Raw genomic sequence first — 125,006 nt, 5'->3', positions numbered from 1 at the left:
GGTTCTGTTCAGATCACTGGTCTTCAACCTTCAGTCATCTTCAGGAAAATGTTTCCTGCTGTGAACATTGTTCTGTGTTTGTATTTCTTCTTTATCTTGTAGCAAAGGTCACGGCTGAACTCTGAAATTAATCAACTGCAGCTGTGAACTTTGATTCGTGCGTCTTGGAGGCAGAAAAATTCGTGTTGAGTCTGAGTTTCCTCACAACTGATCAGTCCGTTTATTTATCCTCCTTTTAAAGAAATGATGCTTCAGCCATCAGCTGTTCAGGTTTTCAGAGGATCATTTCAGACTGAAGCAGCAGATTTTATGTCATTCCTTGAACAAACACACGTCCGGCAGAAATGAAGAACCTGAGATTAGTTGAAGGTGTTTCTGTTGACTTGTTGCTGGAATGTTAGAGGTCACCGCGGCTGATATTTAAAGACACAAACACTCAGAAGTTTTTAGTGTTGAGCTGCAGGTTTGCGGTAAACATGACGTTTGGAGACACATCGACCTATAAACAAACCGCTGCTTTGAGTTAACCTTTAATTTGTTGGACTTCATCTTTTAAATCCATTCAGACTGAAAGATCACAGCTACTATTTCTAGAAATGGAGAAATAAAGAGAATTTTGAAGTAAAAAAAATAGAAATATTAAAATTCAGTTAATAAAGGCCCAGTCCAACATTTTGTGTGTCTTCAGTCACTGTTTCCAGTGATGGCCCTGATCTGCCTGCTTTGATAGCAGATGCTGTTCTCAGGTTTAATTAGACTGACGAGCTGCTCGCCTCCATCAGCAACAGGAGCTCCAGGAAGTACACCCATCCAAGCAGCACTAACGCTCTTCTCTTGTTGCTTTGGTTGTTTGCTATTCTTGTAAGTAGAACTGTAGAGTGTTTCCTCTTCAGACACCAAAGTAGAACCAAACTGAGTCCAGCTGTGATTAGCACCACACTAATCAGGAGGTACAGAAGGAGTCATAGCACCATTAATCAGGAGGTACAGAAGGAGTCATAGTACCACTGATCAGGAGGTCTAGAAGGAGTCATAGTACCACTAATCAGGAGGTCTAGAAGGAGTCATAGTACCACTGATCAGGAGGTCTAGAAGGAGTCATAGTACCACTGATCAGGAGGTCTAGAAGGAGTCATAGTACCACTGATCAGGAGGTCTAGAAGGAGTCATAGTACCACTGATCAGGAGGTCTAGAAGGAGTCATAGTACCACTGATCAGGAGGTCTAGAAGGAGTCATAGTTCCACTGATCAGGAGGTCTAGAAGGAGTCATAGTACCACTGATCAGGAGGTCTAGAAGGAGTCATAGTACCACTGATCAGGAGGTCTAGAAGGAGTCATAGTACCACTGATCAGGAGGTCTAGAAGGAGTCATAGTTCCACTAATCAGGAGGTCTAGAAGGAGTCATAGTACCACTAATCAGAGCTTCCAGATCAAATTTTGCTGAAGAACATGAGAATAAGCCTGATGGATGTTGGAGAACATTGTTTGGTCAGATGAAGATCAATGAGTTGGGCTCAGATGGAGTCCAGATGTTTGGTGAGAACCTGACCAGGACTACCACAGTGGATCATAGTCCTGACAGTGAAGCATGGAGGTGGGAGTGTGATGATCTGGGGCTGCATGAGGTCAGAAGGTGTTGAAGACATTTCTAGATGAAGCATCATCACCATCATCATCATTCAATTCAATTCAGTTCAATTCAACTTTATTTATATAGCACCAAATACAGGTCAGATTGTCTCAAGACACTTTCCAGAACCCATATGAACCCCGAGAGCAGCCCTAAGGAGACAGTGGCAGAAAAACACATTTAACAGGAAGAAGCCTGGAGCAGAACCCAGATCTTTATGTGGGGGAACCCATCTGCTGGTGGAAGGAGGGTAGAGAGGGACAGAAGAGGTAGAGAGATAGGGGGGGTGGGGACCAAGGAACATAGAACACACAGTTGGATACATGTATGATCAGATAGATGATACATACACAGTGGAAGCTAACATGTAAACTGATTCCTAGTTTCCTGATATGATGTACGGCTCTGGCATAAATATACTACATATATAGCTGGTAGTAAATTCTAACAGTAAGTAGATGAACATATCAAGTATAGTGAGGTTGATGCAGAGTAGATTGATGGAAATGGGCAGCTGGAAGCAGTGGGCTGGAGGAAGGTCAGCAGCAGCAGCATCCCACAGATGGAGATTAGGCCAGTTGGTGGGAGAACCACCACAGATCTGAAGCATCCAGCTCTGGGATCAGGGACACTCGGAGAAAGGACACAGGGAGAAACAGAGTGAGTGTAATGCAATAATGGTATATATATATACGTATATATAAAATATAATGGTAGATAGAGAAGGGCTCAGTGCATCCAGAGAGGTCCTCCAGCAGCCTAGGCCTGTAGCAGCAGAACTAGGGGCAGAACTAAGGGACGTCCAAGAGGAAGACTCCAGCTGACCCCCTCAGGGTCCCCCAGTCAGTCCTAACTATAAGATTTGTCAAAAAGGAAGGTTTTAAGCCTGGTCTTAAAATTAGAGAGGGTGTCCACCTCCAGAACCCAAACTGGGAGCTGGTTCCACAGCAGAGGAGCTGATAACTGAAGGCTCTGCCTCCCATTCTACTTTTAGAGATTCTAGGAACAACAAGTAAACCTGCAGTCTGAGAGCGAAGAGTTCTGCTAGGATAATATGGTACTATCAGGTCTTTAAGATATGATGGCGATTGGTTGTTAAGAGCTTTATATGTCAGAAGAAGGATTTTGAATTCTATTCTAGATTTAACAGGAAGCCAATGAAGAGAAACCAGTATAGGAGAAATATGATCTCTCTTGCTAACTCCTGTCAGTACTCTGGCTGCAGCATTTTGGATCAGCTGTAGATGTTTCAGAGAGCTATTGGGACAACCTGATAATAAGGAATATACAGTAGTCAAGCCTAGAAGTAACAAATGCATGGACTAGTTTTTCTGCATCATCATCATCATCACATTCATAATCATCACCTTCATCATCATCATCATCATGATCACCTTCATCATCATCATCATCATCACTTTCATCACCTTCATCATCATCATGATCATCATCATCATCAACACTTTCATCACCTTCATCATCATCATCATCATCACTTTCATCACCTTCATCATCATCATCATCATCATCATCATCATCATCATCAACACTTTCATCACCTTCATCATCATCATCATCATCATCATCATCATCATCATCATCATCATCATCATCATCATCATCATCATCATCATCATCACCTTCATCATCATCATCATCATCATCATCATCATCATCATCACCTTCATCATCTTCATCATCATCACCTTCATCCTCTTCCTCCTCCACCAGGTAGCGTCTGAGCATGTGCAGACCGTCCTTCCCTCTGATATAAGAAGCAGCAACAGTTTGACTTCTTGTGTTCGACTGAAGACACGATCAGGTAGGAACCTTATTTAAAACAGAACCCTTAGAACATAGAACTGCTGGAAATCCCTCCTATTTATCTCTATATTTATTTATACTCTTATTGATGTTTTTATTTATCCTCTCATCCATCTATCTATCTATCTATCTATCTATCTATTTATCTATCTATCTATCTATCTATCTATCTATCTATCTATCTATCTATCTATCTATCTATCTATCTATCTATCTATCTATCTATACTCTTATTTATGTCTATATATTTATTTATACTCTTATTTATCTCTATATTTATTTATTCTCTTATTTATGTCTATATTGTTTATGTTCCAACAGAGAACTTAGAATGACGTTCTACATTTATTCAGTTTGTTCCCATATTGATATGAAGAACCTCCAATATTAGAAACTAGACTGATAAATATGAATATTTGCTCTCTTAATAGCAGAACGTTTCTTCTAATCAAACTTCACAGAACCTTAACCCTTTTATGTGCCGTCAGGAGAACCCATGTTCCACTGGACTGGGTCACTTCTATCTCATGTTCCTCATCCAAGGGTTAAATCAGTTTACAGAAAATATCAACTGGTGTTCCTGAAGATGAAACGATTTTCCAGTTTAAATCCCACGACTTCCTGTTCTCATCCTGTTCTCCTCCTGTTCTCCTCCTGTTCCTCCTGTTCTCCTCCTGTTCTCCTCCTGTTCCTCCTATTCTCTTCCTGTTCTCCTCCTGTTCTCCTCCTGTTCATCTCCTGTTCTCTTCCTGTTCTCCTCCTGTTCTCTTCTTGTTTTCCTCTGTTCCTCCTGTTCTCCTCCTGTTCTCTTCCTGTTCTTCTCCTGTTCTTCTCCTGTTCTCTTCCTGTCCTCCTCCTGTTATCTTCTTGTTCTCCTCTGTTCCTCTTGTTCTCCTGTTCTCCTCTGTTCCTCCTGTTCTCCTCCTGTTCTCTTCCTGTTCTTCTTCTGTTCTCCACCTGTTCTCCTCTTGTTCTCCTCCTGTTCTCTTCCCGTTCTCCTCCTGTTCTCCTCCTGTTCTTCTCCTTTTCTCTTCCTGTTCTCCTCCTGTTCTCTTCTTGTTCTTCTCTGTTCCTCTTGTTCTCCTCCTGTTCTCTCCTGTTCCTCCTGTTCTCCTCCTGTTCTCCTCCTGTTCTTCTTCTGTTCTCTTCCTGTTCTTCTTCTGTTCTCCACCTGTTCTCCTTCTGTTCTCCACCTGTTCTCCTTCTGTTCTCCTCCTGTTCTCCTGTTCTTCTTCTGTTCTCCACCTGTTCTCCTTCTTTTCTCCTTCTGTTCTCCACCTGTTCTCCTATGTTCCTCCTGCAGACTGCGGCGGTGAGATGAAGTTGAATGTGTTCTTGTGGGTTGTGGTTCTGGTCGGTTCCTTCCTCCCTCGCTGTGCTGACGGCCGACCCTTCAACGGTTCCACCGGCCGCCTCCTCGGACCGCTGCTCCTCCTGGGGGAGAAGTTCTCCCTGCTGGGCGGAGGAGGAGCAGTTCCGAGGTTCCTCCCTGCTTCTTCGGCAGAGAACCGGGTTCTGCTGCGGGCGGAGCAGAAGGTGAGGAGGTCCGAGGAGCCGCCCATCTCTCTGGACCTGACGTTCCACCTGCTGCGGGAGGTTCTGGAGATGGCCCGGGCCGAGCAGATGGTCCAGCAGGCCGACAGCAACCGCAGGATGATGGACACCTTTGGAAGGAGAAGGAACGTTCTCTAGAACCTCCAGCTGGTTCCACAGAAACAAACACCATAAATAACCATGGTTCTGTGTTCTCCAATGTTCTCCAGCTTCAGTAGATAAATTAAACACTTTCTAACAAATAATTACAGAAAAATAGAATCTAATTTATTTAGTTAGAATAAAGCCGATGTAATTAATAATAAAATAAATAAAGGCTTACGGCTTCTTTATTTGCTTTTAATTTATATTTAAAGTGGTTTTTATTTTTATTTGACTTCTCACTGGCTCTGCAGAAGTGATGTCATTAGGTCTGATTCATGAGAAACTTTTTTGCACCTCGAATTGAAAATGTTTTTTCATTTTTATTTTGCACGCTACATGCTAACATGTTAACATGTAGCGTGCTGGTGTTAGATATGGTCAGGTGAACGTGTTAACATGTTAGCATGTTCACCTGAACATATCTAACACTGGCACGCTACATGCTAACATGTTAGCATGTAGCGCTACACACTACATGCTGACATGTTAGCATGGTCACTTAAACATATCTAACACCGGCCGCTACATGCTAACATGTTAGCATGTTCACCTGAACATATCTAACACCAGCATGCTACATGCTAACATGTTAGCATGTTCACCTGAACATATCTAACACCAGCATGCTACATGCTAACATGTTAACATGTTCACCTGAACATATCTAACACCAGCACGCTACAAGCTAACATACAGTATAAAATAGAAATGAATATTTTAATAACTGTTGGAGTGATTGACCCACAAACCTACTTTGATTTATGGACAATGAATAAAGTCCCTGCTGGGCCTTCCACAATAAAACAACATGTCAGGACATCTGAACATGTTTACAGTTTGTGTTCTTCAGAGAGCAGTTTTACTTTCACTTTGCTTCTGAATGTTTCATTCTTCTTTGCTGGCAATAAAACCACATGAGCAGAACACTTCAACATTCTGCATGACAGTAAAAAACTTTTCACACTCATCGTGGATTCATCCGCTGCTGGAAATAGTCCCTATCTAGTCAGATCTACCTCCTGATCTGTCCCACCTACACTCCTCAGATACCTGCCACAGAACTTCTACTGGTCTCTGAGGAGGAACTGACTGCTGGTGGAAGGTTTGGACGATAAAAATGGAGCCGTTCATTGGTTATTAGTATTATATTCTGTCTTTTATTACTTTCTTGTGTGTAAATGTTTATTGAAAAATACAATGAAGACACTGTTGAAAAACTAAGACAACATGAATGACTCCTGAATGGAGTGTGGAGCGGCTCAGTGGTCGGCTCCAGACTCCATTCAGGAAAGGTTCTGGTTAGTTCAGTTCAGACTCAGGAAGAGATGAAGAAAAACACGTTCATAACAAAACAATAATTTATTTCCAAAAGTGAAAATTTCTCAGAGTTTATATTTAAAAAGCAAAATTTTTCAGAATTTCAAAAAACATCCTCCAGATAGAACCAGGTCAGACTGGTCCAGGTCCAGGTCCAGGTCTTATTTCTGGTTGAGCCAGCTGAAGGAGAAGACGTGTTTGGGTCCATCCTCTGACTCACTCTGCTGCTCCGACTACAAAGGAAGAAGGACTCATTACATCATCAGTCACATGACACCTGTTTCAATGTTTAAACTGTGATGTCACACCTGGGGGGCGAAGCTGGCGGTGGGCAGAGGAATTGGGGGCGGGGCATGTGTGGATGATGATGACAAAGGGGCGTGGCTCTTTGTCTGTGAGACAGAGATGGGCGGGGTCTCTGTGGGTCGCTGGGGGGGCGGGGCTGAGAGGACAGGTGACAGATGAGACTGCTGATTGGCTGAGAGTCCTGCAGGTGTAAAGTGCTGCTGTGACTCAGCTTGACTTCCTGTTGGTGCTCTGACATTGACCTCGTCTTCATCATCATCATCATCATCTTCATCAACTAAGAGACAGAGAACAGCATAGTGCTAACCCATTAGCATGCTAATGCTAGCATACAGCATTCTTAATTCTAGTCTCTCAGTGCAAATACATTAGCAGGCTATGTGCTAACAAACTGTGCCCTCAATACTAATATGATTTCATGCTACATGAAAACATGCTGTTTTGTTAATTCTACCATCTTAATGCTAACATATAACCATGCTACCTACTCGTGTAGTATACCATCTATACTCTCTAAAATAAAGTTCCTGTGATGCAGTTTTATTAATGCTAACATGACATCATGCTACATGCTAACATTCAGTATGTTTAATGTATCTCATCACCGACATTAGCTGACGTTAGCTGTTACCTTTCAAAATGCTAACATTTTTAATACAAAAGCATGTTCCAACCATATGCATCCTTATGCAAAGACTTTAAAATGCATATTGGCATGCTACATGCTAAAATGTTAGCATACATTACAACCTATGATAGAGGCTCAGTTTTAGCACATTAGCATACAACATACTAATGCATTTATGCATGGTACACTTTGTGTTCACAGTTGTAACATATTAGAATGCTACATGCAAACATGCAGTACTCTTGTTGTTAGCCTCTCAGTGCTAGCATCTTATATTCTGCAGGCTAATATGCAATGCCCTTAATGCTAGTATCTCCATGATAATATGATTACATGCTACACGCAAACATACCGTTTTGTAAATGAGAGTGTCTCATTGATAACACATTAGCATGCTATCATACCTGCAACATGCTATCTTGTTAGAATCCCTCATGCATGTGTATTAACTTTGGCATGCTTTATGCTAAATGACAGTAGCACTCTGTTGCTGAATTTGTTAGCATGCTAGTACATTAGATTACATTATGCTAATTGATAGTACTACTATGTTGCTGAATTTGCTAGTGTGGTAGGATTAGCTTACATATGAAGACTAATAGTAGCTCAAAGCTAATAACTAAGTTTATTTATTTAACCTTTATTTTACCAGGTAAGTTAGTTGAGAACTAGTTCTCATTTTCAATAATGACCTGGTCAAGAGGCAGCATACAACAAGATGAACAACAGGTTACATATACAGCAAATCAGACAGTATTACCAAACAAAACACACAAAGACTTGTAAAAAATAGAAAGGCTGAAAGACTGTTAAAAATAGAACAGCTAAAAAGGCTAAAAACAGGTGCAGTGGTCCTGCAGTGTTTCTCCAGCTGATTATTTTAAATGACAAAAGCGATATGCATGAGGAGAGTTTTAGGGAGTTCTGTAGTTCCAGTCATTAGCGGCAGAAAATTGGAATGAGGATCGACTGAGAGCTATACAAAGTTTAGGAATGAGGAGTGACAGTTATCATACATTGTAGGTCAATAACAGTTATATTAACTATGGCAGTCTGGGGTTGGCAAACACATGACATGCTTATGTACTTAAATGCTGTGATAATAATTAATTAATGCTAATAAGTGCTAATGAGCCTCTGAGGTGTCTCATCGCTGATTGGTTAGTGACGGTGTTGTTTACGTTTGATGAAGTCGATGATGCTCAGCGCTCTCCTCTGATGCTCAAAGTTTGCCATGAAGTGCTCCATGTTCTCATAGCCGGGCTGAACCTTATCCAGATGAGACGTGTCGGTTCCCTCCACAATCCTGGTGACGAGAAACACCACCGTCTCCATGACAGCAACAACAAAAAGTAACAAACAGTAAAAAAACAAAAAAACACTAAAAACAAACATTAAAAACCATTAAAAAATAACAAAAACAACAACAGACAGGAACAAACATTAAAAACAATAACAACAATAACTGTCAAGTCAAACTGGAAGAAGCATTTACATAGGTGCTCAGCTGGGGCGGAACCAATCTGCGGCTGCAGGTTGGCTACCGGCAGCATAAAATGGGACACACGCAGCACTGAGAGGGAAGGAGAATGAATGACCTCGCTCAAACAAAGTGGCTGTGAGCACAAGGATTTGCGGCAAACTGACTGTGCAGGGCCTGCTTCATCTACGGAAATCCGGGTGGCGGCCGGTAAGAGCAGAACCATGGACCTAGGAGACTGTTTGGCCTGCCGATGTGAGCTGCTGTAAAAACGTGTTAGCAAAAGCATTAGCATTAGCCACGGGTGACCGGCGTCGGCCACGAGCAGCTGGTTGCTAACTTTCCTATGTCCGTGTGCCATTTATTGCTGTGTGTTTGAAATTGCTCAGTTGGAAATAAGACTGCAGGCTAATTGGTGCTAATTAGAGGGTTTCCAGCTAAGGTTAAAAAACCAGTTAATTCATTCTGTTTGTAACGGTGGGTTTGTACTATGCACTTTATTTTATTTGGTTATTTATGAGATCTGGAACGGAATGCATTTTAAAAAGTCACTTCATGCACTTTAAATAATTTTAAGAATATGAATTAAGAAGTATTTAAAAAAAAAGTCTGATAGAAATGTTAAGAGCAAAATTTGTTAAAATGTGATTGAAATCAACTCTTTAAAATGCAGGTAAAATGAGTGGCATTTATTAGTGAGATAGAATTGTACGAGGGGAATGGCTGTTATTATCTGCCGAATGCAATATTGTGAACATTGTTCTTTTGTGTTTGTTTAAAGGTTTTTCACCTAAACCTATCAACCAACCCTATCGACTAAAACCTTTCAACCAAACCTGTCACCTAAGTTGCTATCGTTGTATTCTATGACCTTGGAACTATTGCAAAATAAAAGAGGAGGAAAAGAAAGCAACTGTCTGACTCATGAGTGGAGCCCAGCTCATAACCCGAGTAGATGAACATCCTTTTTCAAGTGGGGAAACTGCACACTTGCCCTCAGAAAGTCATCAATGATAGTTACGCGTCATTGAAAGTGGGGGAACACTTGACAATAACAAACTAACAAACAACAAACATTAAAACCCAATAACAAACAAAAACAATAACAAACGATGACTGAAAACAAACATGGAGACAGAAACTTACTTCTGCAGTAGAGGTTTTGCTGCCTGTGGATGAGAAATCAAAGATTCAACATTAGCCTGATGCTAACATTTCCTAATTAAAGAACTACAATGATGGTAGCTGCTTGCTAACATGACAGCAAACTAAGAATATTGTGGATTGTCTGGTGGATTGTCTGGTCGATTCTCGGTCTTTCAGGGGTCTGTTTCACGAAGCAGGTTCTACAAACTCTGAGTTTAACCCTGAACTCTGAGTTGATCTACTCTGAGATAGAAAACTCTGAGTTTTCGGTTTCACAACGGCTGATTTGAGTTGGTTTAATCAACTCGGAGTAGTTTCACCCGGAGTTAAGCACGTGCACCACAACTCTGAAAAGCCAGTATCAATGGAGCGCCGATTCGATAAGTCACCATGGCAACGGGGAAGCGGAGGACTACAGCGTTTGAATTGGAAATCTTAATGCGCTTATATAGCGAGTTTGAGCACGTTTTTAGAAAGAAGTGCAACACCTGCAGCTGCAAAAGAGAGGGAGACGGTGTGGGAGAACATTGCTGCCCTGTCAATGTGTAAGTTCAAATCACAATAATATTACAGGAAAACTGTTTGAATAGTAGCCTATTAAGTTATTTCATTTAGGTGCAATCCTGTGGGGGAGAAGCGCATGTGGCAGCAGCTGAAGATGAAATATAAAAACATTTTTAAAACAGGTAAGAAGTCGGCATAATCTCATGGAGCTACCTCATTTTGATCATGTTTTACATTGTGGAGTAGCCTAAATATTAAGTGGCTGTTTGACTGTGCAGTGGTTTTATCCCACACAGCCTAAATGTCTGCATTCATATCATGTTCTGTTAAATAATTAAGCCTATTTAAACTAACACAGACTTCTACTCAGCCAACTAATATATATATATATATATATATATATATATATATATACATACATACATACATACATACATACACACACACACACACACACACACACACACACACACACACACACACACACACACACACACACACACACACACACACACACACACACACACACACACACACACACACACACACACACACACACACACACACACACACACACACACACAGAGCCTTTATGGCTCTGACAGGTTTATTTCCAGGGAAAACCACAAAGATGGTAAAAGTCGTTTCAGATCCAGACACACTTTTCTGACCGTCCTGCATACAGTTGTCTTACTGAAGTGCTCTGCATCTCCTACATTATATACAAAACTTCCATTTGCAAAGAACCGCAGCACAACACACAATATCTGCTGGGATGTGAGAGCATGACTGTGGTTGGTAATGTTGTAAATGTAAGGACGGATTAGGTGGGATGTAGATTATGGACTGTGACGTGAAACTGTACCGCTCTAAAAGATACTTGTCAAGAAATGCGAGAACATCTATGCGTGGTCTGATAACAGTCTCCTGACGAATATTTAATTCTCTGTGCAGTAATGCTGCTCCTTCATCTACTGGATCGTTAATAAAAGGACGTCATTTTGACACACAGCAGAACTAGACTTCGCCAAAACTCGCCAGCTGACTGAATGAATGAGGAAATGAAATAGCGTGTGAGACTGAAAGAGGGCGGAGACAGAGAGAAACTCGAGGTTTACTGAGATAAACCTGGTCCAGACCAGGTTAGAGTCATAGAGTCTGTTACTATGGTAACTGACTGAGGGTTTAAGTTACCCCTCTTTGTGAAACAGGCTAGAGTTACCCCTCTGTCTCTGGTTTGAGTTACCTCCCTTTGTGAAACGGAAAACTCTGAGTTTCCCTCATTTCAGGGTTAACAAACTCAGAGTTTTCACTAAACCTGCTTCGTGAAACGGGCCCCAGGTCATGTAGTCCTCAGAGCTTCAGTAAAAAACAACATGAAGGGTGACGGGATACATTGGCGTGAGTTAGATCTAAAGAACCCTCTGACTAAAGGTGAAACATATTCAAGAACCTAAAACAGAAGTCCAGTTGTCTTCTACTGAGACTCTGAGAAATACTGTCGTTCTACTGATAGCAGTTTCATGTTAACACTTTTGACTGCATTAAGATAAATGATAGATAGGGGGCGCTGCTGAGTGGGCAATGGAGGAGAACGCATGTTTCAGAGCAACTTTTAAAAAATATTATTTTTGGCACAAGTCAGCAGGAAACTCGGTGCTGATTCCAGGAAAATCCTCCACAGGGAAGCAAACAACTCCACAACCACGAGGCTGCAACTCCCAGTCCGTCCACTCCTCCGCTGGGAAGGCCAGGTGAGGCAGACCCAGGTGTAGCGGACCCAGGTGAGGCTGATCCAGGTGTGGCTGATCCAGGTGAGGCGGACCCAGGTGAGGCGGACCCAGGTGTAGCGGACCCAGGTGAGGCTGATCCAGGTGTGGCTGATCCAGGTGAGGCGGACCCAGGTGAGGCTGATCCAGGTGTGGCTGATCCAGGTGAGGTGGACCCAGGTGAGGCTGATCCAGGTGAGGTGGACCCAGGTGAGGCTGATCCAGGTGTGGCTGATCCAGGTGAGGCGGACCCAGGTGAGGCTGATCCAGGTGTGGCTGATCCAAGTGAGGTGGACCCAGGTGAGGCGGACCCAGGTGTAGCAGACCCAGGTGAGGCTGATCCAGGTGTGGCTGATCCAGGTGAGGTGGACCCAGGTGAGGCGGACCCAGGTGTGGCTGATCCAGGTGAGGCTGATCCAGGTGAGGTGGACCAGGTGAGGCTGATCCAGGTGTAGCGGACCCAGGTGAGGCTGATCCAGGTGTGGCTGATCCAGTTGAGGTGGACCCAGGTGAGGCGGACCCAGGTGAGGCTGATCCAGGTGAGGCTGATCCAGGTGTGGCTGATCCAGGTGAGGCGGACCCAGGTGAGGCGGACCCAGGTGTGGCGGACCCAGGTGAGGCTGATCCAGGTGTGGCTGATCCAGGTGAGGCGGACCCAGGTGAGGCGGACCCAGGTGAGGCTGACCCAGGTGTAGCGGACCCAGGTGAGGCTGATCCAGGTGTGGCTGATCCAGGTGAGGTGGACCCAGGTGAGGCGGACCCAGGTGTAGCAGACCCAGGTGAGGCTGATCCAGGTGTGGCTGATCCAGGTGAGGTGGACCCAGGTGAGGCTGATCCAGGTGAGGTGGACCCAGGTGAGGCTGATCCAGGTGTGGCTGATCCAGGTGAGGCGGACCCAGGTGAGGCTGATCCAGGTGTGGCTGATCCAGGTGAGGTGGACCCAGGTGAGGCGGACCCAGGTGTAGCAGACCCAGGTGAGGCTGATCCAGGTGTGGCTGATCCAGGTGAGGTGGACCCAGGTGAGGCGGACCCAGGTGAGGCTGATCCAGGTGTGGCTGATCCAGGTGAGGCGGACCCAGGTGAGGCTGATCCAGGTGAGGTGGACCCAGGTGAGGCTGATCCAGGTGTGGCTGATCCAGGTGTAGCGGACCCAGGTGAGGCTGATCCAGGTGTGGCTGATCCAGTTGAGGTGGACCCAGGTGAGGCGGACCCAGGTGAGGCTGATCCAGGTGAGGCTGATCCAGGTGTGGCTGATCCAGGTGAGGTGGACCCAGGTGTAGCAGACCCAGGTGAGGCTGATCCAGGTGTGGCTGATCCAGGTGAGGTGGACCCAGGTGAGGCGGACCCAGGTGAGGCTGATCCAGGTGTGGCTGATCCAGGTGAGGCGGACCCAGGTGAGGCTGATCCAGGTGAGGTGGACCCAGGTGAGGCGGACCCAGGTGAGGCTGATCCAGGTGGGGCTGCATACATGATGGACACTGAAAGTTTCAAAAAAGAGCTGGTATACTCCCTGTGTGAGGATTTGTCAGATGCTTAGTAAACCGAGGGGCTGCTGGAGAGGGAGACGGCAGCCATCAGAACCGACATCGCTGCAGTCAGATCCAGAAAGAACACAGAGAGTCAAGAACAACCGAGCTGTCTGCGCTGGGTGAAAGGTACGGAAGAAAGTATGCTTGTACGGATGATGTTTCATGTCGACAGAAAGAAGTTCATTGGCTCACTGCAGACGCACTGCAAAACAAATATGATGATTTAGAGGCGAGATCACGGAGAAACAACGTCTGTCTAGTCATAGTTCTGCTCTACAGTCATTCTGTTAAAACCAGTGTTGGACGTGAAAGAAGCCCCGATGCTGGACAGGCTCACTGATCCGTCCTCCTGGCGCTGGGACCAGGGAGCCCCCATGCACCATCGTGGCCCATCTTCACGACGACCATGACTACAAACATCCTCCGCCTTGCCCAAGAGAAACAACGGATCAAGGTGAGCGGCATGAACATCTCAGTTTTCCCAGACTACACTGCAAAAACAGCCACAGGCTGTGCTGGTTGAATGACATCAGATGACAGCTGTGGGGGTGGAGGGGATCCTTTACCCAGCCCGGCTCAGGATCACCGACCAAAACATGGAAAAGCTTTCTCCACCCCAGAGGAGGCTCAAATGTAAATAACACAAAACACTACAGGATACTAAACAGCTGATTAGGGAACAGACAGATACAGACTGCAGGAAGCCACTAAAACCAGAATCATAAACACTCTGTACATTAGAAACATATGTAAGCTGGATTTTAGTTTGAAAATATTGTAAAATATTTACCCCATGTTTCCTTTTTTTGCACATATACTGTAGTTGAATAGGAGCTGCACACTGGTTAGCACTGTCGCCTCACAGCTAGAAGATCCCCGGTTCTGGTTCTGGGATATTTCTGCATGGGGTCTACATGTTCTCTCTGCTGAGTTCTCCAGGTTCTCCAGGTTCTCCCACAGTATAAAAACATGCTGAGGTTCATTGGTGATTCTACACTGCAGGTGTGAATGTGAGTCTCTATGTAGGCTTGTGATAGGCTGTTACCTGTCCAGGTGAATGTCCTGGTCATTTCCCATACCTATGAAATATGTACCTGGGTGGAGACCGGGCTGGGAATGTTCTTTCCAGTAAGGAAGGAAAACTCTGGAGGATTTTCTCCAAACATCTCGCTGTCCTCCAGCAGAACTCTCAGACTAAGACTGGTTCTCCCCGAGGATGAAACACCAGAAAGATTGCACAGACGTGTTCATAGGAGAGACTAAACAACAGCTTCACTAGACTCAACACAAGAGAAACTCAGGACCAGACTCAGCATCCATCTGAAGGATGAAGGACGTTCGTTTGAGGACAGCAATGCCCACATTTAGGACAGAGAGGACAGATGGTCTGAGAGAGGAGCAAATGAATCTATAACTGTAACATAGATAGATAGATAGATAGCTTTATGTGTCACACTTTCATATACAATGAAATTTCATTTGAGCTGCCCTGCCAATGACAGCTCCGGCTGCTGCGCAGTGCTGCGCGCACCTTTCTTGAAGAAAAAAGAAAAAAGACATGTAGGGATCTGGGTAGGGATAGCAGAGGGTACAAGAAAAAAAAGGCTCGTTGTACCAAATGAAACCTCCAATGCTGGGAAATTCAATTTGAGAAGGAACCTAAAAAAAAACCAAACCTGCAACAGGCAAAGCATGACGTTAGACAAGGATAGTTGGGATAAGGATGTGGGGAGGTGGAGGGGGGAGCACCTGCACAGTTAGCCAGGTTCCTGTGCAGCAAATTACTGCACGGATTCCTGGCTCCTGTGTATAGTGAGGAAAGCTTGTGGGGGGGGGAGGGGGGTTATGGACATGTCTGTGCGAATGTTTAGCTCAGTCCTCAGTTCATGAGTCCGAAGAGATGACATAGAAGAGCTATCTCTTGGCCATGAAACTTCCAGAGGAGTTTGTTATTGTTCCAGGGGCGCCAGAATGTAATCAGTTTTCCTCTTGTTTGGGCGGGAGAGAAGTAATTTCACCTTCCCCCTACTGCTCTCAACAGTTTTAGACCTCAGCTGTAGCGATTCTCACCCTGATGGCTTCCAATCTGCGACTCAAATCAACAGTCACACCAAGCAAATTGTTCATCTTACAATTGAGTTCGTCATACCGAGCATCGGCAGCCGTGATCCGATCGTTTGCATAGACCAGCAGTGTTTGGACGTCATTTCTGTCTGCGGTCTTCCTGATTTTCCAGAAGCTCAGGCCAGTGAACAAGCCAATTATCAGCAGGCCTGTCATCATAAATCCGAATATATAAACATCTTCCACGTCCGCCACGGATAGGGGTGCCAGGCACATGATCCCCTTCCACTTCCCCCAGGCGTCGATCACGTAACCAGAGGCGAAACTCCCATCCGGGCAGGTAGGCTCCCCTAGGCCTGTGCTCTTTGTGGCGACAATCTTGTCAACTGCGTTGAGAGACCAGTTAATCAATTCCATGATCGGTGTTTTGAAGGTCCAGTGCCAAGCGATCGCTCCAAGTCAGACAGACGAGACGAGATGAAAAAAATGCAGCAAGCAGAAAATGTGAGGGGAGGAACAGAGATAGATACGGAGTGAGGAAAAGTGCGCCCGCATCCTACGAAAGCTGAGCAGAGAAGAACATCATCTGTAAACAGAGGAGGAGGTTCTCCACACCATATTAAACACCTAGAACACAGTGATCAGGTCTCTCCCCAGAAAGTTCCTCCATCCTAAACATCTTGAGTCACTCCTGATTTGGCAGATCCACATCCTCTGTCAGGTAAACTGCAGCTCCACCACCATGATTGTTGTCGTTAGTGGACCTCCTGGTTTCACAGCAATCATACCTGGAGACAGGTGAGTCCAGGGGTCCATTTCACGAAGCAGGTTTAGTGAAAACTCTGAGTTTGTTAACCCTGAAATGAGGGAAACTCAGAGTTTTCCGTTTCACAAAGGGAGGTAACAAACCAGAGACAGAGGGGTAACTCTAGCCTGTTTCACAAAGAGAGGTAACTTAAACTCTGTCAGTTACCGTAGTAACAGACTCTCTGACTCTAACCTGGTCTGGACCAGGTTTATCTCAGTAAACCTCGAGTTTCTCTCTGTCTCCGCCCTCTTTCAGTCTCACACACTATTTCATTTCCTCATTCATTCAGTCAGCTGGCGAGTTTTGGCGAAGTCTAGTTCTGCTGTGTGTCAAAATGACGTGCTTTTATGAACGATCCAGTAGATGAAGGAGCAGAATTACTGCACAGAGAATTAAATATTCGTCAGGAGATTATCAGACCGCGCATAGATGTTCTCGCATTTCCGGACAGTTATCTTTTAGAGCGGTACCGTTTCACGTCACAGTCCATAATCTACATCCAACCTAATCCGTCCTTACATTACCAACCGCAGTCATGTTCTCACATCCCAGCAGATATTGTGTGTTGTGTTGCGGTTCTTTGCAAATGGAAGTTTTTTATATAATGTAGGAGATGCAGAGCACTTCAGTAAGACAACTGTATGCAGGACGGTCAGAAAAGTGTGTCTGGATCTGAAATGACTTTTACCATCTTAAACATAAACCTGTCAGAGCCATCAAGGCTCTGTGTGTGTGTGTGTGTGTGTGTGTGTGTGTGTGTGTGTGTGTGTGTGTGTGTGTGTGTGTGTGTGTGTGTGTGTGTGTGTGTGTGTGTGTGTGTGTGTGTGTGTGTGTGTGTGTGTGTGTGTGTGTGTGTGTGTGTGTGTGTGTGTGTGTGTGTGTGTGTGTGTGTGTGTGTGTATATATAGTTGGCTGAGTAGAAGTCTTTGTTAATTTAAATAGGCTTAATTATTTAACAGAACATGATATGGATGCAGACATTTAGGCTATGTGTGGGATAAAACCACTGCATACTTAATATTTAGGCTACTTTACAATGTAAAACCTGATCAAAATGAGGAAGCTCCATGTAATCATGCTGACTTCTTACCTGCTTTAAAAATGTTTTTATATTTCATCTTCAGCTGCTGCCACGTGCGCTTCTCCCCTGCAGGATTGCACCTAAATGAAATAACTTAATAGGCTACCATTCAAACAGTTTTCCTGTAATATTATTGTGATTTAAACTTACACATTGACCCGGGCAGCAATGTTCTCCCACACCGTCTCCCTCTCTTTTGCAGCTGCAGGTGTTGCACTTCTTTCTAAAAACGTGTTCAAACTCGCTATATAAGCGCATTAAGATTTCCAATGCAAACGGTGTAGCCCTCCGCTTCTCCGTTGCCATGGTGACTCGTCGAATCAGCGCTCCATTGATGCTGGCTTTTCAGAGTTGTGGTGCACGCGCTTAACTCCGGGTGAAACTACTCCGAGTTGATTAAACCAACTCAAATCAGCCGTTGTGAAACCGAAAACTCAGAGTTTTCTATCTCAGAGTAGATCAACTCAGAGTTCAGGGTTAAACTCAGAGTTTGTTGAACCTGCTTCGTGAAACGGACCCCTGGTCATTAATGGACCATCAGCTATGTGAGCTGAAGTGGTTATAAATCCTGGAACTCCTCATTCGTCAGAACTGAAGGAGAACCTTGGATCAAGGTGAAACGTCTTCAAGAACCTATAAGAGAAGTCCAGATGATGTCTACTGAAGCTCCTACCATTAAAGTTGAACTGTTTCCATCTGTGAGACAGAAGCAGCAGCTTGTTGGGTCTCAGAAGGTAAACATGTTGTCTGTAATGAAAAGATTCATTGTCTGGTGGGATGATTTGACCGACTGGAAGCAGGTGGATAGAGATAAAACTGGACCTTCGGGTACACTTTAGGTAAGTACCACGTGAAGCGATTACCGACAGGTTCTATTTAACAAGTAACCAGGAAACCAGTGCAGTACCACTGATGCCAGCTTGGACCAAATGTGATGCTAATGTTCTCTGGTGTTGCACCAGAAAATCAGGGCAGTCACATGACCAGCTCTAAACCAATAACAGCTTAAGCAGCCTTACTTCCTGGTACTGTAGCTAACAGGTGTTCACCTGCAGGAACACAGCCATCTCTGATTGGTCCAACGTCTGGATGCAGGTCTCCAGCAGCTTGGCGGTGCCGTCCAGATGCTCCGTGTACTTCCTGGTCAGACCACGGATGTAGTCCAGCTTCTCCTGCTGCTCACTGTTGATCCTCAGCGTCAGCTCACCTTTCTTCTCCTCCAGCACGGCAAACAGGTGATCGAATGTCTCGCACACCTTCGACTTCTGTCGGCGACCGTTTTCCTGCAAAAACAGTTTCTGTGAACGAATCACTGCCATCTAAAAGGGCCAGTCAGGGGCCTCAGGGGCCAATCAGGGACCTCAGGGGCCAATCAGGGGCAAATCAGAGGCCAATTAGGGGCCTCAGGGGCAAATCAGAGGCCAGTCATGGACCTCAGGGGCCAATCAGGGGCTTGGATGGATGGATGGATGGATGATGGATGATGGATGGATGATGGTGGATGGATGATGGATGGATGGATGATGGATGGATGGATGGATGATGGATGGTCATTACTAGTTGTTTGAGGCATTCAGTGTTTCAGTTCGTTCCTTCCTGGTCATCGTAGTTTGTTCTGTTGGACTCTTTTTATGTCGGTTCTTTCTGAAGTTGTTCTTTGTCTCTCACTAATTAGTTTTGCATTTATTAGTGTTCATCTTGCATCTGTTTGTCATCTTTTTCATCTGTTGTTTTTCGCAATTTTGACTGTTTGCATTCATTTTACAGCTTTTTTTCTGTCATAATCTTTGATATGTGGTGGAAAATGTCCTCTAAATGTGTGTTCACAGATTACTTTCTGTACGTGTTCATTATCCAGTCGATGTAGAGATGTGTGACTTTAGAAATCTTTCTGCACTTTTATTCTCATCTACAAGAGCCAACATTCTGTAGAACTTTGAACACAGTCTGAAGTGAAGCTTCTCATTCACAGATAGCAGCAGCAGAACTCTGGGACTGAAGGATTTTTACACATTTCAGCTCCAATATTCCTGAAAAATATCAAACCCAAAATGACAACAAAGCTTGGTCAGAACTTTGGTCTCCAGGTTCTGATCCATCAGGCAGTAAAATGAAACATCCACAATAATCCAAATTTCAAAACAGAACGGGACTGATTCTAATCACGTTAGTCTGAACTATTGTCTCTGAGTTTGTTTCATATCTGAGCTCAACAACACTTGATGATCAATGATCCAACATGGATCTAACAGCAGCTGGAATATCTGTTCACCTCAGACAGGTCAGCTGTTTATCAGCTGTTCATCTGCTGTTCATCAGCTGCAGCTAAATACTGAACTTTCACTTTGACTGTTTCATAAATCAAAGATAAATTGAGCTGTTGGTTCTTTGCACTCTTTGATCAGCTGCTGTTAGTTTCTGATGTTTTCTACATCACTGATCAATATCAGGTTCTACTGCGGTTCTACAGCACTGAGGGTTCCTGTCTGACTGCAGGAACGTTAGCAGAACAGTTGTAGAACATTAGTAGAACATCAATAGAGCAGTACCAGAACATTAGTAGAACAGTACCAGAATATTAGTAGAACATTACCAGAACATTAGTAGAACAGTACCAGAACAGTACCAGAACATTAGTAGAACAATACCAGAGCATTAGTAAAACGGTACCAGAATATTAGTAGAACATTAGTAGACCAGTACCAGCACATTAGTAGAACATTAGTAGAACAGTAACAGAACATTAGTAGAACATTAGCAGAGCATTAGTAGAATATTAGTAGAACATTAGCAGAACAGTAACAGAACATTAGCAGAACAGTAACAGAACATTAGCAGAACATTAGTAGAACATTAGCAGAATAGTACCAGAACATTAGCAGAACAGTACCAGAACATTAGCAGAACATTAGTAGAACATTAGCAGAATAGTACCAGAACATTAGCAGAACAGTACCAGAACATTAGCAGAACATTAGTAGAACATTGGCAGAACAGTGACCTCACTTAAACAGATTGTATATCGAGCAATGTTCTATGTTCCATGTCTGGAAGGACCTTCTGTCTTGTGGTTCTATTGTGACTGTTCTTGTCTTTTTAATATGTTTTGTGTTTCATCTTTTCTTTTTAGATGCAGTTTGTTCTCCTGTTTCCTGTCTGGTTCCTCTCATGTTCCTTGCCTCGTTCCAGTTTGTGTGTGTAGTTTTAGAACCCTGTTGTGTTCCTTTATTTCATGCTTCAGTTTGCTGGAGCTGATTTTTTAGATATTTTTGTGTTTTTAGTTCCTTTTGTTCCAGTTTTTGTGATTAAAGCTGTTTTTATTCAAACTTTTTCCTCATTTTAGTGGTTGTTGGTTCCTACTGTCTCTCTGGAGATGTTTGTGTTACAACAAGACGTGAGAAGCCAAACAGAGGCCCTTGAGGCCCCCATGGCCCCTGAGACTCCTGAAGCCCCTTGAGGTCAGAAACATTCAGTGGAAACAGATCAACTCACGTCTACGGCTCTGCAGGTTTCCTCCAACTGACTGATGATCGCCTGAACCCTCTCATTGTTCCCAACCAGCAGCGACACACAATCTGTGAGCTCCACCTACACACACACACACACACACACACACACACACACACACACACACACACACACACAGAGACACCCGTTGCTGTGAGGTTGTGTGTGTGTGTTATGTGTCCTGTACTGAGCCTGGTGCTAAAAATGGTGGTGTATAGTGTGTTAGTTTTGTTTGTTCTGCATATTGTGTTTATCGTGTATGTTGTGTTTGTCAACTTAGTTGTGTGTTGTGCTTGTTGTGTTTGTTGTATATTGTATACATTTTGTTTGTTGCGTGTATTGTGTATATTGTGTATGTTCTGCTGGTTGTGTTAACATGTCTGGTTGTTGGTCTAAATGGATCCACCTGGTCCATCAGGTTCTGCTGGTCTAGTCAGACTGTTAGGTTCCAGCAGCTGAACCTCTGCTGGTCCAGAATGCATTAAACCCTCAACCAGATGTTGGAGGTGTTACCATGGCCAGGAGGAAAGCTGCATGGAAATGCACCGCATGCAGCTGCTGTGTTTATCCGACTCATCTGCCAGACCGTCAAGCTGAAAGCTTGGTCACGTGACCTTTAGTGACCCGCTGAAGCGCGAGCGCTGTCATGTGACCATGTTGTGGTCCGCTAGCGACCACCCGCCAAGTGGGCAATTTTCAGATGCGACACGTTTACATGCGGGAAAAACGTATCTAGTGGACACGTAGCTTAACATCTTGACCAGTCTACCCCCAACGACCATGAAACAGCTCAACTCTAGAGGGGGAAGACAGAACCATCCACACTCTAGAACCTCCTACATTCATGAAAGACTGATCAGAGTGAAAGGAGGAAGTTCTGGTTATGGGATCGACTGGTTATGTTCTCTCTGGAGAATGAGACCCAATGTCTCAGTGAGATTACCTGCATAAATAAAGGCTAAATAAAATAAAAAATGTTACATGTTCAGTCTCTGAGCATTGTTTTTCTGGGGCAAACCAACTTTTGGGACACGGTGGATGCTGTGTTAGTTGTGTTGGTCGTGTTTGTTGTTTTGGTCGTGTTTGTTGTGTTGGTCGTGTTTGTTGTGTTGGTCATGTCTGTTGTGTCATGCTGTGCTTGTTCTGTCATCTTGGTTGTTTGTTTTGTTGTGTTTGTTGTTTGTTGTGTTGTTTTTGTCATGTTTTTTGCATTGACCTTCTGCTGCTGGAAGATGTCGTTGATCGGGGCGACCTCACAGTCCTTGTGAGCTCCAAACACCTTACAGAGGGAACAGGTGGGAACACTGCAAGAGACGCAGTAGATGTTGATCTTCTCATCATCATGATCCTCACACATGGGCTGGTCCACCTTCACCTCTGGGACCGGCTTACTGAGACACACAGACGGGTGGACAGACAGGTAGACAGACAGGTTTTGCAAAGGAATAGCTTGTTTGAAGAGTTTCAGTCAGGCTTCAGAGTGCATCATAGCACAGAAACAGCTCTGGTGAAAGTTACTAGTGACCTTCTCATAGCGTCAGATAATGGACTGGTCTCTATACTTATTTTATTGGACCTTAGTGCAGCATTCGATACAATCGACCACAAACTTTTATTACAGTGACTAGAACATTTTATTAGCATTAAAGGGACAGCACTGGACTGGTTTAAATCCTACTTATCAGACAGGTTCCAGTTTGTGCATGTCAACAATGACTCTTCTGAGCATACTAGGGTTAATCATGGAGTTCCTCAGGGTTCTGTCTTAGGACCAATACTGTTCACATTATACATGCTTCCCTTAGGCAACATTATTAGGAAGCACAGTATTAATTTCCATTGTTACGCTGACGACACTCAATTGTATTTATCTAACTAATCAGCTAGCCAGACTGCAAGATTGACTTAAGGACATAAAGACCCAGATGACCTATAATTTCCTACTACTAAATTCAGACCAGACTGAAGTCATTGTATTTGGCCCCAAACATCTTAGAGAATTGCTTTCAAAGCGTATAGTTCCTCTGGATGGCATTACATTGGCCTCCAGTACTACTGTGAGGAACCTCGGTGTTATCTTTGACCAGGACATGTGCTTTAACTCACACATAAAACAAATCTGTAGGACTTCCTTTTTCCACCTGAGAAATATTGTGAAAATCAGGAACATCCTGTCTCAGAGTGATGCAGAAAAACTAGTCCATGCATTTGTTACTTCTAGGCTTGACTACTGTAATTCCTTATTATCAGGTTGTCCCAATAGCTCTCTGAAACATCTACAGCTGATCCAAAATGCTGCAGCCAGAGTACTGACGGGAGTTAGCAAGAGAGATCATATTTCTCCTATATTGGTTTCTCTTCATTGGCTTCCTGTGAAATGTAGAATAGAATTCAAAATCCTTCTTCTGACATATAAAGCTCTTAACAACCAATCTCCATCATATCTTAAAGACCTGATAGTACCATATTATCCTAGCAGAACTCTTCGCTCTCAGACTGCAGGCTTACTTGTTGTTCCTAGAATCTCTAAAAGTAGAATGTGAGGCAGTGTCTTGCCAGTGTCGCCTTAGGGCTGCTCTGGGGGTTCAGGCATATGGGTTCTGTAAAGCGTCTCAAGACAATTTGACTGTAATTGGCGCTATATAAATAAAATTGAATTGAATTGAATTGAATTGAATTGAATTGAATTGGATAGACAGCTAAAGATACAGGGGGTGTATTGATTATTGGTGTGAGTTTTGTGTGTGTGTATTGTGTGTGTGTGTGTTGTGTGTCTGTGTTGTGTGTGTGCATTGTGTGTCTGTGTGTCACATGCTGTTGTCCTGAACTTGTTTATCAGCTCCAGAACTATATTTATCTGCTGCTGTCTCACTGACCTCCATCTGGAAATAGTCAGAACACATCAGCTGTTAGAGCTCTGATTGGACAGTAATGTTTTATTTTAACTAACTTCTCTAACAAGGAACAAGAAAACAGGAAACAGGAAGTGTGTGTCTGATCAGCTGATTCAGATGATGAAATGTTTTTAGAATTCTGATTCAGCGGAAAAATGAAACCTGAATCCAAAAACTTTAGTTTCCTGTTGGTTCAGTAACGACGTGTCAATAAACACAAGACTGACTGTGATGTGTTCAGGTATCATCAGCACAGGTGTGTACAGATGTTATACAAGTGTGTACAGGTGTATACAGGCGTTATACAGGTGTGTACATGTGTATACAGGTGTTATACAGGTGTGTACAGGTGTATATAGGTGTGTACAGGTGTATACAGGTGTATACAGGTGTTATACAGATGTGTACAGATGTTATATAGGTGTGTACAGGTGTATACAGGTGTATACAAGTGTATACAGGTGCATACAGGTTTGCACAGGTGTATCTAGGTGTGGTGTCCACCTGGTGCTCCCCTGCTTGTACATGTCGATGATGTTCTCCACCAGCAGGTTCCTCTGCAGGCCGTAGACTCCATGTCGGTCCAGAACCACCTCATGTCTGCAGGACGGGCAGCGGAACCGTCCACCTGAGCTCACCGTGGAGCCACTCCTGGACGACAGGTAGGGATTGGACGCCTGCAGGGGGCGGGGCATCGCACAGGTAAACATTCACATCTCAAAACCATGTGTGTGTGAGTGTGTGCGTGTGTTCCTCAGGTGTGTGTGTTCCTCAGGTGTGTGTGTTCCTCAGGTGTGTGTGTGTGTGTGTGTGCATGTATGTGTTCCTCAGGTGTGTGTTCCTCGTGTGTGTGTGTTCCTTGTGTGTGTGTGCCTCAGGTGTGTGTGTGTGTTCCTCATCTGTGTGTGAGTTCCTCGTGTGTGTGTGTTCCTCAGGTGTGTGTGTTCCTCAGGTGTGTGTGTGTGTGTGTGTGTGTGTGTGTGTGTGTGTGTGTGTGTGTGTGTGTGTGTGTGTGTGTGTGTGTGTGTGTGTGTGTGTGTGTGTTCCTCAGGTGTGTGTGTGTGTGTTCCTCAGGTGTGTGTGTTCCTCAGGTGTGTGTGTGTGTGTGTTCCTCGTGTGTGTGTTCCTCAGGTGTGTGTGTTCCTCAGGTGTGTGTGTTCCTCACCTGAAAGACGTCGTTGGCACACTTACGGCAGAGGTTGTGTTGACAGGGCAGAATGACCACTGGCTTGGTGAACATCTCCAGACAGATGGGACAGATGAGCTGCTTCTCCAGACTGTCCATGACCCCGAGGACGGAGACGAAGACAGAAGAAGCAGAAGGAGAAGAAGAGCTGAGTCCGTCCCTCAGAACCAGTGAAGTGAAACTGTTCTGCTGTTGGAGACTCTGAGGCTCTCGGCTGTTTTTAGATGCTGTGATGTCAGCTGTTGCCGTGCCAACAAGCCCTTATATGTCAAAAGTCAGGGAGACACATGGGGGAGGGGCAGCTGAAGGTCTGCTTCTTAAAGGGACGGTAGACAGAAGACGCAGCAGCGCCTTCTGCTGGTTCCAGTGAAACATCCAATAGAACCATGACAGGAACTGATACTGAACAGGATTTATACTCTCATTACACAAATACTTATATGCTTATGTACTTATACACATAACTTTATTACACATGTAATTATATCTCGTGTACTTATATACTTACACATAACTGTGCATCTGAAAAAGTAAAATATTGTATAAAAGTTGACCCTGTCGTATTTTAATTGACAGGTAAACTTTCACGTATTCTGTATAGACTGAAAGTGAAATATTTGGAGGCTTTTCTTGTTTTAATTTTGATAATTAGGACTGATGAAAGTCACAAATCCAGTTTCTCAGATTATTAGAACTCAAATCAATCAGAAATAGATTTACAGAACCATCTGAGTCCTGGAGGAGAACCCACTGAGGTTCTGCTGAGAGTTCATGAAGCTCTGCTGGGTCTGATAGCAGCCTTCAGCTTAGCTGGGGTTTTGGGTTCTGAGGTGTTCTATGTAGATCTATATGTAGTTCTAAATGTTGTTCTATGTGGTTCTATATGTGGTTCTATGTGGTTCTGAGTGGTTCTGTGGGGTTCTATTCAACACAGTAAGATCCTGGTTCAACCCTTTGTCATTCATTCTGCTGTAAATGAAACCAGCGTCTCCATGACGCCTGTCAGAACATGAAGAATGAAGAAGCTGAGATGATTGTGGACCTGGTAGAACCCAGTGGACCAACACCAGAAGATGACATGATGTCAGGAACCTTCTCAAACTGAAGAACTTTCACTCTGCACTTCAGACTCCTTGGATTCTGAGTTTCTCCAGTCTTCATCCAGGCTCTGGATCTTGATCTCCAGATGAAAACCATCACCATTGGAGATGATCATCTTGTGGACCACCTTCAGGTCAGCAGTCTTCTCCATGGCAGTGGAACCAGAGATCTATCTCTGCTGTTTGTTAATTATTCAGCTCTGGATGAAGCGTTCTAATAATTTATAAGAGCTGGAATCATCTCAACTAAAAGAAGACTTGAAGTGTTTCTCTGCATGTGTCCTGAGTCAGGTGTCCAGTTGTTCAGTTGTTCAGGTGTTCATGTGTCCAGATGTTCAGGTGTTCATGTGTTCAGGTGTTCATGTGTTCAGGTGTTTATGTGTTCAGGTGTTCATGTGTCCAGATGTTCAGGTGTTCATGTGTTCAGGTGTTCATGTGTTTATGTGTTTATGTGTTCAGGTGTTCATGTGTCCAGTTGTTCAGGTGTTCATGTGTCCAAGTGTTCTGATGTTCAAGTGTTCAAGGTTCATCAAACAGCAGTCGATCGATCAGAGATCAATCAGTCAGCAGAGAGGATCAATAAATCAGGACTGCAGTTTCACTTCATTAATATTTTACTAATTACCATGAAAACTCCTGAGATGAGTATAGAAACAAACCAAAACTTTATTTACAGCAGACGTTAACAGAACTCTGGAAACAATCAGCAGCCAATCAGAGCGCTCACTTAGGCAGGAGAAGTTTAGTTTATAAATCCATAGACAGTCTGACATCATGAAAAACCTCCAAAAGTCCTCTAAGAACCTTTAAAAACTGTATCAGGATTTCAATGAACGTCAGACTGTGGCTTCAAGACCCAGAAGATGAGAACGTTTTACACCTTTTCCTGCTCAACCTTCATGTGTAGGAGTCTCCGTACCGACGGTGTCCGTCACCGATCAGCTGTGTTTTCTCGCTGGCGTTTGTCGGCTGCTGGACGATCGGAGCTTCGACATCTGAAGACGCAAAACCAGAGTCATGAAAGAAAAAATTAAAAAAAAACATTCAAAACCAGACAATAAATTAAAGAAAAAAGTGGAAAAAAACCATTCAGAAAAAGAGTCATTGAAGAAAAAAATATTTTAAAAAATTCAAAATCAGAAAATAAATGAAAGAAAAAAATATTTTAAAAACTTTCAAAACCAGAAAATAAAATGAAGAAAAAATAAAAAAAAAATCAAAACCAGAGTCAAAGAACAAAAAATATAAAAAAAAAAAACATTCAGAGCTACAAAATAAATTAAATAAAAAATTTTAAAAAACTGAAAATAAATTAAAGAAAAAAATCAAAAAAAACATTCAGAACCAGAGTGAACACCTGAAAGCTGCAGATTCATCATTGTTTAAAAAAAGACCAATAATAAACTAAACCAGAACATATTACAAAAAAATTAAAACATTCAAAAGCAATAAAATCCAAAGAATTCAACTTAAGAAAATGAAAATAAACCCAAGTGAAATGAAGATTTAAATAAGAACGAGAAAACCACATTAAAAACAAAAACTAATGAAAGAACATAATAAAGTAAGAAAAACAGAAGAAAAATCTAAGATGAACCCAACCAGCAGAGGTCTCCCTTCACCCTCACCGTTGTCATTGCGAAGCTCCTCCTCCAGGTCATCGGGGGATATGTACTCTGGCTCCGCCCCCTCACCTGTGGGCTGCGGCTTCAGCTTCCCGCAGCAGCAGTTGCAGCAGCAGCAGAGGCAGCAGCAGCAATAGCATCCGGTCAGAACACCACAGACCACGAACAAACCCTGGAACGGAACCAGATGGAACCACACAGAACGTCACTTCCTGTCGCCTCACTCTGCCCAAGTGCACCGTAAGCTCCGCCCCCACCTTGGCCCACCAGGTGGACAACATGAAGTAGGTGTTGACGTTGTCCTCGCCGAACTGCTGCGCCACGTAGAGCCCCAGCGACCCGTACGAGTCGTAGATGTTCCTCTTGGTGAGGTCGGACAGGACGGCATGGGCCCCGTTCAGCTCCTTGAACTTCTCCGCCGCCTCGGGGTTGTCGGGGTTCTTATCGGGGTGGAACCGCAGTGCCAGCTTCCTGGAACCAGAGGTCAGTGATTGCATCACTTCCTGTCCCTTTACTGTAAGTTCACCTGAAGGAAACACCTGATTGACATCAGAGGTCAGAAAGGTTTACCTGAAACCTCCAAATCAGTCATTCGTTGTTATATTGAAAACGCATTAATTTCGTTTACTTTAGTTTTATTTAACGTTCCCTGAACAGGGAAATAATTAGACAATTTAATTTAGTTAAAATGTTGTTTAGTTTCAGTATTTTCTGTATTTTTATTTAGTTGGATTTACTTTGTTCTGTTGTTTGTTCTGAAGGCTGTGGAGCTTCAGCCCTCACCTGTATTAATTATAGTATTATACATTTACATGCAGTTGTGGTCAAACGTTTACATACACTTGTAAAGAACATAATGTCATGGCCCTCTTGAGTTTCCAGTTATTTCTACAACTCTGATTTTTCTCTGATAGACTGATTGGAACAGATACTTCTTTGTCACAAAAAACATTCATGAAGTTTGATTCTTTTATGACTTTATTATGGGTTAACAGAAAAAGTGACCAAATCTGCTGGGTCAAAAAAATACATACAGCAACATGAATTAGCAATTTTGGTGGCTTAGAAAGTTGCATCAATGAAATGAGCTTCATAGCATGGCCTCTTAACTTCTTGTGAGTGATTATGAGTGACTACAACTTCTCTGAGGCCATTTAAATAGGGCTCATTGGAAACAAACACCCACTAACGCTACAATGGGAAAGTCAAAGGAGCTCAGCACAGATCTGAAAAAGCGAATCATTGACTTGAACAAGTTAGTAAAGTCACTTGGAGCCATTTCAAAGCAGCTGCAGGTCCCAAGAGCAACAGTGCAAACAATTGTTTGTAAGTATAAAGTGCATGGCACTGTTTTGTCACTGCCACGATCAGGAAGAAAATGCAAGCTATCCCCTGCTGCTGAGAGAAAATTGGTCAGGAGGGTGAAGAGTCAACTGAAAACCACCAAAAAGCAGATCTGCCAAGAATTAGAAGCTGCTGGAACACAGGTGTCAGTGTCCACAGTCAAGTGTGTTTTGCATCGCCATGGACTGAGAGGCTGCCGTGCAAGAAGGAAGCCCTTTCTCCAAAAGCAGCACCTTAAGGCTCGACTTAAGTTTGCAGCTGATCACATGGACAAAGATAAGACCTTCTGGAGGAAAGTTCTGTGGTCAGACAAAACAAAAATCGAGCTGTTTGGCCACAATGCCCAGCAATAAGTTTGGAGGAGAAAAGGTGAGGCCTTTAACCGCAAGAACACCATGACTACCATCAAGCACCGTGGTGGTAGTATTATGCTGTGAGGCTGTTTTGCTGGCAATGGAGCTGGTGCTTTACTGAGACTAAATGGGAAAATGAAGAAGGAGGATTACCTTTAAATTCTTCAAGGTAACCTAAAATCATCAGCCTGAACGTTGGGTCTTGGGCGCAGTTGGGTGTTCCAACAAGACAATGACCACAAACACACATCAAAAGTGGTAATGGAATGACTAAATCAGGCTAGAATTAAAGTTTTAGAATGGCCTTCCCAAAGTCCTGACTTAAACCCCATTGAGAACATGTGGACAATGCTGAAGAAACAAGTCCATGTCAGGAAGCCAACAAATTTAACTGAACTGCACCAATTCTGTCAAGAGGGGTGGTCAAAGATTCAACCAGAAGCTTGTGGATGGCAACCAAAAGCGTCGAATTGAAGTGAAAATGGCCAAAGGACATGTAACCAAATATTAGCATTGCTGTATGTATATTTTTGACCCAGCAGATTTGGTCACTTTTTCTGTTAACTCATAATAAAGTCATAAAAGAACCAAACTTCATGAATGTTTTTTGTGACAAAGAAGTATCTGTTCCAATCAGTCTATCAGAGAAAAATCTGAGTTGTAGAAATAGCTGGAAACTCAAGAAAGCCATGACTTTTTGTTCTTTACAAGTTTATGTAAACTTTTGACCACAACTGTACAACATTATATATATATATATATATATATATATATATTAGAGAATATACATATATTATATATAGTATTATACATTTACATATATATTATGGCATGCCATTTCGGAAGTCGTATGTATGTATGTATATATATATATATATATATATATATATATATATATATATATATATATAAATAATTTAGAATTCTGAATATATGGAATGAAAATCTGAATATATATAATGAAAGTCTGAATATATGGAATGTATGGAGCCGTGGAAGGGACATGGAGAAAAAAACCCCAGGAATTTTATTGGATGTTTGCTCTTCAGATTAGCTCAGCTGTGATTGGCTACCTGTCTTCATCGTAGTCACGGGCAACAGATACTACGTTTGAGAAGACAGGTAACTGTCAGAGATGTTTTGATTCTTAACACTGAACATGTTAGCGTTAGCTTAGCTACTTAGCTTCGACTACGTTTGCATCCACTACATAGCGGTTAAACAAACGCTATAAGTTGATGATAGTATCTATGTTCATCTTTATCGATGGTTTTAAGGTTAATTACGTAGCAGAGGTCAGCTGTTGTCTGGGCACATCCATGATCACTGGTGGGACACAATTGTACCGGATTTCAGCTGAAGGCTGCTGTTCTGTCCAAACTGTCATGAGACATTTTTATTGTGATTTACCCTCCACTGTTGTTAGCTTTTGTTTCAATAAATTGTTTGAGATGAGGAAATCACAAATGCATGTTTCTACTTAAATGCCCTACTTTCATGACATAATATCACTACAGCATTAACTTTTTTACATTTAAATAAATTTCACCTAAAAGTTGAATAACTTTTTGTGAGTAGGGTATGTAGACACGTCATGTAAGCACACTTCTATAATATATCTGCTGCAGTAATGCAGTTTATCCATCTAGCTTGGTGTGACAGTAAAAAATAACAGTATATGTTGGTGATATGTTCCAGACTGAAATCTGGTTGAAAAACACAACTGATTATCTGTCAAAATGTGTGTAACAGAAGTGTGCACTGAACACTGAATAAAGTCTGTAGATTATAGACAAAACACGGATCTTTCATCACAAATATATTTTTATTCACCCAAAGTGCAAGAGTAAAAATACAAAACAAGTGAAGTTGAATAAGTAAAAAGTGAAAGAGTTTACAAAAAAAATTTTTTTCTAGAAAAGGCAGAAGTAGTGGACAATGCAGTTTATTTCTGGCACAGTCGCTCCAGCACAGACACCAGGCATCCCATCAGTCCAACCAAGGTGTCTGAATTTTCATCCATCCTCTGGATGTTCTGGAGCATGGCAGTGGTCAGGTCTTGGTCTCTGGATGTTCTGGAGCATGGCAGTGGTAAGGTCTTGGTCTCTGGATGTTCTGGAGCATGGCAGAGGTCAGGTCTTGGTGTCTGGATGTTCTGGAGCATGGCAGTGGTCAGGTCTTGGTGTCTTCTGATCTGTTCCAAGAACCATTCCTCTGACCTCTCCAGATACTGCAGCAGATCCACAGTAGCATTCCGCTTTATTACAATGTTACAATGCAGTCCGACAAGTATAGTTCTCCTGGTAACCGCCAAACCCAGACTGGTCCATCAGATTGCCAGATGGAGAAGCGTGATTGGTCACTCCAGAGAAGGTGTCTCCACTGCTCTAGAGTCCAGTGGTGGCTGCTTTACACCACTGCATCCCACGCTTTGCATTGCACTTGGTGATGTATGGCTTGGATGCAGCTGCTCGGCCATGGAAACCCATTCCATGAAGCTCTCTGCTGAAGCACTGTTCTAGAGCTAATCTGAAGGCCACATGAAGTTTGAAGGTCTGTAGCGATTGACTCTGCAGAAAGTTGGCCACCTCTTGGCACTATGCACCACAGCATCCGCTGACCCCTCTCTGTCAGTTTACGTGTCCTACCACTTGGTGGCAGAGTTGCTGTCGTTCCCACACACTTCCACTTTCTTATAATACAGCTGACAGTTGACTGTGGAATATTTAGGAGCCAGGAAATGTCACGACTGGATTTGTTGCACAGGTGGCATCCTATCACAGTTCCACGCTGGAATTCACTGAGCTCCTGAGAGCGAGCCATTCTTTCACAAATGTTTGTAAAAGCAGTCTGCAGCCTAGGTGCTGGATTTTATACACCTGTGGACATGGAAGTGATTGGAACACCTGATTCTGATTATTTGGATGGATGAGCCAATACTTTTGGCAATATAGTGTATATAGCTGGTGGTAAATTCAAAAATATGTAGATGAGCATATCAAGTATAGATTCAGATTCAGTAAGGGCAATGCAGAGTAGATTGGTGGTGCTGTGGAGCTTTAAGCCTCACCTGACTTTACACGTTTCTCTTTTTGTCCTTTGTCTTAGCTATCTTTGGATTTGCCACATTTAGGAACTGACTGTTTAATTCAGACAGAAATGATTTATTCTGTCCAGGATAGAATTCAGTTCTAATGATCTCCTTTGATCAAATGCAGATTTTTGTTTGTTTTTCTGTGAAACTAAAATCTAATTTTCAAACTTCTGCTTCCTAAACTTCTAGTCTTCAATTCCACCAGGTGTCAGTTCAGATTTAAGTTTCTGAGGTTTAATGAACACATTAACACAAAATAGAATCATAGCTGCACTTCACACAGATAACTGCTCACCTGTGTTCACTTCACACAGGTAACTGTTCACCTGTGTTCACTTCACACAGGTAACTGTTCACCTGTGTTCACTTCACACAGGTAACTGTTCACCTGTGTTCAATTCACACAGGTAACTGCTCACCTGTGTGAACCTGCCTCACCTGTACGACTTCTTGATGTCGTCATGGCTGCAGCCTTTCTGCAGACCCAGGATCTGGTATAGAGACTCTCCAGAGGTGGACAAAGTTCGCTGCCTCCCCTCAGACATCCTGACACCATCACCTGCACAGGTGGACACGCAGCAGACAGGTCACCATGGAAACGAAACATCCCATCATCACACTTGAGCAGCTACTGAGCATGCTCTGTGGAACCTCCAGGTGTGCAGCTGTTACAGATGTTTGCTCTGTTGTCTGTCAGTTTGTTCTGTTTAGAGTTCTGCAGCTCTGTGGAACCAGAACATCATGAAGAACTTTTGCTCTGTCAGCAGAACTCTGGAAATATTCAGATTTACCCGTCTATGCTTCTACTGCTTTGCCTCCTTTCTGTCTTTGTGGCTCTATTTGTGACAATTTTGTCATTTTGTGATCATTTTTTAAATTTTTCATTCACTGTCTTCTTTTCCGTATTATTTTTGTGACTCATTTCTGTTATTTGGTGTCTTGTTTTTCTTCGTGTTAGTTTTAAACCCTGTCTTTGACATCAACCCTGAAATAAGTACAGACGTGTTTTCCCAAAGCGAAGATATTGGTGCTATGAGACCAGGACTGGATGGTTTGACTTTGGACCTCTGGAAACTTCCAAAAGGAAGAATGATCTTTAGGATATTCTGCGTCAAGACGTTCGAAGGACAAAGGCCAGATGAGTTGGGAATGTCAGGGATTGTTCCAGTTCCAAAGAAAGGCAACCTTACTATATGAGACAGCTACAGGGGTATCAGCCTCACTAAGGCTGCTGCCAAGAGCTATAATCAGATGATCCTCAGCAGAACTAGACTAGTCATTGACGATCTACTCCGCCCGGGTCAAAATGGATTTAGGCAATCTTGCTCAACTACTGCTCACATCCTGGCTCTCAGAAGAATTGTTGAGGAGGTTTTAAACCACAAGAAAGAAGCAATCCTGGTTTTCATTGATTTCAAGAAGGCATTCGACTCAACTGACAGAAACAAAATGTTCCAAATTCTACTGGCACATGGAATCCCTCTTCCTATTGTTGAAGCAATAAAAATTCTTCAGCACAGATCTCTTCTCCATAGACACCTGAAGTACTTCTAGGAGACCCTCTAGCACCTTTCCTCTTCATTATCTGCTTTGACTATGCTCTGAGGAATGTAATCTTTCCCTCCGATGGTCTGACCCTAAAGCATTGTTAAAAGACATCTTGAAGAAGTCCTCTCAGAACTTGCATTCGCAGATGACATCGCCCTCCTGGAAAACACTCTCAGTGAAGCAGGAGATCTTCTGCATCGGGTAGAGCGAGAAACAAGACAGATTAGACTCTTCCTGAAGACTGGAAAGACGAAGATCATGAACCATAACCCAACATCTGAGGAGACATTGCAGCACTAGATGGGTCAAAAATCTAAAAAATCTTGAAGGCTACACCAACACAGCACATGATATAGAAACATCAACTGGTAAAGCTTGGGGAGCATTAAACTCTCTGTCAAAAATATGGGTATCTCCAATTAAAACGGCACCAAAATGAGAGTATTCAAGGTATCAGTGGAATCCATCTGGCTCGGTGGATCTGACTCCGTCACTAATGAAGAAACTCTCAAACAGAACCGATGGGACTTCTACCAGAATGCTACAGATGGTACAAAACATCTGGAAATCACACCTCACCAACAAGTCGCTATACGGCTCACATCCACAGTAGTCAACCATCATTAGGTAACGTAGAAGACCTGGATGGACATATGGAGACACAACAAAGCAGCTGGTCGTTGCTATGGAAACCTGATACTATCAGAAGGGCTGGCAGTCCGAGGACAACATTAAGGAAGGTTCTAGAAGAAGACACTGGTCTGGAAGGACTGCAATGCTGGACAGAGGGAGCTGGAGGAAGAACTTAACTCTTGTCACTGATTCTGTTGGATACAACAACTGACCGTTAGTTTTGTCTGTTTGTGGTCATTTGGTCTCCTCATCCTGTAGATGTTTTTCTATCTCCATGTTTCCAGACTTTTCCTCTCTACTCTGCTCATCATCTGTAGAAGGTGTTTCACCATGCTGAATGGATCTCCAACAACCTGCTCCTCTGTTCACTGGTTCTGAGCTATGCTGCAATTATTTTATTGGTTTTGTGGAAAATATGAGTCTTTCACTGCATGTTTGAAGCTTCTGTTCCATTTTCTGGGTTACCATGGTGATGAGTCCACAACTGATATCTGATTGGTTGGTAGAAAAGGAGTGACAGTGAAGAAATAAAATAAAGAGCAAAGATACAGGGATTAGATACGTGACAACCCGCCATGAAGAATCAGCAATGCTGAGGAGGAAATAAGTTTCTGGTTTTTACAGAATCTGTTTCTCACGAAAGTTTTATTTCTGGGGTTTAAATGAGACATGGAATAAAGCATTTGGATGAAATATCAGGATTTCTTTTACGCATCACAGATGACATGTTCAAGAACTGTTGGAAAGTTGAAAACCCAACAGTTCTTTACGTTTTTACAGTTTCTGGCTGATAAATGTTGTAACTTTCGTGACTGTGTGAAGAGGATGTGTTTTACTCTTAAATAAAGTGAGACAGTTTGTGGCTGATGCAGCATCTGGACCTGATGAAAACTGAAGCACGATTTAAAGGTCGTCTGTTGTTTAATCAGTAGCTTCAACAGGTGAAACATTAATTCAAACAGCTGATTAGTGAAGCCATGAACTGAAACTGATTCATTCAACGGTAAAACAACAAATGAAATGAAATGAAATGTCCTACAGGAATAAATGGAACTGTTGATTCTGCTGCAGGTCTCTGATAAACCAATATGTTTTTGATGTTGTGCCTCACTTCTCTGTAATGTAATGAACTGATGTCAGTAATCAATCAATAATCAGTCAGTTAATGATGAAGATCACCTGAAAACATCTCAACATTTCTGCTCTTTTCTGTCATAAAAAAACAAACATTTCAGGATTCTGATCTGATCAAATCAGACACTTCTAATCAGCATTTTGTGATGAATGATCACACAGGTATCTGATTGTATGCTATGACATCACACAGGTATCGCACTGTACGCTGTGACATCACACAGGTTTGTGACTGTACGCTATGACATCACACAGGTATCTGACTGTATGCTGTGACATCACACAGGTATGTGACTATACGCTATGACATCACAGGTTTGTGACGGTATGCTATGACATCACACAGGTATCTGACTGTCTACGATGACATCACAGGTATGTGACTGTACACTATGACATCACACAAGTATCTGACTGTACGCTATGACATCATACAGGTATCTGATTGAATGCTATATCACACAGGTAGCTGGCTGTATGCTATGACATCACACAGGTATGTGACTGTACGCTATGACATCACACAAGTATCTGACTGTACGCTATGACATCACACAGGTATGTGACTGTACATTATGACATCACAGGTATGTGACTACGCTATGACATCACACAGGTATCTGACTGTACGCTATGACATCACAGAGGTATGTGACTACGCTATGACATCACACAGGTATCTGACTGTACGCTATGACATCACACAGGTATGTGATCATAGATGTGTTCATAGATGGTGATGTCACCATCTATGAACAGGTGTGTGATCATAGATGGTGACATCACACAGGTGGACTCAGTGTTCATACCTGTACAGTGCTGAAAGGTGAGTTATAGAGCAGTTACCTGTCTGCTGGAGCGTCTGTGAGTGCGGCGTCCTCTCAGACTGAGTGAGTGTCTAACTGTCCAGGTGTTCCACCTGCAGCTCACAGGATCTCTCAGCCTCCATCAAACATTCAGCAGCAGCTCGGCTCAGGTGACCACGAGCCGCCACACCTGCTCAGGTTTCACCCAGACGCTCTACTGGAGGCATTATGGACAGAAGGAGAGAGGTTACCATGACGACCAGGTGAGGCGCTGCAGGTAGAGAACATAGATAGATAGATAGATAGATAGATAGATAGATAGATAGATAGATAGATAGATAGATAGATAGATAGATAGATAGATAGATAGATAGATAGATAGATAGATAGTTAGATAGTTAGATAGTTAGATAGATAGATACTGTGGCCCCTGGATATAAACCATCTGTGGCCCCTGGATCATGGGTAGATGTGGTTCTGGTCTAACTCGTAGAACTTGTCAGACAGACAGAAGCCTCCGGCAGGACACAAACTGATCACTGATCAGTCAGTCAAATCAATAATCAGCCTGAAACAAACTGAAGTTCTCCACACTGCAGTTCTACTAACGACCTGTGGAGGGCAGCAACACGCCTCTGCTGGAAGAAGAAGAAGAAGAAGAAAAAGAAGCCGGAAGCTCGTTATCATGGTGACGTCATTGTGTTGTTGTTTCAGCTGAGGAGCCGCAGAGAAGAAGCTGTCTGCTAGCATTAGCATCGCCTTCAGCTGTGCAGGTAGAAGACACCTGCGGTAAGTAACGTCACCGTTTGTTTTTTAATTTTTAAATGGCCAAAAATAAAAACCGACCGAAGCTAAGCTAACAGCTGACATCACGCAGCGTCAGAGCTACGAGGCTAATGAGCTACGAGGCTAATGAGCTACGAGGCTAATGAGCTACGAGGCTAATGAGCTACGAGGCTAATGAGCTAACAGGCTAATGAGCTAACAGGCTAACGAGCTAACAGGCTAATGAGCTACCAGGCTAACGAGCTAATGTTCTCTGTTCAAACCAGACTCCACACAGAAAACACAACATTTCAGAGTGACAGACAGGAAGCAGGTAGTGAGTTACACCACAGGGAGACACCTGAGTGACGACACAGATCACACTGTGGTGTTTCACATCAGTTTGTGACGTCGATGTTTGAGCTCCTCATAGCAGATCAATGAAACATCAATAATCTGATCAGTGAAACGATCAGTCAGACGGAGGTTCTGTCAGGAACGTTTCAGTGTGCACACCTGCATAACAGGTGTTCAGAGTTAAGGTGATTTTTGGATTTTTGTACATTTAAGTTCTGGTGAACAGGTGTCCTCAAGCGTGTCTGTCTGGCTTCAGGTGAGACATGTCCCTGCAGGAGGCACTGCAGCAGAGGATAAGCTCCGCCCAGGCGCTGCTGCAGCGGGCAGAGCAGCTGTGTCCAGGTGTGGAGGGTCACCTGAAGCTGTGCGGGAAGCTGCGCGCTGAGCTGCGTTTCCTGAGGCGGGTGGAGTCGGGCGAGCTGCAGGTCAAAGAGTCTCACCTGCACAGCACCAACCTGACACACCTGACCGCCATCGTGGACTCTGCCCACAGCCTGGAGGACGTGGTGGCGCTGCTGCACGTCTTTACCTACCAGGACTCCTCCGGCCGGCGCCGCACGCTGGTGGTGGACGTGGTGGCGAACGGCGGGCACACCTGGGTGAAGGCGGTGGGCAGGAAGGCCGAGGCGCTGCACAACATCTGGCAGGGGCGGGGCCAATACGGGGACAAGAGCATCATCCGGCAGGCGGAGCTCTTCCTGACAGCCAGCCGCCAGCAGCCCGTCCACTACCGCCACCCGCACGTCGTCTTCGCCTTCTACAACGGCGTGTCATGCCCCATGGCCGACCGCCTGCGGGACATGGGCGTGTCCATCCGCGGGGACATCGTGGCCGTCAACACCGTGGTGACGGAGGAGGAGGATGAGGAGGAGGAAGAGGAGGAACCAGCTGAGGACAGCAGTGATGAAGAGGCGGTGGCGGGGCTGACCCAGGTGGACCGCGGCACCGTGGTGGCCAGCCTGGCGTTCCCGTCCAACGTGCAGACGGAGGAGTGTCGGCGGGCCAACCTCGACATCACCACCCTCATCACCTACGTGTCATCGCTGAGTCATGGCCGCTGCCACCTGGCCTTCAGGGAGCCGGTGCTGACCGAACAGGCAGCTCAGGAGCGCCAGCAGCAGGTGCTGCCGCAGCTGGAAGCCTTCATGGCGGGAAAGGAGCTGTTTGCCTGCCGCGCCGCCGTGAACGACTTCCGGCTTATCCTGGACACCCTGGGTGGGCCGGGCGAGAAGGAGCGCGCTCAGAAGCTGCTAGCCCGCCTCCACGTGGTGGATGATCGGCCGTCGGAGCGCACGCTGCGCCTCACGCCCAGTGCCAGGGTCAACCACCGCTCACTCATGATCTTCGGCACTGGAGACTCCCTGAGAGCCGTTACCATGACGGCCAACAGCCGCTTCATCAGGGCGGCGGCCAATCAGGGTGTCCGCTACAGCGTGTTCATCCACCAGCCGAGAGCACTGACAGAGGGCAAAGAGTGGAGGGCCACGCCTGTCTGAAGAGGCCACAACTGTCAGAAGAGGCCACGCCCACTCACAGAGACTGGCTGTGCAGGGGCTGATGGGAGTTTAATTGTGCTTGTCACCTGATCACCTGCTGTTTCTGTTAATGATCAATAATCAAAGATCAATAAAGCTTCTCAGGTACTTCTGGCTCGCTTGTCATTGACCACAGGAAGTCACCTGACCTCACATAGTCACTGCATTTCCTTTTACTATAAAGGTTTTTAAAATTTATCAAATAATACTTTTGATCTTCTAATAATAAAAGAGTGAAATGTTGGTTCAGTGGTTCTAGCAGGTCCTGGTTAGAACCTGGTTCTGGTCTTTCTGTGTAAAGTCTCCATGTTCCCCCTGATGGGTTCTAACAGGTTCTCTAGCTTCCTCCCACAGTAAAAGACCTGCTGAGGTGACCTGGTGGTTCTAGACTGTCTGTATGTGTGAATGTGAGTGTCTGGTTGTTACCTGTCCAGGTGAACCTTCACCCTCAGTTAGCTGGGGTAGACTCCACCTCCCGACACCCCTCAGAGAATATAGATGAGAGAGGGATAGATAATAAAAGCTGTTCATTTGATGAATTTACAGTTTCACTCATTAAATTCTGAGTCAACGTGTTTCAGTATATTTCAGATCCTGTACCTTCAGCATATAGTAACAGCCAGAACAGCTTCATAAAGATTAAATCTGATTTTCCACCAAACAGAAGTGGCTGCCATCACATCATATTTCAGTTCTTCGGTGTTGTAAATTCTACAAATTGTGATTCACGTCCCAAGCTGCTGGTGGCGGTAATGAGTCACTGTGTGCCAACCACCGAAGAAGATGTTAGTTGTTAGTCGTTAGCCGGCGGAGAGTTACCGGGCAGCGGGGAGACAGTGGCCGTCTCTGAGGTAAGTTTGTCGGTGAGATGCAGCGAGTCAGTCCGGAGGCGGAGCTGCGGACTCTGGCGGAGGTGAGATCAACTTTAATTCTCCAAGTTTGCTCGAAATCAAACTTAATTCAGATGAAAACTTCTCACTGCTAATTGGTTAGCAGCCATGCAAACGCGGAAGTTCCATTCAGAACTAATTGGAAGAGTTAGCTTCGTTAGCCGCAAGCTAATAACCACCGAGCTGCCTGCTGTCTCCTCCCTAGTGTCGGTACAGCTTCCCGGCAGAGACGCTCTCAGACCTGCAGTCGGTTCGGGCTCGGTTCTCCGACCTGCGGCTCTACGTCGACTTTTACTGTGAGTCCAAACTGTCAGACGTTCTCCTCATGTTCTCATCATATTCTCTTCATGTTCTCCGCATGTTCTCATCTTCTTCTCATGTTCCCCTTATGTTCTTAGATTCTCATCATGTTCTCATCATCTTCTTCTCATGTTCTCCTTTTGTTCTCGTCATGTTCTCATCATGTTCTCCTTATGTTATCATCATGTTCTTCCCATGTTCTCATCATGTTATGTTCTCATCATCTTCTTCTCATGTTCTCCTTATATTCTCATGTTTTTATGTTCTCATCATGTTCTCATCATCTTCTTCTCATGTTCTCGTCATGTTCTTATAAAGTTAAAGAAGTTAAAGTTAGTTTATTTATATAGCACATTTCAACAACAAGGCGATTCAAAGTGCTTCACAAGGACATTAAAACAGCAGATGAAAACATAAAAAGAAAGAAAACACATTTATAAAATCATTAAAAAGGTCATTAAAATTTAAGGATGCAGAAGAGTAAAAGAATCAAAAACAGAAGTTGGGAAGCAAGGAGATTTTAAAAGTTACACTGCAGAGTTTGTCATAAAATAAGATTTAAAATAACTCTTAGAAGAACTTAGTCAAAAGCAGCTGAGAACAGGTAGGTCTTCAGACTGGACTTAAATGTGCTGAGAGTTTCAGCTGATCTACAGTTTTCTGGGAGTTTGTTCCAAATATACGGAGCATAGAAGCTGAATGCAGCTTCTCCATGTTTGGTTTTCATTCTGGGAACTAATAAAAGACCTGATCCAGATGACCTGAGTGGTCTGGTTGGTATATACTGAGTCAGGAGGTCTCTGATGTAGTTTGGTCCTAAACCATTTAAAGCTTTGTAGACCAGCAGCAGGACTTTAAAATCTACCCTCTGAGTGACAGGAAGCCAGTGTAAAGACTTCAGAACTGGAGTGATGTGATCTACTTTCTTGGTCTTAGTGAGGACTCGAGCAGCAGAGTTTTGAATCAGCTGCAGTTGTCTGAGTGTTTTTTAGGTGAACCTGTAAAGGTACTGTTACAGTAATCAAGCCGACTGAAGATGAACGCATGGACGAGCTTTTCCAGGTCCTGCTGAGACATCAGTCCTTTAATTCTTGAGATATTTTTTAAGTGATAATAAGCCGACTTTGTAATTGCTTTGATGTGTTTTTCAAAGCTGAGTTCTGAGTCCATCACCACACCCAGATTTCTGGCCTGGTCTGTGGTTTTTAGCTGTAGAGACTGAAGCTCTAAGCTCACTTTTAATTGCCCCTCCTTGGCTCCAAAAACCATTCCCTCAGTTTTGTCTTTATTTAGCTGAAGAAAGTTCTGACACAACCACTCATTTATCTGTTCAATACACTTTCCCAGCACCTGTATAGGGCCATGGTCTCCTGGGGACATTGTAATGTAATTGTATGTTCTCATAAGATAAGATAATCCTTCTCCCTGCGCCAGGGGAAATTCACATTGTTACAGCAGCTTATGTATCAATGAACATAATAATAGTAATCAAATAGTAGTAATAATATTTACAATATATACAGGGATGAGAAATGAGGATGAAATAGTACAGTATTGACACACTGTAAACAACACAATATAAAGTGGCTTGAAAAAATAAGTTTAAAAAGTGCAAAGATGTAGCAGTGCAAGAATTGCTGTGCAAATCTTTATAGTTTGGGGTGATAATGATATGAGTCCAGTTTATGTTAACATCAGCCAGTGATGCTGATGTTGTAAAGTCTTACAGCAGATGGGATGAAGGACCTGCGATAGCGTTCCTTCTTGCAGGGTGGATGTCTCAGTCTGCTGCTGAAGGAGCTGCTTAAAGACCCCACAGTGTCATGCAGTGGGTGAGAGGGATTGTCCATGATGGATGTGAGCTTTGCCAACATCCTCCTCTCAGCCACCTCCTCTATGGAGTCCAGGGAACAGTCCAGGACAGAACCGGCCCTCCTGACCAGTCTGTTTAGTCTCTTTCTTTCTTCTTCTTCTCATGTTCTCATCATCTTCTTCTCATGTTCTCCTTATGTTCTCATGTTTTTATGTTCTCATCATGTTCTCATGTTCTCATCATCTTCTTCTCATGTTCTCCTCATGTTCTCATCAGCTTCTTCTCATGTTTTCATCATGTTCTTCACATGTTCTCATCGTCTTCTTCTCATGTTCTCCTTATGTTCTCATCATCTTCTTCTCATGTTTTCATCTTGTTCTCATCATGTTCTCCACATCTTCTTCCCATGTTGTCCTCATGTTCTTATGTTGTCTGGGTTTTTATTGAGTAATCAATATTGATCAATGCTGATTCATGAACATATTGACTAGTATTGATCAGCTGCTGTGTCTCTGATAGGTTTTCCAAACAAAGAGAAGAAGAAGCTGGTTTATCTGGCCGGAACACTTCCTATTTACTACGAAGGTCCGCCATGTTGGTTCTGATTACTGTTTGTTGTTGTTAGTGTGGACTGGATCAGTCTGGATTATGGAGGGCTGCACAGTTGCTCAGTGCTTAGTACCATCAACTCACAGCTAGAACATCCCCGGTTCCTGGGATCTTTCTGCATGGAGTCTCCATGTTGTCCCTGCTGGGTTCTCCAGCTTCCTCCCACAGTCCAGAAACATGCTGAGGTTAATTGGTGATCCTAAATTGTCTGTAGGTGTGAATGTGAGTGTGATTGTTTGTCTCTATGTGTAGCCCTGTGATAGACTGTTACCTGTCCAGGTGAACCTGTGATAGACCGTTACCTGTCCAGGTGAACCTTCACCCTCAGTCAGCTGGGATAGACTCCACCCCCCTTGGCCCTAATAATGATTAAGTGGTGTAGATGATGGGTGGATGGTTTAGGGATTTAGTTGATTGATCATTAATATTTACCTGTTTGAGGATATACTTTATCACCTGGTCCAAGCCTGTCTGGTCTGGTGATGGTTTAGGGATATAATTGATTGATCATTGATCAGTTAATTTATCATTAGTATTTACTTGAGGATATGGTGTATCACCTTGTCGTTCCTGTCCGGTCTGGTGTAGTTAGGGTTAGCTATACTGAAATAATGCCACAAAAAAAAACTCAAACATCAGGAAAGTAAAGTAATAACAGATGAAATGACAGAAAACCTGGAATTTTCTTTTACTGTAAATTAAAAAGAACCTTAGTTTTAATCAAATGCTTCATGTGCCTTCATTCAAGTTCCTTAAATTCCATGTAGTAGAATTTAAATCCAGAGAAGCTTTCTCTGTCCATCCTTCATATATATATATATTATTTATTATTATCTATTATCACATTCATCGTGCTGTGTTATTCTTTAAGTACACGTTGCTGTCTGTGATTTATTTGTAAATCGGCTCAGTGTTTTGTGTAACTTTAAATCATGTTAGTTTAACTTTCCTCCCTGTGTAGTGAAGTTGAATAGTTCATGTTCTACTTCCTGTGTGTGCTTTATTCATAATCAGCAGCTCTTATCAATCAGCTGATCAGTCCCAGCTTTACTATAACTGGTGGAGTTTGTTTATAATGCTGGTCTGGTCGGGTTCTGGTGGCAGGAGCTGAGTACAACATCCCAGTGTGCATCTGGCTCCATGAGACTCACCCGGTGTCCCGTCCTCGCTGCTATGTCTGTCCGTCCGTCGCCATGGTGATCAATCCGTCCTGTCCCTACGTGGACGCCTCCGGAAACATCAGCGTGGATGCACTCAACAAGTGGTCTCAGGTAAGACGCACTGAGCACGCTCAGTCAGGCTGTTAGATGAGTTACCTGGTCAGGTAGTCCTCTAACCACCAGACATGTCTCCCCCCGTTAGGGCATGTCCGACCTGTCACAGCTCGTGTCAGAGATCAGACGGGCATTCCAGAAGGACACCCCTCTCTTCACCAGGCAACGAGTTCAAGCCCCACCCCCTGCAGGTGTCCAGGTGTTCCAGTCAGCTGACAGGTGGGTTCCTGTTGGACTGTCCTGTTGGAAACAGACAGACGGTCTGATGGACCTGATGGAGTTCTGTTTTGTCCTGCAGCGTCCTCTCATCGTCCTCATCCCAACACCGTGTCTCTCTGTCCTCGTCTCATCTGTCTGGACATTCAGGTAAATGTCCTGCTGGTCTGCCATGTCATGTTGAGTCACTTTCCCCGTCCACATGTCCACCACCAGACTGTCCTCTACATGTGATCCAGAGGGTCAGTGTTTATGACCGATCGTGGATCAGCGGCTGATCAGGTCAACCAGCTTTGACCGCACCGATCCAACCTGGTCAGTAAAGTCCTGAAGCCATCCGTCAGATCAGCTCTGATACACAAACCTGCAGAAGGCAACACGCTGTCTGTCCATTCATTCAGTCATAGAAGTCCTCAGAGCTTCAGCAGTAGACAACAGGACTGGTCTGTGAGGTCCTTGAAAATGTTCCACCTTCAGCCAAGAGGCTTCTTCAGTTCTGACTGACTCATGGGCCTTCTCAGATAAATGTGAAAACAGATTCCTACAAAGTACTTTAAAAACAGTGACTGAATAAGTGTTCTTCTGTTTCAGTCCTCAGTAGAGGAACCTTTGGCTGCAGTTATGAACCTGATCCTGTTGATCAATCAGTCTGAACATCTGGATGCTGCAGTTTTACCTCATTCTTTATAAAATTGGACACTTCTAGAAAACAAATCTTGTCCCAACTGGCAGTCCTCCTGGATTTCCTGATACCTTCATTTATTTTACCTTGTACCCTGACAAGCCTTCCAAGGGCCTTCTACTGAGAAGCTTCAGCCCATCATGATGCTGCCTCCACCATGCTTCACACCATGATGGTGCCTCCACCATGCTTCACAAAGAGGAGACCAAAGAACCAAAGAACCTTCTTCCAGGTGTCTTCAGAGTCTCCACATGTCTTCTAGTGAACTCTAGTCCAGATTTAATTGGAGCTTTTTCCATCAGAGTCTTTCTCTTTGTCTCCATGAAGCTTTGACTGGTGAAGAACAGACAACAGTTGTTGGATGAACAGTCTGAAGCTGGAACTCCTTCAGAGGAGTCATAGGAGTCTTGGTGGCCTCCCTCTCTAGTCTCTTTCTCCTTCAGAGGAGTCATAGGAGTCTTGGTGGCCTCCCTCTCTAGTCTCTTTCTCCTTCAGAGGAATCATAGGAGTCTTGGTGGCCTCCCTCTCTAGTCTCTTTCTCCTTCAGAGGAGTCATAGGAGTCTTGGTGGCCTCCCTCTCTAGTCTCTTTCTCCTTCAGAGGAGTCATAGGAGTCTTGGTGGCCTCCCTCTCTAGTCTCTCAGGTCTTGAGGACGTCCTGCTCTAGTCAGATTTATTCATGTTTCATCTTCCTTCCATTTCTTAATGATGGATTTAACTGGACTCCAGGAGATCTTCAGGAACTTTAAATGTTCTTGTATCGTCCTGATTGATGCTTTTCAGCAACCTTTCCTCAGAGTTTCTTGGTTGTTCAGTCTTCATGGTGTCGTTCTATCCAGGAGTTCTGATTCACAAGAGACTGGACCTTCTAGATCCAGGAGTCTTTATCCTCCAATCACTGACCTCAGATTATCCATTAAGGACTTCTAGAACAACTGTCTGCATCTGTGTTCAGTTAGTATCTTTAAAGAGGAGGAATACTTATGAAGTCATTTATTTTACATTTTTGATTGAACAGCAGAACTTTGTAGAAATCTGACATGAAACAGTGTCACAGAGATGGGCGTTGTGGTACATGCTTCTCAGTAAATAGAATTTAAGTTGTGGCTACTTCCAGCTGCCACTCAGCGCCTGTGGAAAGTCTTTAAAAACTTGAAAACTAAACTAACACCATGGAATTTTTTTTACGGTTTAATTCAGGTTAAATTTATGACCTTTAAGTGGTGACACTATGGCGGTCTCCAGAGGTCACTGTGATATGCAGACGTTCAGTCTGACTCCAGGCTCAGAGGAAAACACAAACATTTAGAACGCAGCCTGTACGTTAGCTCATTAGCATGCTAATTGTAGCATGTTTGACCTGACTAAGCCCCTCCCTCTGTTTTGCAGCCAGCCAATTGGAGCTGTGCAGGACTGTGAGGGCGGGGCGTTCATACACCGAGGACCTGCTGGGCATCGACTTCAGCGCTCCTCCTCCATCACCCTCCAACCCCTTCATTAGTTCCTCCCTTTCAGGTGGGTCAGGGCAGGTAATGTCTGAGGGCGTGGTCTAAAGCCTGTCAGATGGAACAGATGTTTGTGAAGCACCTTGTCCTGTATTTATTCCTGTTAATAAGTTCAGGATTGAAAACCTCAAAACATCAACAACAGCCTGATGTCAGTCATGAGGATCCACAACAACAGAGCCTGTCCTGATCCCAGCAGAACCACCAGACCAGCTACCTGCATTCAGTTGGTGGCCTTTAATCAGCACTATGGACAGTACTGCAGTACTACAATATGTACACAGTACTGTACTGTGGCAGTAATGTGGACAGGCTGTAGTACTGCAGTACTGTATACAGGCTGTAGTGCTGCAGTACTGTATACAAGCTGTAGTACTGCAGTACTGTATACAGGCTGTAGTGCTGCAGTACTGTATACAGGCTGTAGTGCTGCAGTACTGTATACAAGCTGTAGTACTGCAGTACTGTATACAGGCTGTAGTACTGCAGTACTGTATACAGGCTGTAGTACTGCAGTACTGTATACAGGCTGTAGTGCTGCAGTACTGTATACAGGCTGTAGTGCTGCAGTACTGTATACAAGCTGTAGTACTGCAGTACTGTATACAGGCTGTAGTACTGCAGTACTGTATACAGGCTGTAGTGCTGCAGTACTGTGGACAGGCTGTAGTGCTGCAGTACTGTGGACAGGCTGTAGTGCTGCAGTACTGTGGACAGGCTGTAGTACTGCAGTACTGTATACAGGCTGTAGTGCTGCAGTACTGTATACAGGCTGTAGTACTGCAGTACTGTATACAAGCTGTAGTACTGCAGTACTGTATACAGGCTGTAGTACTGCAGTACTGTATACAGGCTGTAGTACTGCAGTACTGTATACAGGCTGTAGTGCTGCAATACTGTATACAGGCTGTAGTACTGCAGGACTGTATACAGGCTGTAGTACTGCAGTACTGTGGACAGGCTGTAGTACTGCAGTACTGTATACAGGCTGTAGTGCTGCAATACTGTATACAGGCTGTAGTACTGCAGTACTGTGGACAGGCTGTAGTACTGCAGTACTGTATACAGGCTGTAGTGCTGCAATACTGTATACAGGCTGTAGTACTGCAGTACTGTGGACAGGCTGTAGTACTGCAGTACTGTATACAAGCTGTAGTACTGCAGTACTGTATACAGGCTGTAGTGCTGCAATACTGTATACAGGCTGTAGTACTGCAGTACTGTGGACAGGCTGTAGTACTGCAGTACTGTATACAGGCTGTAGTACTGCAGTACTGTATACAGGCTGTAGTGCTGCAATACTGTATACAAGCTGTAGTACTGCAGTACTGTATACAGGCTGTAGTACTGCAGTACTGTATACAGGCTGTAGTGCTGCAATACTGTATACAGGCTGTAGTACTGCAGTACTGTATACAAGCTGTAGTACTGCAGTACTGTATACAGGCTGTAGTGCTGCAATACTGTATACAGGCTGTAGTACTGCAGTACTGTGGACAGGCTGTAGTACTGCAGTACTGTATACAGGCTGTAGTACTGCAGTACTGTATACAGGCTGTAGTACTGCAGTACTGTATACAGGCTGTAGTGCTGCAATACTGTATACAGGCTGTAGTACTGCAGTACTGTATACAAGCTGTAGTACTGCAGTACTGTATACAGGCTGTAGTGCTGCAATACTGTATACAGGCTGTAGTACTGCAGTACTGTGGACAGGCTGTAGTACTGCAGTACTGTATACAAGCTGTAGTACTGCAGTACTGTATACAGGCTGTAGTACTGCAGTACTGTAGACAAGCTGTAGTACTGCAGTACTGTGGACAGGCTGTAGTACTGCAGTACTGTCCTGTCTCTGTGATCAGGGGCTGAAGAAGTAATTCTTATTCTTCCTGGTCCTGATTGTGATCCTGGTCTTAGTCCTGATCCTGATCTCAGTCAGGTCCCTGATTCTGATCCTGGTTACTAATCTTGATTTTAGTTCTTGTCCAGGTTCTGATCCCGATCTCGGTACATGTCCTGGTTTTAATCTTTATCTTGGTCTAGGTCCCCGTTCTGATCTTTATCTTGGTGCTGGTCTTGTCCCCGCAGGTGCCCCCCTTGAAGACCCTCTCACCAGGCAAATGGGAGCACTGAGGCTGGATGAAGAGTTCAGCAGAGACCAGGCTGAGGCACCTGTCCAAATCATCCAATCAGAAGCAACCAGAGACAGACACACTGATGATTCTGGTGCAGGACCTGGACTCAGTCAGGACCTCCATCCTCTCAAACCCTCATCCAGACCCGGAGCAGACATTATCAAGGTGAGGAGAAGTCCTGGTTCTCAGCAGATCTCCTGTGGTCTCAGCAGGTCTCCTGTGGTCTCAGCAGGTCTCCTGTGGTCTCAGCAGGTCTCAGTCAGTCTCAGGTGGTCTCAGTCAGTCTCAGCAGGTCTCAGGTGGTCCCAGCCTTTGTGTCTGTCCTCAGATGGCGTCCCGGCTCCCTCCAGACCAGGCGGCAGTGTTTCTGTCTCTAATGGCTATGGAGGGGCGGAGCTTCATCCCGACTGATGTCATGGAGGCAGTCCAGCTTAACAGAGACTTCCAGTCGGCTCTGAGGTTTCTGTGTCACAGCTGCCCCATCTGCCAGGAGCAGGTGTCCTTCAGCAAGGTGAGACTTCCTGGTTAAATACAGGTGGATAAATAAATAAAAAGGTGAGATGCATCTCCTGAGACAGTTCATTCTTCTGTTCATTCCTTCTTCTTCTCTGCCTGTATCTACTTTTCCTTCTTCTTCTCTGCCTGTATTTACTGTTCATTCCTGCAGATCATCACGATGACTCACTGCTCCTGCTTCCTGTGTCAGTCGTGTTTCAAGTTGTTTTTCTTGGCGGCCATTAAAGAGCGCAGCGTGGATCAGCTGGTTTGTCCTCAGTGTGGACAGCCAGAGGTCCGAGGACCGGGAGGGCTGGAGGGGTCTATGGACTACTTCAACCTGCTGGACACACAGGTGAGACACTCACCTGGTTCTGTTGGTTCTGACCCTGCCCCTGCTGGTTCTTTTGGTTCTGACTCAGTCCCCTGCTGGTTCTGCCCCAGTCCCCTGCTGGTTCTAATCCAATCCCCTGCTGGTTCTAATCCAGTCCGCTGCTGGTTCTAATCCAGTCCCCTGCTGGTTCTAATCCTGTCCCCTGCTGGTTCTGTTGGTTCTGACCCTAATCCTGGTTCTAAATGTTTGTTTCAGATTCGTCATTTTCTGCCTCCTGAGATCCACGAGCTCTTCCAGAGGAAGCTCAGAGACCGAGCCCTGCAGGAGATGCCCAACTTCTGCTGGTGTGCTCATGTAAGACCCACTGAGACCCAGACCAGGACCTCACAGACCAAGACCAGGATTTTACAGACCAGAATCAGCACTTTATAGACCAGGACCTCACAGACCAGGACCAGGACCTTACAGACCAGGACCTTAAGACCAGGACTTCACAGACCAGGACTTCACAGACCAGGACCTCACAGACCAGGACCTCACAGACCAGGACCTTACAGACCAGGACCTTACAGACCAGGACTTCATAGACCAGGACCTCACAGACCAGGACCTCTTAGACTACCACTAAATCCTCTGTCCTGTTGCTGCTGATTGAACGTGATATTCTCCGCTAGCGTTTCCGTTCAGGGTGTAATGAAACAGAAATCAAGGTTCTGTACATCGATCGGTTTTGAGGTCACAATTTCAGTTCAGTGAGAAAATCCCGCTAAACTTTAAACTGCTTATCTTTCTATTCCTGAATTACTGACCGTATTTTCTGAACAGATGATGTCAGTTTTTTAAAAAGTTCCCTTCACTTCCATTCAGGTTTCGGATATCACACCACGGTAACCTGAGAACGTTTTCTAAAGTCTACTGGCCGCAAAAGTTCCAAAGTAAATGAAGATAAACATTCTCAAATAAACGAAAGAGAATTAAGATGCATTATTCAGAAAATAAAGGGATTAAAATGTTCTGGTTTGGGACGGCAGCTGTGGGATCAGTTGATTGGCTGTTCCAGCAGAGTCCAGGTATGTACCTGCTGCTACAGAAACACCTGTAGAGTCTGATATTTCTTCGACCCACCAGCAGCATACTTTAGTTATGTGGAGGGTCTTCAGGTTCTGGTGGGCCTGAGTTCTTCAGAACTAGGAGGCTGAGTCCTGAACTAAGAAGTAAAGCTATTGAAACACACAAATGAAGTTCTGACACACAAAAAGGTTCTGCAGCTGCATCTGTTCTGAACACAAGAGCCCAACCGACACCTTTCAGGACAAAGATATTCCGTGACACGAAAAGTGTTGTTCTTCTGATAGATGTTGTGTGTTTCAGCTGATAGATGTTGTGTGTTTCAGTGTTCTTTTGGGATGCTCCATGAGGCTGACAGCTTGAGGATAGACTGTCCCAGCTGTAAGAAGAGCACCTGCTCTAAATGCAGATCACCTGTAAGACACAACAAAACACAACAACACAACATGCTCTAAGGGCAGATCACCTGTAGGAGGCTCCCGCAGACTCGTTTTCTGTTTCTGTTCTTCAGTGGTTTCCTCAGCATCAGAGTCTCTCCTGTGAGCAGTTCAGAGTCTGGAAGCAGAAGAACCAACCAGATCATCACAGCAGCCCCCTGCTGTACAGCAGCATAGGTAGAACACCACCACCTCCACTCCGATCTGGTCTGATCTGGTCTCATGTGGTCTCATGTGGTGTTGTGTCCACAGAGTGTCCAAACTGCCAGCTTGTCTTCAGTCTGTCTAAAGGAGGATGTCTTCACTTCACATGCAGTCAGTGTCGGCATCAGTTCTGTGGTGGATGCAGTCAGCGTTTCACTCTGGGATCTGTGAGTTCACCTTCTCAGGCTCTACTGTGGTCATTCAGCTGCGGTCAGCGCTTCATTCTGGGATCTGTGGTCAGTTTAAGGATCAGGGTTACGTTATTTTTGGCCGTGGGGAGATTTGTGTAGCAGAAAAAATGACTGTACACATTGAACTTGACAGGTAGGTACTTAATCGAGTGAAAGGACAAAAAAGTGCTCAGTGTTCCACCGTTCATCAACATAGCAGCGAGGACAAGTAAAAAAATCAGATCAAATATATCAGATAAATGTTCAGCTGGGATCAGCTGGAACATGAGAAGATAATTAGTGTGGAAACATTTTCCAAAGACAGTTCAGTGTTGATGGTGTCTAAATGGAGAGACGAGCAGAGTAGCAAATCATCTGCAAAGAGTGGTGCATTATGGGTTGTTTCAGTGTGTTTATAGAGATTCTTTCAGCCAGCAGTTGCAGTGGGTGTATCCCAGTTTAACATGCAGGAGTCTCTGAAGGCTGCTAAATTAAATAAATTCATTAGTAAAAAGGAGTTCACAGAGTATCCCGATGATTTTCCTGTGGAGTTACAGCAGAGCTCAGAGAGAAAAATGATCCACAGAGGATGATACTCCAACGATTCTCTTCTGTATGAATTAATGAGATCCCAGAGAAACTTTACTAACAGGATGAATGTCAGGCTGTTTCCTCCAAAAGACTTTATCATAGACACATGTTGGAAAACAGAAGGGGGTTATGTTCTAATCAAGGTGGTCCTATACAGGAGCAACTGGCAGGACAACAGAGTTCCTCACATGAGGACTGAAGATTTTTCAGCACACAGTTTAAAAGCTGCTGTGTTTGAATATTTATAAGTAGATTCACCAGGATAAACGAGCATCCTGTTAAAATGGAACATTAGCATCGCTCCGGCAACATAAACTACGCAACAAAAACAAGCACTTTAGCATAGCAGCTATGTTTGTTAGCAACAACTAAAAAACACAGCTGAAATACGACAGCATGATGGATCAGACCATCTTATCCAGCAGGAAGTGGGTCTGCTGGAGTTCTCACCTGGAATACAAATGTCTGACCTCCTGGTCCAGACCTTCTGGTCCAGACCTCAGGTGTCTCATATGTGTGACTGAAGACTTTACAGCTGTTTAACTTTGTCTTCAGGCCTGCGGTTTCTCTGCTGACTGTGGAAGTAAAGGTCTTCATGCTCACCACCCCAGAGACTGCCTTTACCACCTGAGAGACTGGAGTGTCACCCGCCTTCACCTGTTGCTACAGGTAAGAATCACCTGAGAGATGCACCAACCCTACCCACTACAGATGAGAGAGCTCAGGTGTACCCAGGTGCTGTGTGTTCAGTATTGATGGGGTGGACTGTCTCGTGTCTCTCAGCATTACAGTGTCTCTCCCTCCTGGTTGGAAGCAGCCAATGGTAGCCCACCTGACATCGGTCTGGCAGGTGAGGTCTCCTTCTGTTCAGCTGATCGTGTCTCATTGCTCCCAGTTTGATTGACTGGTGTGATCATATTCCAGCAGTGTGTTTGGTTTTGGAACTGAGAGACGACAGCAGCAGACAGGAGGAGCCCTGTGGTCGACCTGCACTACCTGAATACAGAGGATACTGCCAGTAAGCCCACAGCTCCCAGTACCGACTACCAGTCAGCTCTTGATACTGACTACCAGTCAGCTCTTGGTACGGACTACCAGTCCTGTCCTGGTGCCGACTACCAGTCAGCTTTGGTACCAATTACCAGACAGGTCCTGGTACCAACTACCAATCAGGTCCCATTATTGACTGCCAGTCAGCTCCCAGTATTGACTACCAGTCAGCTCCCAGTACCGACTACCAGTCAGCTCCCGGTACCCACTACCAGTCACCTCCCTGTACCAATTACCAGTCAGGTCCCGGTACCGACTACCAGTTAGCTCCCGTTATCGACTACCAGTCCTGTCCTGGTACCGACTACCAGTCCTGTCCTGGTACTGACTATCAGTCAGCTCTCAGTACTGACTACCAGTCCTGTCCTGGTACCGACTACCAGTCAGCTCCAAGTACCGACTACCAGTCCTGTCCTGGTACCGACTACCAGTCAGCTCTTGATACTGACTACCAGTCCTGTCCTTGTACCGACTATCAGTCAGCTCCCGTTACCGACTACCAGTCAGCTCCCGGTACCGACTACCAGTCAGCTCCCGGTACAGACTACCAGTCCTGTCCTGGTACCAACTACCAGTCAGCTTTGGTACCGATTACCAGTCAGGTCCTGGTACCAACTACCAATCAGGTCCCAGTATTGACTGCCAGTCAGCTCCCAGTATTAACTACCAGTCAGCTCCCGGTACTGACTACCAGCCAGTTCCCGGTACCCACTACCAGTCAGGTCCCGATACCCACTACCAGTCAGCTCCCGGTACCAATTACCAGCCAGGTCCCGGTACCAACTACCAGTCAGCTCCCGGTACCGACTACCAGTCAGGTCCTGGTACCGACTACCAGTCAGCTACCGGTATTGACTACCAGTTAGCTCTCAGTACCAATTACCAGCTCGACCCAGTTTGACTATGATCTGAACCCAGTGGGTTTGTAGCCTACTGCTTACCTGTCCAGGTGCAGTAGTTTCAGGTGTCTCTGCTCCAGCAGGTTGCACTATAAGGAGTATTTGGTGGAGTTGATCAACCGTTACCGTGTCGACCCTGCAGTCCTATTTAGTCTGGCCGAGATGACGGCGGAGCTGCAGCGCTGGCAGGTCGCCGTGCCGACCAGGAAACCTGATGAACCGGAGGGGCTGTACACACACCGACTCCGCCTGGTCAGTGACATCATCACAGACAGTGCTGTCTAATCAACAACTTTATGTAAACAAGACAACAACTTCATGTAAACAAGACAACTTTATGTAAACAAGACAACTTCATGTAAACAAGACAACTTCTTCTAAACAACACAACTTCCTCTCTGTTTCATGACTTTTTGTATGTTCCTGCAGTCAGTAAGTGAATTTAAGTCAGAACCTGTTTCAGTTTGATGTCAGGAGAAGTTGAAGTCATGCTGTGACGCACTAATCAGTTGGTCTTTCTGTAGTTTGAGGTCTAGAATTTTTCTGTTTGACCAGTTGGATTAATCATCATAACACATCTGTCACGGGAAATCCAATGATGATAGATGATTGAATCAAATACTGAATTTTTAAGAAGAAATTAGTCTTCACAATAACTGATGAAGTGGCCATTGATGAAAACCAACTTTTAGACTGATAATTGAAGAATCATTATTGGGTCCAGCCATAGATGACATTCTGCTGCCTGTAGAGGGCGTCAGCATTATAAATGTTTAATAGCCTGTCAATCTGGATCAGAACAACAGAACAGAACCTCCAACAGAACCACCTTGCGAACCACGCTACAGTCTGTATCAGTTAATAAAATATAATCCAAGTATCTTCTGCTTTTATCTTCCATGTTCTCATTACATCAGCAGTGTTAAAAGACTCTGAGGTTTGGGTTCGGCTAACCCGAACCATGAACCACGAGATAAACTGAGACGTTTCCAGTTTGCTGACCGACTAATGATTAAAATATATTTAAGGAATCAAACTGACAATGGCCAATCACAGTGCAGAATTCTCTCTCTCTGCAGACGCTGACCAATAGCGTTCCTCTCAGGAAGCAGCGCCGCTCCCTGCTCAAACTCGGCGACAACCTTTGCCCTCTGCCCACCGCTGTGGTTGCCAGAGCCCCGCCCCCTCACCTGCTGCTGAGTGACTGACTCCATCCCCTGTTCCTGGGGCAGATCTGATTGGCTCACTGGTTGCCAAGGAGAGCAACTACAGACAGACGGTATCAAAGACAGCGAGTAGCCAATCGGAGTACAGAGCTTACGCTGCCCTTATTGATCTGAATGTCAACGAACACTCAGACCGCTAACGACACTACTGATGCCAACAAGCCTTTCGTCAGTGTTCAGGGATCCATTTCTGTTTGAGCCAGTGTGAGCAGCAGTTAGCACGTGTTAACAGGTTACAATGTTTGAAGTTGCTGTTTTAGTTTTCTGCACTTTAACAGTTGGAACAATTTTAACAAATAAATGGTGTCTTTATTTATACCTTAACACACATCAGCTTCCTCTGATGGTTCCATAGCAACCAGTTGTTGTTTCTGAATATTACAGGACATCACAATACCCTAACTCCAAACGCTTTAACAAGCAAGCGTTTTGATCTAGCCATCTCCTCCTGAACAGAGACACATGTTGATGGCTGCAGTTCCTGCTCCACGCAGCCTGCAGAGAAACACACATGATGACAGGAAACACCTTCACCTGGCTGCAGGTGTGCAGCAGCCCGCTGTTACCCGTGAACCGGGACGCTCAGGACGTTCTTCAGGCTGCAGAAGATCCTGTCGACGGCTTCGGGGGCTCTGCTGGATCCGAACTCTGTGGCCACGATGGACTGCTGGATGTCTGAGGAGAACAACAGCAGGTTCTTTAGGAGAACGCTTCGTGTTCTCAGAACAACGTCTGATCTCCAGGTCCGTCTAATCATCTTAACTGTCTTCAGAGAGGTGAGACCCTGAATTCAGCTGAACCTGTCCTGATGTGTTATTGATTGGTAAAGAAGTTATTGATTATGGACCTTTCTGCTCAGAAACCTCCAGCGGTTGTCCGTTGCAGAACGCTCCCTTCCCCCTCCTGGCGGTGAACATCTTGTCTTCCAGACAGCTGTAGACGACACCAAACTCCACCTGAAGGAGCAGGAAGGTGGAAGCATCTCAGATTGGAGCAGGACCAGCATAATGAATCCTAGAATTAGAGATAATAGGTATACTAGAAGAGAACCTACAGTCTACAGCAGTAATGAGTACACTGCTGTGTAATATCACTTAAATGTCATAAGATGCTAAACTTTGGATGTTCTCCTGCTGGAATATTCCTCTTCATCATCTGGTCAGCCAGTATTCTAGTTCATCCTCAGACCTTCATGCTGCATCTAGAAATGTCTTCAACACCTTCTGACCTCACGCAGCCCCATATCATCACACTCCCACCTCCGTGCTTCACTGTCAGGATTATGCATCCACTGTGGTAGTCCTGGTCAGGTTCTCACCAAACATCTGGACTCCATCTCAGCCCAACTCGTTGATCTTCAACTGACCGAAGAATGTCTTAATCTGTATTATTATTTTTTGCTTAACATTTATTTACCCAGGTAGGTCAACTGAGAACCAGTTCTCATCTACCATAATGACCTGGCCAAGAGGCAGCGTAAAAGATAAATATAATTACATTCAGCAGACACTTTTATCCAAAGCAACATACATCTGAGAGTAGACACAACACAAGGGAGGTAGGACTGTGGTGTTGGTCAGTGAGCTATCCAGCTGCTAAATACTACACAGTGAGGACACGAAGAGAGAAAACAGCAGAAACAGATAATAGTTATTCATGGTGACCTATAATGAGGTAAATGGCTAAAAGCAGGTAAATGGTCTTGTACTATTGGTTGAATTGAATTTTAAATGAGGAGAGAATGAATGAGGGTAAAACTGGCAATAGGAGGTATTGGTTTTAGGTGTGAGGAGATTGATGAAGCTGCTGGAGCGCAGACTGGGATTTGTACTGTGAATGTTAAGAAGAGACTGCAGATATAACGGGTTTCCAAAAGAGAGGTTTGTAAATGAACAGAAACCAGTAAGGTTGAAGGTCAGTTCAGCAGAGCAGATGGCATGTTCTCCAACTTCCATCAGGCTTCTTCTCATGTTTTTCAGCAAACTTTCATCTGGAAGTTTAGTTCTGAGCAGCAACCAGGTTTAGTCCTGGTCCTCCGTCCATAGAGGCTGATGTTATGAAGGTTCCTTCACACTGTCTGAGCTTCACACTGTTTCTTTAAACCAGGTCTGTGTTGCTGTAAAATAGTGACGTGGATAACTGACAGTAGACTATGGAGCTGCTCCACCCAAACCTTCAGCAGAACATTTTCAGTGTGAAGCTGCTGCCGAAAGTAGTCTGTAATACATGCAGCTGATACACAAAACTGTGTTTCTCTGCAGATGTTCCACAGCTGTGACAATAAAAACGGTCTGAGAATAATGGCAGCTCATTGAAGCATAAACTGGTGTGAAAATAATGTGAATTTGGAAAAGTCGTAGGCAAAACTCTGATGTATACAAGTTCTGTTTTGCTCCTCTTTCAGTTGTGATGTTCAATCAGTTAATCCTCCTGCAGCGAAGAATCAGCTGTGAGACCTGCACAGGCTCATAAACATTCCTTTAATGTTTGATAAACGTTTCCTTAATGTTTGATAAAGTCCCCTTAATGTTTGATAAAGGTCCTCTTAATGTTTGATAAATGTTGCCTTAATGTTTGATAAACATCCCCTTAATGTTTGATAAACATCCCCTTAATGTTTGATAAACATCCCCTTAATGTTTGTTTTACTTTCCTTTAATGTTTGATAAACATCCTCTTAATGTATGATAAACATACCCATAATGTTTGTTTTACATTCCCTTAATGTTTGATAAACATCCCTTTGTTTGTTTTAATTCCCTTAATGTTTGATAAACGTCCCCTTAATGTTTGCTAAAGTTCCTTTAATGTATGATAAACGTTCCCTTAATGTTTGGGTGAAGGGTAAACACCTCACTGGCTGAAGCCCTTCTTATCATTAGAAGTAACATTTACGGATGTTCCCTGAACGCCTCCCAGTGCAGGTAGATGCTGTCAGGTGGCTGCAGTTCTCAGGTTGGTGTGTCAGCCCTAGCCATCAAACTGATTTTATCGATCCTTGTGAATTTTAAACCTACATGCTGTAGTTGATGGTGTTTTTATAGCGGTATTGTGATTAATATTCATTTCATTTTGCAGCTCCAGTACTGTGTTAACTGTTGTAAATCCCTGTACAGTTCAGGTCAGGTGAGTTTTTTTAAATAATCAGCTACAGCATCAAACTGACAGTACCACCAATAACAAGTCCATCATTCGCTCACACTTAGGGGCTTTCGACCAAAGAGCACCAGGTGCTAGGTTGGTTCAAAGTTGAGAGCCAGTGCTTTTTTGGTTCAAATCTCGTGCCGCCCCAGAACGGGTTTGTGTTTCCATTCGGAAGGAGCAAAGTTGGAGTTGCGTCATTGCGCCGCCACAAAACGTGTGTACGTCACTGCGTACGTAGCCGTTCAACAGCGTTCGCGCCGTACGGAAACCCACACAACAACAATGGAGGACTTCATTGGAGTGGTGTTCATGGCTTTGCTAGTGTGTCTCGCCATCGCTGAACAGCAAAACCTTCTGTTAGGGGTTACCCATTGGTGTCGCCGTTCCAATGCCCAGCGATCACGTTTGAGAAGAAAGGTAATTATCAAAGATGTTTGGATACTTAACAGTAAACGTGCTAGCATTAGCTTAGCTACTTAGCTTCGACTACGCTTGCATTGATTACTTAGCGGTTAAACGCGCAATAAGTTGATGATCATATCTATGTTTATCTTTTTAGATGTTTTTAGATGTCACCCCGCCCCCTGCCCGTGACATGCTCGGCTCTCAACTCTGGCCAAGTCTGGCCCAGCAACGAGTTGGTGCCCGAAAAAGCCCCAGTTTTTGGAGCCCGGAGCCGCAGCTCCGGTGGTGGAAAGACAAAAAACCGGTGCCAAGTCGGGCACCGGCTCCGACTCCGAACGGGCTCCACTCCGGTCGAAAGCCCCTAACTGATGCCATCACTTCAAATCCTTTCAAATTACAATTAAATTCAATAAACAACAATTTAAAGCACAATTTTTTGTTCTTTTAATAAGAACAAAAATAACAAAAAAACAGAACTTAATTTTTCTTTTTACAAACTGTGAATAAAAAATGGTTAAAAAAGTGTTCACACATCAGTTAATCATTAGAAACATCAAATCAAAGCGATTGATCCCTGAAGCTGCTGGTGACTCAGACCTCAGATCTGTTTCTTGCTGACGACTTTCACTTTGTCGTCACGTCTGTTGTTTCTGTCGGTTCCTGTTTCCGTCTGTTGTTGCTTCTGTCTGTTGTTTCTGTCAGTTATTGTTTCTGTCTGTTGTTACATTCGGTTGTTTCTGTCGGTGGTCGTTTCTGTCTTGTTTCCGTTGGTTGTTGTTTCTGTCGGTTGTTGTTTCCGTCGGTTGTTTCTGTTGGTGGTTGTTTCGGCTGTTGTTATTCCTGTCTGTTGTTGTTACTGTCTGTTGTTTCCGTCGGTTGTTGTTTGTCTGTTGTTGTTTCTGTCTGTTTTTATTTCCGTCGGTTGTTGTTCCTGTCTGTTTTCGTCAGTTATTGTTTCTGTCTCTTGTTGTTTCCGTTGGTTATTGTTACTGTTGGTTGTTGTTTCTGTCTGTTTCCGTTGGTGGTTGTTTCCGTTGGTTGTTGTTTCTGTCGGTTGTTGTTTCTGTCTGATGTTGTTTCTATTGGTTGTTGTTTCTGTTGGTGGTTGTTTCCGTCTGTTGTTGTTCCTGTCTGTCATTTCTGTCGGTTGTTGTTTCCGTCGGTTGTTGTTTCTGTCGGTCTGTTGTTGCTTACATCACATTGTCCTACTGACGGCGGCGGCTGTGATTGGCTGCAGACTTTTCCAGGGATCCTGCATCATTGATGGACTGAAATATTTTTCCACTGAAGCGTCTGAAGACTGAAAACACAAACATGTTCAGTCTGATCATTTAATAATGACAATAAACTAAAATGGCCAAAGATAATACTGCAGATAATACCCGGTTATACTACAGATAATACTGCAGATAATACCCAGTTATACTACAGATAATACTGCAGATCATACCCAGTTATACTACAGATAATGTTGCAGATAATACCCAGTTATACTGCAGATAATACCCAGTTATACTACAGATAATACCCAGTTATACTACAGATAATACCCAGTTATACTGCAGATAATACCCAGTTAGAATACAGATAATACCCAGTTATACTACAGATAATACCCAGTTATACTGCAGATAATACCGTTATACTACAGATAATACCCAGTTATACTGCAGATAATACCCAGTTATACTGCAGATAATACCCAGTTATACTGCAGATAATACTCAGTTATATTGCAGATAATACCCAGTTATACTGCATATAATACCCAGTTATACTACAGATAATACCCAGTTATACTACAGATAATACCCAGTTATACTGCAGATAATACCCAGTTAGAATACAGATAATACCCAGTTATACTACAGATAATACCCAGTTATACTGCAGATAATACCCAGTTATACTGCAGATAATACCCAGTTATACTACAGATAATACCCAGTTATACTGCAGATAATACCCAGTTATACTACAGATAAAACCCAGTTATACTACAGATAATACCCAGTTATACTACAGATAATACCCAGTTATACTACAGATAATACCCAGTTATACTGCAGATAATACCCAGTTAGAATACAGATAATACCCAGTTATACTGCAGATAATACCCAGTTATACTGCAGATAATACCCAGTTATACTACAGATAATACCCAGTTATACTGCAGATAATACCCAGTTATACTACAGATAATACCCAGTTATACTGCAGATAATACCCAGTTAGAATACAGATAATACCCAGTTATACTACAGATAATACCCAGTTAAACTGCAGATAATACCCAGTTATACTACGGATAATACCCAGTTATACTGCAGATAATACCCAGTTATACTGCAGATAATACCCAGTTATACTACAGATAATACCCAGTTATACTACAGATAATACCCAGTTATACTGCAGATAATACCCAGTTAGAATACAGATAATACCCAGTTATACTACAGATAATACCCAGTTATACTGCAGATAATACCCAGTTAGAATACAGATAATACCCAGTTATACTACAGATAATACCCAGTTATACTGCAGATAATACCCAGTTAGAATACAGATAATACCCAGTTATACTGCAGATGATACTGATTTCATAGTGTTGATTACGGATATTGATCAATGTTTTCATTCGCTTTCCACTGATCAAAATGATCCAGACAAAGAAACTGTGGATGAACTCGGTCCGGTTCTGATGCATAAACTGTATTTCAGGTACCTGGAGGTTCGAAGTTCCACAGGGAGAGAAGGACTGAGGCCGCCTGAAACCGTCTCCTCTGCGCCGCCTCTGACCGTCGAAGCTCCGCGAGTCCCCGCCGAATCCGCCCGGAGAAGCGCCCATGTACCCTCGGTGGGAGTCCGGGGAGTACACGGGAGAACCGGGAGAGCAGGGCGGGCAGCCCCGAGGGGAACCTCCGCGGTGTCCGGAACCTCCGTACGGGGAGCGAGCTCCGGGAAAGCCCCAACACGGAGACGGGGAAGGATACCTTCCAGCCGCCTGAGGAGCTGCGGGACTCCGCTGAGGTCTAATCGGAGCGCGATACATCCGAGCAAGAATAGCAGAGCCTGGTCCTGGTCCTGGATTTGGTGGAGCGGAGGGTTCTGATACTGGAGAACCGGAGTGCACAGACGGAAACAAAGCAACGATAATGACGGAAACAGTGAGTCCTATTCCCGAGGCAACAGGCTGCAGCGCCGCTCAGCTGGCACCAGATGGAACTGCAAGAGGTCCAGCCGGGGTTCTGGTCCCGTGGTTTAAATATTAACCCTTATTATCATTAAACTTTGTATATGTGTGTGTGTGTGTGTGTGTGTGTGTGTGTGTGTGTGTGTGTGTGTGTGTGTGTGTGTGTGTGTGTGTGTGTGTGTATATATGTATATGTAAAGGGTTAGAAAAGCATATACACTGCCAGTGAAACGTTGGGACACACCTTCTCATTTAATGTTTTTCTTTATTTCATAACTATTTCCATTGTAGATTCTCACTGAAGGCATCAAACTATGAATGACCACATCTGGAATTATGTAGTAAAGAAAAAAGTGTGAAATAAATCAAAACATGTTTTATATTTTAGGTTCTTTGCATGGATTCCTGCTTTGCACACTCTTGGCATTCTCTGGATGAGATTCATGATATTGTTGAAGAAATTTCACTCGTAGGCCTTGTCCGTTTGCTGTAGTGGGGTGTTTATTGGTATTCCAGCATACAGTCAGCTAACCAACACAGAGCGTGAGTCTGTGAAGGTAAGCCGACCCAGAAAAGTCCACCTGTTATAGGGATGCTCAGAGGGTAGGGTGGGGGCTGTATGTAAATACAAAAGTGAATAGTGATTAATTTGCATATGGCAGCTAATCAGTGACATAGGAAAGACAACAAGAACCAAAGGTGATTGAATCAAGAAGTCTGGTAGACAACAAAAGGTGAGAGGGGGTCTGATAGACCCTAACAAATAACAAAAGATAAAAGAATTGTGAATCACTGTGGAAAATCCTCTCGACCCCTCCCACCCAGGTCACCACCTCTTTGACCTGCTGCCTCCGGCCGCCGCTTCAGGACTCTGACATCAGAACATCCCGGCACCAAAGCAGCTTCTTCCCTCATGAACAATAAACCAGAAAATCATTAAGGACTTCTGTCAGTGCAATATTCAATACATATACAGTATTCAAACCTCATGTGCAGTACTCTTATGTGCAATATTGTAATTCAAATTTATTACCCTGGTTTTACACTTACTTTTACACAGTAATTCTTATGCTTACACTTGTAGCATTTCTTATTTAGAATTCACAGGTTTAGATTTATTTATTGTTTTACTGTGTTTTTGCTAGGTACTGCTTTCTATACACCAAATCAAATTCCTTGTGTGTACTCACTTGGCAATAAAGGCTTTCTGATTCTGAAATGGAATGAAGGACGCCCATGTGACACTAGAAAGTATTTAGTCAAAGGTGTGCCATTTTCTTCATGAGATCGTCTCCTGAAATGGTTCTCCAACAGTCTTGAAAGAGTTCCAGAGATGCTGAGAACTTGTTGGTCCTTTTGCCTTCACTCTGTGGTCCATCTCATCCCAAACATCTGGATTGGGTTTAGGTCAGGGGAATGTGGAGGCCAGGTCATCTCCATCATCTGTGGTAGCCATGCTGGTTCAGGGTTCCTTCAGTCTGGAATAAATTCCCAGCAGTGACCATCATACCTCCTCCTCCATGCTTCATGGTGGGAACCATGCATGTAGAGACCATCCCTTCACCTTGTCTGGTCTCGCAAAGACACGGTGGGTGGAACCAAAGACCTCACATTTGGACTCATCAGACCAAAGCCCAGATCTCCATTGGTCTAATGTCCATTCCTGGTGTTTCTGGGCCCAAACTAATCTCTTCTGCTTGTTGCTTTTCCTAAAAGTAAAAGTGAAGTAAAAGTTTGGACTGTAATGAGTCCATTTGTCCTCCGGGAGGCGCTACCTGATCAAGTCTGCATTAGACGTCTTTTAAAAACCTCTCTGTATATCAGGGAATAGATAAAATTAAGATTTAATGAATCGCAGCAGCAGTGGATTTTTGTCTGCAGAATATAAAACCTGTTGGTTTGTTTCCAGCAAACAGTCAGAAAAACTGCTGATCAGATAAAAATCTGTTTCCAACAATGAAGTGTCTTTACAGCAGACAGTAACCCATCGTCTGGTGTGTTTGCTGCACGTTTGTTTTGTGTTAAATTGATCTGAGATTTCCTTTAAAGCTCCTTGTGTTTAAAAAGTCTTTCTCAGAAAACAGTTTGCCCTGTTGTTAATGTTTTGCACATTCCTTGAATTCTTCATTAATGTGTTTGCTTTATTCCCAGAACCTGTTGCAACCATGAAATGCGCTGAGTTTCCAACAGAATTCTCCATATGTGAATTTAAAGTCTGCTAACTGAATGTACCGTGAGGATGTTCTCCATCATCACTTTTGAATTTATCAGCAGAGCTGGAACTGAAACATTTTGATTTCCACATACTTTCATGGAAACACAGTGAAGTTCTAAATTCTCCAGGAATCCTGTGCTCTGTCCACTGTTCTGGAAGGATCGTTGGTACTGCAGTCCATCCTGTAACAGCTGCTGCGTCTCGTAAAAACAATAAAGTCAGAGAAAAATTTCAGAAACATCTGAGGGTTTGATGTGAACCTTTTCTGGTATTAATAGAAACAAAATCCACCGACTGCTTTAAGTTCGGGCTGCACAGTGGTGTAGTGGTTAGCACTTTCACCTTGCAGCGAGAAGATCCCTGGTTCGTGTCCCGGCTTTCCCGGGATCTTTCTGCATGGAGTTTGCATGTTCTCCCTGTGCATGCGTGGGTTTTCTCCGGGTACTCCGGCTTCCTCCCACAGTCCAAAAATATGCTGAGGTTAATTGATCATTCTAAATTGCCCGTAGGTGTGAATGTGAGAGTGATTGTTTGTCTCTGTATGTAGCCCTGTGACAGACTGGTGACCTGTCTAGGGTGTCCCCTGCCTTCACCTGAGTCAGCTGGGATAGACTCCAGCCCCCCCATGACCCTAGTGAGGATTAAGCGGTGTATAGATAATGGATGGATGGATGGATGCTTTAAGTTCACATCAGTCACATGTAGATCCCTTCTGATAAAACCAGCAGTGGTCCTAACTTCAGTGCTCCTCTCGTGACACTGGGCTGTAGACGTTCCACATGTTCCAGCTGATGTTCTGCTGAACTGCTTGCTGTGGTGTCGAATCATTCCTCTCTGCTGAACGTGACTGAGATGGTGGGAACTCACAGTGGAATACAAAATATAACATGGTGTGAAGTGGCTTCACCTGAGAGCATTGAAGCACTTGTCACGCTTCCCATCCTCATGGAGGAAAACTAGCCGGCAGGACATCTGGACGACAGAATCCAACAGAACCTGGGTTGACTGGCCCAAACTGGAGCTGCCAGTTATACAAACTGGAAAATAAATCTTTAAACAGACAAAAACATACTTTGATGGAACCAGAACCACATTTATATGCAGTACTATGAAAAACTACTGGTTTTTAAATGTTGATTTCCTTTATTGAAGGTAAAATTCTGTCCAGTCCATCCTGCTCTATGTGAAAAAGTAATCGCCCCCTTAGCTACCAATCCACCAAAGGTCCAGATTCAGCTGTTAATAGGTTCAGGTTCTCCATTCAGACCTTCAGATGGTTCCTGCTGGCTGGTTGGATCTAAACATCACTAGATAGAACCTGTCTTCATTGTGAAGCAGCTGAAGGATCTCAGAAAGCAGAACATGATGCCACATTCTACAGAGATCCAAGAACAGATGAAGTCGTTGACATCCATCAGTCTGGAGGGTTCCAAAGCCACTGCTGAGGTTCTGGGACTCCAGAGAACCTCAGTCACAGACATTATCCACAAAGTTCAGACTTTAATCTCACTAATGCCAGTTCAAAACTTTCAGTTCAGCTGATGATCTAAAACCACCTAATGTGACTGAATTTAAACTGTTCTACAGAGAAAAGTGGACCAACGTTCCTCCATGGATGTAGAAGATGATCACAGCTGGAACAAACATCTACTTGCTGCTGCCAAACCAGTCATCAGGTTCAGGGGGGGAAATTACTTTTTCACAGGGGGGATAGAGGTTCTCAGTAAATATTTAATAAACCCTCATTTAAAAACTACATTTAGTGTTTTGTGGTTTATCTCGGTCTAATAAATAAATATAAGTATCAGTTTGATAATCTGGAGCATTTAAATGTGAGAAACGTAAAAATAGAAGATTTGTGCAAATACTTTATCACAGCTCTGTGGAAGGTAGATGCATGTTCCTTGATGTTTCACAATCAACTCTTTTCTTAATTTGTGACATTCTTGATTTGATCAGAGTTCTGGAGTCGACGATGGGACTGTTTTCCACTGATCACTGTTTCTCTTTAAGACATGTGGAGCCTCTCAGTTGGAAAAAGGTTCATTTTAGAGCTGAAGGCTTTTTTCAGGAGACACTGACTTGGTCTTCAACAATCCTCTGACTCTACTGCTGCTGAGACTCCAACTTCATTTCTACAACCCCAGTCACACATCAGGTTTACATCCATCCAGGTGTCTCAGTCTGAACACTGGATCTGCTTTCTGTTCATTTTCTCTCTAACCAACTGTGATCATCAGTATTATGGGATGTATCCTAGTGTGAACAGTTTAGAGTCCTAGAAACAATCATTGGTTCCTGGATGTGTTTCTGGTTTCTGATAATCCACCAGAGAAAACTTTAAAGGTGATTGTGGGTGAACTTTAACGTTGGTAGGTGGTTGGTCAGAACTGGAACCAGGACCATCTGGAGACATGAATCCTTTAGTTTGCTTCATGTTCTTCTTGGTACCTTGAGGCTATAAGATGATATTAGGATGAAATAATGAATGTGGAAGATGTTTGTAGGTGTTGGTGCTGATAACAGATCAACACATATTAATGAACCTCCTGTTGACCAAACTCATCATCAGAGAGAACACCAGACTTCTACAGCTGTAAGAGATTTCAGAAACATTTCATTGTTCCAGCTGTGCTTGACACTAATTAAAACTCTTCAGCCTTGAAGCTGTTCACTTTGTCAGATTTGCAGTAAGTTTATTTATTGTTACAATGTGTTCTTTTGTGGTCTCAGATTGTTCCACACCACCAGCTGAAAGAATAAAACTGTTTTATGCAACCTAAGAATGGCACTGATGTCAAGTTCATCCACATCACCAGAAACTTGTACTGCTTGATTATTGATTCTTTAAATAATGAGTCTTTTTGTAAGTAGCTTAAAGGATGGCAGCTGTTATTTTATTAAACAATCTGGTGGTCTATGACAATAATTCAACCAGATCTTCATCTGAAATAATGATGCTGATAAATCCATTATTCCACACAGTTTTACTGTCACTGTGTTTTAGTTAAAGCTCATCTTGGTTTAGGGGGATCATTTGTTCTCCTGCATCTGTCCTTGTTTGTGATTGGTTGACTGGTGCCAGCTCCGCCCCTTGCATGTGAACTGAGAAACAGGTGGAGAAGAGGCGATGGGTGAAGTAGTGGGAGGAGCTCAGGTAACTGAAGGCCACCAGGTCCAGCTTCATCAGCATCTAGTAATCCTGAACCTGATGCTGGACGTTCCCCATGACGTTCCTCACGATGACCTGCAGGGAACCTGAAGAGCTCCTTGACTGATGGTTGTCATGTACTCCAGTATACACACTGACCTGGGAACTCTACCTGAGGACCTAACTCCAGGTATTTACGAAGGTGTGCTGATCAGACACAGCAGGTGATGGTTCTTTAATATTATCCGTATGACTGCCTTCACTTTTCTCTTTAAATTCCAGATTATAATCCACAAGGATTAAACCTCGTAGCTGCATCTTTACATGTATGAAGTTAACCACATCCCGCCCCCCAATGACCTGGTAGACTTACACCTGGTTAACCCCCCCTCTAATGACCTGGTAGACCTATTTATACCTGGTTAAACCCTCCTCTAATGACCTGGTAGACTTATACCTGGTTAAACCCTCCTCTAATGACCTGGTAGACCTACTTAGGCAAGCCCAGAGGATAGTGACTGAGTCGTCACATATCCTTTACTCAGAATATGAGCTGCTACCCTCGGACAGACGAGGCAGCGTTCCCATCTGCAAACTGAAGCGTTTTAAGAATTCATTTGTTCCACCCTCCATCAAACTCCTGAACAATGCTGCATAGGCCGAAGATTGTGCAATTACTTTTTTTATAGTATTGTTACTATGGTGTATGTTTGTGTTATGTGTAACATTTGGGATATGTGCAATACTGTTTCTATGTGCGATACTGTTTTATGTGCGATACTGTTTTATGTGCGATACTGTTTTATGTGCGATACTGTTTTATGTGCGATACTGTTTTATGTGCGATACTGTTTTATGTGCGATACTGTTTTATGTGCAATACTGTTTTATGTGCAATACTGTTTTGTAGTTGTTGAAATGGCTTTGATGGCACAGCTTTTGAGTCCAAGACAAATTTCCCCAACTGGAAAAATAAAGTAGATTGAATTGAATTGAATTGAATTGAATTGAATTGAATACAATACTTATACTTGGTTAACTAACCGTCTCCACACTTTATTTCTTTTATTACTATTCTTTCTTCTCAGGTACCACCTGGGTCCATTTCAGATTCTGGTGAGAACCTCTGGGTGTCCTTCACCTCAAACATCGTGGCATCCCAGATCAGCTGATCAGAAAAGCTAAACCCACTGCACCCGTGCAGACAGACCAACATCAGGCTCCGCTCCTCTGATTAAAGGAGCATTGTGTAGAAAAAGACTGAAAGCTGCAGTCAGACTGTCCTCCTCCTGAACATGAGTCATGTATGGTTCTGCTCTGTGGGCGTCTGAACAAACTGACTCGCTGCTGAAGCCAAGAGAAGGTGAGAAAAAACATTCTGACCATCTGAATGAAAACACGGAACGGAGTGGAAGAACCGATGCAGCAATGAATGGAGAACACATCTACAGACCCTGTCCTCTAACTGGTCCTCTAACCGGTCCTCTATAACTGGTCCTCTATAACTGGTCCTCTATAACTGGTCCTCTCTAACTGGTCCTCTATAACTGGTCCTCTATAACTGGTCCTCTAACTGGTCCTCTCTAACTGGTCCTCTAAGTGGTCCTCTAACTGGTCCTCTAACCGGTCCTCTATAACTGGTCCTCTATAACTGGTCCTCTATAACTGGTCCTCTAACTGGTCCTCTATAGCCGGTCCTCTAACTGGTCCTCTAACCGGTCCTCTATAACTGGTCCTCTATAACTGGTCCTCTAACTGGTCCTCTATAACTGGCCCTCTAACTGGTCCTCTAACTGGTCCTCTATAACTGGCCCTCTAACTGGTCCTCTAACTGGTCCTCTAACCGGTCCTCTATAACTGGTCCTCTATAACTGGTCCTCTAATTGGTCCTCTATAACTGGCCCTCTAACTGGTCCTCTATAGCCGGTCCTCTAACCGGTCCTCTATAACTGGTCCTCTATAACTGGTCCTCTAACTGGTCCTCTATAACTGGCCCTCTAACTGGTCCTCTATAGCCGGTCCTCTAACCGGTCCTCTATAACTGGTCCTCTATAACTGGTCCTCTAACTGGTCCTCTATAACTGGCCCTCTAACTGGTCCTCTAACTGGTCTTTGGTTTGTCTGTTGTTTCCATCTGTAGTTTTTGACTGTAGTTTGTGTCTGTAGTTTGTCTGTAGTTTGTCAGTAGTTTGTCTCAAGTTTGTCTGTAGTTTGTCTGTAGTTGGTCTGTAGTTTGTGTCTGTAGCTTGTGTCTGTATTTTATGTCTGTAGTTTGTCTGTAGGTTTTCTGTAGTTTGTCTTTAGCTGGTCAGCAGTTTGTGTCTGTAGTTTGTCTGTAGTCTGTCTGTAGTGTGTCTGTGCTTTGTCTGTAGTTTGTCTGTGGTATGTCTGTGCTTTGTTTGTAGTCATCTGTAGTTTGTGTGTAGTTTGTCTGTAGTGTCTGTGCTTTGTCTGTAGTATGTCTGTGCTTTGTTTGTTGTTTGTCCGTAGTTTGTCTGTAGTATATCTGTGCTTTGTCTGTAGTTTTTCTGTAGTATATCTGTGCTTTGTCTGTAGTTTGTCTGTAGTTTGTCAGTAATTTGTCTCTAGTTTGTCTCTAGTTTGTCTGTAGTTGGTCTGTAGTTTGTGTCTTTAGCTTGTGTTTGTATTTTATGTCTGTAGTTTGTCTGTAGATTTTCTGTAGTTTGTCTGTAGCTGGTCAGCAGTTTGTGCCTGTAGTTTGTCTGTAGTCTGTCTGTAGTGTGTCTGTGCTTTGTCTGTAGTTTGTCTGTGGTATGTCTGTTCTTTGTTTGTAGTAATCTGTAATTTGTCTGTAGTGTGCCTGTGCGTTGTCTGTAGTTTGTCTGTGCTTTATTTGTTGTTTGTCTGTAGTATGTCTGTGCTTTGTCTGTAGTTTGTGCTTTGTAATATGTCTGTAGTTTTTCTGTAGTTTGTCTGTAGTATGTCTGTAGTTTGTCAGTAGTGTGTCTGTAATATGTCTGTGCTTTGTTTTTGTAGTTGTCTGTCGTTTGTCTAGGAACCTCACAGTCCTTCATCATGTTAGAACTCAGAGATTCAGAGTCAGTCTGGCGAAGCAACAATTAAAGCCTGGATGTTTCGTGTTTTTGTGGATTTGATGATGGAAGAATAAAAGGCCTTCTGGTTAATCTGGACTTCCACTGATTAAGTGTCTCCTCCTGTCCCTCCTGGACAACCTGTTTTTATACCTTGTAGTATTACTAAAGATGATGAAATACTGCAGCAACATGAGAATTATCTTCATCGGAGTTAGTTATCCCACCGCAGTAAGTCCCCATTTTGTACATTTGCCAATAGTATCAATAGAAAGCAGTGATTTATCTTTAAAAGAGTTTATGGTGCCTGAGGACAACAGTGCTTTGACCCAGAATGAAGATTTGTGCCTGTTGGATATTCGCAATTGGCCTCTTTGCTGCAGCAAAGTCCAAGTCTTTTCCATGTTTTATCAACAAAAACTCAGAAATGTACAAGTCAGACTTGCTTTGCATTGATATTGTGAAAACCTGTTTGAATTTTCAGTCCACTCTTTTTAGTGAAACATGTTGAAACTGTGATTTTCTGCTCAGACACACACAGTTTCTGGATGTAAATAAACGAAATCAGACTAATAAGCTGAGTTTTGGCAGATGAGTCTGTGTCCTGACGACTGAACTCAGGTCTGATTTAGCAGCAGCAGGAGAGTGAGAGTGAAGCTGTGGGGGAGAGCGTCTCTGAATAGCAGCAGTGAGTCTGAGCTCAGTGATGGAGCAGCAGTTTGTAGTGGAGGTGGTGTCGAGGTTATCAGGCCGTCCCTCAGCTAACAGCACTGACGTGCAGCCTGCCCACACACAAAAAATAGATCCTTCAGTTTGACTCACATGACGATCCTCCACCTCTCATCACGTTTCTCTGGACGCCTTCCGTCCTCGCAGTCCGTCTGTACGTTCACGCCATCGCTGCCTTCGTCAGACTGTGTTCACTTCAGATGTTACCTGTAAAATAAAACCTCCTCACTGACAGACACCTTTACCAGCAGACCTGGGAGAAGGGACGGAGCTCATCTGGTTGATAAGGATGACATCATGTTGAATGAAGAGCTGCCAGTGCACAGGTGATGTGGTAGCTTACATATATGTGGTAGTTTACTTGTATAAGATAGTTTACATGCATGTGGTAGTTTACATACATGTGGTATGGTCTTTGTGTCCCCCCCACCTCTCTATCTCTACCTCCACCCCTCTACCTCCATCCCTCTATCTCTACCTCTCTACCTCTTCTGTCCCTCTCAACCCGCCCGGCCAGCAGCAGATGGTCCCCCCACATATAGAGCCGGGTTCTGCTCGAGGTTTTTTCCTTGTTAAAAGGGTGTTTTCCTGCCACTGTCTCCTTAGGGCTGCTCTGGGGGTTCAGGCATATGGGTTCTGTAAAGCGTCTCGAGACAATTTGACTGTAATTGGTGCTATATAAATAAAATTGAATTGAAATTGAAATTAATTGAATAGTTTACATGCATGTGACAGTTAACATACATGTGGTAGTTTACATACATCCAGTAGTTTGTGTTTTGTTTGTTTTTTGCTGCTCCTCTCTCTTTGTTTTTGTTTCCTTTCAGTGTGTCTGAAGGCGTGGCTTAATGCATAGGGGCGTGGTTTAACTCACTCAGGGGTGTGGCTTGATTTACTACACCTGCCTGGTTGAACACGTGAATCATCTCTCCTTCTCACCATCAGGGTCTCCATGAAACTGTACTTCTGCTCTCCAGTGACAGATTGTTCATCCACAGCGACTCCCTGGCCTCCTCCTGAAACCAGCTGAGTTTTCTTCTCTACTGCTCTTTGTTTTCAACTCCTCTGATGACTGTGTTCTAATTAGTATATCCTCCGAAGTATTTTATTGCTAGCTGCTGATTCACCTGAGCTCCAGCCTTCTTCAAGTTCAGCCAACTCACCTTCAGACTCGCCACGACACCTCTAGCTGGTCATCTCCACCAGTCAGCCTCCTTTGTTCCCTTTAAAGACTTTTCATTTAAGAATCCAGCTTTTCTACCCCTGCTTTCAGTGCTGTGCTTCTGGTTCCAAAACAACAACCCAAACCTCACCAAACAATCAGCAGAAACTGAATGACGAGCTCTCTCCACCCAAGATCCCCTCATGGGACAGCTTAGTGGGAGATAATGGCAGAGTTTCAGTGTGTTGTAACTCAGAGTTAGGGTTAGGAGGGTTAGGGTTAGGGTCAGGCTATCCCTCCTAACCCTAACCTGGACCTCGTGGACACATCAAGCATAAAACAAGGTTCACTCTGCAGGAACCCACTGGGTAACATCACGAAGAGTTCAAACATCTTCAGATTCACTCCATCAGTACACAGCAGCGGAGACAAGAAGCCAGTTATTAGATCAACAGACACATGAAGTGTAAAACCATTTTTGTGACCTTTTTTACTGAAACTATTTAATCTGCTAAAATGGACGGACTGCCTGTTAAGGCTTTATAGGTCTGATCATCAGAAGATATCTCAGTTCCTGAGGTCTGCTGTATAAAACACAGACAAAAAACAGATTTTACTGGAAGTGCTGGTTCAGACTGAGTGCTCCAGTGGAACCAGTGGAACCAGTGCAGTGACCGTCTGTCCTCCAGTGGAACTCTGAGGTTTGTGTACCTCCAACATTGCGTCAGGTTCAGGATGTTTCCGGCTGCAGGTGAATGAACTCTGACTGTTTGTTCAGTTTCTTCCGCTGACTGATTATCTCTGAACAAACTGATGTCAGACCTGCAGTGAACTGCAGCTGATCACAGACAGTTCACCTGCGTTCATCACCCAGGTGATGATGAGGAGGAGAATCCAGCTGTGGACCGGCCCTGTTGTGAAACCTGTGGTTGGAGGGAGGGAGTGTAGACCTGGAGGAGAGAGTTCAGGTAGGAGGAGATGTTTTTCTTTGGAGTTCTGAATGCAAATGTCAGAGTTCTGAATTTTATGCTGGCAGTGACTGGAAGCCAGGAAGGAGCTGCAGTAGTTGATGCATGACGATGATGATAAAAATGATGATGAAGATGATGGTGATGATGATGGTGGTGTGTGAGTTGGTCTCGGCCAAAATGTCTGCATCATGAACATCATCAAATAGAGATAGAGACCTCAGACTGACCATCAGCACACGACTACAGTCACAAATGACAACAACACAAATGAAACAGCAAAAATAACTTGATCCTGATCTCCGATGACAAACACATCACAAGTTAGTAAAGATCATCTCAAATGAACGACTTCCTAGTAGTATAAATGAAAACTCTTTCTGCTCCGAGACCATTTTAAAGCCTCATCCTGTTTTAGTTTGGCTAAATTCTGAACAAGATGTTTAACATTAACTCATCCTGTAACATAATCATCAGCATCTGATGATTTATGTGCTGTAAGCTTTGCAGTGGATCTGACAATGTAAGGTTAGTCTTGAGGGTGGCGCTAGAGCTCATGGAGTCATTTAACTGCAAAGAAGCATCGCTCCGATATGGAGATTAGAAATCTATCTGAGCACTGAATTCAAAAGAAAGACACTAAGTACCAAAGAGTTGACCCACAGTTTGTTTAATGATGAAACAAAAAAGACAAAAATGCAAATAAATTATAGAAAGTTGGCACCAACAGTGACCAAACTGATGAAAACTGTTTTCAGTCTGTTATTAACTTAACTTCAGTGTCTCACAGCTCAATGAGATTTTAGGAAAACGAACAAAACTTGAATCAGTGTCGTCTTTGGCTTTCGTCTCAATCTTCTTAGCTCCAGCGTTGGGCTGTGGAATAAAGTCCAGGAGTTTAGTTCACTGTGCAAACATCTCCAGTCACCGTATTAATAATAACACTAATGACTGTGTTTGACTCCAGCAGCTGGATGAACTCATTTCTTTCAAGTATCTTGACAACAGAGATTTTCACACTTCAGTGGAACATATTAATAACTGATTCATGTTTCTATAACAATAGAAAATAATAAAAAACACATTTATAAACAAAGATGGATGAAGTTGGACTTGGTGGTATTGTTGCATAGTGTTCTCAGCTCATTCCAATGTGGAAAAGAGTCTCCCTAAAACAAATTCGATGTTTTGTCACAAACATAATACTTGTCTTTACTGGGAAAGTGCTAATTGGATGTTTTTCCTGCACGAAGCAGGTTGTCGAAGAGTTGTCTCTAGAGGCTGGCAGTTTACGAGCAGCCGCACTCCTCCACAATCATGTTCTGGATGTCCTTCTTGATGATCTTCTGCTCCTCATTGTAGTAGAGCATCGACATGGGTCGCAGCCTCGTTGGCACGCAGCATGACTTGATGTTTTGAAATGGGCTGTAGCCTCTCATACGATAATGATTGATGACGGTGGAGTGGAAGGACAGAGAGGAGCTGCCGATGCTCGCCATGTGATTCGGACAGTCGCCCTCGCAGTAGTTGGCATGGTAACCAGATGGTGCGATAATCCAGTCGCCCCAGCCGATGTCTTTAAAGTTCACGTAAAACTGTCGTTTGCAACAGATGTGGATTTTCCCGTCACACTCCAGACCTCGTTTGACTCGCCGCTGAGCCTCTTCTTGAGCTCGTAGCGCCACCATGAGGAACGGCCGGTGAGACTGATCTCGTCCCGTGGCTGCTTCGCCATCGGCAGGCGTCAGGACGGGTGAAGCTCCGGCTTCGGCACACAGCGGACAGGAAACCCGCAAGCTGAGCGAGCTGCCGCCACCGTCCAGCAGACTCTGAACGCTGCGAGGAACTGCGAGGGTGTGCCAGCCACTGCGACGGGTGTCCACCATCTTCTCTGAAACACACTCTTCTTCTTCGTTCCCGTCCCAACGATGATGAAGCTGCAGCAGCCGCAGCATCACTTTGCCTTTCACTCTGTTAACCTTCGACATCTTCAGGAAGATCCAAACGCTGGCCTGTTCCACCACAGATGAGCCTCCCTCCTTCGAAATGTCAAAAGTCATTGTGTTTGGAGAGTTTCCTGCAGCAGAGAACAATTAGCATGTTAGCATCAGTTCAGTCCTTCAGCAGCATCATTGCTGTTAATGCGAGTCAGTAAAAACAGATTACATCTAAAGAAAGTCTCTACTGGACTGACCGCTGCTGAAAGCTTCACTGTTATTATTTACTACAGACATGAAGAATCATTTTGCTTCTGAGCTCAGTCTCACATCTTTCAACATGTGGAAAAATCTGCAGTTGGAGAACATGAAGTTCAGACTTTAAGGATCACTGACAGATGACCATGTTCTGCTGGAGACTTTGGTCCAAACTTTGTTTCAGAACAACCACAGCTTGAGGAACACAACAAAGAACCCAAAGTGTTGACCCAGCCCCCAAACTCTCCAGATCCCAATCTGATCAACTGGGACCAGTGAATGGAGACCCCCCGGTGTTCTGGTACCAGAGTCCAGGCCCAGCGGGTCGGAGTGGAACCGGAGTAGCAGCTGGCTCTAATGTTGTGGCTGATCAGTGTGTATCTCTGTTCGGAAACTTTAAGCTGAGGAATAACGTTATAAAATCATGAGAAACTGTTTAAGAACTGTTGGAGAGTTGGTGGAATGTGGATCCTTCTTTTTATCTCTGAATGAACAGCAGTAATTAGCAATAAAAACAGTGACTGTGCTACCCTCCTTCTGGTTTTGTCCTTTTGTCATTTGAATGAATGAACACAGTAAATGTCCTTAACAATGAAAGCATGAATGGAGCATCTGCCTCTAAATATACTCAAGTTGAAGAGAGACACTAAAAAAAGCTCCGGCCTGATTTCAGGGAATGTTGTTAACAAGGTTGCCAGTATCGTCCTGCCCTCCAAAGAGACGCCGTCCTCTTTGTCTGCTGCTGCAGAATAATTACTGAGGCCCAGATCTGTCTGAAAGAGGAGATTATTTACGAGCTGAGACCGCTTGGTATGTCCCCCCGTTACTGCCCACTAATTTGGATTGGCTTTGAGGGGCCTTTCTAATGACAGATTCCTCCGAAAAAGGAACTATTTATAGCACAAAGCCATTATGCACATTTATGTAAGCTAACAATTAATTGGACAATATGATTGGTCATGAATGGGTTCACGTTTAGAGAAACAGACCAAGCAGAAAACTTTGAACACTTTGAGATCATCATCATATTAAGTGACTGAATGTGCTCGTTAGCATCCGTTGAACCTCCGTTGGAGAGTCGAGGCTTTAACCTTCATTCTGTCTCAATTTAAACTGCTACTGTCTAAATCCTATTTTATTACAATCATTCTCTTGTTTTAGACGCAACAGCTGAAGTGTCAGTGAAAACACCACAAAACATGAGTTTAAAGATGATTTCCGAGTCTTCTCTGATTCTCTGTTCAGCTGGAATGAATCTCCTGTCTTCATGTTCCTGTGACTCGGCTTGTAACAAAAGAAGATAATGTGAGGGTTTGAATTGTTTTGCTGCTCGCTCTATACAGATTCAGCTGGATTATATCCATGAAACACCTCATTCCAGAATCAAGGTAAACTTCTGTCACGTTGTCTGACTTTAGTTTGATGTCATGAAGGCTGATTACTCACCTGATCCATCAGAACCTCAGGATATTTCCTATCCTGCTGACTATTGTGACAAATGAACTTTAGTGGTTTTATCAGAGAATGATGAATAAAAAGTAAAGCTCAGCTTCATGTTGCTGTCAGACCTACTGAAACTCTGCATGAATAAAATGCATCTTTTACTTCATCTGTGATTCACCTTCAGGTTTGTAGAGTGTGACCATGTAAAGTAAAACAGAATTTAAAAATGGACTTCTCACTCAGACGGACTCAGTAGAATCAATAGAATCTGTCTGTGTGGCTGAAATATGTAAACAAACTTTGAACTTTTCAGACCTTCTGAATGAGCTGATAAGAGAAAACACACAGACTGACAGTAGAGTCTGATCTCCTGACGTCAGGAAACATCTCTACATCCAGCAGGCGTCCAACACAGAGACAGCTCTTATTTCAGACTGCATGTAAACGCCTCATTCATGTAGCCTGTATTTTTTCTTACACGCCTCTCCACAGGAGTTGGTTTAACCAATCAGACTGCTTGATGCTGAGATTTGAACGGGGTTACCACGACTCTGCAACCTGCAGTTACCCACAAGGCCTTGGTGTGGAGTCACACAGATGTTGGCATGAACCTGAGAACTTTAGGATTAATAACTGGACACGTGCTCATCAAACAGACTCACCTGACTCTCCAAAGGTGATGATTTCAGATGGCGGTTCAGGTGGCGTCGAGTTCTCAGAGTCCCGGCTGTCCTCCTGGATCTCCACGCTGCCGTCTTCGGCCACTCGGCCCACATGCAGCTTCTTGATGGCGTTCAGCAGTGCAGCACGAGGCACCGGATGCGTCAGGTTGGGCCGGGCACTCAGGTGCAACATGTTGAGAATGTGGCGCTTTACAGCCTCCACCATGTCGCTCTGACCTCCGGATGAAGACGAGTTCTTTCTCATTTGAGACAGAGAGCAGGATGGACAGTCAGAGGACAGCGCCCCCTCCTGGAGCCGGTCCACCTTCACCGTTGGAGAGCTGGTCGGAGAGGCATCGACCAGAAGGCAGACGGCCACAGAGAAGAACATAGCTAACGGAGAGCACATGGTTAGAGACTGATGATCAGACAGTAGAAGTAGTGCTGGGAGACACTCAGCAGATCAACAGGTCCTGATATCTGCAGGAAAGTCAGTGGACTCTAATGTTACAGTGAGGAGACAACAGAAACAGTCCAACAGCCAGCAGTGAACTTCTGCTGGAGAGAAGGTCTTTGAATCTTGGTTCTGTGGTTCTCTGGTTCCCAGTGTGGTTCTCTGGTCCTGATGGTCTGCTGGTCTGAGCTGAGCGAACACTGTGCAGGGTCATTCTACTCTCCCTGTGTGCTGTGTTACTGTAATTATACCTCTCTGGCTGTTTAATCCCTCCCTCCGTCCACAGAGGTATTTCCCTGTGAGTCACTCACTGACAGAGAATAAAGTCTCAGAATATCTTAGGACTGTTTGTGGTGTTTCCTCCTGAATGAACGTCACGACAGAAGAGGAGGAGGAAGGAGGGAAGAGGAGGAAGAGTGTGTCCCTGATTCATTCATACCACACACACACACACACACACACACACACACACACACACACACACACACACACACACACACACACACACACACTGATGAATCACGTCATCGTCACCTCACGTGGAGGAGAAACTCCGTCGGTGTGAAATTTTTAGACTGAGAAAAGAGTTTGTTGTTATAAGCAGAGTTGTGCACACAGCAGATGGAGCGCGCTCAGAACAGACCGTCTCTGTCACACACGGTGACATCAGCACGCCCTCTGCTGGTGGGAGTCAGGAGCTACAACATCCTCCTCACCTGGGACGAGTCCTCTGATTCACCTTTTCCTGTGCTGTGGGTTATCTACAGTATATGACAGGAAGAACTGGATCCAAAGAGCGTGCAGACATTCTGCAGTCAAACAGGTGAAAAGAGGTTGTTTCCTACAACTTCACAGAAATCCAAAGCAGATGTCAACATCAGCCACAGTTCACCACAAGAAGCTCCACCTGAAGCCCTAAATCAGCAGCAGAAAGGACTGATTGATCTGTCGAAGGACGGTCACCAAACTGTGGCACAGAGAGGCTTTTCTACATGCTGTTACCGGAAAATAAACCTCAAAAAATAAAAATAATATTTAAACAAAAATGAATTGAATGTCTTCTTGCTGCAAAACATGTATATTTTATCTTTTTATTACCAAAATTAAGAACATAAACTGTTTGAAAGAGTTGAAAGTGCAACAATATTCTAATTATACAGCACTTTAGAATAATGGTCTGTATGAATGAAGTTCATGTCAGTACTGCAGTATTTTCATGTCAGTACTGTAGTGTTTTCATGTCAGTACTGCAGTATTTTCATGTCAGTACTGTAGTATTTTCATGTCAGTACTGTAGTATTTTCATATCATACTGTAATATTTTCATGTCTGCACTGTAGTATTTTCATGTCAGTACTGTAGTGTTTCCATGTCACTCAGTACTGTAGTATTTCCAAGTCATAATGTAATATTTTCATGTCTGCACTATAGTATTTTCATGTCAGTACTGTAGTATTTTCATGTCAGTACTGTAGTGTCTCCATGTCAGTACCGTAGTATTTTCATGTCTCTACTGTAGTATTTCCTTGTCAGTACTGTAGAATTTTCATGTCAGTACCGTAGTATTTTCATGTCTCTACTGTAGTATTTTCATGTCAGTACTGTACTATTTTCATGTCAGTATGTGGTATTTTCATGTCTCTACTGTAGTATTTTCATGTCAGTAGTGTAGTATTTCCATGTCAGTACTGTAGTGTTTTCATGTCAGTACTGTAGTATTTTCATGTCTGTACTGTAGTGTTTTCATGTCAGTAGTGTAGTATTTTCATGTCAGTACTGTAGTTGTAACCCGGGTGATAAAACCCTAGTTAGAAAATATAAATAAATAAGTATATCCTCCATTCCCGTCTCCAAAACTGTCCTGTCAAATGCGTAATGACGTCATGCGTCACGCTGTGCGTCCTATCACGTGACGGTGCGCGGCCAATCGGGTTGTTTTATATCCGGAAGTCACTCGCGAGCCGCGAGCTTCGAGAGGGGGTCGCGTTGGGAACATTTGTTGCAAGGTACGGTGCTATTTTCGCTTAATTTCTTAACATTAACTTTTAAAACTAAAGCAACACGTCTCAAACTATAGGAGCCAACTACCGGAGCCGCCAGGCGTCGTGTGGAGTCGCGGGTGTTGATTAAAGAAGGAATTGGTGAGTGCGTTAGCATTAGCATTCTTCTCATTCATTTCCTATAGGGTTCAACTAGCCACGCCACCATATTAATTTGAATGGGGCTGGTTAGCATCATCTTTCATGCCCGGTTCTCAGAATATACTTAACTAAATGAAACGAAATCACTGTGGTTTACTTATTGAAATGTGTGTTACCTATTTATGACTTTTAAATGCATATAGTGCCATTTTTAGGCCAGTTTGATTTGTTTATTGGTCCTATGCATCTCCATGCACTTTAAACCCAGTCCACTTAGTCAGTGTGACTGATTATGCACTTTAGCTTTTGATGCTTAGGAATTTTGACACTTTGATTGTAATGAATATTTTAATATGACAAATATTATATTATTTATTCAATTGAGATTTATATTTTGAATTGAACTTTGATTATTTATATATTGTACAATATAAGAATTGACACTGCTATTTATAATTAATATTTAGCACTGGTCTTTTTGAATGTATTTTGATTTATTTTGTGCGCACTGGAAACTTATTTAGTCCTGTCCTTTATATAGGCCAGGTGATGGCGAGCTAGACCCAAAGAATTATAGGCCCACACTGCCTGAAGAACCCTGGAGCTCGAACTGAAGTGAACCGAACTGGACCTCCTGCACCTCCTCCACCTGGTTGGGCTGGTAGGAGGCTCCTTTAAGGCAGCCGCCCCTCTCTTTTACTTTTTGCCCCTCGCAACAACTCATTTTTGGCCCAAACCCATTCACCACTCGTTCAACACTCCCTTTCCCTGGACACCGCCCTTTCCCTCTGGACGATTTGGGCCACTGAACTGTTGCGTGTGTTCTATCTCGGCTGAACTTCAGAACTCTTTCGCACGTCTAATGGATCGTTTCTCGCGTGATAATGGATCCATCGAATAATGTTTTCTTGTGAAATAATTGTGACTTAATTCTGTACTTCTCATGAATGGCCATTCACTTTAAATGTTAAATGTTGTTTGTCTATGTCAAAATATAATATAATTGGTACCACCTAAAACTTATATCATTGTGTTCAGTCTCCTTTCCTCCACTCCTAGAGCCGAACTTAGATCTGTCTGATCTCTAGCCCAATTCAACCAATACTCTAACTGCAAACTAGTACTAATACAGCGCCAATAGTAGCGGCATCTAGGCTACATAGTGTTTTCATGTCTCTACCGTAGTATTTTCACGTCAGTACTGTAGTGTTTTCATGTCAGTACTGTAGTGTTTTCATGTCAGTAATGTAGTGTTTTCATATCAGTACTGTAATATTTTCATGACTCTACTGTAGTATTTTCATGTTTCTACTGTAGTATTTTCATGTCTCTACTGTAGTATTTTCATGTCAGTACTGTAGTCTTTTCATGTCAGTACTGTAATGTTTTCATGTCAGTACTGTAGTGTTTTCATGTCAGTACTGTAATATTTTCATGTCTGTACTGTAGTATTTTCATGTCAGTATGTAGTGTTTTCATGTCAGTACTGTAGTGTTTTCATATCAGTACTGTAGTATTTTCATATCAGTACTGTAGTATTTTCATGTCAGTAATGTAGTATTTTCATGTCAGTACTGTAGTTTTTCATGTCAGTACTGTAGTTTTTCATGTCAGGACTGTAGTGTTTTCATGTCAGTACTGTAGTATTTTCATGTCAGTACTGTAGTGTTTTCATGTCTCTACTGTAGTATTTTCATGTCAGTATATAGTATTTTCCTGTCAGTACTACAGTACTGACAGGAAAATACTGACATAAAAGTACTACAGTATTTTTATGTCAGTATTGTAATATTTTCATGTCAGTACTGTAGTATTTTCATGTCAGTACTGTATTGTTTTCATGTCAGTACTTTAGTATTTTCATGTCAGTACTGTAGTGTTTTCATGTCAGTACTTTAGTATTTTCATGTCAGTATGTAGTATTTTCATGTCTTACAGTAATATTTTCATGTCAGTACTTTAGTATTTTCATGTCAGTATGTAGTATTTTTATGTCAGTACTGTAGTATTTTCATGTCAGTACTGCAGTATTTTCATGTCAGTATGTAGTATTTTCATGTCTTACTGTAATATTTTCATGTCAGTAGTGTAGTGTTTCCATGTCAGTACTGTAGTATTTTTTACTGTGTATCTTAAACAGAATTCAAGAAGACTGAAAGTCTATTTTGTTCTACAAATTCAGCAGAATTTTCTCCAGATGTATAAAATAGTTTTTCACATATAAAAAGTGATTTGTGGGGCACAGTGTGTCTGTTATTCATTTTTATTTGAGGAAACCATGAAGAAGCCCAGGTTTGTTTTCAGCTCTGTATCCAGGCTGATGGAGTCCAGCTCTAGGAGCTCCAGGAATCTTCTGTTCTTCAGCACTCAGTCGTGGACACTCCATGAGGTTTTCATTGATGAAGATCCTGAACATGTGTTTAGATGCAGCAGCTCTGGAAGCGTCCATAGAACCAGATTTATTCTGGGACTGGTTCTCTGCTGTAAATCCGTCAGAGCTCAGGTCAACAGCATGTCTGTGAGACCCATCCCCACTGGACGCTTCCAGGACATCTGTCCTTTTATTAATACTGCAGTATTAAACATCATCAGCTCCTCTTTGCCACCAGGCTACATACTGCAGGCTTCTCACCAGCTAACATTCATACAATGTTCTGACTACTGAGAGTTTGTGTGTTGTTGGATGTTCTGAAGTCCAAAGCAGGTATTGGTCTGTGAGGGTGGGTTTTCTGTAAACTGTGATCTTTACGCTGCCGTCGTCCTTGTGGTGGATGTTCATGTCCAGTAATGCCAGTGTTTTATTGTGCTCCTCCTCATGTGTAAATCTGATGTTCCCTGTGGTGTTGATGGTGTTAAGGTGGTGGATCAGGGCTTGTGTATGTCCAGTTTTAATTTTTTCCAGTATGTCGTCCACGTATCGTTTCCAGAGGGTGGGTTTGAGAGGTGGTGGTGCTGTGGTTATGGCTCTTTGTTCCAGGTCCTCCATAAAAAAGCTGCTCATTATGGCAGAGAGGGTGTCTCCCATGGCGAATCCCTCTTGTTGGCTGTAGATGATGTTATTGCAAATAAGTGGACTTGGCAAGGAACTGTAACAGGTTGTGAATGTCATCAACTATGAGGTTTGTGCATGTGTGGCGTGTTTTGTCCTTGTGTAGTCGTTCCCGGACTATGTGCAGGGTGATGTCTACTGGGGTTTTGGTGAACAGTGATACCACGTCATGAGAAATGAGGATCTCATCTGTTTTTATTTTCAAGTTGCTGAGTTCTTTGGCCAGTTCTTTTGAATTTTTGCAGTGGTGTTCTATTAGTCCAAGAAGGGGTTTGATTATTTCAGTATATTCAGGAGGCGTGCAGAGAGGGCCATGAACAGAGATGAGGGGGGCTTCATGCTCTCCCACACCTGGGACACTCTACTCCAGATGAAATAGGACGGCAGGGTTGCAGCAAGTCTGGTGGGATGGTCAGGTCCGCTGGACTCACCATGACATGCCATTACGGCGTGGGCGTGGTTGGTCCGGCGAATCTGGTGACTCTACTGGGCCACAAATGCCGGCTGTCAAAATCTGCCAGCTGACACGTCACGCTGTCAGTGAGACGCTTCTGAAGAAGACAAGAGTGTTCACTGAAACTGTAAAAGTAATCAACATCTTTATTTTCACTTTATGTCTAAACAGAAGAACTCTGAACTACTGCATTAATAAGAAGACATGATAAATGTTTTTGAGCTAGAGCTGCCTCCAGTCCAACCAGTTCGATCCTCACCTGTAAAACCTCACCTGGAGTGGAGTGAGGTCACTTTGGTAACTCAGGTAAAGGCTGCAGTGAATCAACTGGATGCTGCTCAAAGACATGAGTTTTCACCATCTTCTGGAGCCACAGTCCACCCTCTAGCATTCTATTTGAGTTCTACCACAACTTGAAATGATGTTCCTGAACCCTTACAGGAAGGAACCTTATTGTGAATGTTCTGCAGCTACGCAGACCTGACTGCCAGACTGATGCACCTCAACTGTGATTGATCAGACACTAAATATGAGGTCATCAAAGGTCTTGCATCACTTCCTGTTGTTTACTTTGCATTTCAGTGAAAAGTGAACTTAAAATAGCTCCTAATAATCTGCTGCGCCTGCGCACTAACAGCTCAATTCACCTGCATGACTGACGGCTGAGAGTTAAACACACACTTTGGTGTAACAGCGGGAGGCTGCCTGAACCGTCCAATCAGCGGAGGGATGCCGCTGTAAGCCCCGCCCCTCCTCCTGTCACCGTCTCCGTTAATCCGCCTCTCGTCTCTGCAGGCATCATGGCGGAAATCAAGACGGGAATCTTCGCTAAGAACGTGCAGAAGCGGCTGAACAGAGCGCAGGAGAAGGTAGGAGCTGCCCCGGGAGGCCGGGGAGGGAGGCCGGGGAGGGAGGGTCTGAGAGCGGACACCGAGCAGCGGGCCGCCGCGGCTGGAGGACGGATGGAGGAGGACGGATGGAGGAGGACGGAGCTCTGCGGCTGCTCGGAGGCTGCGGCCTGCAGAGTTTCTGTCCGACATGCTCCAGGCCAGAGAATGATCGATGCTTATTTGATGATCTGGTATCGATTGGCACAGAGAGCACAGTGACGTCACCGTGTGTGGTTAAAATCTGCATTAAACAGTAAAATCATCAGAAACGGAGACAGAGCTGATTGGCAGACCGTGGATTACACGGCGCTACGCCTCGCCATGACGTCACATGTCGACTGTTTTCACGTTTAAATAAATGAGTGAGGAGGGGTGTTTGCAGCGTGATAAGATAAAGATAAGATAAGATAAAGTTCTTTATTTCTCCCCACTCCAGGGGAAATTTACATTGTTACAGCAGCTTTATTTACAATATATACAAGGGTGGCAAAATTTTTTAACAGAAAAAATAAAAATAAAAATAAAGTTTAAAAGTGCAGAGATGTGCAGTGCAAGAATGTCAGTGCAAATTTTATGGTTTGGGGTGGTAATGATGTAGTCCAGTTTATGTTAACATCAGCCAGTGATGCTGATGTTGTAAAGTCTTATAGCAGATGGGATGAAGGACCTGTGATAGCGCTCTTTCTTGCAGGGTGGATGTCTCAGTCTGCTGCTGAAGGAGCTGCTTAAAGACCCCACAGTGTCATGCAGTGGGTGAGAGGGATTGTCCATGATGGATGTGAGCTTTGACAACATCCTCCTCTCACCCACCTCCTCTATGGAGTCCAGGGAACAGTCCAGGACAGAACCAGCCCTCCTGACCAGTCTGTTTAGTCTCTTTCTGTCCCTTTCACTGCTCCCTGCTCCCCAGCAGACCACTGCATAGAAAATAGCAGACGCTACCACAGAGTCGTAGAATGTCCTAAGCAGAGTCCTGCACACTCCAAAGGACCTCAGTCTCCTCAGCAGGTGGAGACGACTTTGGCCCTTCTTGTACAGGACCTCTGTATTGTGTGTCCAGTCCAGTTTATTATTGAGGTGAACACCCAGGTATTTGTATGTGTCCACCATGTCAATGTCCAAACCCTGGATGTTCACCGGTGCAGTCTGGGGTGTCCTCCTCCTGCGGAAGTCCACGATCATCTCCTTCGTCTTACTGGCGTTGAGCTGCAGATGGTTTCGCTCACACCAGTCCACAAAGTCAGAGATGACCATCCTGTACTCCCGCTCGTCCCCTTCAGATACGCACCCAACAATGGCTGTATCATCGGAGAACTTCTGGAGGTGACAGCTCCCAGAGTTGTAGTGGAAGTCCGATGTGTACAGGGTGAAGAGAAAGGGGGAGAGCACTGTCCCCTGTGGGGCCCCCATGCTGCTGACTACCACATCAGACACACAGTCCTGAAGCCTCACGTACTGTGGTCTGTTGGTGAGGTAGTCGATGGTCCAAGCAGCCAGGTGACAGTCTACTCCCGCTCCTTCAAGCTTCACCCTAAGCAGAGAAGGCTGGATGGTGTTGAAAGCACTGGAGAAGTCAAAGAACATGACCCTCACAGTGCTGCTGGGTTTCTCCAGATGAGTCAGTGATCTGTGCAGCAGGTAGACCACTGCATCATCCACTCCAATGTTCGGTTGGTAGGCGAACTGCAGTGGATCCAGATACTGGCTCACCTGGGGACGGAGGTTCTTGAGGACGATCCTCTCCATGGTCTTCATCAGGTGAGAAGTGAGGGCCACAGGTCTGAAGTGGTTAGGCTCCCTGGGGTTCCTGGTCTTAGAGACAGGAACCAGGCAGGAAGTCTTCCACAACAGAGGAACCCTCTCCAGACTCAGGCTCAGGTTAAAGATGTGCAGCAGCACCTGACAGAGCTGGTCTGCACAGTCTCTAAGGAGTCTGGAGCTGATTCCATCAGGACCTGCAGCTTTCCTGGTCTTGATCTTTTTAAGTTCACTTCTCACCTGATCAGCTGTTATGGAGAGGCAGGGGGAGGGTGGCAGGGGGAGGGGTGATGGTGGTGGTGGGGGGTGAGACGAGGAGGGGTGATGGGGCTGTATGCGGAGTCCGGAGGTGGTAGAAGACGGGGATGGGAGGAGGGGTGCTGTTGGTGGTGTTGGTGATAGAGAGCTGAGGTGTGAAGAAGGAGCTGGCTGGTCGGTGCTTTGATGAGAGGGGGGAGGAGTGGGAGCAGAGTCGAATCTGTTAAAGAACAGATTCAGCTCATTGGCCCACTCCTGGCCTCCTGCTGCAGCTCCCCTCTCATGGCCTCTGCTGTAACCAGAGATGGATCTCAGGTCTCTCCAGACCTCCCTTGTGTTATTGTCCTGCAGGTGAGATTCCATCTTGGTCCTGTAGCTGGCCTTGTCCGCCTTGATCTTCTTCTTTATCTCCTTCTGCACCCTCCTCAGCTCCTCTTTGTCCCCAGATCCAAAGACCCTCCTCTTCTCCTTCAGCAGGGCCTTCAGTTCCAGGGACACCCAGGGTTTGTTGTTAGAGAAACACCGTACTTTCCTGGTCGGTACGATGTTCTCTGCACAGAAGTTGATATAGTCCGTAACAGTGTCTGTCAGTGCATCAATGTCCTCCCCGTGTGGACCACACAGCACATCCCACTCTGTGGTCTCAAAGCAGTCCTGCAGCGCCTCAGTGGCCTCGTCAGACCACTTCTTCACATACCTGGTGGTGGGGGGTTGTTTCTTCACCATAGGTATGTAAATGGGCTGCAGTCTCACCAGGTTGTGATCTGAGTGGCCCAGCGGGGGGAGGAGGGAGGAGCTGTATGCATCCTTGATGTTTGCATACAGCAGGTCCAGGGTTTTACTGTCTCTGGTGTGATGACGTCATCCCTGATAACAGATCAGCAGATCAGCTGCCTGAGCGTCATCATACATACAAATGACGTTCAGGTAGGGTTAGATATGATACTTTTAATTTAAATTGGATTTAAATATCACTTTATTGTGTCTAATCAATCAGCACTGTCCGTGGTTCTGAAAGGATTAGAACCAACATAGAGACGTGTCCAGGAGAACGTGCCTTCACCTCAGTCAGCTCTGACTGGCTGCAGCTCCTGATGCCCTCCTGAGAATAATGTGTGTAGATGATGGATGAAAATCTTCTGTTTGGTTTTCATTCTAAGCTGCTGTAGAAATGCAGCAGCAGATGAATGGAAACACAAAGACATGAAGTCACAAGTGATGAAAATGTAACTCTGAATCTTAGATCAGATTTCTGTAAATAGATTGTGTGAAACCTGAGCTCCTCATTGTTAATTTGAGCTCCTCGTGAAGCTGCTGCAGCTGGAATTAAACTGAAGAGTTCCTCTGAGAGTCCAACCAAAGGCAGACGTTTGCTAACGCCACCTGACAGAAACATCTGTTCCATTGTTTGTTGATATAATATATTTTCTTCAGCTAGAACCTGAACTCCTTTGTGGTGCGTTTAGGGACAGTAGGTTAGTATGATGTGTGGACCCAGACAGTGAGCGATATGTTCAAACTAAGTCTTAAATACACTCATGAGCTGTTTGTGTGTTTTGATCTTCACAATGCTCCTGAGGCTCTTTACAGGAGACAACAAGCTCAGACTCATGGTTTTCTCAAAGTAATCAGAGTAAAAAAAAATTTAACTAAACTGTCCTTTAAAATAGTCTGTAATCACAAAATAGCTATAAAACACCCCTCCATCATCTACACACTGCTTTATCCTCATCAGGGTCATGTGGGTTGGACTCTATCCCAGCTGACTGAGGGTGAAGCTTCACCTGGACAGGTAACAGTCTATCACAGGTTCACCTGGACAGATAACGGTCTATCACAGGTTCACCTGGACAGGTAACAGTCCATCACAGGTTCACCTGGACAGATAACAGTCTATCACAGGTTCACCTGGACAGGTAACAGCCTATCACAGGGCTACACATAGAGACTAACATTCACACTTACGGACAATTTAGAATCACCAATTAACCTCAGCATGTTTGTGGACTGTGGGAGGAAGCTGGAGAACCTGGAGGAAACCCACACATGTACAGGAGAACATGGAGACTCCATGCAGGAAGATCCCAGGAAGGCTGGGACACGAACTGGGGATCTTCTAGCTGTGAGGCGACAGAGCTAACCACTGAACCACTGTGCAGCCTGGCTATAAATCAGTTTAATTAATTTATTTCTCAGGTTCTGCAGAAGTTGGGAAAAGCAGACGAGACCAAAGATGAGCAGTTTGAACAAGTAGTCATCAACTTCAGGAGGCAGGAGGTGAGAAATGTTTTTCTGCTCAAATGTGTCAGAACTGAGATTAAAGACACAAAGCTGCAGAAACTAGAACTAGTTAGTTTCCTTCTCAGTCACGTCAGTTCTTCTTTGACCAGCAGATTCTCTCAAACAAATTAAAGCAAAGTCTAAGTGTGTTCATTGCCTCTGTTCTGTCAGTCTGAAGGCTCTCGGCTGCAGAGAGAAATGAAGTCCTACATGTCTGCCATTAAAGGTAAACAAAAACAAAACAGTCTCTGATCCAACTGTAATGTCACCATGACGACTGAAACAATGTTTGCTTGTCTGCAGGGATGCAGCAGGCCTCCATCAACCTGACTCAGTCTCTGCACGAAGTGTACGAACCGGACTGGCACGGAAAAGATGACGTTCTAACCATCGGAAAGGTCAGAAACACAGGAGCACCTGAGTGCATCACTCAATAATGACACCTGAATGCATCACACAAACATGACACTTGAATGCATCACATAAACATGACACCTGAATGCATCACACAATAACACCTGAATGCATCACATAACCATGACACCTGAATGCATCGCATAAACATGACACCTGAACGCATCACATAACCAGGACACCTGAATGCATCACATAAACATGACACCTGAATGCATCAGACAAACATGACACCTGAATACATCACACAAACATGACACCTGAATGCATCACATAAACATGACACCTGAATGCATCACATAAAGATGACACCTGAATGCATCACTCAAACATGACACCTGAATGCATCACACAATAATGACACCTGAATGCATCACATAAACATGACACCTGAATGCATCACATAACCATGACACCTGAATGCATCACACAACCATGACACCTGAATGCATCACATAAACATGACACCTGAATGCATCACACAATAACACCTGAATGCATCACATAACCATGACACCTGAATGATTCGCATAAACATGACACCTGAACGCATCACATAGACATGACACCTGAATGCATCACATAAACATGACACCTGAACGCATCACATAAACATGACACCTGAGTGCATCACACAAACATGACACCTGAACGCATCACACAAACATGACACCTCAATGCATCACATAAACATGACACCTGAATACATCACACAAACACGACACCTGAATGCATCACATAAACATGACACCTGAATGCATCACACAAACATGACACCTGAATGCATCACATAAACATGACACCTGAGTGCATCACACAATACCACCTGAATGCATCACACAAACATGACACCTGGGGCGCCCGTATAGCTCAACGCGTTGAGCAAGCGACCCATGTACAGGGGCTGGTCCCCGACGCAGCTGGCCCGGGTTCGATTCCCGCTCGCGGCCCTTTGCTGCATGTCTTCCCCCGACTCTTCTCCCGTTTCCTGTCTCTCTCACACTGCACCTATTCAATAAAGCCGATAAAAGGCCAAAAAAAAAAAAAAGACACCTGAATGCATCACACAAACATGACACCTGAATGCATCACACAATAATGACACCTGAATGCATCACATAAACATGACACCTGAATGCATCAGACAAACATGACACCTGAATACATCACACAAACATGACACCTCAATGCATCACATAAAGATGATGCCTGAATGCGTCACACAAACATGACACTTAAATGCATCACTCAAACATGACACCTGAATGCATCACATAAACATGACACCTGAATGCATCACATAAACATGACACCTGAATGCATTACTCAAACATGACTCCTGAATGCATCACACAATAATGACACCTGAATGCATCACATAAACATGACACCTGAATGCATCACATAACCATGACACCTGAATGCATCACACAACCATGACACCTGAATGCATCACATAAACATGACACCTGAATGCATCACACAATAACACCTGAATGCATCACATAATCATGACACCTGAATGATTCGCATAAACATGACACCTGAACGCATCACATAAACATGACACCTGAATGCATCGCATAAACATGACACCTGAACGCATCACATAAACATGACACCTGAGTGCATCACACAAACATGACACCTGAACGCATCACACAAACATGACACCTCAATGCATCACATAAACATGACACCTGAATACATCACACAAACACGAGACCTGAATGCATCAGATAAACATGACACCTGAATGCAACACACAAACATGACACCTGAATGCATCACATAAACATGACACCTGAGTGCATCACACAATACCACCTGAATGCATCACATAACCATGACTCCTGAATGCATCACTCAAACATGACACCTGAACGCATCACACAAACATGACACCTGAATGCATCACACAATAATGACACCTGAATGCATCACACAAACATGACACCTGAATGCATCACACAAACATGACACCTGAAGGCATCACATAAACATGACACCTTAATGCGTCACACAATGACACCTGAATGCATCACTCAATAATGACACCTGAACGCATCACACAATGACACCTGAACGCATCACACAATGACACCTGAATGCATCACGTAAACATGACACCTGAATGCATCACACAACCATGACACTTGAATGCATCACATAAACATGACACCTGAATGCATCACACAATAACACCTGAATGCATCACATAACCATGACACCTGAATGCATCGCATAAACATGACACCTGAACGCATCACATAACCAGGACACCTGAATGCATCACATAAACATGACACCTGAATGCATCAGACAAACATGACACCTGAATACATCACACAAACATGACACCTCAATGCATCACATAAACATGATGCCTGAATGCGTCACACAAACATGACACTTAAATGCATCACTCAAACATGACACCTGAATGCATCACATAAACATGACACCTGAATGCATCACATAAACATGACACCTGAATGCATCACTCAAACATGACACCTGAATGCATCACACAATAATGACACGTGAATGCGTCACACAATGACACCTGAATGCATCACACAATAATGACACCTGAACGCATCACACAATGACACCTCAATGCATCACACAATAATGACACCTGAATGCATCACACAATAATGACACCTGAATGCATCACATAAACATGACACCTGAATGCATCACACAATAATGACACCTGAATGCATCACACAAACATGACACCTGAATGCATCACACAAACATGACACCTGAATGCATCACACAAACATGACACCTTAAGGCATCACATAAACATGACACCTTAATGCGTCACACAATGACACCTGAATGCATCATTCAATAATGACACCTGAATGCATCACTCAAACATGACACCTGAATGCATCACACAATAATGACACCTGAATGCATCACATAAACATGACACCTGAATGCATCACATAACCATGACACCTGAATGCATCACACAACCATGACACCTGAATGCATCACATAAACATGACACCTGAATGCATCACACAATAACACCTGAATGCATCACATAACCATGACACCTGAATGATTCGCATAAACATGACACCTGAACGCATCACATAGACATGACACCTGAATGCATCACATAAACATGACACCTGAACGCATCACATAAACATGACACCTGAGTGCATCACACAAACATGACACCTGAACGCATCACACAAACATGACACCTCAATGCATCACATAAACATGACACCTGAATACATCACACAAACACGACACCTGAATGCATCACATAAACATGACACCTGAATGCATCACACAAACATGACACCTGAATGCATCACACAAACATGACACCTGAAGGCATCACATAAACATGACACCTTAATGCGTCACACAATGACACCTGAATGCATCACTCAATAATGACACCTGAACGCATCACACAATGACACCTGAACGCATCACACAATGACACCTGAATGCATCACGTAAACATGACACCTGAATGCATCACACAACCATGACACTTGAATGCATCACATAAACATGACACCTGAATGCATCACACAATAACACCTGAATGCATCACATAACCATGACACCTGAATGCATCGCATAAACATGACACCTGAACGCATCACATAACCAGGACACCTGAATGCATCACATAAACATGACACCTGAATGCATCAGACAAACATGACACCTGAATACATCACACAAACATGACACCTCAATGCATCACATAAACATGATGCCTGAATGCGTCACACAAACATGACACTTAAATGCATCACTCAAACATGACACCTGAATGCATCACATAAACATGACACCTGAATGCATCACATAAACATGACACCTGAATGCATCACTCAAACATGACACCTGAATGCATCACACAATAATGACACGTGAATGCGTCACACAATGACACCTGAATGCATCACACAATAATGACACCTGAACGCATCACACAATGACACCTCAATGCATCACACAATAATGACACCTGAATGCATCACACAATAATGACACCTGAATGCATCACATAAACATGACACCTGAATGCATCACACAATAATGACACCTGAATGCATCACACAAACATGACACCTGAATGCATCACACAAACATGACACCTGAATGCATCACACAAACATGACACCTTAAGGCATCACATAAACATGACACCTTAATGCGTCACACAATGACACCTGAATGCATCATTCAATAATGACACCTGAATGCATCACACAATGACACCTGAACGCATCACACAATGACACCTGAATGCATCACTTAAACATGACACCTGAATGCATCACACAACCATGACACTTGAATGCATCACATAAACATGACACCTGAATGCATCACACAATAACACCTGAATGCATCACATAACCATGACACCTGAATGCATCGCATAAACATGACACCTGAATGCATCACATAACCAGGACACCTGAATGCATCACACAACCATGACACCTGAATGCATCACATAAACATGACACCTGAATGCATCACACAATAACACCTGAATGCATCACATAACCATGACACCTGAATGCATCACATAAACATGACACCTGAATGCATCACACAAACATGACACCTGAATACATCACACAAATATGACACCTCAATGCATCACATAAACATTATGCCTGAATGCGTCACACAAACATGACACCTAAATGCATCACTCAAACATGACACCTGAATGCATCACATAAACATGACACCTGAATGCATCACACAAACATGACACCTGGGGCGCCCGTATAGCTCAACGCGTTGAGCAGGCGACCCATGTACAGGGGCTGGTCCCCGACGCAGCTAGCCCGGGTTCGATTCCCGCTCGCGGCCCTTTGCTGCATGTCTTCCCCCGACTCTTCTCCCGTTTCCTGTCTCTCGCACACTGCACCTATCCAATAAAGCCGATAAAAGGCCAAAAAAAAAATAAAATAAAAAAAAAAAAAACATGACACCTGAATGCATCACACAAACATGACGCCTGAATGCATCACGTAAACATGACACCTGAATGCATCACACAACCATGACACTTGAATGCATCACATAAACATGACACCTGAATGCATCACACAGTAACACCTGAATGCATCACATAACCATGACACCTGAATGCATCGCATAAACATGACACCTGAATGCATCACATAAACATGACGCCTGAATGCATCACTCAAACATGACGCCTGAATGCATCACACAATAATGACACCTGAATGCAACACACAAACATGACACTTGAATGCATCACACAAACATGACACCTGAAGGCATCACATAAACATGACACCTGAATGCATCACATAAACATGACACCTGAATGCATCACACAAACATGACACCTGAATGCATCACACAATAATGACACCTGAATGCATCACACAATAATGACACCTGAATGCATCACATAAACATGACACCTGAATGCATCACATAAACATGACACCTGAATGCATCACTCAACCATGACACCTGAACGCATCACATAAACATGACACCTGAATGCATCACACAAACATGACACCTGAATGCATCACACAATAATGACACCTGTGAATGCATCACACAATAATGACACCTGAATGCATCACATAAACATGACACCTGAATGCATCACATAAACATGACACCTGAATGCATCACTCAAACATGACACCTGAATGCATCACATAAACATGACACCTGAATGCATCACATAAACATGACACCTGAATGCATCACTCAAACATGACACCTGAATGCATCACATAAACATGACACCTGAATGCATCACATAACCATGACACCTGAATGCATCACACAAACATGATACCTGAATGCATCACACAATAATGACACCTGAATGCATCACATAAACATGACACCTGAATGCATCACATAAACATGACACCTGAATGCATCACTTAAACATGACACCTGAATGCATCACACAAACATGACACCTGAATGCATCACACAAACATGACACCTGAATGCATCACACAATAATGACACCTGAATGCATCACACAATAATGACACCTGAATGCATCACATAAACATGACACCTGAATGCATCACATAAACATGACACCTGAATGCATCACTCAAACATGACACCTGAATGCATCACATAAACATGACACCTGAATGCATCACATAACCATGACACCTGAATGCAATACACAAACATGACACCTGAATGCATCACACAAACATGACACCTGAATGCATCACACAAACATGATGCCTGAATGCATCACACAAACATGACACCTGAGTGCATCACACAACCGAGACGCCTGAATGCATCACACAAACATGACACCTGAATGCATCACACAATAACACCTGAATGCATCACACAACCGTGACACCTGAACGGTGAACAGTGATGCGTTCAGGTGACAGCTGTGCCACACAGCAGCTCTACTTGGTGTCTCCTGTCTTTGTAGATGTTTTAGAACTGTTGGAGTTTTAGTCCTCAACATGAGTGTGTGTTTCTTCAGGACTGTGATGCATTGTGGGAGGACTTTCATAACAAACTGGTGGACTCGACGCTGCTGAACCTGGACGCGTACTTGCAGCAGTTTCCAGACCTCAAGGTAACAAAATGTTTGTCTACTGGTTACAAACATGGCTAAATGCAGACACTGGTTGAAATGGAAACTGTGTCATTTCAGACACGTGTGGCCAAACGAAGCCGCAAGCTCATTGACTATGACAGCGCTCGGCATCACGTAGAAACTCTGCAGGCATCTGGGATGAAGAACGACCGCAAGATGATGAAGGTGATGGATGAGGTCGAGGCCCAGCAGTTTGATGCTACCTGTCCAGGTGTTCTGTGTGAATCTCATTTTGTTTTCGTGTGCAGGCTGAAGACGAGTTGAAAAAGGCTCAGAGAGTGTTTGACGAGCTGAACGTCGGTCTGCAGGACGAACTGCCGACTCTGTGGGATTGGTGAGTCACATGACACACCTGTCTGACAGGTGACCGGCACATCACAGGCTCCGCCTTCATCAAGGTGAAAGGTGTGTCGTTCAGAGAAGCTCAGACTGACTTCCACCAGGATGAACATCAGCACCTCAACAGGCAGTTTTAAAGTTTAATGGACTTTATTGACACCAGGTACAAGAAACAACAACAGTTTGTTCATCAGACTGAGACTTTAAGAGTTGAACCAACCAAATGAACTCAACGTTAAATTTGTTTCTGGTGGTTTCAAAGCCTCTGCTGATGAGCCAGTCTGTAACTGAACTGACTGAGAAATATCAATAACAAATTTGACTCAGCTTTAAATAATGCTGATGGTACAGTTCAAGTCCCAACACATTAGTTAGAAGAGAGTCCAGAGGCTGAATGTACTGATGTGACTTTCATCTCCTTACTCTCATGTTTAGACGTCATGCAAATTCAGTTTTGTCTTTCTGCTCTGCAGCCGAGTTGGTTTCTACATCAGCACCTTTAAGTGTGTGACGAGTCTGGAAGCAAAGTTTCACCGTGAGATCTCTCTGGTGAGTTTTCATGTGTCTTTGATTCATTTTACTTTGAAATAATCCAGAAGAACGCTCAGACAGAAAGCCAGTGTTTCATCAGAACCTGAAGCTGTGTGACCTGAAAGCTTGGAGGAGAAACTGTTTTTGTTTCTTATCGATAACTTGATTGGCTGTGACCCTCCAGGTGTGCAGGCAGTTGTATGAAGTGATGACCCAGCTGGCTGAGCAGCACTCGGACAAAATGTTCACCATCCAAGGAGCACCGAGGTTAGAACAAACTTTCACCGTCTGAGCCTTTGTTTTCAAACTGACGTGTTTAGTTTCATGTGAATGGGTGAGTAGTTCCAGTGTCTGAAACAGAAGGAGGTGTTTCTGAAACATCACTTCATCGTTCATCACAGCGTCTTCATATGTTGTTAAAGCTAACGTGGGAAACAGAGCTACACAACAGTTAGAAAAACACCGTCTGCAGAGTTTGAAAGTGATGTTTCTGAACCTCCTCACTTCACCTGTTTGATTCATTTAGAGAAACAACAGATTGAAACCCAGTCAGACTGAGCTGGATGTCAAAGAAACACCTGTTCTACAGGTGTGTTTGTCACGTGAGACACCTGAAGCCCATCACAACATTGGTGGTTTCTGTCTTGTTCCTCAGTGACTCAGGACCACTACGACTCGCCAGGACCCCGTCTCCACCTGAAGACGAGAGTCCACCGGACAGTCCAGATGCCAGCTCCAATCACATGCTCCGCCCCGTCTCACCTGGACCACCACGCCCCAAATCCCCCACACAGGTAGACCTCACCTGGTCTCAGTCCAGATCCAAACATTTCTAGTTATTGATAGATAATAATTATCGATAGATAGAAATAGTTATTGTTAGATTATAATACTGTAGTTATTGACAGATATATATATATAACAGTTATTGATAGATTATAATAGTTGTTGATAGAAACAGCACTCAGACTGCATTGGAGTTTGTTGCTTTGGCTGATTGTCTGAACTTCACAGTAACTTTTTGTGACTATTTTTTCTTTGCTGCCCACTTTTGTGTGTTACTTGGTGAGTGAACATGTAACATGTTTGTCATGTGTTTTACTGTGACCCCGTCATATATGACACAAGGTCTGTTAAAAACAGCAGAACCTCAGAGTGTTTCCTCTTCAGGTCATGGCTCTTAGTGTTGTCCTTGGGTAAGGTTTCCATGTTTGTCAGAAGACAGATATGTGGACATGTTAATGTATGTGCATCCATGTGTGTGTATGTGTATGTATGTGTGTGATGCGATTACATCATAGACTGAGTTTCTAAAACACTGGTTCAGTGAGTTTAGCTTGACTTGGTGATGATGTGACAGGATTGGTAAAGCAGAGGTGGTTTAATAAGTCAGAGCAGTTAGAGTCCATGTACACTATATTGCCAAAAGTATTCGCTCACCTGCCTTGACTCGCATATGAACCTAAGTGACATCCCATTCCTAATCCATAGGGTTCAATATGACGTCGGTCCACCCTTTGCAGCTAGAACAGCTTCAACTCTTCTGGGAAGGCTGTCCACAAGGTTTAGGAGTGTGTTTATGGGAATTTTTGAGCATTCTTCCAGAAGCACATTTGTGAGGTCACACACTGATGTTGGACCAGAAGGTCTGGCTCTCAGTCTCTAATTCATCCCAAAGGTGTTCTATGGGGTTGAGGTCAGGACTCTGTGCAGGCCAGTCAAGTTCATCCACACCAGACTCTGTCATCCATGTCTTTATGGACCTTGCTTTGTGCACTGGTGCACAGTCATGTTGGAAGAGGAAGGACCAGCTCCAAACTGTTCCCACAAAGTTGGAAGCATGGAATTGTCCAAAATGTCTTGGTATGCTGAAGCATTCAGAGTTCCTTTCACTGGAACTAAGGGTCCAAGCCCAGCTCCTGAAAAGCAAGCCCACACCATAATCCCCCCTCCACCAAACTTTACACTTGGCACAATGCAGTCCCACAAGTATGGTTCTCCTGACAACCACCAAACCCAGACTGGTCCATCAGATTGCCAGATGGAGAAGCGTGATTGGTCACTCCAGAGAAGGTGTCTCCACTGCTCTAGAGTCCAGTGGTGGCTGCTTTACACCACTGCATCCCACACTTTGCATTGCACTTGGTGATGTATGGCTTGGATGCAGCTGCTGGGCCATGGAAACCCATTCCATGAAGCTCTCTGCTGAAGCACTGTTCTGGAGCTAATCTGAAGGCCACATGAAGTTTGAAGGTCTGTATCGATTGACTCTGCAGAAAGTTGGCCACCTCTTGGCACTATGCTCCTCAGCATCCACTGACCCCGCTCCGTCAGTTTACGTGTCCTACCACTTGGTGGCAGAGTTGCTGTCGTTCCTACACACTTCCACTTTCTTATAATACAGCTGACAGTTGACTGTGGAATATTTAGGAGCCAGGAAATGTCACGACTGGATTTGTTGCACAGGTGGCATCCTATCACAGTTCCACGCTGGAATTCACTGAGCTCCTGAGAGCGAGCCATTCTTTCACAAATGTTTGTAAAAGCAGTCTACAGCCTAGGTGCTGGATTTTATACACCTGTGGACATGGAAGTGATTGGAACACCTGATTCTGATTATTTGGATGGGTGAGCCAATACTTTTGGCAATATAGTGTATATCCTGTCAGTTTGGAATTTTCACTGGAACGCTGGATGTTCTGTGATGAAACACATGAATCTGCTGGAACATAAATATACAAATAGAAATGTAATATTTGATTACATTTGTCCATTTTCTTCTCACTTTGGTTGTCATGGATTCTGTCCACCAGCTTCTGGTTGATCTTTGACTCCTCTGGACAGAACTGGTTCAGTTCAGCTAAACTTGTCTTTCTGACTCAGACTTGTTTCTTCATCAGTCCTCAGGTTCTTGATAGGTTTCAGTCAGGACTTTAGGGAGACCAGTCTAGAACCTTCATTCCAGCCTGATGGAACCATTTCTTTACCACGTCTGATGTGTGTTTGGGCTCATTGTCTGGTTGAAACATCCAGCTGTGTTCAACATCAACCTTCTGCTGATGGTTTTAGGTTTTCCTGAAGAACATGGAGGTGATCCTCCTTCTTCATTATTCCATTTACTTTGTGTGAAGCTCCAGTTCCACAGAGCATGATACTGCCACCACCATGCTTGATGGTAGGTTTGGTGTACTTGGGGTTAAAGGCTTCATCTTCAGTTTTTGTTCCATCTGACCACAGAACTTTCCTCCAGAATCTTTTCTTTGTCCATGTGATGAGTGGAGCTTTAAGGTTCTGCTTCTAGAGGAAGAACTTCCTTCTTCATGGATCCTCTAGAACCCTGTGGACACTGACAGCTGTGTTCCAGCAGCTTCTCATTCATTCAGATCTGATTTCTGATGATTCCTGGTTGACTCTTGACCATCCTGACCAATCGTTTCTCAGCAGCAGGTGGTAATTTGTTATTGCAGCAGTTGAAGTCTATGAATAATTACTAACTTAGGATGATTTTTTTTAGAAGTTTATATTTCTACATCTCTAACATCTTTACTCGTGCATTACAACTATTTTTTTGTGTCTGTAAGAGATGCAGAGAGATGACGAGAAACAGACAAAACTGTGGCTCATCACCAGGCCAGGTCAGTTAGATGTCCTCTCAGAGGATTGCTGATTTTCATGAAAATGAAAGTTATTCTATTATTTTGTGGACAGGATTGAAGCAGGCAGTCTTCATTTCAAATACAAACATAATTTATTGTCAGTAGACAGCAGAACTTTAGAGGCATTTCACTGTAAAATATCACAGAAACAGGTGCAAAACTGTACAATAGCATGTGATAACCTTGAACTTGGAGTTACAGTAGGACTCCATGTTGGGAACCAGTGTTGTAGAATCCATCATTCCATCAGAACAGTAGATCTTTCATTCCCGCTGTGTTTGTGTGTTGCAGGTTTCATGTCTTCATAGTCAGCATGTCACAGTGACGTGTTCATCATCTGGAAGCCATTTATTTCAGCTTCCCTCCTTTTAAAATTCAGTTTTACATCAAAACTCATGATTTGTTGTATTAACAGTTTTTAATGATGTCATCAAATCTTTATTATAATATAATATAATATAATATAATATAATATAATATAATATAATATAATTTGTTCATAGTTTGTCAACACCTCTTTTAGGTGTATAAACTCTGATTTATTGCAGTAATAAAGACATGTATTTATGCTGCGGTATCGACACACTTTGAGGATGAAGGACTGTAATGCTGAATACACCAGAACACACAGAGTTTCTTTCATTACAAATTGAGGAAGAAGAACAGCTTTACAACAATTAACCAGTGATACTGATGTTGTTGAGCATGTTCTAAAAATTCTCAGCTGCAGCTCAATAAATCAAATGCTACAGAAATGAAGAACGACCACTTGTTGGGATCATATTGGTAGCAGACAGCTCTCCATTTTATCCATTTAAGAGCTAAGTGTGTCATATACTGTATCTGTTGTACCTCCAGACTGTTGCTCAAACTGTCAAATATCCATGAAACTCTCTGCACACAGTACACAAACATATTCATATTTACTGCAGCTTGTCTGTTCTGGTATTTCTGGGGCTTTTCTTGGGTCACTACCTAAGCTGCATACCGATGAATGAAGAAACTGGAAGTGTCCGTGAGCACTATCAGAGACAAAAAGATGCTCATTCACATCTGTGGCTTGCCTTTCTCTCATAAATGTTAACTCCTCTAGATATTGTGGTTAGTTTTTGTATTTGCTCAGATAAATTGAATTCAACTTCTTACTTTTACAGCACCAGTTGACAACATACAGTGATGAGGCCTAACATTCTGACCACTGACAGCTGAAGTGAATAACACGGATTCTGTCTTCATCAAAGCATGTGAACATTTTGTTCTCAAAGTTAATGTTAGAAGCAGGAAAAATGGGTCAGCGTAAGGATTTGAGCGAGTTTGACAAGACGACTGGATCAGAGCATCTCCAGAACTGCAGCTGTTGTGGGGTGTTCCTGGTCTGCAGTGGTCAGGATCCATCAAAAGTGGTCCAAGGAAGGAACAGTGGGCAACCAGAGACAGGGCCGTGGACGGCCAAGGCTCATTGATGTACGTGGGGAGGAAGGTTGGGAAGCCTTGGGTCCTCCATCCATGTGGATGTTACTTTGACATGTACCTCCTACCTAAACATTGTTGCAGACCATCTACACCCTTTCATGGAAACAGTATTCCCCGATGGCCTCTTTCAACCACAAAGCAACAATGGTTCAGGAATAGTTTGAGGAGCATAACAACCAGTTTGAGGTGTTGACTTGGCATCCAAATTCCCCAGATCTCAGTCCAATCCAGCATCTGTGGGATGTTCTGGACAAAAAAGTCCAATCCATGGAGGCCCCACCTCATAACTTCCAGGACTGAAAGGAACTGCTGCTAACATCTTGATGCCAGATACTGCAGCACACCTTCAGGGTCTAGAGGAGTCCAGACGTTGGTGGGTCAGGACTGTTTTGGCAGCAGAAGGGGGACCAACACGGTATTGGGCAGGTGGTCAGAATGTTATGCCTGATTGGTGTATGTCACCTCAAAGAGACCCGATAAAAATATGTAAACCCATCAATTCAATAAATTCAGTAACAGTAGGGAGAAAAATCTTTTTCCAGGAAGAAACCTCCATCAGAACCAGACTCAGGGACTGCAGAGAACAGGATATCAGACAGAGAACAGACAAACTTTGGTAAACAATGAACAGTTTGGAGGTCAGTGAGGAGAAAAACTGCAGATCAGATCCAGAGATACCTGGAGAGAGAACAAAACAACTGTTGTTAGTGGAATGACTTTTCATGTCCCTGTCAGATAAATGATGGCAGATGGCAGATCACTTATCTTCAGTTTCATGATTTTACATGTTTGAATGCAGCTGATTTCAAGCTACATTTAATCTCATGAACATGTTTTCTCTGTTTCTGCTGTCAGAGAAACAGAAACACAGCTGGCTCATAAAAAACAGCCTTTGAACAAAGTGTTGCTGCTCATCCATTCTGTATGTTGGCTGACAGTCAACATAAATGTAGAGGAAGCATTCAAAGGTTCACATTTTTTCACTGCAGTTTGGTTGTAGCTGCTTGATTAATTCTGTTTGAGCTGATATGTGAGCAGCTTGTTTTGTTTTTTGGCAGCTTAAAAAGGGACCGCCTGTGCCTCCACCACCAAAGGTCACCCCCACCAAAGAGGTTGCAGAGGAGCAGATCATTGACCTGTTTGGGGGTGAATTTTTACCTGCACCTTCACCATCGCAGGTATGAGTCCACACGAAAAGAGAGAACACACATGAAGTGTGTGTTGCGTACACCTGTTTACCTGTTTCTGTTGTTGTCCACAGCCCAATGAACGGCCAGGAGAGTCTCTGCTCGATCTAGACTTTGATGCTTTTCAGCCAGATGAAAGTGTTTCTCCGATACCACAGGTTTTTTTTTCACCTGCACACGTGAACATGTTGAGAATATAAACACAAAACGGAACACAATGAAGAACTGAGGGCAGAATGAGAGTGAATTAGATCAATCCAAAAAACTTTATTGAATTTGAGTGAAGACAAATCATCAAGCTCATTAAACATTACTTATTAAGGGTGGTACATAACTGGATAGAATGGAGTACTGACATCATACAAAGTACTCAGCAGCAGTACACAGCAATAGTAGAGTGTAGGGTAGCCATGTTTATTTGGGTGAGTGGTTCTAACCACACAGTGTGCACAGAGGTTGTGCTTCACTGGTCTATTTTCTGCTCATATCACAATGTTCTGTCCCACTGTTGTAGGAAATACCATAAAAGTACAACAAATAATGTGTTAGTGAAATATTTGATGAGTCCAGTCAGTCTAAATATTACTTTATTGAACTTACATGCTGTTAATAAGCTGAATAAAAATGTTTTACTGACATTGGAAATCGCACTGACATCATGTGCTCTGCCTTTTCAGACTGCTGTACCTTGGGATATGTGGTCGGTGAGTAGCTTCTCTCTATTTAAGGACATCATTTTATGCTGTTGGCATACAGTCATTTACTTTTGATTCTGCAGCTTGTCTTACTTGGAGATTATGGAATAAATTAAAAAATGTAGTTCGTCGAGCAACTCTAGAAATGTAGGATTTTCTAAAAGGAAATGAATGAATACAACCTAGCAGTGGCTGTGTGCTGACATGAACCATCTTTTATCTTTTTGTGAAGGCCGATGCCCAAGCTGCTCAGCCTGTGAGTATGTTCATTGTTCACTCTGGAGCACATCAGTACATCTACAATCATTCATTCTGTGGGCGTTCGTCCTCATTAAGCCAGGGCTGTTTGCACAAAGATAACCATGAACAAGAGATTTTTACTTTGTCTTTGAACATGTTTGTTTGCATTGCTTATTTTCAAAATACGATTTGTACAACTTTGATTGAAGTTCATTACATTTGTCTGGTGGTTGCTGTTTATTTTCCACATACATGGATTAGTCCCCAGGTGAGAGGCAGCTCTGTAGACTGCTCAAAACAAGGCAACATGCCAGATATCCACCTGTTAACTTGGTTTACACTGGTGTTCTGCACTGTACCATCATACTGATAATCATTTTCTGTGCTTCAAAAAGTATTCTGATTTACTGAGAATTCCCAGTAAATCACTGAAGGCAGGTGGAGCTCAGAGTGCTGAGGCATTTACAGCCCCGATCAGTGTGTCTCTGTGCAAGCAGCCTGTAGCTTCTTTCATCATGACTGCACTGGATGGATGCAGCCAGCAGGGGGCGAACTTTAACCTTCACTCCCTCCCAAGCAGGCTGCAGACTCCGGCTTCGTAGCTGACTGGGCCGCTGACTTCGGTTCAATGTCAGGAAATGAAGATGCTGGTTCAGGAGTGGAGGCCCCCGCTGCCCCTGGGGCCCCTGCTGCCCCTGGGGCCCCTGCTGCCCCTGGGGCCCCCTCCATAGTGCCAGAAGGGATGCAGGGTGAGACTCAGAGCTGGCAGCCCGGTGGAGACACAACGACACCCATCCAGGACAGTGAGGCCAGGGCAGCTGAAGATGAGGTTAGCAGCTGGGATTCTCCAAGTTACCCCAACCTTCATCCTTCTGGTGCTGATGAAGATGAGATAGGGCAGGCAGGTTCAGGGGGACACTCGGTGGGGCACGAAGACCGTAGGAAGTCCACCCCAGGACTTATATTCACCAACGAGTTTGGTGAAGAGATTCAGGACAGCACAGAGGTCACAGGAGACAAGTGCTCCAGGTCTCCAGAAGGGTCTGTTTCTGATTATGAAACTGCTGAAGAATGGGGTGACAGCGGTCAGGGGGGAGGCTGGATGAGCGCTGAGGATGAACCTTCATATGAAGATCATCCCTCAGTAAACACCTCGAGGTTACAGGGTGGTGGAACTGACAGTGTAACAGCAGAACAAGTTTCACCACAAAGTGATGATAGAAACAGAAATAAATCAGCTGAAGAGTCAAGAGAACAAACTGATGGAACATCAGTTTACAGAGATCCTCCTGAAACTCACAAACAAGAAGAGACAGCGTCTTCCTCTCAAACTCAGGAAGGAGGTGCATTTGATTTAGCTCCTGCAGCTGAAACACAGGGAGGAGGTGCATTTGATTTAGCTCCTGCAGCTGAAACACAGGGAGGAGGTGCGTTTGATTTAGCTCCTGCAGCTGAAACACAGGGAGGAGGTGCGTTTGATTCAGATCCTTTTGCTGAAACTCAGGGAGGAGGTGCGTTTGATTTAGCTCCTGCAGCTGAAACACAGGGAGGAAGTGCGTTTGATTCAGATCCTTTTGCTGAAACTCAGGGAGGAGGTGCGTTTGATTTAGCTCCTGCAGCTGAAACACAGGGAGGAGGTGCGTTTGATTTAGATCCTTTTGCTGAAACTCAGGGAGGAGGTGCATTTGATTCAGATCCTTTTGCTGAAACTCAGGGAGGAGGTGCGTTTGATTTAGCTCCTGCAGCTGAAACACAGGGAGGAGGTGCGTTTGATTTAGATCCTTTTGCTGAAACTCAGGGAGGAGGTGCGTTTGATTCAGATCCTTTTGCTGAAACTCAGGGAGGAGGTGCGTTTGATTCAGATCCTTTTGCTGAAACTCAGGGAGGAGGTGCATTTGATTTAGCTCCTGCAGCTGAAACACAGGGAGGAGGTGCGTTTGATTTAGCTCCTGCAGCTGAAACACAGGGAGGAGGTGCGTTTGATTCAGATCCTTTTGCTGAAACTCAGGGAGGAGGTGCGTTTGATTCAGATCCTTTTGCTGAAACTCAGGGAGGAGGTGCATTTGATTTAGCTCCTGCAGCTGAAACACAGGGAGGAGGTGCGTTTGATTCAGATCCTGCAGCTGAAACACAGGGAGGAGTTGCGTTTGATTCAGATCCTGCAGCTGAAACACAGGGAGGAGGTGCGTTTGATTTAACTCCTGCAGCTGAAACACAGGGAGGAGGTGCGTTTGATTCAGATCCTTTTGCTGAAACTCAGGGAGGAGGTGCGTTTGATTCAGATCCTTTTGCTGACATACAGTCTGGGGACAAAGGTACAGGTTTTGAGTTTGATCCGTTTCCTGAGCCGTCAGGAGAAGCTGGGGTCACTGGGGATGGTAGAGGTGGGTGGGATTCAGATCCTTTTGCCAACAGTTTCCCAGCAGCCTCTTCAGGAACCGGGGGTTCGTCCTCCAACACCTTGTCCTGGCAGGAGGTTAGTGGCAGCTGTGGCTTCAAGTCTTCTGTCACTCAACAAAGTTCTGCGTCCGGCTGTGGAACAGCAGCAGAAGGAAAAAAAGATGTAAACATTCCCAGAATTCACAAAGAACCAGAAAATTCAGACATGTCCGAAGATGAGGCTGCAAACCGGAGATTTGGAAAGTTGTACCAAGAGCTAGATACAGAAAAGGAAGAGGTACTTGATTCCACCCTTCTTCAGTTTGGTAGATTAGCTTAGAGTAGACTACAGATCAGTATGAAAACCCTTTCCTGCCTTCTATCCTCCCACAGACTGAGAAACTAAAACCTGGACCCTAGCCTGAGCTCCTTCCCACCTCCTCCTGCTTGTTTCAATCTCTGAATGTCCTCTGCTTGTTCATTCCATGCGTACTTGTTTCACATTGAATCCGTCATTCCAACTCATGATACATTCATCTCACCTAAAGGCTTCTAATACTAATTTGTGTCTCTGCAATTTAATTTAGGTGACCAGTGCATTTAATGGATTTTCACAGGTAATTTTTTACCTTACATTTGCACCAAGTGAAACTGAAATGTGCACTTTGCAGCAAAGAATTCAGCTGTCAGATGAAAGTGTTTTGTAGTCATCACATCTTTTAGTGGAGGTTGTTCAGTTTGGTCGACAGGGTTGTCTCCAGGAGTTTAGCCTTATTAAATGGGGGTTTCTCTTATTTTACTTACTGTTCAGCCCTCCAGTTGTAAATTTCACACAACCTTTCAGATGTGAGTTCCATTCTCTCAAAGCCTTCTACATTTTGTTTTTGAGAAAGAAGTAATGACATGGCGAGCACAAAAGAGGAATCAAGTGATTTTGAAAGTAGACCTTTACTAGTTGACAGCATGCGTGTTTACCAAACCCTCTGAAGCCTTTAATTCAGTAATGTTGCTTATATTCCCCCTCCTAATGTTTCTTCTCTCTCTGGTATTATGTCCCATACTCCTATCTCATTGTATTCTTTACATATACTGCCTTTTATGTGGATGATACTTAATTGTGTATTTGTGGCTCCTGACTGTCAGTTGTGATTCTTCTCTGTTTTCAACAAATGCACTCTGAAGGATGCTGCTGCCCCATCATTTTTTGCTGACTTTGATAAGATGGTGAGTTTTATAAACCTTTGTAAATCTATCTATCTATCTATCTATCTATCTATCTATCTATCTATCTATCTATCTATCTATCTATCTATCTATCTATCTATCTATCTATCTATCTATCTATCTATCTATCTATCTATCTATCTATCTATCTATCTATCTATCAAACATTAAAGATAAATACTAATCAGGTTCTGATATCAGCTCTGTGTGGTTTACAGTGTGGAGGGTGCTTTTACTTTTATGAATTATGACTGAACGATGAACTAAAGCTGGACAAAATTCATGAATGGACTGTTTAGATGCAGGACGCACTTTTGAGGAATTCTGTGGCTCTTCTTGAATTTTATATAAAACGTCAGGAGCCGTAGTTGCACGTGTGAACTGCTGTAAGTTTACTGGCATTTGTCTCTGATAAAGAATGAAGTGAACAGTGAGTCAGCTGAGCCTCCTGAGGCCTCAGAAACACCAACTGCTGGTCCAACAGAGCCTGCAGAGGAACAAGACAAGCCTCCACTTGCCCCTGCTGGAGGAGAGGAGGATGAGCATACACCTCCTCCTGCTGGAGAGGAACCTGTACCTCCATCTGTGGGAGGAGAGGTGGAGGAAACTCCAGCTCCTGCTGCTGGGGAGGTGACGGAGGAAGCCGGATCTCCTCCTGCCGGTGGGGAAGATAAGCATATAACTTCAGACAGCCCAAAGGAGGAGAAACCTGCTGTGAGTGGATGTGTTGATCACAATAAAGGTGTGATCACCTGATCATGCTCACCATTATCATTATGATTATTATCATCTTTATTTTTTACCATCATCATGGAGCTTAGAGCTGTGGAAATCCACAACCATCTCCTTGGTCTTAGAGATGTTCAGCAGAAGGCAGTGCTTATCGATCATGTCAGTGAAGGCCACTATCTGGTTCCTGCTCATTCTTGATACATGTCCAACAGCAGTATGATCAGAGTATTTCTGACTGTGACAGGTCTCAGATCTGTACTTTAAGTCCAAAGTGTACAGAGTGGACAGGATGGAACCTGAACAGTCCCTTGAGGAGTCCCAGGGTTTGCTCACCACTGTCTCAAAGACACAGTTCCCCAGTCTGTAAGAAAGTCTGTAATCCAGGAGGTGAGGCAGGCATCAACCTCCATCCCTCTCACTGTGGGGTCCACTTCTTGAATGAGCGGCTGGTTCCAGGCTGCCTCAGAACATGAGGTTTGTAGCTGGGTTGAAGAAAGACCAGACTGTGGTCGGACCTGCCAAGTGGTGGAAGAGCTGAGGCTCAGTAGTCCTCTCTGGTGTTTGCATACAGCAGATTGAGTGTTTTCTGCTCCCTTGTGGGACAGTCAACATAGTGTAGATGGGGGTGAGATCAGCAGAGCTAAAGTCCCCTGATACTGCAATGAATGCGTCATGGTGCAGAGTCTGTGTCCTCACTAATGTCCCCAGAACATGGTGGGACGTAAACAACAATGTTGACGATGTGAGAAAATTCCCTCAGTACAGAAAAAGGTCTCAGACCAACTGCCAAAAATTCAATATCTAGACAGCAGATCTTCTCCTTCACAGTAATAGGACCAGAGTTACACCATATACTGTCAACAAACAGCGCCAGACCATCACTTTTGTTCTGTCCCGTTGTTCTCAAGTTTCTGTCCACTCGTACCATAGTGATGCCGGGTACAGTCGGGATGTTGTTGTCCAGTCAGCTCTTTATAAAGCACCCCGATGCACACATGGTGCAGTAGTTGGGTCTTCACAAGACAAAGAACGGGCGTTACCCATAAGGACCAATGGTACAAAAGGCTTGTATCTCCATCTTCTAGCTCTTAGCTTAGCCTGTAGCTTAGCAACGGCTCTCCAGTATGCTTTCTTCAACTTGGCCATAATGGAATGTTTAACTCTGTGCTTTGTCCACTGTAGCCAAGGAGGTCCCCATTGGTTACACTGTTCTTCTCCCAGCTGTGCACACTGTTGAACGTAAACAAACACCACTAAAACATTACTTTAATCATCATCACCACCACCATCATCATCATCATCATCATCATCGTTACCATCACCTTCATCCGCTTCCTCACGTGTAGATTTAGGTTTTGGTTTTGTTGTTTTTCACTCTGCATCATGACTTTGTTATTTTGAGGAATCTCCTGACTGAGTGTGATTTGCTCTCCACAGTCAACAGTTGAATCTCCAGGCTCTCAGAAGGCTGAACTCAGTCAGGTATGTGGCCTCACTACTTCTCTTCATTTTTTTCTTTACTTTTTATTTGTTTTTATAGTTTTGGGGGGGGGGTTACTTATTTTCTAAGCTTTATAAGGTGTAAGGATCTATTTGTTATGATTTGGTTTAATAAAGACTTAACTTTGGCTAAAAAACTGTCTCATAAGCAAGAATTTATTCTATTTTTGATTTGATAATTCACATGACTGGGCTATGCCAGCCAGCATAAAACCAGAGTTTAACAATCATTAATTCATGAGTAGTTTTAGCTGCTGCTGGGATTTCAACCAGAAAAAGAATCTGTTCAGATGGAAGTATATATATATATATATATATATATATATATATATATATATATATATATATATATATATATATATATATATATATATATATATATATATATATATATATAATATCTGATCAGTGGCATTGTCTGGTTGACGTCTTGATCCTAACTGCTGTCATGTCTACAAGTCCTGTTGTTAAACAATGCAAATATTTGATATATATAGACTTTGTAGTAGTTTCATGTTTGATGCATTGACCCCTAGGGTTAATCATTCTTTTCAAGATAAGATAAGACAAGATCTACTTTATTAATCCTGGAGGAAATTGGTTTGCCAGAGTACAACAAACAATAAACAAAGGCTAGTGGAGTAAACACAATTACACAGAGGTTAGTAGTAAAATAGAAATAACAAAGAATACAAAGTACAAAATGCAAGTTTCTAAAAGTCTTTGTGTGAAATGTCTAGAAAAAAAATAAGAATTAGAATAAATAAGAAAAATAAAACAAGATACCACAAGTACAAGATGTAAACTGTAGACTAATACTAATAACAAGAAAGATTAACAGAAAATGACCTGAAGGAAGAGTAAATTGATGTACTGCACTAGAAATATTGCACTTGAACAATGATACTACAGATTGTGAGTCTACTAGGAAAGAATCCGGTTATATTGCACATAGAAAAGTTTGTTCATTATGTATCCCTTCTGCAGAAGGGGGAGGAATTGTACAGTCTGATTGCCTCAGGTAGGAAGAACCTCCTGAGGCGTTCTGTGGTGCACCTTGGTGGTCTGAGGTGGTCTGACAGGACGTCAGTGTGGCATGCAGGGGGTGAGAGGTATTGTCCATGATGCTGAGCAGCTTCCTCAGCATCCTCCTCTCTGAGACCTCCAAAACAGACTCCAGATCAACCCCGGAACAGATCCAGCTCTCCTGATGAGCTCGTTGAGTCTGTTAGTGTCAGCTGCCTTCAGCCTGCAGCACACTGCAGCGTAGAAGATGACGCTGGAGACCACCGAGTTATAAAACATCTGCAGCATGCTTCTGCAGACATCGAACCATCTGAGCCTCCTGATAAAGTCCAGCCGGCTCTGACCCTTCTTATGGACAGCATCTGTGTTTATAGTCCAGTCCAGTTTATGGTCCATGTGGACACCCAGGTGTTTGTAGCAGTCCATAATGTCCATCACTGATCCTTGTATGGTGACCGGTTCTGGACGAGTCTTCTGTCTCCTGAAGTCCACCACCAGCTCCTTAGTCTTTGGGACACTGAGCTGCAGGTGGTTCAGTCCAGGGTTAGGGAACCTGTCCACCTGTCCTCAGCCTCCTGGTCCCTGCTGATACCGCCCGCTATAGCAGAGACGTCTGAAGACTTCAGCAGGTGGCAGAACTGAGACCAGAACCTGAAATCTGGGGTGTAGAGTGTGAACAGGAAGGGAGACAGGACCATTCCCCGTGCTGCCCAAGATGGTGTCGGATGTAACGTCCCGAAGCCTCACATACTGTGGGCATCCTGTGAGGTAGTCGGTGATCCAGGCCTCCAGTGGAGCCTCCACCATCATGTCCAGTAGCTTGTTGCTGAGCAGAGCAGGCTGGATGGCGATGAACGTACTGGAGAAGTCAAAGAACATGACTCTCACAATGCTGCCTGCCTCCTCCCGGTGGGAATAAGCTCTGTCAACCATATTGTTTAATAATACAGACACTTTGATCGTGAGGTCATGGTCTTAGTTTGATACCTGTCTTCCCTTTCTTCTCCTGAATCATGGGAACTAAAGCTGTCATGCTACAGTATTTTGGTAGACTGTAGGAACTGTGTTAGGTTCAGTTTAGAATTCCTGTTTATCTCTTATCATAATACGCTTAATTTGGCCATCATTTAGAGCCTACAAAAATGTTTAAACTCTAAGGTTTTTGTAAATAATGTGTGACTGATTTTGAGATGGCAGCAACTGCTGGTATTTGTACTTCTAGACTGACAGAGTTTCTTTCCACAAACAGATTCCTCCTGCTGAAGATCCCAAAACTTCTCCAGGTGAAGCAGTTCCAGCGGTAAATATTTATCATTAATAAAACAATATGACTCACACCAAGACACAACATTGACGCGCAATGGAACCTAACCCCAACTTTTACATAACCCACATCAAGGTAGTTTTTTTTTGTTAAAGTACGAAATACAGACAGAAAAGGAATCACTCAAAGAAGCTCACAAAGGGTTAGGGTTAGACAAAAAGGAAGATCAGAGGAAAGTTATACTTGCAGTGGTGAATTTTTGTCTCCCCCTTCTGATAGTAAAAGTATTGACACAAATGCTGTGAATGTACGCTTCACCATCACACATTCGTTAATCTGTTAAAGTCCTGCATTCCAGCTTTAAAACAATAAATATCATCAGAAATAATCAACATGCATCCAGTGTCTCACCGTACTTATGATCAGTTAAATGTTAACAAACTAAACATGTTCTTCACTTCTTTAAACTGCTCTTTATTGTTTAACCAAACCACTGACTTTGCTTTGTTCTGCACCCTTATTATTGCTGCTTAAGAAGAGCTTCATTAGCAGTGATTCATGTCCATTTTATTTTTCTAAGGTTAAAAGGTTTAAACATCTTTGTATATTTACACATGGAGTGCACCAAGCTTAGTCTCAGTGTCAGATTATTATTCAGTTTATGATCTTATTCAAAAATGAATTCATGTAAGCTCAAACAAATGTTATGATATGACAATTATTTAGAGGGATGTTTTGTTTCTAATAATATAGAAATGTTTTGTAGTTAGGGTTAGTCTGAGTTAAATTCAAAGTGAAATAATTGATATATACATTTGTTTATGATGGAGTGTTGTAGATGTGACAGATTAATGCTGACTGTTCTCTGCAGGAAAACATGCCGATCCCATCTGTTGTGATTGAACCTGCTTCAAGCAATGAAGGTGATGATGATCGGGATGCTGACATCATCTCTCCCACCGCCGTCAGTGACAACGGCATGGCAACTGAAAACCAGACGATGAAACACATGAGTCCATCTGGAGGAGTGTCGGGACTGCCTGATGACTTTCTTTACAAGGTTTGACTTTTTCCACCTGCGGACAGCAAACCCTTCAAAGCAGCAAACTAAAAAAATACAGTTTACAACAAAAGTGAGTTTCACTTCAATCCCCGAACAGTAATCAGATTACTTCTCAGTGAAACAGTAGAGTATTTGCTCTGATATCAGATTACAAACTGCCAGTCCACATATTACATTCAGGCAGATGTTTGACACCATATCAAGAGCAGGGCGGACTATGAGATTCTTGAACTTGGTGATTCTGTATGCAGCCATGTACGATGCTATTTGTGCTTTGCAGTTCACTGATGGAGCTTTTACCATGCCATGTTCCTGCTTACGGTGTTCATCAAGTATTCTCTGAAAGAAGTCCAGTGACTTCTTGACGTGACTGGATGTAATGTCTGTATGTGTCTTCTTAATTAGTTTGTTCTCATACTGTCAGTTTTCTGACACAAAACGCAAAGGGGTCTGTCCTCACCTCCTGCCACATTCGCTGTGAAGCCAAGTCACTTGTCATATTTTCTTGACTTTTTTTTCAGGATGTTGTATTTTGTTGGTCTACTGCTCCATTTACCTTTTCATCCTGGTCCAATATTTCTCTGTTCTCTGCAGCTACTGACAGCTAATGACCGTGGGCCAAGCAGAATGAACTGGGGATGGTTACCATGACAGCGCAGCTTGAGTATTGTAGTCTGCTGTGAAAAACAGGCCAACGTTAAAACAGTAGTTCAGCTCATTAGTGCCACCTAGACGGACCTTTTCTTCCCAGTCACTCGCACCCACTCCAGGGGGACACACCCCACACTTTGAGAAACACTGCCCTAGCCCAACGGATGTATCTGCATCTGACCACAGAACATTCTCCAACAATCATCAGGCTTCTATTCATGTTCCTTCATTCAATTCAGTTTTATTTATATACCACCAATTCACAACATATGCAGCTCACAGTGCTTCACATAGTACAGTACAGACCTCACAAATTTTAAACAAGAAACACAGAACCCAACAATCCACAGATTCTCCATGAGAAAGCAGTCAGCAGTGGTGGGAAGGAACCATAAAACCCCTTTAACAGGCAGCGGGAAAAGAAAAACAGAACCAGGCTCAGGGAAGGCAGGTATCTGCCTTTAGTTGGGGTGAAGGTGGGGATGAGGGGGATATCAGATGGAGAACAAACAGTACAGAACAATGAACATTCTGGAGGTTGGTGAGAACAGAAGTTCCAGATCAGAGAACACAGTCAGTGGATGTAAAGGTGAGATCTACCTGTATGAAGAGGAGCCCAGTGCATCATAAGAATCTACAGCAGCAGAACTAAGGGACAGATGAGCTGATGCTGAGCAGCTCTAACTATCAGCTCAGAGGAACGTTCTCATCCTGGTCTTAGAGTAAAGAGGCTGTCTGCCTCCAGAACCCAAACTGGGAGCTGGTTCCACCACAGAGGAGCTGATAACTGAAGGTTCTGCTTCTGGAACCTCTGGAACCAGCAGTAAAGCTGCAGTCTGAAAGGGAAGGGTTCTGATAGCACGATGTGGAACAGTCAGGTCTTTAAGATACGATGGAGCTGCTCACTAAGAGTTTAGATGTTAGAAGAAGGATTTTAGATTCTATCCTGGATTTTAAAGGGAGCCATGAAGAGAAGCTAACAGGAGAACTCTGTTCCTGGTTCCTGTCAGGACCTCCTGATCATCAGGGACTACAGTAGTCCAGCCTAGAAGTTCTAAATGCATGGACTAGTTCCTCAGCATCACTCTGAGACCAGATGTTCCTGATTTTACAACATTAGATGATAGAAACCTGTCCTACAGACTGGCTTATATGTTGAAGGACAGATCCTGGTCAGAGAGAACTCCAAGGTTCTCTACAGTAGAACTGGAGGCAGCACCATCTAGAGGAACTATCTGGTTAGATGGAGTGTTTCAAATACAAGAACCTCAGTTTGACTGGATTTCAGTGAAGAAGGTTCCAGGTCATCTGGGCCTTTATGTCCTTCAGACATGTTGGAGTTCCACCAACTGATTGGTTCCATCTGGTTCCACAGATAAATAGAACTGAGTGTCGTCTGCATCTAGTTATTATCAGATAAACATCTGCTGAAGGAACTTCCTGATAGATGCTCCGTAGTCCATTATTGTAAATTCAAATGTTATTTAAAAATGATCAGACAAAATAGAGTTTTGCTGAAAAACAGATGTTCAGTTTTAATGTCATATGTCAAACCAAGATCAAAAGTTAAAGCCATGAGTTGGTTTAATTACATTTTGAGATAAACCAACTCTGAGTTGAGGCTTCATTCTCATCAACTACATGGATGTTAAAGTCACCCACTATAATGAGTTTATCTGTCCTGAGTGCTAAGTCAGCCAAGAACTCTGAGAATTCTGATAAAAAACTGAAAGGAGCAGGCCACCTATAATACAACAACTAACAGAACTGTTTTTTGTGTTTTCCTATTCAAATGTGTGAGACTAGATAGAGCAAGAGGGAGAAACTTAACTGTAAAAGAGACGTGAACAGCTGCATCACTAGCACAGCCAGCTACAGACAGGAAAACAGGAAGTGATCACCTTGCTGCTCAGGTAAACTTTCATCTGGAAGTTTAGTTCTGAGCAGCAACCAGGTTTAGTTCTGGTCCTCCGTCCGTATAGGTTGATGTTCTGAAGGTTTCTTCACACTGTCTGAGCTTCACAATAACTCTGGTTTCCATGGAGAACCCCTGAACCAAGTCTGAAGCAGCTGCCATCTGTTTTTACAGCTGGATGGAGAAAGTAGTTCACTGTCTGTGGAGTCATTTTAGGAGCTCTGATTAGTGGAACTATGACTCCTTCTAGACCTCCTGATTAGTGGTACTATGACTCCTTCTAGACCTCCTGATTAGTGGCACTGTGACTCCTTCTACACCTCCTGATTAGTGGGACTGTGACTCCTTCTAGACCTCCTGATTAGTGGGCTGTGACTCCTTCTATACCTCCTGATTAGTGGAACTATGACTCCTTCTATACCTCCTGATTAGTGGGCTGTGACTCCTTCTATACCTCCTGATTAGTGGAACTATGACTCCTTCTAGACCTCCTGATTCCTGCTGACTCTGTGCATCTCTGGTTTTTAGTTGCTCACTGATCTTCCTGGATCTTTTTCCATCTTTGTCGAGTCTCTCAGATGTTTCTCTTCCTCTGTTCAGTTCTTCTCCATGTGGAGCCATGATGCAGACATAGATAGACCCAGTCCATAGGTCCACAACTGAGAAGGTTCATTTTAGAACCATGTTTATCAGTTCGAAATCACAGCTGGACTCAGTTTGGTTCTTTGAGTTTTCACTTTGGGACCTGAATGTTCTACATATTATTATAAGAGAACTTTTCTGTGCATCAGAGGACATACGCTACTGTTCTTAGAAATATAGAAATAATGCAGTTATTAAGAACTGATTCAAGTGAGAATCAACTGACATGATAATGCATAGGGGTGCACTCACTCATGCTGTGAACGGTACATACTTTATCGGAATATTTATTAGCAGCAGACGGAGCAGGTTTAACAAGGGTAAACATGTTCAGACTGGTGTCAGTAGAGGTGATTTTTCTATTTTTCATCCTGCAGGTGGAGACCATGCATGACTTTGAAGCTGCAAATTCAGATGAACTGGAACTGAAGAGAGGTGACGTGGTGTTGGTGCTTCCCACTGCTTCAGTAGAGGATCAGGTGAGAGCAGCTGCTGACACAAAAGTCAGCACCATGCTGGTAAGAGGGAATTAACGATCTTATTTGGCTGACTGATGTTTCTGTGGTTGTTGTAGGATGCTGGCTGGCTCACAGGGATCAAAGAAAGTGACTGGTTAACCCTTGGAGTTGGTGCTCAAAAAGGACTTTTCCCAGAGAACTTTACCCAGCGTTTAGACTAAGAAGTTTCTTCATGTGTTGGAAAAATAAGTAGAAATCTTCGTCCAAGCCATTGAGTCAGCATGTAGCCAACCACTTTCCTGAAAAAACCTTTTAACCTGCTGCAGCTGTCTGCTGGACAACATGAAGCTCAACTAAAACTAACAGTCATGTTAATAAAATCTAGTACTCCTCCCAGCATAACTGATCATTATAAGCATGATGCGTAGTATGTTCTACCCTCCTCTGAAAGTGAGACATAATTTTTGTTCAAAGAAAAATATTGATGTGTGGTTTATTGGGAATGTTGCAATCTGTACATATTCACTCCAACTGAAAGTCTGACAATTGTTGCTGAAGAAAACAAATCAACAAAAAGAGACAAACTGTATCAACTTTGCACCAAGTGTGTTGTAATGAATTTGTTGCTTTTCTGTGGTTTAACAGAAACTAGTGCTGTGATCTATTTAAATGTTCTTGAGTGTAACATGAAATTTGTTTTTCGGACATGTCATTGCTGTTAATCTTGAATCGCTTTTGGTGTGTTCTGTAGTATCATTGTTGAGTGTGTGTGATGATTGGTCTTTTCTTTGTCATTTGTGGTGAAGAATTGATGCCGTGAAGAGTGTTGCTGTGTTTTTGCCAAGAGAATCCTGACATCTATTATCTGTTACAGTCGTCACATATCTGAGCATTGGAAAACAAACTAGTGCTCACCCAGCATGAAACTGTTGACTAAATCTTTTAATAAAGTACATATTCCGAGATGAAAAATAAAATATCTCCACTATTAAAATAGATTTGTATGACTGTGTAAGTTGTATATCTTCTAAAAATGATTTGAAAGAAACAAAGTCAATTAAAAGAGGACTTAACCTTGTCAGCATTTTACTCTGAGGTGCAGTCACAGGGAAGGCACTGGTCTACGACAGGTTTCAGTAATCCTTTTATTATCTGCAGCATCAAAAACTTTTCTTGCCTGTGTCTTCCTTTTTTCCTCCATATTGTCCCCACAATCTATGTTGCTGTAGGTAAGCCCGTCTCCGTTGCTATGGTTACTCCTCTCTTCAGCTCTGACAAATCAACCATTGAGTTGACAATGTGGAAAAATCTCAGCTGACCATTGGTTTGGATGCGGCAGCCATGGCAGTTTCCCAGCTTGAACTCCAATCTCACCCTCATCTGGTTTCATTTGTGAGAGAATGAGAATTATTTTGTTCGGATTTAATCAATTTTCAGTGACTCTACAATTTACAGTTCCATTTAGCAGACGCTATCTAAAGTGACAAACATCTGAGAGTAGATGCAGCACGAGGTAAGTGGGCGGAGCAGCACTAAGGACGCTGTCTAAAGGCGCTTTTCCATTAGCACCTACTCGACTCGTCTCGGTTTAGTTGTTTTTCCATCACATTGAGTACCACCTCATCGTGGGTGGAGTCGTCATAGCACGGCGGGCTGAAAGTCCCTTACCGTCATTTGTGTGCGACACAAACGCAACACGACAATGTACATGGAGGCGATAGTAAACCTGCTGCTCGGTCTGTGGCTTTCTGTCAGATTCAAAGTAATAGAAGAGTCAGAGAGAGCTGAGAGCGGCGAGTCGAAACACTGAGGAGACACACAGGAGAGTTTGGGAGGCGATGCAGCAGTATCAAGCTGAAGACAAGAGGATATGAACTATGATATGAGGGTAAGCTAATGCTAGTTCGCTAGCTATTGTGTATCAGTCCTGTGAACGACCCTGTAATGGCTGCAGTTTATCGCTATTAGGTATTAAAATATGTGGGTTAGGGGGAGGAGACTGTCCCCTCCCGGAGGAGAAGGATCGTGCACGGTCCATCCACCCATCGTCATTGCCGGGACCCCAGTCCCATATTGGCTGGCGGGCACGGCGGCATCCTCTGCCGCGTCGTACCACCGTCCAGCCCTCCTCCATCATATCCTTGTTGTAAAGGATTTTTTTATTTTGTTGTCCCCATAGCTAGGTTAGCTAGCACTACAACTGGCTGTGTAGAGAGATGTTTCCCCTTCACTGTCCAGCTGCAGAATGAGCTCTGCCAGCAAGCGTCTTCCTTTTATACCTGTGTTTAAAGCAATCGTGTTTTTGGATTTATTTACCGGTGAATTTAAATTTTGTATGTATTGGTTTTTAACCTTAAGTTTTTACCATAATCACAATGAAATAAGTTTTTAACATTTAAGTTTTACCTTATTCAGAATGAAATAAGTTTTTTAACATTACATTTTTACTTTAATCACAATGAAATGAGTTTTTAACATGAAATTTAACCCTAATCACAATTAGATACATTTTTAACCTTATTTTAACCTGCTATATACCCCCATGACCATATTTAATGATTAAACCATATGCTTTGTGTTGATGTGATATGTACTTTGATGTTTTTATTTGTATTTCATGTAATTATTGACCTATCCCCTGCCAAATGAATTATTACAAAATTGGTTTTAACCCTATCTATGCCAAATTCAATAAATGTATTTATTTCTTATTTTTTCAAAAAAAACTTTAGGATTTAAACCCTTTAGGGTTAAGGGTTAGGGGGAGGAGCTAGGGTTAGGGAACCAGCCCTAGGGTTAGGGGAGTAGGTTAAGGTTAGGAAATGGGATAGGGTTAGGGTTATAAAAATCCCAAATTAGGGTTTAGGATTCCCTGGGGGTCCAATTGTCCCACTCCTGGATCCAAAGTCCAATCCTAGGTCCAAATTGTCCTTTGAGGCCGGGGTCCCCAGCAATGGAGCCCGGTCGAAGAGGCACAGGCTGGATAGGTTTTGGGGAAATTTCCCCTGAAGGAGGAAGGGTCTGACCTCTGTGAGGAGGCCGGAAGTGCACGGTCCATCCTCAGTTGCGGTCCACCACTAGAGACCCCGGCCCTGCCTACTAAATGGCCTTATCAGCACCTACTACCCCCTGCCTTATTTTAGAAGAGCCTTTAAATCAATAGCTGTCTTAGCCTTTGACCCTACTTGGGTCTTAATCCGAATTGGTTTTGTGAGGAACTTCTCTTGGGGACCCGATTTGGGTCTATACCCTTCAAAGCCATTTTTAAGGGTTAGGGGGGTTAGGGTTAGGGGTTAGGGGAAGGGTTAGGGGAATGAACCCGTCCCCTTCTGGGAACAGGAGGTGCACGGTCCTTCCCCCAGGGTGGTCTCCCTCCCCAGTCCCAGGCCCATCGGTTGCGGCCAGCCCGCTTGCCGTAGCGGACCTCCGTCCAACCACCAGCAACCATGTTTTTATTTATTCTAATTTCACCTTTGTTATTCTATTTTAATAATTATCTTTATCTAGTCACAATAATATGTTTGAAAAAAATCAATTATGTTTTTAAATCAATGTTTTGAAATTAAATGAAATGTTTATATTTTGAATTTTTAGAAAAACAAAACAAAATGAACTCAAAACAATTCTCTCAAAAACAAGAGAATGAAATCTAAAACCAAAAATAAAAAATAACACCCCAAAAATCAACAAAGAAAAAAATGCGTGCCCTAAGCTATGTTTCCACCGGTTTTCTGGTCTTCTACAGGCCAGGCACACAAAAAAATGTGGATGCTGTCTGAGCTTCTATGCTGAGCTGTTGCCTCCTCGACTGTCAAAGCAACAATGACCCAGCAAGGTCTGTTCATCTTTATATAACCTGTGGTGGCTCCGCCTCCAAACAGTTTGACTTTTTTGTTTTTATATTTGGAATCAACTTTAAGTAACCCCATTAACCAAATTTAGCCTGTAAACATTGCTTTTAATGCTTTTAAATATTTTTAACCAGATTTTGCCTGTGTAGGGGTTAGGGTTAACATGCTGTTTTTTTGAACCAGTTTTTGCATGTGTATGTTTTTTAATGTTTTTTTTTTTTTTACCTGAATTATAAAATTAATTGTTTTTAATTAAGCAATTATTTTAAACTTTTGTAAAAGCATAAATTGTTTTTAAATTTATCATGAATGAATTAACAGACTTGCTTTTACGCCTGATAAAATTAAAATAAAGAAAGGCTAGGGTTAGGAGAAGAAGGTTTGTAGGAACTAGGGTTAGGGTTGGGGTAAAGGTAAATGGGCTAGGTTTAAGGACAGGCTAGGGTTAGGGAAAGATTAGGGTTAGAGAAGGGGTTACGGTTAGAAAAATAAAAAATTAAAGTGGCATTAGGGTTAGGGTTAATCTAGAGGTCTAAGGAATTGTAAGATTAACTTCAAAATCAAACCAAATAATTTTTGTCAGGTCATCCAAACTTGGTTTTTAACCAGGGACCTCCAGATTGAGAGACCTGCATTCATTGCAGTGAGCTATACCCTTAACTGGTGATTTTTGGGTTTTAAGGGGAGATTATTAGGGGGATTAAAAAGGGATGGGGTTAAAGGTCAAGGGGGGAGAGGGGTAAGGGAAATTTTAAAATTGAACTTTAAAAGCTTTAAGGGGGGTTAAAAAGGTTAAGGTTAGGGTCAGGGTCAGGGATAGTGTGCACAGTGGAATTCAAGAAAGAAAATGTTAAAATCAAGCACGTGACTTGCCGATGGAAATAAAATTGTAAAGTTCTGATTTATTTTGTGTGTCATTGCCAGTCCATGTTTTGTGGTCCTTCCTGCCCATCCTCATGTGTGGCCTGATGAGCCTGGGTGGGGGGACAGCAGGAAGGGGTTCTGCCCGTAGGTCTTGGCCTGGAGATGGAGTTGATCTGGGGTCCAGGTTACTGCTGCTGGTCAGTGGGGTCTCCGTTGTCCTCGTCGTCCTGCTGGTCCTGCCCTGTTCCTTGGGATGCTGTGGAGGAGTAGGCCGGGGGCCTGGCGAGATGTCTGCCCTCTGTGGAGGATCCGCCGGTGCTGGAAGCTGGAGCGCCGTTGTCTGCCAGGTGAGCCCGTGTTGCCCTGCTGCTTCTTCCAGGTGCCCTGGAGTGTCGTGGAGGAGAAGGCCCAGGAGTCGGTGGTGGCCGGACGGAAGCCCAGTCGCTGTGGTCCTGCGATGGTCGATCCACTCCGCCCTGCTCCTGGCCCGGTCCTGCCTCTGACCTAGATGGGCTTATTAAGCCCGGAGAGGATAGAGAGAGAGGGACAGAGCGAGAGGGAGGAAAGGGTACCCCAACAGGGGAGGCCGGAGGGGCCTGGGCACATGGTCCTGATCCCATAGTTTGTGGATGTGGGGAATTGTCCTCAATAAGCGATCCAGACTCGAAGGGAGCAATTAGTGCCATGCTGTCTTTAAGTGAGGAGCTAGTCAGTTTATTCTTATGTCTTTTTCTAGCCATTTTGTGCCATATCTTGACTGTTCTGCATCTATTTGTAACTAATTTTGCTTCATTTTTGTCATTTTGTTGTCTCATATTGATAATTTAGTGACTTTAGTAGTCATTTTTCAGCATTTTATGGTTGTTTTTGGTCATTTTATGTCTCATTATGTTAATTCGAAGACTTTTGTGGTCATTTTACATCATTTTATGGTTATTTTTGGATCATTTTGGTCATTTATATGTGTCTCATAATGTTCATTTAGTGACTTTAGTGGTCATTTTTCATCTTTTAATGGCGATTTTTGCTTCAGTTTGGTCATTTCTTGTCTCATATTGTTAATTTAATTACTTTAGGGGTCATTTTGCAGCATTTTATGGTTGTTTTTGGTCATTTTGTGCCACATCTTGACTGTTTTACATCTATTAGTAACTATTTTTGGGTCAATTTGGTCATTTATTTGTCTCATAATGTTAATTTAGTGAGTTTACTGGTCATTTTTCATCTTTTGATGGTGATTTTTGCTTCAGTTTGGTCATTTTGTGCCTCATCTTGACTGTTTTACATCTATGTTACCATTTTTGCTTCATTTTGGTCATTTTTTTGTCTCATACTGTTCATTACGTGACCTAAGTGGTGATGTTTAAAAGTCTTTTTCTGTATATTTTTGCTTGAGTTTGGTTTGTTTTATGCCACATTTGAAGTGTTTTCCATCTCTCTGTAACAATAAGTTGACTTTAAAAATAGAATGAGAGGAAGCGTTTATGCAAAAGTGTATTTGGAGCAGAATCCAGCCTTTCATTCATGAACTGCTCTCTCAGCGATCATCCACTAGGAGGTGCAGTCCCCAGACACAGAGAGTGTGACGTCATCAGTCCCGTTAACACCCACAGTTTAAACAGCTTTAGTTCAACTCCTCCGTGAGTCTCTGTCATGGTTTGAGCTTTTAATTTCCCAAGATTCTTTGCGTCCGCGGCTCTTCTTCTTTCATTATTTTATCGGTTGGTAAACAGTGAAGTGTGCCTCCTTAGCGCCGCCAGCTGGTTGGAGTTTGGATCACAACGTCTCTATTATACTGTACTCCAGATAAATACTGCAGTAAATGATGGACACTATAGGTTAAATACTGCAATAAATACTGAATACTACATGTAAAATACTGCAGTAAATGATGGACACTATAGGTTAAATACTGCAATAAATACTGAATACTACATGTAAAATACTGCAGTAAATGATGGACACTACAACTGAAATACTGCAGAATCTTACATAGAATATTACAGGTGGATATTAATGACTTTAGTGCTCATTTTTCATCTCTTTATGGATATTTTGGTGTCATTTTGGTCATTTATTTGTCTCATAATGTTAATTTAGTGACTTTAGGGGTCATTTTGCATCTTTTAATGGTTATTTTTGGATCATTTTGGTCATTTATTTGTCTGATATTGTTAATTTAGTGAGTTTACTGGTCATTTTTCATCTTTTGATGGCGATTTTTGGTCATTTTGTGCCACATCTTGACTGTTTTGCATATATTTGTAACTATTTTTGCTTCATTTTTGTCATTTTGTTGTCTCATATTGATAATTTAGTGACTTTAGTGGTTATTTCCCTCTTTTTTAAGGTTATTTTTGATTCATTTATTTGTCTCACAATGTTAATTTAGTGAGTTTACTGGTCATTTTTCATCTTTTGATGGATACAAATGCTTCAGTTTGGTCATTTTGTGCCTCATCTTGACTGTTTTATATGTATTTGTTTGTTTTTGGTCATTTTGCATCTTTTTATGCTGATTTTGGGTTCAGTTGGTTCATTTCTTGTCTCATAGTGTTAATTTAATGACGTTAGGGGTCATTTTGCAGCATTTTATGGTTATTTTGGATCATTTTGGTCATTTATTTGTCTCATAGTGTTAATTCAGTGAGTTTACTGGTCATTTTTCATCTCTGCATCACCCTCACTATACTTGATATGCTCACTACTTACTGTTTGAATGTTACTACTAGCTATATATGTAGTATATTTATGCCAGAGCCGTACGTCATAACAGTAAACTATGAATCAATTTCGATGTTAGCTTCTACTTTGTATGTATCATCTATCTGATCATACATGTATCCAACTGTGTGTTCTATGTTCCTTGTTCCCCACCCCCCCTCTTCTCCCATCCCTCCCCCTCTATCTCTATCTCTACCCCTCTACCTCTATCCCTCTATCTGTATCCCTCTACCTGTATCCCTCTACCTCTCTGTCCCTCTCAACCCGTCCGGCCAGCAGCAGATGGGTCCCCCACATAAAAAGCTTCTGCTCGAGGTTTTTTTCCCTGTTAAAAGAGTGCTTTCC

The 125,006-nt window shown here is 43.5% G+C and overlaps 8 protein-coding genes across 20 annotated transcripts; 4 read left to right on the top strand and 4 right to left on the bottom strand.

Annotated features, from left to right (window-relative positions):
- The first annotated feature begins 4,243 nt into the window (after window positions 1-4,243).
- LOC129349927 (corticoliberin-like) lies at window positions 4,244-5,463 on the top strand. The gene has a single exon (XM_055014808.1). The coding sequence runs from the start codon at window positions 4,775-4,777 to the stop codon at window positions 5,147-5,149; it is 375 nt and encodes a 124-aa protein (XP_054870783.1). The 5' UTR covers window positions 4,244-4,774; the 3' UTR covers window positions 5,150-5,463.
- Window positions 5,464-6,495: 1,032 nt separating this feature from the next.
- LOC129349910 (E3 ubiquitin-protein ligase TRIM63-like) lies at window positions 6,496-25,571 on the bottom strand. Of its 2 annotated transcripts, XM_055014763.1 has the most exons (9): window positions 25,354-25,569; window positions 24,693-24,865; window positions 22,511-22,685; window positions 21,280-21,375; window positions 18,837-19,070; window positions 10,033-10,055; window positions 8,588-8,712; window positions 6,781-7,055; window positions 6,496-6,705 (listed from the first exon to the last, which is right to left on the bottom strand). In XM_055014763.1, exons 1-9 carry the CDS (start codon window positions 25,471-25,473, stop codon window positions 6,634-6,636), a joined length of 1,293 nt encoding a protein of 430 aa, XP_054870738.1. In that variant the 5' UTR covers window positions 25,474-25,569; the 3' UTR covers window positions 6,496-6,633. The 2 variants fall into 2 exon arrangements, with proteins under 2 accessions (XP_054870738.1, XP_054870739.1); XM_055014764.1 differs by lacking the exon at window positions 18,837-19,070 and having other exon boundaries at window positions 25,354-25,571.
- Window positions 25,572-27,122: 1,551 nt separating this feature from the next.
- LOC129349922 (dnaJ homolog subfamily C member 5-like) lies at window positions 27,123-37,533 on the bottom strand. Of its 2 annotated transcripts, XM_055014800.1 has the most exons (5): window positions 37,052-37,533; window positions 33,329-33,449; window positions 28,357-28,570; window positions 28,103-28,271; window positions 27,123-27,469 (listed from the first exon to the last, which is right to left on the bottom strand). In XM_055014800.1, the coding sequence occupies exons 2-5, from the start codon at window positions 33,433-33,435 to the stop codon at window positions 27,372-27,374; spliced, it is 588 nt and encodes a 195-aa protein (XP_054870775.1). In that variant the 5' UTR covers window positions 33,436-33,449; window positions 37,052-37,533; the 3' UTR covers window positions 27,123-27,371. The 2 variants fall into 2 exon arrangements, with proteins under 2 accessions (XP_054870775.1, XP_054870776.1); XM_055014801.1 differs by lacking the exon at window positions 37,052-37,533 and having other exon boundaries at window positions 33,329-36,187.
- Window positions 37,534-37,658: 125 nt separating this feature from the next.
- Window positions 37,659-39,776, top strand: LOC129349912 (UPF0415 protein C7orf25 homolog). Its single transcript, XM_055014769.1, has 2 exons — window positions 37,659-37,800; window positions 38,390-39,776. Exon 2 carries the CDS (start codon window positions 38,397-38,399, stop codon window positions 39,627-39,629), a length of 1,233 nt encoding a protein of 410 aa, XP_054870744.1. The 5' UTR covers window positions 37,659-37,800; window positions 38,390-38,396; the 3' UTR covers window positions 39,630-39,776.
- A 514-nt stretch (window positions 39,777-40,290) lies between these two features.
- On the top strand, window positions 40,291-59,917 carry LOC129347225 (E3 ubiquitin-protein ligase RNF31-like). Of its 11 annotated transcripts, none has more exons than XR_008603083.1 (21): window positions 40,393-40,581; window positions 40,764-40,854; window positions 43,191-43,256; window positions 44,385-44,551; window positions 44,643-44,773; window positions 44,853-44,920; window positions 46,841-46,966; window positions 49,045-49,256; window positions 49,420-49,602; window positions 49,759-49,941; window positions 50,176-50,274; window positions 51,315-51,404; window positions 51,500-51,602; window positions 51,678-51,796; window positions 52,946-53,059; window positions 53,174-53,240; window positions 53,315-53,408; window positions 54,420-54,591; window positions 55,419-55,618; window positions 56,022-56,341; window positions 56,425-59,917. XR_008603083.1 is itself a non-coding variant. In XM_055014724.1 (19 exons), exons 1-19 carry the CDS (start codon window positions 40,537-40,539, stop codon window positions 55,545-55,547), a joined length of 2,256 nt encoding a protein of 751 aa, XP_054870699.1. In that variant the 5' UTR covers window positions 40,387-40,536; the 3' UTR covers window positions 55,548-55,889. The 11 variants fall into 11 exon arrangements, 9 of the variants coding, with proteins under 9 accessions (XP_054870703.1, XP_054870705.1, XP_054870702.1 ...); XR_008603082.1 differs by having other exon boundaries at window positions 40,397-40,581; window positions 55,419-55,797; XM_055014724.1 differs by lacking the exons at window positions 56,022-56,341; window positions 56,425-59,917 and having other exon boundaries at window positions 40,387-40,581; window positions 53,318-53,408; window positions 55,419-55,889.
- Window positions 56,000-62,289, bottom strand: LOC111562495 (uncharacterized). The gene is made up of 4 exons (XM_035943889.2): window positions 61,849-62,289; window positions 56,413-56,521; window positions 56,132-56,240; window positions 56,000-56,060 (listed from the first exon to the last, which is right to left on the bottom strand). Exons 1-4 carry the CDS (start codon window positions 62,173-62,175, stop codon window positions 56,000-56,002), a joined length of 606 nt encoding a protein of 201 aa, XP_035799782.2. The 5' UTR covers window positions 62,176-62,289.
- An 11,959-nt stretch (window positions 62,290-74,248) lies between these two features.
- Window positions 74,249-78,710, bottom strand: inhbab (inhibin subunit beta Ab). Its single transcript, XM_023261035.3, has 2 exons — window positions 77,895-78,710; window positions 74,249-75,671 (listed from the first exon to the last, which is right to left on the bottom strand). Exons 1-2 carry the CDS (start codon window positions 78,301-78,303, stop codon window positions 74,884-74,886), a joined length of 1,197 nt encoding a protein of 398 aa, XP_023116803.2. The 5' UTR covers window positions 78,304-78,710; the 3' UTR covers window positions 74,249-74,883.
- Window positions 78,711-84,704: 5,994 nt separating this feature from the next.
- LOC111562490 (amphiphysin) lies at window positions 84,705-118,220 on the top strand. Its single transcript, XM_023261036.3, has 23 exons — window positions 84,705-84,861; window positions 89,095-89,175; window positions 89,350-89,404; window positions 89,482-89,576; window positions 96,131-96,226; window positions 96,305-96,412; window positions 96,496-96,581; window positions 97,060-97,135; window positions 97,302-97,384; window positions 97,773-97,911; window positions 103,305-103,424; window positions 103,508-103,591; window positions 104,111-104,137; window positions 104,361-104,384; window positions 104,949-105,197; window positions 107,335-107,364; window positions 107,930-107,971; window positions 108,389-108,685; window positions 110,141-110,185; window positions 112,479-112,529; window positions 113,365-113,553; window positions 117,142-117,243; window positions 117,339-118,220. The coding sequence occupies exons 1-23, from the start codon at window positions 84,793-84,795 to the stop codon at window positions 117,441-117,443; spliced, it is 2,253 nt and encodes a 750-aa protein (XP_023116804.2). The 5' UTR covers window positions 84,705-84,792; the 3' UTR covers window positions 117,444-118,220.
- Window positions 118,221-125,006: the final 6,786 nt, after the last annotated feature.

The sequence above is a fragment of the Amphiprion ocellaris genome, chromosome 10 (assembly GCF_022539595.1).
Source record: "Amphiprion ocellaris isolate individual 3 ecotype Okinawa chromosome 10, ASM2253959v1, whole genome shotgun sequence".
Lineage (NCBI taxonomy): Eukaryota > Metazoa > Chordata > Actinopteri > Pomacentridae > Amphiprion > Amphiprion ocellaris.
The sequence above is the reverse complement of the archived record's forward strand: the minus strand, read 5'-3'. Positions and strand labels throughout refer to the sequence as shown.

Bases quoted from the DNA above. Each gene is read 5' to 3' on its own strand.
- LOC129349927 (XM_055014808.1), top strand. From the start codon at position 4,775: ATGAAGTTGAATGTGTTCTTGTGGGTTGTGGTTCTGGTCGGTTCCTTC.
- LOC129349910 (XM_055014763.1), bottom strand. From the start codon at position 25,473: ATGGACAGTCTGGAGAAGCAGCTCATCTGTCCCATCTGTCTGGAGATG. The intron at 8,713-10,032 runs GTAAGTTTCTGT...TCTCGTCACCAG, and splicing joins GCAAAACCTCTACTGCAGAA to GATTGTGGAGGGAACCGACA. The intron at 7,056-8,587 runs GTAAACAACACC...TCTGTCTCTTAG, and splicing joins CATCATCGACTTCATCAAAC to TTGATGAAGATGATGATGAT.
- LOC129349922 (XM_055014800.1), bottom strand. From the start codon at position 33,435: ATGTCTGAGGGGAGGCAGCGAACTTTGTCCACCTCTGGAGAGTCTCTA. The intron at 28,571-33,328 runs GTGAGGCAGGTT...CTCTGGTTCCAG, and splicing joins GACATCAAGAAGTCGTACAG to GAAGCTGGCACTGCGGTTCC. The intron at 27,470-28,102 runs GTGAGGGTGAAG...TTGCGTCTTCAG, and splicing joins GGAGCTTCGCAATGACAACG to ATGTCGAAGCTCCGATCGTC.
- LOC129349912 (XM_055014769.1), top strand. From the start codon at position 38,397: ATGTCCCTGCAGGAGGCACTGCAGCAGAGGATAAGCTCCGCCCAGGCG.
- LOC129347225 (XM_055014722.1), top strand. From the start codon at position 40,537: ATGCAGCGAGTCAGTCCGGAGGCGGAGCTGCGGACTCTGGCGGAG. The intron at 50,275-51,314 runs GTAAGACCCACT...TGTGTGTTTCAG, and splicing joins ACTTCTGCTGGTGTGCTCAT to TGTTCTTTTGGGATGCTCCA. The intron at 51,797-52,945 runs GTGAGTTCACCT...CTTTGTCTTCAG, and splicing joins AGCGTTTCACTCTGGGATCT to GCCTGCGGTTTCTCTGCTGA.
- LOC111562495 (XM_035943889.2), bottom strand. From the start codon at position 62,175: ATGTATCGCGCTCCGATTAGACCTCAGCGGAGTCCCGCAGCTCCTCAG. The intron at 56,241-56,412 runs GTCCATAATCAA...TGTTCTCCTCAG, and splicing joins GGAGGTTTCTGAGCAGAAAG to ACATCCAGCAGTCCATCGTG. The intron at 56,061-56,131 runs GTAACAGCGGGC...GTTTCTCTGCAG, and splicing joins CTGAGCGTCCCGGTTCACGG to GCTGCGTGGAGCAGGAACTG.
- inhbab (XM_023261035.3), bottom strand. From the start codon at position 78,303: ATGTGCTCTCCGTTAGCTATGTTCTTCTCTGTGGCCGTCTGCCTTCTG. The intron at 75,672-77,894 runs GTGAGTCTGTTT...TCTCTGCTGCAG, and splicing joins CATCACCTTTGGAGAGTCAG to GAAACTCTCCAAACACAATG.
- LOC111562490 (XM_023261036.3), top strand. From the start codon at position 84,793: ATGGCGGAAATCAAGACGGGAATCTTCGCTAAGAACGTGCAGAAGCGG. The intron at 105,198-107,334 runs GTTAGCAGCTGG...AATTTAATTTAG, and splicing joins CCAGGGCAGCTGAAGATGAG to GTGACCAGTGCATTTAATGG. The intron at 107,972-108,388 runs GTGAGTTTTATA...TCTCTGATAAAG, and splicing joins TTGCTGACTTTGATAAGATG to AATGAAGTGAACAGTGAGTC.